Source organism: Monodon monoceros, unplaced genomic scaffold (genome assembly GCF_005190385.1).
Source record: "Monodon monoceros isolate NGI ecotype Baffin Bay Population unplaced genomic scaffold, NGI_Narwhal_1 Super_Scaffold_4, whole genome shotgun sequence".
NCBI classification, from domain to species: Eukaryota; Metazoa; Chordata; class Mammalia; order Artiodactyla; family Monodontidae; genus Monodon; species Monodon monoceros.
In genome coordinates, this window is record NW_021703781.1 from 64581288 (window position 1) to 64725466 (window position 144179).

The 144179-nt window shown below is 43.7% G+C and overlaps 2 protein-coding genes and 1 pseudogene across 7 annotated transcripts in view; 2 read left to right on the forward strand and 1 right to left on the reverse strand.

Annotated features, from left to right (window-relative positions):
* Positions 1-17385: 17385 nt before the first annotated feature.
* Positions 17386-87554, reverse strand: GPAM (glycerol-3-phosphate acyltransferase, mitochondrial). Of its 6 annotated transcripts, XM_029244899.1 has the most exons (22): positions 60262-60300; positions 59776-59828; positions 58322-58452; positions 57039-57161; positions 54745-54818; positions 52129-52242; positions 50252-50398; positions 39861-39957; positions 39082-39218; positions 36132-36231; positions 35356-35568; positions 33448-33561; positions 31998-32083; positions 31142-31257; positions 28858-28928; positions 27800-28064; positions 27109-27245; positions 25858-25935; positions 25093-25233; positions 23394-23583; positions 22035-22093; positions 17386-21200 (listed from the first exon to the last, which is right to left on the reverse strand). In XM_029244899.1, the coding sequence occupies exons 2-22, from the start codon at positions 59810-59812 to the stop codon at positions 21084-21086; spliced, it is 2547 nt and encodes an 848-aa protein (XP_029100732.1). In that variant the 5' UTR covers positions 59813-59828; positions 60262-60300; the 3' UTR covers positions 17386-21083. The 6 variants fall into 6 exon arrangements, with proteins under 6 accessions (XP_029100732.1, XP_029100733.1, XP_029100727.1 ...); XM_029244900.1 differs by lacking the exons at positions 59776-59828; positions 60262-60300 and adding an exon at positions 87338-87554; XM_029244894.1 differs by having other exon boundaries at positions 17386-22093.
* A 17819-nt stretch (positions 87555-105373) lies between these two features.
* On the forward strand, positions 105374-106570 carry LOC114883443 (annotated as a pseudogene).
* A 32867-nt stretch (positions 106571-139437) lies between these two features.
* Positions 139438-144179, forward strand: part of TECTB (tectorin beta) — a 14920-nt gene continuing 10178 nt past the window's right edge. The window contains exons 1-4 of the mRNA XM_029200932.1: positions 139438-139577; positions 140305-140495; positions 142195-142337; positions 142444-142516. Coding sequence (XP_029056765.1) covers positions 139502-139577; positions 140305-140495; positions 142195-142337; positions 142444-142516 — 483 coding nt within the window. The 5' untranslated portion in view covers positions 139438-139501. The remainder of the gene's footprint in view (positions 139578-140304; positions 140496-142194; positions 142338-142443; positions 142517-144179) is intronic.

Genomic DNA, 144179 nt, shown 5'->3' on the forward strand with positions numbered 1-144179 from the left:
AGGAACGGCCGGGGCCGTGATCCAATAAGCCTTATTTACAAAAGCAGGCTGCCGTCAGATTTGACCCACGGAGTTTGGTGACCCCTGAGTACTGTGCGTGGGGGGTAGAGGGTAGACCTGCAGGGTCTTGAGGAAAAGCAGCCACAGGAATTGAGGGGAGCGCCTCGGGCAGGGGAGCCCATGGCAGGGGCGGGGTGAGAGTAGGGGAGGCCTGGCAGCGAGATAGCGGGTCGAGGCTGGTCAGGAGCTGCAAGGCTGTAGGCATTGCCAGGGACCCTATCTGTGAGCTGTGAAAGGAGTGGGAATTTTATTCCAAGTGCAAAAAATGCCACGGACAGTTTTAAGCAAAGAACTGACATAATTTGAGTGACTTTCCTCCTAAAAGCATCGCCCCTTTTAAAGCTGCTCTGTGAAACATGGAAGGTATGGGAGACACGGGTAGCAGGAAGCACCAGTGAAAAGGCTTCTCTCGGAGCAAGATGATGGTGGGGCCTTGGTGATGGAGAGCAGAGGGGCATTGGAGATGCAGTGCAGAGATAAAGCCACAGCTCCAGTGGGTGGGTTGCACGTGGAAGGGAGGAAAGGAAAGACTCAACGATGACTGCTAGGTCTCTGGCCTGGACAGATGTGGCGGAGGTGGGGATGCACTGCATGGTCCTCTTAGCTCTGAGATGCTGCATTTCTATAAATAAGGGAGACCATGATGATGCAGCGGATGGGTAGTCACCAAACAATCATCTCAGCTACCAGTACTCAGGGCTGTTCATGGCCTCAGTCAATCTTAATTAAGCACCAACTGTGTGCCCAGCACAAAGCTGGGTTTTTAGGCTCCACTTGGATGAGGTGGGCTGCTGCCAGGACACGGAAACGAGACCACAGTCCTCCTCTGGCCTGTGCCTCTCTGCTCCCTCCACCCCCGTCCATCTCAGGTTCCCAGACATCAAAGAATCAAAACGGCAGCGAAGCCAGAAGCAGAGGCTGCAGAAGGACAGCAGTGAACTGTCAGCACTGGCTACGTTGGTGGAAAAGCTAAGAAGTTTTAAAAAGTTTAACTTTTAAATAAAACAGAACTGTTACTTTTACTATCTTTTTTTTTTTTTTTTTTTTTTTTTTGCGGTTCGCGGGCCTCTCACTGCTGTGGCCTCTCCCGCTGCGGAGCACAGGCTCCGGACGCGCAGGCTCAGCGGCCATGGCTCACGGGCCCAGCCGCTCCGCGGCATGTGGGATCTTCCCGGACCGGGGCACGAACCCGTGTCCCCTGCATCGGCAGGCAGACTCTCAACCACTGAGCCACCAGGGAAGCCCTACCTTTATTATCTTTAAGTAAAAGCTGGGCCAGTTCAAGTGATTTAAATGCCAGCCCTCCAGAGAGCCTAAGGAGGGGTTCTCTGCTTTGTTTTTGCTGAGTTTTTTTTAAAAGGAAAGGCCATGGGGAGGAAGGACCAGCCTAGGGAGCCCTGGGTTCCAGTCCTGCGCTGCCCCAGAGAGGACACCTGCGTTTGATGCCGGGCTAGTCATGTGCCCTCTCGGGGCCTCGGTGGATCCATCTGTAAACTTGGAGATGGAGCAGAGGCTCCCCAAGGCCCCGGTGTCTTGCCTGTGCCGTAAAGCTCCTCTGTCGGGTGATGTAATTGCCCACAGTCGCTTGGCCCAAATGGTCCGAGGCTCGAGTAAATCATGATCACCAGCCCTCTGTCTGGGGCCCATAAATCACAGCCCAGAAAGCTGAAAGGCCGTTGCTCCTCAGACCGGGCCATGCCTCACCAGCAAGCAGCGCCAACTTCTGTCCATTTGGCAGAGGGGGCTGGCACGTAGGGATGAGCCTCCCCGAGTTTACGATGAGACAGAAAGCTGACACGGGCCCTCTTTCATCAGTGTCTTCCCTGGGGACTGTGGATTGGATCATTTGGAAATCATTTCTGACCTCCCTCAAACTCACAGGCCTCTCCTCCTCTCCATGTCCCACTGACCCCGATTTGACCCTCCGTACAGTCTCATCCCATGAAATATTTTCACTTGTACATGTTGGGCTCATTTATTCAGCAAATATTTATGAAGCACCTACGATGTGCCAGACACACAGTATAAAGAGCTGGGAATCCAGGACCAACAAGACAGACACACATGCCCACCAGGAGCCCACAGTCTGGTAAGGAAACAGCATCGCAGTCTATTCAAAATTACAACTTGTAAAAAGTGCTATGATGGAAGTTAAAAACAGAATATCAGGGAGACAGGGAAACATGAGGTGTGAGAAGAGCACAGGCCCTGGGTGGCAGGACAGAGGGGCCCAGGCCTTGCTGGGCCTGGTGGGACGTGCCCATGGTTTTGGATTTTATTCTAGGTATAATTTTGAACGCCATTTATTAAGGATTTGGTTTCCTAGGGCAGCCATAACAAACTGCATGGCTTAAAACTATAAAAATTTATTCTCTCACAGCTCCAGAAGGTAAAATCTGAAATCAAGGTGTTGGCAGGGGCTGTGCACACCCTGAAGGCTCCAGGGAAGAATCCTTCCATGCTTCCTCCCAGCCTCTCCTGCCTGCTGGCGATCCTTGGCCTTCCTTGGCTTCCATGCATCACTGCGGTCCGCCTCTGCCTTCACGTGGCTTTCTTCTCTCTGTGTCTTGCGATGTCCTCTTCTCATAAGGACACCAGTCACTGGGTTTAAGGCCCACCTTAATCTAGTGTAACCTCATTTTAATTACATCTGCAAATAACTTATTTCTAAGTAAGGTCACATTTTGAGGTTCCAGATAGACATGAATTTGGGGGGAACACTATTCAACCCTCTACAGCATTTTAGCTGGAGGAGGATTATTATGGGATTTATGTTACAAAAACATGACTCTGGCTGCAATGTAAGAATGGATTAAAGTGAGTAAGAGAGAAGGTAGGAGTTGATGGGAAGCAGTGGGGAGATGATGGAGAGAAGGGGACCAACTTAAAGTCTGTTCAGGGGACTTGCCTGGTCCAGTGGTTAGGACTCCACACTTTCACTGCCGAGGGCCTGGGTTCAATCCCTGGTTGGGAAACTAAGATACCACAAGCTGTGCGGCACGGACAAAAAATAAAATAAAATCTGTTTTAAATGTTGAGCTGACACAGCCATGGATTGGATGTGAGGGACAAACAAGAGGGGTCAAGAATGCCTCCCTGGGGCTTCCCTGGTGGTGCAGTGGTTGAGAGTCCGCCTGCCGATGCAGGGGACACGGGTTCGTGCCCCGGTCTGGGAAGATCCCACATGCCGTGGAGCAGCTGGGCCTGTGAGCCATGGCCACTGAGCCTGCGCGCGTCCGGAGCCTGTGGTCCGCAGCGGGAGAGGCCACAGCAGTGAGAGGCCCGCGTACTGCAAAAAAAAAAAAAAAAAAGAATGCCTCCCTGTTCTTTGTACTCTTGGTCATCAGCTGGCCATCGGACCATAGGCATGTTGAGATGACCCTTTTCTCCCCCAGCACAGGAGAGGTGCTTAGGAAATACCCTTGCGTTGATGGATGGCTCCCAGAGCAAGCATTTCAGATGCCAGGACAGGCATCTTAGAAGCTGAGCACAAGGCCTCTTTCTCCACTCTGCAGCTGACACCTCCAGGCTCAGTCTTCCGCCTGGATGGTGGTTTTCACCCCGTAGGAGAGCAGACCTGTGCTTCCCGACCCTCCCCAGCTCTCCTCCTCGGTTTCCAGGGCAACCCCAGGGACCTCTGGCTGGGCGTTTGGGTGACGGTTGTCGCTGCAGTTTCCATGTCAGTCTGCCCCATCAGCCCACAGGACCTCCGGGGTAGAAGCAGAGGTTCGCGTCTAACTTCTCAGCTTCGGAAGAGAGCTGGGGCTGAACAAGAGGAGGGGGTGGGAAGAGGATGCTGGGTTCTCAGACCTTGTAGGGTCCCTGACAGGAAAGACCCTGAGTCAAAATATGGGCAACGGAAGGAGGCGGCAGGAGGAAACCGGTACCCAGCCATCGAAATAAATTCTGTCTCCAGTGAAGATGACTTCTCTGAGGCAGCATCCCAGGGGACCGGCTTTGAGAAAGGGAACACTTTGTATTTGTTCCTCGACAAGTAGCCTTGAAGCAGTTTTGTAGCCTTGAGAGGAGGCTGTGGCCATGGGAGAGCAGTGGCTTCTAGGAGGTGGTGGAAGGGAGGAGATAACAGCCCATGGGTACCGGCACGTGCACACATGCGCACGCGCGCGCGCGCGCGCGCACACACACACACACACACACACACACACAGCTCAGCAGCCTGCCTTTCGATCTTATGCTCTGAGAATGCTGGTGCTGCGAAAATTGAACCTAAATCAGATCAAGCCTCCAGATCTAAGTTCCAGATTACAGGAAATATGCGGGACAGAGGAACAGGCTGTACAGGACCTCAAAGATGCCAACAGCAGAGCCAGGTGTGGGGAGCCACAGAATAACTGACCAGATTGCTTAAACAAGTACGCTGCAGGGGAAAAAAGAGAGGGAGAGAAAAACTGCAGCTCAAAAGAAGCTGAAAAGACTTTGCTTGCCATGTGTGGCTCTTACTTGGATCCTGACCACCAGTTAAAAAAAACTGAGGCAACTGAACACTGACTAGAGTGATAATGACGCACCTGATATCAGGTGTGATAATGACATTGTGATTACGGTCTTAAAAGAGAATCGTTAGCCTTTAGAGCTGCCTGCCGAAATACTTATGGATGAAATGATACAATGTCAGGGATCTGCTTTGAAATAATCCACAGGTGGGAGAGCAGAAAGGATACAGATGAAATGGAACCGGCCCTGGGGTTGGCAGTTGTTGAATGTAAGTGATGGGAGCGCGGGGCTTGTTCGCTACTCTCTCCACTCGTGTGCGTGTGTGAACTTTTCAGGATGCAGAAATCTGCCTTCCGAGGCTTGCTCTGTCTCTGCTTTGCTGTATGGCCCTGGGCAAGAATCTCAACCTCTCTGAGCCTCTCCTCATCTATAAAGTCATACTTACAGTCACACTGCCTTACAGAATGGATGTAAATCTGGCCACTGCCCACTGCCTCTTGTTTCCTCCCGGAACCTGCATTCACAACGCGACCCCCTATCATCCTCGCCTTCAGAAGCATCACCATCTCCAACCCGCTGGTCCTCCCTGTCATCGGATCCCCTCGTGTTCCACAAGGGCTCTGCAGGAGTCCTCGGGCTCCGGACAATTGCTTTCACTAAGACTCTCATTATGATGGAGATCATCTGCCAACGATTTCTAGAATTAGCATCACAAGCCCGTTACACTACTGGCCCCAAGAGGGATTACTTTCAGACCGGAGAAAGGGCTGCTGGAGACCAGCAGATAAGCAGGGTCCTCCGGATGCGGAGCAGAAGCTGTACCCACTGGGAGATGAAACTGCAGCCTGGCCAGCGTGCCTATAACCCACGTTATTAAGGCAGGAAACCCACGCAAGAACTCGGTGCAGCCCCACGGCCTGCGATGCTCAGAGATGCCGGCGACGAGAACCGCACCAACCGACACCTCTGCAGACGTGACGCCCGCACCTGCAGCCCTCGGGGCCTCTGTGGATCCCATGGGGCACACAGGCCCCAGTGGCCCAGGACAGTCCGTCTCCCTGGCTCCTCCAGAGAGCTCGGCCCCAGGATTGAAGGCCAGAGCAAAATAAGGATAACATCCCTCCTTGGTTCCCTGGCCCAGAGCAGCCTGGAGGTTAGAAGGCTCTGGAAGCCAGGAGCAGAGCCAGCTTCATGAGTTGGTTTCCAGATTCTTAAACAGAAGCAGCTGGCGTGGCCACTGGGCCAAATCTCCTCTGGATGGAGACCCCCCTGGAGGTCGGAACGCTCGCCCGGCTTCCAAGAGCAGCTCACGGCCCTCTTCCCCCCCCCCCCCCCCCCCCCCTCCCCTCCTTACTGCTGTTTTCCCTCCCCCCCCCCCCCTCACTGGGTACCCCAGCCTTTCAGCTGCTTCTGAGCCCCATCCTGCAGGACCACCATCTTCCCACCCACTCACTGTCTCCCAGGCAGCTGCTCGCCGGAAGCCAGCACCCAGTAGGCACCCGGGGCCAGTGGATGTGATGAGTTCCTACCGAGGGCAGGACCAGCTAGGCCCTGAAGGGCAGAGGAACAGGCAGAGGAACACTCCAAAGACAGAGTCTCTTTCCCAGGAGAGTCACCCCACAGGGAGGAGGCCGCAGGCACCCCCAGGCTCTTGGGCAGGCAGACCCAACTGCGCATACGGGGGCCAGCTCCTGGAGCCCCTCTGAGGTTCGTCACAGCAGCCCAAAGCCCCCAGGCACCGGCCAGGGGTCCCCACTCCCCGGGGCTCATGTTGGCAATGGTGTGGCCAGAGCTGATCTGTGTGAGATGCCCAAGCAAACAGCAGCCACATCTGAGCAGCAGATAGGAACAGAGGGCACAGGGAATACAAGGTCGCAGTTCCAGGCACGATGGCATCTCTGAGGGCCCTGAGACACCCGAAACCTCTCCCACAATCAGTGGCCTTTGAAGCTGCACCAGCAACTGCAGGGTGCTGGCGCCCTCTAGTGGACGGGGGGGCCGGGCTCCACCTGGACCTTCTTCCCTGACCCCGGGAAGAAAGTGAAGGTTCCCAGAGAGGTGCCGGCCCAGGGCAAAACTGTGATGTACAGGACACCAGCTTTCCAGCCTCAGCATTACTCCCCCTGCCCCTCCTCAGCGTCTCCCCGTCTTCCCACTGGTCCCAGACACAGTGTGCCTTCTCCCTACGGCCCTTCCCAGCTTGCTATGTGGATCTCAATTTTACTACGGTGCAAACTTTACACTGTAGGACTGACTGTGAAGTCAGTTTAGAGCCGGCAAAGTCTTTGTTAGGAGTGAAGTTCCGATATGATTCAGGCATCCAGGAGGCATTTCTGAGAAGCATGGGAGGCACCCACTCTCCCCTTCGGCAAGGCAAGCCAGACTACAGGACTCCTGAAACCATCAGCACCCCACTTTTCAGAGGAGAAGTATGCAGGTGGACCCTGAAGGGGGAGGAAGAGGGATTGGAGCTCACTGCTTAAGCAATAGCAGCGAGGGCCGAGAGGGCTTGGAGTCCCAGGCACAGAGCCAAGGAGAAAAGCCCGCCCTGGGCCCGTCACTCTGTAGCCACGCCAGGCATCCTCAGTGCTCCCAAGACAGTGGGTGGCAGGCAGCAAACGGGGCCCTGCTTCAGTCCGCTTGACACCAGCGTCTCCAACAGTATCAAATCTTTATGCTTGTTCTACCAAAGGGAGGCCACCCAGGAAATGCTTCTCATGGTCGCAACAATTAATCAAGCGCACTTCCTGCCCTCAGGGAGTTTTGAGTCCATTCATCAAATGTCACATCCACTGTCCCTGCCGCGTAGTGGCCCCCTGCACCTCCCTAGAGCTGGCTGCTCAGTCATGTCACTCTGCTGCCCAGACTGCACGTGCTCGGAGCCCCTCCCTCACAGTTCTTGGGAGGCAGTGACCACCCCCGCCCACCCCCCCACCCCCGCCCCAGCCCCGGCCACCGGAGCTGGTATTCAACTTGACCCTAGGTCCCATGCCTTTGTGACAGGGCACACCTGCCCATCAATCTCCAGAGCGTCCCCAAATCCACCAGTCCCAGACGCCATCCTCTCTCGCTGCACCTGTGGTTTCATTTCCTCCCCTTTCCCCAGGTCATGTACACAGAGCAGCCACAATACTCTTTAAAGGGCTTGAACCTTGAAGTTCCCCTCCAGTGGCTTCCCTGCTCTGGCAGCCTCGTGGCTCAGGGGCTGCCCAGCCTCTCCCAGCTGCTCTGTGGTCCAGTAGGGCTCTGCTTATGCTGTTCCCTCTGCGGGAACGACCCACCCCTAAGCCCCCTTTGCAAAACCGGCTCTTTCTCAGCCTTAAGGCTCTCAGCTTAAATGTCAACTTGCTCAGAGGAGACTCCCCGAGCCCACACCCCACAATTACACCTCCCACAGCACCCCAATGGTTTCATTCACTGCGCTCATTACAATCTGCATTTTATTTACACCTCTGTTTACTCCTTTTAGACCTATCTCTCCAAGGAGAATGTGAGCTCCATGAGGGCGGAGATGTCAGTATTGTTCACCACTGCATCCCCAGTACCTTGCTGCATACAGCAGGTGCTCCATGAGGACTGGAATGAATGAATGAAAGGGTCCAGTGCCATAGGAGAGATGCATCGAGGGTTCAGAAGAAGGAACAATCACTTCCAGGTGACCCAAGGGGGAAAAATAAGATTTGAACACGCAGAGGTGGTGACAAAGAAACTCAGAAGCAAAGGCGTGGAGGAGGGTAAGGACGGGTTTGACTGTAGTGAAGAGTGAGGGTAAAGAAAGGAGAGGTGGTCTTGGAGAGCTCCGGGGGTATTAAAAGAGGAGCAGAAAGGCGCATGGAAGATGAACTGCAAGGCAGAGGTGGGCAGGGGACCGGAGAGAGTGACAAAGTGACCAGAGCCTGGACTAGCACAGAGCAACTGGCAGAGACAAGGCCATAGACGGAGAGCTGGGGCTGCAGGAACCACGCCCGCTGCTGCCCCTTATACCCCATCCGTCTCCGTTCCTGTCTCTTCCTGTCCCTTTCCTCCACTTGGAGGATCCATCCCGGAGTCTCATTTGCGGCAATCGGTGAGAAGCCCCATTGCTAAGGAGCACCGAAAGCCCACCCCCCGCAAGAAGCACACAGTCCAGTCCCAGGGTCTGGACGGCGGCGTCCTTCTTTCAGCCCCGGGTTAGGAGCCCAAGATGAAGTTCCAGCGCCACCTCGTGGACGGAACTGGAATGCGTGGCGCGGCCACACCCTGCATCCCTGCGTCCCAGATTCAAGCAAAGTCGCCTCTGAAACTTCCCGACCTCAGGAAGGCTGGAGTCTGGGGAAGCACAGAGCACTAGGGTCAGGACCACGGGTGGCTTGCACAGCGTCTACCCGAATATTCTGCGAACGCTGGCTGAGGGAGCGAGAGGGCAGGTGGAGGTAGAGAAAGCAGGGGCTCCCAGGGAAAATTTTCTGAGTCAGCAGAAAAGGGGAGGCCTTTAACAGGGTTAACATTTATAAAGCATTTACTATGTGTGTGCCAGGCTTGGTATTAAATGCTTCGTGAATATTCATTACTTCCTCGTAAACCCAGTTAAGTGGAGACGGTTAATCAAGAAACAGGCGCCAGGTCGCGGGGCTGGTGAGCGCGGAACTGGGATCCGAACCCAGGGAGCCTTCGCCAGATTCTGGGCACGGAATCCCAAAGTTATAAACGCTTCGACCGCAGGCACATCACAGAGATAACCCGGAAGCCCCCAGACTACTGCGCGGGGATCCTACCTGTTCAGAACTCCAGTTGGTTGGCGGGTCGGAGCTCTGTACCTCCAAGAAAGCCGTGAAAACGGACTCGCCCGTGACTTCGCGGTCATGGCCTTCCTTTCACCCCCCCCCCGAGAAGCCCCACACCTGCGATTGGCCCGCGCATCACGTTCAACGCCAGCCCTCTATTCCCCTCCTCAAACAGCTGAGGCCTCTTTGTCCTGGATTGGGCACGTTTAACTCCCAAGGCAAACGTGTGGGTCCTGGGAGGCGGGCTTTAAATGATGGGGAAATCATAAAGCCCCACATCTTAGTGCATCACCCTCCTTTTCCCTCCCACCACCCTCATCCCTAACCCACCCCCAAATGTGGTCACAGCGGGGACTTATCACACCCAGATCATGAAATCCAAACAGGAAGAAGCTCAAGGTCAAGGAAACTCCCGGATGACATAGCAAGAACAAGGGTTTGAGCGGCAGGTTGGCCATGATTCCCTTAAGATTCCCTTAAGATGCCTGAAGCGCTTCCCGAGACTTCCGCGCCTCCATTTCCGGGCGTGTAAAATGGGGAGAAGCTAGTCGTGCCTGTAAAGCTGTTAGCGCAGCGACTGGCAATTCGCTTATGCTCAATACGCATTACTTTATTCTCCTCACACTCAAAGGGCTTTCTTTTTTTCATTTTAAATAAAGACGCGCATTTAGAGACTCTGCTCTTTGCTTTGGAAAAATAAAATAAACTGCACAAGCCCAATGATTCAATGACCCCTGACCTCCGTGCAGCAGCCAATCCAGGAGGCGGAACTATAACAAGCATACCCCATGTAAATGACCTCTATTCACTATTAACCCATTGTTCCATGTGGAGTACAGACCCAGTGCTGCCAGATCTTCTAATAGTTTTAACACAAGCTAGAATTTTGCTACAATTTTAGAGAAATCTGATATCTTGAGCTTTGACTCCATTTGTTTGACATTTCGAAATTACCAAACTAGGCAAGTCTGCAGGATGAATTAAGGCTATGTACACAGGTCTTGCACATGAACTTTAATATTAAGTTTACTCAAATTTAATTATCAGGTGAGGTTTTGAAAGGACTCGTGTTCCCACTGTCTGGTTCTTGCCCTTCTTCCCAGGCCCAATTAAAGACTGACTCTGCCATGTGACCCCTGTCACCACCCAGATCTCCCAGCAAGTTCTGTCTTTGCCTCGACCAACTACAATATTATTAGCTAACCTTTCTTGGGTAAGGTCCTGGGTCCCCTAGGAGACAGTGCGCTGCTCCCAGGTGAGCACATGCTTTACGCCTACCTGCCTACCTCTAGACTCTGTCAGTGTTGGTTACACTCCCCGAATCTTTACCACCCTGAATTCTAATCTCTCTAACCACCATGTTGATCCTTCTCACTGGCAACCAGCAAAGGAGGCAGGACAGCGTTTACAGACCCACTCATCACCATCTTCAAACACGGACGTCAAACCGGGAATTAGAAATGCCACGTTCTCTCTGGCTCTACTTATCCTGTGTCGACAGCCCATGGGTGAGTCCAACTTAACAGACTTTGGAAACACTAGCTCTTGACATCACTGTGCTCAGCGTCTAGTCAATGAAAAGTCGTGAGGACTCTGCCTCCGTTTCGGTTCCCCTGAAAACAGCTCCTGAGACAGGATTCGGCTGCCAGTCCTTGACGTGTGAGCTGATGTCAGGAAGCACCAGTAACGGACAGGCAAAGGGAGACATGGAAGGGGGAGAAGGAATGATCACACCCCAAGAAAAGGGAATAATGAGTGGGTCACCGCTATGGCCAACTGGAGCTTAACCCCACTGAGGACCCTCTGAATTGTTCCAATGAGGGGCTGTTTATCTTCTAGTTCCACAAACCCAAACCCCGCTGGATGACCATGACTGCTGGGGTATTGACTCACAAGCAACTTCCAGCAGGCTCTGGTGGCTCCACGTACTCCCAAGTCACGGACGGCCCTCAGCAGGGAGATCCAGGCAGACAAAGGTGCAGGAATGTCCACGGGTGACCCGGTGGTGGCCACGGGCACACAGGTAGGGTCCTACAGGATCCACTGTGAGAACTCTGCCTCAGGAAAACCCAGCACCAGAGCAGAAGCCAGTCTTTACGTTTAGAGAATAAATTACACTTTCAAGGCATCACCCACTGGCTCAGGTGGTTTTCCCAACACTCCCGTGATAGACGTGCTAGATGTGGGGACGTTACTTTTTGCCCTAACTTACGAATGGGAGAAATCAAGTGTTTGCCCAAAGTCATATAATCAGATACTAACTCTCGTTTGCAGACTTGACGAACTTCTTGTAACTAAAGACCTCGCCAGCGGGGTTACTTTAAATAGCAAAGCATGTAATCCTTTAGAATTAGTTTGCAATTTTTAAAATTGATTTCCTAACGGCTTTTTGGGAATTCATCTGATTCTTGGTGCTGTCTGTCTTTGTGTGCTTGTGCGGAGGGCTTTGCTGCAGTGACTCCCATATTCAGTGTCTGCAACTTTCTGGCCCCTCACAGTGTCCGGAGACTCAAACGCCCTTTCGGACAATTACTCTTTCAACCTCTGCATTTTACCTTTATTTATGTAAAGTTATTTTCTGGGCACTGACAAGACTACTGTTAATTAAATTGACTTAAAGCAGGAACCATGGATACACCATGCAAACCTACCTCTTGGTTCAGCAGCTTAGGGAAGCACAATGAATTTTCATCAAGAACGACCTAAATGCACGTTGTTGCCAATGAACTTAAGTTTCATCCTGATCAAAGACAATGGCTGTGTTCTACCACCCAAGTTAGACATACTTTCCAAATTAATGTGCCTGCTTTATGCCTGCATTGTGCCAACGAAAAGAATGTCATTCGCCATCTGGTTCTACAAGGATTAAGTCATTAGCCACCGCCGTTGCTGACCTTTAACATACCCTGAAAGGAGATTGGGGAAAGATCAGGAATGAGGCACTCCGTGCTCGGGAAAAACTGGCAGAACAGGCCTTCAGAGAGTTGGATATTTTCAGGAGAAAATTTTATGAACCCGATTTCTTGCATCTTCTCATACAAGCACTAAAGTCATTAACTGAGACACCTGCTTCTCGTGACTGGCAACAACCTCCTGTGGAGATGTGTGCCTGATTACATCTACCCCTTCTCCAGGATCACTCTCATGCTGACCTCTCTCCCCACCTCTTTGGAGCAGCTCCTCAGAGCTATCTGAGAGTCTGTCTCCTGGGCTATAATCCTCAGGAAGTCCCCACATAAAACTGAAACTCACAGCTCTCGTATTGTGGGTTGTTATTTCAGTCGACTATTGGGAGGGAACATCTATGGGGAAAAGTGAATGAGGCTGCAAGACTTCAACAAAAGAGATTTTGTAAAAATTCCCAATCCAGAGATGGAAGCAAACTTTATGTAAAGAAAAAAAAAAATGAGGCAGGAACGTACAGTGGAGAAAGGACAGCCTCTTCAATAAGTGGTGCTGGGAAAACTGGACAGGTACATGTAAAAGTATGAGATTAGATCACTCCCTAACACCATACACAAAAATAAGCTCAAAATGGATTAAAGACCTAAATGTAAGGCCAGACACTATAAAACTCTTAGAGGAAAACATAGGCAGAACACTCTGTGACATAAATCACAGCAAGATCCTTTTTGACCTACTTCCTAGAGACATGGAAATAAAATAAAATAAACAAATGGGACCTAATGAAACTTCAAAGCTTTTGCACAGCAAAGGAAACCATAGACAAGACCAAAAGACAACCCTCAGAATGGGGGAAAATATTTGCAAATGAAGCAACTGACAAAGGATTAATCTCCAAAATTTATAAGCAGCTCATGCAGCTCAATAACAAAAAAACAACCCAATCCAAAAATGGGCAGAAGACCTAAATAGGCATTTCTCCAAAGAAGATATACAGATTGCCAACAAACACATGAAAGGATGCCCAACATCACTAATCATTAGAGAAATGCAAATCAAAACTACAATGAGGTATCACCTCACACCAGTCAGAATGGCCATCATCAAAAAATCTACAAACAATAAATGCTGGAGAGGGTGTGGAGAAAAGGGAACCCTCTTGCACTGTTGGGAATGTAAATTGATACAGCCACTGCGGAGAACAGTGCGGAGGTTCCTTAAAAAACTAAAAATAGAACTACCATATGACCCAGCAATCCCACTACTGGGCATATACCCAGAGAAAACCATAATTCAAAAAGAGTCATGTACCACAATGTTCATTGCAGCTCTATTTACAATAGCCAGGACATGGAAGCAGCCTAAGTGTCCACTGACAGATGAATGGATAAAGAAGATGTGGCACATATATACAATGGAATATTACTCAGCCATAAAAAGGAACAAAACTGGGTCATTTGTAGAGATGTGGATAGACCTAGAGTCTGTCATACAGAGTGAAGTAAGTCAGAAAGAGAAAGACAAATACCGTAAGCTAACACATATATATGGAATTTAAGAATAAAAGAATGTCATGAAGAACCTAGGGGTGAAACAGGAATAAAGACACAGACTTACTAGAGAATGGACTTGAGGATATGGGGAGGGGGAAGGGTGAGCTGTGACAAAGCGAGAGAGTGGCATGGACATATACACACTACCAAATGTAAGGTAGATAGCTAGTGGGAAGCAGCCGCATAGCACAGGGAGATCAGCTCGGTGCTTTGTGACCGCCTGGAGGGGTGGGATAGGGAGGGTGGGAGGGAGGGAGACACAAGAGGGAAGAGATATGGGAACATATGTATATATATAACTGATTCACTTTGTTATAAAGCAGAAACTAACACACCATTGTAAAGCAATTATACTCCAATAAAGATGTTAAAAAAAAAAAAGACTTGCAGTTTAGAGTCTTTAAAGCGTTATAAAACTGTGGCCCTGTTGATACCATTACTGTCTCAGGATTGCAGATTTAGAAGTGATTTATTTAGTGCCTGGGAGGGAAGGGCTATCTCCTGACCCCAAGTGGAGGGGCCAGGACTGCAGCCTGCAGCGTGGGAGGCCAGGGTGGAACTGCACAAGAGGCAGAGACTTTTCTTTTTTTTCTGCACAAGAGGCAGAGACTTTTCCAACTCAGTGAACACAGTGGAAGACTTCAGAGCAAGCCCAGCCGAAGCCTGCCTTGTGCTCAAAACCCCTCCCAAGTAAACGCCACCTCCAGACTCTGTTCCAGTGTTATTTGTTCTCTCTTCCAGACATGACCCACTGGGGAGGCTGAGTGCCTCCAATGAGCCCTTGTAAAATGCAGTGTTGAAGATCAAGTTTGGAAACCAGCCCCACAGCCTGCCAGCAAGATGACCGTGAGAAATAGCTTACATTCAGTTTCCTCTTAGGGTCTTTAGGACCCCTACCTCATGATCAGCGTGGCGCCTGGCACACACGTTCATAAAAATACTATTACATTGTTGGTTTGCAAACTGGCCCCTGTCCACAGAGGGCAAGGAGAGAACAGAGAAAGAGGCAGACTGTTCCAGATTGGTAGTGGCAGGTTTAATAAGGGAACTTACCTACGAGGATTGTCTTGGGCGGTGCCAGACGGTAGATCTCTGCCCCCATCAGCTAGAATCTTAAAAGTCTATGCAGAGGCCTTAACTGGGTTCAATCTCGTATTCAGTCGAGTTGGTCTCGGCAACACCTTACTCGCTCAAGGCTGCATCCTTGAAATGGCTGTCAGCATGGGAATAGTGAGCAGCACGTACATTCCAAGGACAGAGGAGGGGGTGAGGAGTCTCCTGCTGCCCGGGTCCAACTCTCCAGTCAACCGATGGTCACTTCCTCTCCGTGATCCCCTCCAACACATATGCTAATCATTGCTGAATTTGGGCTCTGCATCATGACAAATCCACAGTAAGTGGCGACAAATTCTAGCCGTCTTCAACCTCAAAAGCTCTCCTTCTGCTTACCTCTGTGCAAAGGGCACAGTGTAGGAGGGCTTCTGAGAAATCCTGCGAGCTGGATACATCACCTTGGTGACATGGTTGCCCTCTGAATCATACAGGGACACCCTTAACAGTGGATTTTTCAAGAGGAAATTAGGTGAAGGGAAAGAATCCTTACGTCCTTTTCCGCCTGTCCTGATGAGACATACTGCTTTCTGCCTTATTCCTCTGTGCCTGTCAGTTGTTCCAGGACAAGGGCAGAACTTGCAAACCCAGAGAAAAGTGTGTCACCATGATGGAGAGCAAATCTGCACTCTGCCTTGGCAGAAGCCTTCAGCAAACTGCTTCAGCCCTCAGTTTCATCAGTGGTAAGATGGGGCTAATAGTATTGTACCTACCCCCGGAGGACTGAGGTGATGCATAGAAAGTTCTTAGCGCAGTGCCCAACTCTGTACCCACAAAGAAGTCCCAGGTACCAGCATGTCAAGCGCATTGTTTTGCTGGAGCCAATAAACTTCCTTCCAGTTTCACAACCTTATGTACCTATAATTTGCCAAGGTCGACACCAAACACAAGGATGGTCCCTACTTCACTGGATGGGACTTGATCATTTTGCTTTCTTGTTCACTTTCCATTTGGCTGGTGGTCATTGAAGTGGGATTGAAGTGGGGTGGGATTGAGGGTCCAACGATGCTGCTTCTGTTCTAGATTCTATCATCACTTACTGTACGAGCACCGGTGATGTCCTCTTCTGTAAAACTTGGGTGCCAAATACCAGGTGACTCCTAATTTCCCTTTCAGAGCTACATTTCTTTCCTAAGTAGGAAATCGAGAAAACCAAATACCACACAGTTGTAACACTCTTAAGCTTACAAAACACTTCTGCATTCATTCCACCTTATTTCATCTTCAGAAATCCACTGTTGTCCCCATAAAACACAGAGGACACCCATGTATGTTCACTGGGGTGAGGTAACCAGCTCAATGTCTTCCAGCATGTGCACAAGAGAGCCAGACTCAATCTTAAGTTTTTTGCTCCTCAAACCCCATGCTCTCTCTGGTATATTCCTTTTCTTAAAAATAACAACAGATTTGAAAGGCTATATAAAATCCACATACAGAACACAACTTGGATGAGGCCTCCTTTTCCTAGATTGAGGGCTGAGAAGCATCCTGATGCCAAGCTTTGTGGTACAAGTCACACAATGCAGGAGCTATGCTGGCATCTAGAGACGGCTAAGCAGTGGCCGTTGCGCGGACATCACAGATGCTGTGGACAATTCAGAAAATGCCTATTTGTACATCAGAATTTTGCTAGTTAGGTGTGTACCAGACAGACTGTAAGGTGTCTAAAAGGGGCATAACTGGGACTACAATTAGTGAATATAGGACTAAACATTAAAAGACTGGACTTCAAAATTAATATCCACTTAAAAACGAGTGGTTGTAAAAGTTAGAATTTTGCCTTGATGAACGGAAGGCAAGGTTAAGTCCACAACGCAGGAGCAAGAAAGTTGCTAATGCAAAGGAAAGAACGAATACACCAAAGGGTGAGGGCACAGTCGCGGCAACAGCATCCCAGAGGAAATCAAAGGCGCTAAAGTACAAAGTTCAGATCGAGAAGCTGGAGCAGAACACATGGGATGATCCTGGGTGTTGATCAGGTTCACTGCCCTGTCACGCACTGTCATGCACCCAAAGGGCATGGATGGCATCACCAGGCACCTGTTCAACGCCCTTTCCAGGGGGCACACTTTTGAGAGAAGGCTGCACTTGAGCAGTTTCAAATCATCCACAGAAAACTGTGCTCTAGTAAAATACTTGTCTTACTTGTCAAAAAAAGTAAACTATTTTGAGCAACTATCATGAACTAGTGGGAAAAACCTAAGACTTCAGTTCATGCTTTTATAAACTTAAACATATTAAAATATATCAGAAGCACCACGTTTAAAGGAATATTTACAGAAACCCAAAGAATCTCTCTGTGATGTGAATATTTACAGAGAAGGGCAGTAGCCAAGCTGTAGATATCTACATCCCCAAATGCCTGATCAAATTTGAAGAGCTCTGGGTCAATAATAAAATCACGCACTGCAGGTTCACAAATTTATGTAAGATTATTTCTTATAAGCATTTTAATAAAGGCCTATGTGAAGTCAAACAAGAACCGTTTGTACAATGAATTATGTAGGGAACTTTTAACTACAAATGCAAGACATCAAGAATATATTCACTTTTCGGTTTATTAAAACAAAACTACACTTCTGTGCTTCTTACAATATACTGACAAGCATAAAAATCAATGTTTCCAAATAAGTTTCACCCACAGCGTCACATGGTACTTTATAATAAATCTTTTTATAACAATCTGACACTTCTCTGTACAATGGGCAAATAGTTTAACACCTTCCATCAAGGCTTTTCAGAACGTTAGACATTTAGAAATAAAGTCAAAAGTCTCTTTCAAATTTAATCATTAGCTTGTATTAAACTGAAATGCCAGATGCTAAGTCTCAAGTTCCTAAAATGTGTTTTAAAAGACAGATTTACATCCCAATTAAATCTTATACACCTCAGTGGTAAGTCCTCTCGTTTCTAAACACTAGAACTATCTGTGGATAAAAAGCTGCATTCGATTGTACAATATTTTCTTCTAGGTTTGAATTAAAATCTTAATTTTTTATCCCAATTAACCCTAGTGTTAACTTTGCTACTTTCAGTGAAAAACCGAGATACATTAAGGGCTGGTCTTTCATCCAAGAAAAGAGCTCTGACCACCTACACTATAGTTTTCTGTGCTTATTGTCTCTAGGGGAGGAAATATACATCCATTAAATGCAACATTTGATTATACAAAATGCATGCAAATTCTGCCTCTGTGCCACATGGCAGTTCTTGTTTTGACCCCTTACAGAACTACCTAACATAGTGTTTCCCAAAATGTTTTCTATGACCCTAAGGAGAGGTCCATAGGTGTCCCAAAGGGGGAAAAGGCCCTGGGATCACACAGATTGGGAAGTGCTGGGTTAAACAGGCTTGGTACTGGCAGGCCCTGAGCCCTTACTGCACTAAAGTGCACTGTGAGTTTCTAGGAAAGAGGGTCCGTGTGCAAATTTATTTTACCAGCAACACTTTTTCTATATACAAAACACCTATGAACATCTCACAGAGCACTCATATACGTGGAGAACTTTGGGGAATGCTTTTCCCCTTGAGATTGGAAATTCCACAATCTTATATTCATTGCAATCCCTGATGTTTCCCCCACTCACTCTTGTGGCTTTGTGAGACTTAATAGATCTGAATAGATCTGAGAAGACTCACAGTCATAACTGTTACTAGTTCTACACACTTCATGCTAGTTCTTTCCCTTTGTTTTTCTTTAAATTTTGAGAGTGAAAATTCCTTCTCCTCTTTTGAATTTCTTAGGATTTTCTCATTTTCAAAGAGTGCAATTTCACATTGCTTATTATTGGGTCTTTTTGTTTGCTTTTTAACTTGAGTCACAGCTTGTCTTCCCCTGGAGGACATGCATTTCAGTTTTATAGAAATGCAATAGAGTAAACTGTAGTAAATTATTTACAAGCACCTAGTTTGTTTAATCTTACAGGAAAGCCATTCGCTTTTGGAAAACAAGAATAAATCTTTGAGCAAAACAGTGCTATCTGGAAGCCTTATTGGGATGATGGATGTTCGTTCAGTAACGAGGCACTCAAGAATGAGCTGTGCGAAAATTAACTCGAGGGTGAGCTTGTCTGGATGAGCAGAACTTTGGTTGAGATTTGTCTTCCTTAGAAAAGGTTTTCAAAGCACCAGTTAATTACAGAAAGCATGCATATTTATTCTCACAGTGAGTTAAGTGGAGAGAGAGCTAGCAAATCATATATTGCATTCCCCAAAGCATCTGAGAAGATTTCTAGAAAACAAACCAACTGAAAGGGAAAAATAAAGCCAGAGAAGCCATTGTTCCCTGCTCAGGCTGGTGCAGCAGTAGCTCTTAGCAGAAGTCACAGGCGGGGCAGCAGAATCCACTGGGAGGTCAGTCCCAACCTTGACTTAAAGGGTCTGAGTAATCCTTGGTCTATAATTTAGTGGATGAGTAAAAGAGACTAGTGAAATATTTGCTTGCCTAGACAAGGAACACACAAGGGGATAAATAAGCCTCCCTGGCTGTTCCCCCAAACACAGAGCTCCATCCTACTTAGGAAAAAGGAATGCTACGTGGGGAAGACCCCGCTTCACACCAGAGACGCTGCAACACTGACAACTGCTTAATAGTGCGTGAACGCCTACAAAGAAAACATATATTTTAAATGCGGAATTTGAGAAGAGTGGAAGAAAATCACAAAAGCATGGCATTATTGCTCTGAGTTTCAAAAGCTTCATACAATGTGAAATACCAATTAGTGCCTTTCCTTCTCGCAAAACACACAGAATATTCATGAGATATTATTAGTGTTTAAAATCCAAGCAGATGAAAGCACAACCTTAATTCTCAGTACTTTTCGATTAAATTCAAAGATTACCTGCAATACTCATCATGAAAAATTCCTATTCCATAATACCATGGAGAGAAGAGAAGGAACAGTAAGCTGTTAGAAAACGTTTAATATCACATGATTTTTAAATCACTATAATTACCACAATTAGCTAACAATTATGATCCCTGCTCACAAAAAGGCACCTACATGTTATGAACAATTTTTCATAATTATTTGCCACTATGTGGCATCGGGGTTTAGGAAAATAACCCACACACATTTTTAAAGAACCATGGTTTTTTTCTTCCTCAAAGCTAAAAAACGTATAAATGCCTCCGACCATTTGCCAGTCCGCAGGGCTATCACATATACTGTCCAGGTTGTACTCTGCCCAACGTGAGTGCGTACCAGCCACCCAGAAGACGTGCAGTGCACGACCTGTCTGAATGGCATGAGAGGACTGGGTCAGTAGCCTGAAGCCAGGGCACTTTAACACAGGCTATCAGGCCAAGCTAATAAGTTAGTACAGTTGCTCTCTCTAAGAAACAGCTGTACCTGTGATAGGCAGGTACTACCTGAGGGGTGGGAAGGTATACAGACATAAAATAGGAGTTGTTCCTAAATACTTGCTGGTCATTTAAAACTCAATGGCACTTTCTCACATGAACAAACGTTTTCAAAGTCAGTTTTCTGGCCAGGTTTATCTTGAATTTCGCCAGCCAAATTTATTTCCTGGTGTTAGCTGTTTGGTCACATTATCTCTATTCCTGACCTAAACTAATACTGTGTCTTCACTTAGCTCTTAAAACACTTTCTGTATCTGACTGCAACAGACAGCACAGTGATACCTGGGTGTGATGTACATTAGCCCATTCATTTGTAAAGCACTTTAAGATGAAAAGTGTTCCCACTTAAAATTTAGCTACGATTGACAAGGATAAAACCAAAAAAACAAAAACCAACAAAAAAAATCCAGGGAATGGATGACGCAATTATTTTTAAAGGAAGCATTAACGATTAATCAGGAAATACGCCAACAAATTACCTGACAGCGTTAAGTATACTATCTATACAAGATTCAGTTCTAGAATCAACTACATTTTTGTGTCCATCACAGTAATTAGTCCTTAACAGTTATACTTAAAATGTAAATCTTTAATAAACTCCAAAATAATCGTTTGCGATTTCATTTTGTAATCTACTGATTATGAACTGTGAACGGAGGCTGAGGGCCCCCAAAGTGTGATCTGTAGGCGGCTGTGTCATCTCAGAGTCCGATGATCACAGATCATGGAGGGGAGAAGGCACTTGTCTTCCAGGAGGTCACATCAGGACAGGTCAGGCCCGACCACACGATGGCACCTTCCACTCTCGAGCCACAAGCAGGAGCCTACGAGGGACTCGTCCCACACTCGTCACTGGCCAGATGTGCCAGGAGTTACCTACAGCACCACAAAACTCAGAATATATTCTAGGAGTTTTTGCCGGTTGCACTGAGGTAGAAAAGTGCTGCTGAGTTCTAAAACAGACACTCTCTTTTGTTTGGTCTCTTTGAAAACCTAGAGAGAAAGTTTAGATTAAATTAAAGACAAACCAAAAAGGGTCGGGGTGGGGGGGGTGGAATTTCTATCACCAACCCTGCTCTGTGTCCTAGACCAGAAAATGCAGTAAGGCACGCAGAGCCATATGCGGGCTTGAAGTAAACGTCCGTGTAGGCGTGTGCGAGTGTGGGGTGGGGAGGTTATGGGGGCAGGTGTGGGGTTTTGGGGGTGGAGTTCAACCAGTGTACTATATTTTTAAATTTATGTTGGAATAAAGTCACAAATATTCCCTTACAAAGATCACTAGTACCTTCATGGAACTCATGTTCCAAATGATATGTGAGGATAAGGGATACATGAGGATACTTCTAGAAATATTGGTAAAAGCACAAGAAAATAACTGAAGGGACTTCCCTGGCGGTCCAGTGGTTAAGACTCCACACTCCCAATGCAGGGGGCATGGGTTCGAATCCCTGGTTGGGGAGCTAAGGTCCCGCATGCCGCACGGTGCAGCCAAGAAACAAAAGAGAAAATAACTGAAAATCATATGGCATAATTAACATCCCCACCAAACCCGTAGTAGAATTTTGAAACACACTGACACCTTCATTTGGAATGAAGATGAAAACCAGGAAAATTCTGAAACATTCAAATAAATCTGTGCTGATGGACCTCACCTTCAACGTGCCCCTTCTTCTCCCAACCCCCAGAAATGCCTGCATGATTAATCCAGCAGAAACTGCGTCTCCCAGGGTTCAGCCCCACACAAAGGTGCCTCACATAGACTAGATCTAAATGGAAAGAAGGCAGACGTGAACACACTCTTTTATACCATAAGCAGGGGACACTCACCCCAATACCCTTAAACATTTTCACAGCATTCTTCACAAGACAATAGGTAGCACTCTCAGCTGTGAAGAAAGAAAAAGCCCCGTCAAACGTTTAGGCCCCGCAACAAGGCAAACCCCAATACCCACAGTCAGGGCGCGGGCGGTAGGGAGAGGGCCAGAGCAAGCCCCACGGCTGGGTCAAGCTCCCTTTCGCTACCGGCAACCTGGGAGGCCTCAAAGGATTTGCCGTTCCCTTAAAGCTACTTTGTCATCTTTTAAGGAAAAAAGAGGAGAGAGGGATAGGGAGGGAAGAAGAGAGGGAGGCAGGGAAGGACAGAGAGAAGAGAAAGGGAAAGAGAAACACCCAGAACACCCATCTTGAAGGAATTTTGTAAGACTCAAGACAGTGTGTAGAAATTCTTTTAAACTGCACAGTGATGCATACATGACTACTACACCAGTGGGACCAGAAAGAGCACAAGTCTAGAGGTTGGGAAAAAAGAATTCTAAACCCAGGTTGCCCTTTAACTAGCTATGTGATCTGGAATAGTGTCCTCATCTATAAAGTGAGGTGATTCTAGCTCTAGATAGCGATCTAGAGAGATATCTAGGGATATATCTACACATCTATCTATCTATCTATCTATAGAAAGAGAGATCTAGATATCTCTAATAACTATAACTAGATATCTCTAGATAGATCATCTCTAGATCCCTCACGGCTCTAAAAATTATTGACTCAAAGTAGTTTCAGTTCTAAACCGTAACTGTATAAAATGCTACTCCCACCCCAATCACACCTCTTCTGTAGCAGACAGTGCCAAGTGCCGGCCAGTATGGGGGGCAAATGAAACACCCACTGCTACTAGGCGTGCAAACTAGTTCAGCACTTAAGAACCGCTCGGCAGTACCCACTAAAGCTGAACCCACCACACCCTGTGACTAGGCAATTCTCCTATACAGCCCAGCATAAATGAGTCCCTGTGTTCACCCAAAGGCACATTCAAACATGTTCACAGCAGCACTATTCAGAGTAGCTCTGAACTGCAACACCCAAATATCCATCAATGATGGATGTGAATAAATAAAATGTGGTAAATACTTATACAGTGGAATACTACAAAGCAACAAGAATAGACAACTACATGCAACGACATGTATGAATCTCACTTACAAAGTTAAATGAAAAAAGCCAGACATAAGAATATCTATCTGTATCATTCAATTTATATAACACACCCAAACAGGTAGTAGTAGTAATCTATGGAGTTAGAGGTCAGGATAATTTTGCATTCTCTTTTCCAATTATCTACAATGAGCAGATTCCTATAGTCGAAAAATGTGTAGCTTTTAAAAGAAGCCAAAATAGGCTCACACATACCATACACTGCAACGCTTCTTTCTGTCCTGGTTATCAGGTATTTGTGCAGCTTCTGCAGATACTCAGGCTCTGCAACGGGACCACTGAAGTTGTGAATGAAGATGGCAGCAGAGCTGTAGGCCTCCAGCAAAGGCCCAAGGAGCCTCTGCAGGAAGGTGATGAACTGCTGGTGCTCCTTGGACTGGCTCACCTGGGAGGGGAGGGGCGGGAGATCCAGTCACTGGGGGACAAAGGAAACTCCTCAGAGCACCAGCGGCTCGAGAAGACGGCCTCTCACTGCCTCCACACAGAAGCGGCCTACTGCTCCGTGTGCGCAGAATCGCCCCTGGAAATGACTACTGGTTTTGACATGCGTTCTTTATTGTAACCACTGACATTCAAAGTACTTGAGGTTTGCGCTCATTGAACAGCTGCCTAGAGAAATTATGCCGTACTGTCATCCCTGAAAATAGCTGCTCCAGAGGCCGGACCCTCCAGACTTTGAAGCCTGGCTCGACGGTCACTCAAGTGTGCAAAAAGGCCACATGCCGAGACCCCTGAGATCATCTCAGTCCCTCCCATCCCTCACTGCCTGCCATCCCCACGTGGCTTCGGGCCCACAGTCCGGCACAGCAGGGAATGGTGGTGGTGATGACGGGGTGCTTTGGGCAGGAGGCGCTCTCATTGCACCCCTCCCCCAAAACATGCACGTTCAGACGAGCCTCTCTGGAGTGTGGAAGCAAGATCACTGCCCCATCTCGAAACTAATAATACCCAACATGGAAAACCTCCAAAAGTCATTTGGACTCTCCTGTGTGTGTGTGTGTGTGTGTGTAAACTAGGGGTATTATCCCGCTGCAAAGAGAGTAATCCACTTAGGGTATTCAGAAAAGAAGGGTCATTATTACTAATTTCTAAAATTACAAATTAGACAAAATTGCTTTTTCTAAAGCAGGGACAATCTTTTAAAAATCAAATTTTCTCCTGTGATAGGATTTGTCTTAATTGAAGGCAAAGCGCTTGATGTAGGAAATTTTGGGGGAGATGGCAAGACTGAGCATGGCTCAAAAAGAGCACCCAGGCCAGTGGCAGCTGAATATTAATTCTCTCCCATACCTGGTGCGGTCCTGCCTTGCTTCAGTGATGACTGAACAAAACCACTCTGCCTCTTTAGGAGTGAGTGCAGGTGTGGGTAAACAGGTGTGCACCTGTGCATTCTGATGAGAGGGTCATGAAAGGTATCACCTATGACGATCATCTTCCCGAATTTTCAGACTCTTGTCTCTTTTTCCATTTATCTATACCCAAACTGAACAATTTAAGGTATTAATTCAATTCAAACAGTTTCAGTATCCTAACTGAGCAGAAAGCACCCCAGACAGTTTGTGGGTGCTCTGAACGTGAATTAGTCACCAGAGTCCCAGTTTATAAGAACCTCATAGGGCTTCCCTGGTGGCGCAGTAGTTGAGAGTCCGCCTGCCAATGCAGGGGACACGGGTTCGTGCCCCAGTCCAGGAAGATCCCACATGCCGCAGAGTGGCTGGGCCTGTGAGCCATGGCCGCTGAGCCTGTGCGTCCGGAGCCTGTGCTCCGCAACGGGAGAGGCCACGGCAGTGAGAGGCCCGTGTACCGCAAAAAAAAAAAAAGAACCTTACAACTTGTGGCAACATAAGCCTCAACTCATTACTGTCACGTCCACCAGAACTCCTCACCCAAGTACCTTCAGGTAGCAATCTCGCTGCTCCTCACCAAAATCGCTGTCTTCATCTTCTTCATCACTTCTCCAAGACAAAGGTTCAGGAAGCTTCTTGTCCCACTGCTGCTCAGCAACACCAGGACTAATATCTTCCTGATCATCTGGCTATGCCAGGGAGATGACCAAGAGTAAATAAACATGCACAGGCATGCAAACACCTGCCCGGCTGGACCCCAGACAAAGCAGTCCTCTCTCATTCCCTCCCCTACTCTGCTCTGTTTAGCCATTCACAACATCAATCCACTGCCCTCTCCAAACTCAAAATCACTCGGAAGACAGCAGGGGAGGGAAAAAAGAAAGAGTGAGGGCGAAAGCTACCAGACAGATCAAATAAAATACCCTTCCCTCTCCTAAATTGGTACCTATTTTCTCAGGCCATACCCTCTATACTAAAGGTGCCAAAATTAAAACAAAATCTCAAAAAAGAAAAATGCATATGTGCAAGCTACAAGCACACAGATATGCAGAAGAGCTGATCTTGGAAGGCAGACTTCTGGATGTCAGGGAATCTAGTCAAGATACGTCTTACACAACACCCATTACACAAAAGGAGCCAAAATATTAAGCAGTCCCAAAGGACATTTATTCTCCCCATTCTTATTTTTCTCTTCATCTCATCTGGACTCGACTATATATCGAGTGGAATTATTGGTTCAGGTGGCTGGTAGGAAAGATACTGAAGAGCAAGAAACTAAATAAAGGCAAACAAAGGCAAGCATGTGCTCTTACCTCAGCCACTGTAAGAATGCCATACTGGATAAACCTGCCTACTGTTTCATGGCAAATTTGGTAAAACGTCTGGCAGGGCTAAAAAGAAAAGGCATTTCAATGTAAATGTCACTGTCCTCCACTTATTTTTTTAAAGACAGAAAATAGTATACAAGGTAGCTGCTGGATACTTCCCCAGTATCACCTGCCTCCCTCCACTGGGCAAGCCCTAAGAGTTCCGGCGCCCGCCCTCTTGATGAGTGCATGTCGTGGACAAAAGAAGAGACCTTGTAACCTGACTGGCAGAGCACCCAATGCAGCACCACCTGCAGAGGGGGCTCCTGAGCTGTGTCTCCCCAAGTGGAGCAAGGCCTTAGAAGGGCTGCTTGTCAGGACCCTACACCTGTTTCTTCCTTTGTAAGACAATTTCTCTGCAAAAGCTATCTTACAGTAAATGTTGTACACAAAGGTGGTGGATGAGGAAACACAACATGTATTCAAATAACTCAAAGAAGACCCAAGTGAAAGACAAGGTCAAACTTGAGAGCCTTATCTACCCTGTCCCCTCCCACCCTGCCCCCAAGATTCATGCAAAACAGATTCCCCAACAGGACCACAAACATAACATATATAAAGAACGCTGTGGAGGAGAGCTGTACTCACAATACCTGTGCTCATAAATGTCCAAGGGCACATTCATATAAGTGGAAAAGAACAGACTTTAAAATATAAATTCTATTTGTTGATGATTTTGAGGAAAAAAATCTCTCTACTGCTTAATATGTATGCCTCATTATAAATGTCTAGAAGTATTTAAATATAATATAAATGCTCATTAGTTCCGCTGGGCCTTGCTTTCCCCATTTGTAAAGGAGAAGGGGTTGAGCAGATGAGTTTTATGACTGTTTCTGACTCTTATCTTCTACGGTTCTATCATCCACGAGTGGGCATGTTAATTATTTACAAAGCCCTGACCCAGTGGCTTAAGCACAGTAAGAGCTCAATACCTCTGGATCGCAGTGATAGAGGACGCTGAGCCATCTGTCCTATCACACCGCACAGCACGCGAAGGGTTCGCTGGAGCACTGACCCCTGACCCCAAGAGCAAACCAAGATAGTAACAACATAATGGTCTGGTGGTCATGGAGACCCAGGAGCAGGATATAAAGCTTCAATAATGGGCCAAAAGCTCTCTAAAAGGAAAGCATTTTATGATTTCACAAAGACGCTCAAGAAAAAGAGAAGAGGCAACACTAAAGAGGCTTCACTTACGAGCGAGATGGTGCCTTCGTTGGAGAGCAGGTAGCACAGGCTGGCGGCCTTGCGCACCAGCTGTTCCTGGCTGATCAAGCTGGGAGACACAGTCGCTCCCGGGCCCCTCTTCTTCAGAACTGCGTAAAGGCTGCAGGCTGAGAAGTAAAAGCTCAATGAAGCCGGCAGCCTTGGGTCTCCAAGAACAACTTCAACTGGCTCAGATTAGCTGGATCACCTCAACAGATTATTAATACATCAAAGATAATTATCTGCATTCACTGGAGAAATTTAAGTAAATCCCTTCAGAATTTACTTCTTGTGATTCCATGTGATCCCAACCCTATCAAACCTTCCTCAGAAGCTTCCATCCCGTCCGCTCTCCGTCTCCTCTGTTGCCTCCACTCACTTCACTGTCGTGTATGTCTCATCTCACTTAGATTTTCAGCTCATGAACAGCAAGACATCTTACCTCTCCTCCCTAGTAAAACGTGTAATACTATGCATACAGTAATCCAGTTACTACTTGTTGAACAATAAATGTAAGAATAAGCGATAAACAGTGACATAGCAGATGACACTTTTGTTTGAAAACTAAAACTATAGCAACACATTCCCTCAAACAAGGGGCTATCATCCAAACTGAAGTAGACACCACCATGTGCTTTTGGCCATTTTATTTGCCACGAAAATATTTCAGGGTCCGACATACCTATGATGGCCTCCATGATAAAGACGTGGAGCAGCCCATTGCTGTAGAAGTTGAGTTCAAAGACTGATGGGACAGTTGTGCTGGGAGTAATAAAAAATTCATCGTTCCTGCTGGTGTGTGTGATTGTGATGCAATTTCCCAGCAGCTGTATGGCATGCATGACTACATCTTCTGAATTTCCTGAGAAACCCAGGTCAAAATCGCGAGCCAGGACTTCCTCCTTCATCACAAAGAAGTCCTCCACCAGTGTGGAGAGATCAATTCCCTAGAGAAACAGACAGAAGTGGTCTCTTGAGAACAGAAAAACTCCTTCCCAAAAGAGGAAGAGACCGTTCCAAGGATTTTTTTTCTTGCCTTGGCTTTCCGGCAGCTCGCTGTTGGCACACACAGAAAAAGAGCCAAAACACCGTGTAAAGAAAGTCAGAAGACTGGTTAAAAAGCTGTCCCCCAGGAATGTCAAGGTACTCCACATCCAGAGACTACTCTAGCCACAACACGTGATACGAGCACGTAAGATCACAAAAGGGAGAAGCTACCATCTGAAAGTGAGAAGTACTTATTTTTTAGCAAGAATTCCCCTCATTCTAAATATTTATCTGACAAATATTTATTTGGTGTCTATATACTGGCACTATGTTTGGTGTTGAGAACATGACTGTGAGAGAGACAGACAGACAGACACAGTCTTTCCCATCACAGGGCTTAGACAAGTGTATTGTGGGAAGGCAGAGCGCAGGTCCAAAATACAAATCAAATAGCTTGGAAACCATTAGCTATCAGAATACTTTCCGCATGTTGATGAGATACACCTTATTTACATTAACTGTATTACTCAAAGAATGTCTTACTGTCATATAAAACAGTCTGAGGTTTTTTTATGTAGATTTCTTCCTCCATCAGGTGTTAAGCACCTGTCGGCAGAGTCCTCAGCTTATTTTACTGTTTATCTCACAGGACTAGCAGGAAGGGGGCCAAATCTATCAGTGCACAAGTATTTGAAGAGCTGACAAAGCATTTTCATGCTTTCTATTGAACTCCAGGTGACACTGCAGACATACCTGCCTGTGTCTGTAGAGGAGCAGGCAGGCCACGATGTGTGTTGACATAATGGCACAGGACTTGCTAGCGGCTGGAAGGCAAACACAGATCTTTAGTTGCACTTTTTTTTTAATATAGCTAAAACTTTTTAAAAGTACCTAAATCTTAATCAGGAGTATTTAAAATTATAAAAGTCCTCTGCCACATTTCCTATAACCCATTTACCAAAGGGAAGTTACAACATTATACCATGTTCTGGGCCAATGGAACCTCATTAGAGATCATTATTCATCACATAATAGAATTCAGTCTAAGACAGGTCCACTCTCAGTCCAAACCAATGGAAGTTAGTTACTCAGTGACCAAGAGACATCTTTATGGAAATACCAAGACCCAAAGCATGAGCCTATTCTAAGAGCTCTACAGGATATCCTACTTCAGTGTTTCTTGACTTGTTCCTGGCCTCAGGCTACTACACCTGCAACTCTACTTCACTCCTCCTGCAGGTATTCACCACCACATTACAACAAAGTCGGGGTGGGGGTGGGGTGGGGGGTGGGGAAGGGGATGGGGACAGGTAGTTAAAGTCAGGAATCTGGGGTCAAATCCTAACTTCTACACTAATTTCATGACTTGGGGGAAATGTCTTAAATTCCCAAGCCTCAGCTTCCCTTTGGTACAATGAGCATCCACCTGGTTTACTGGGCTGTGTAAGCACGAGATGACTGACCTGGCACAGGACGCATAGTAATGGGTGCTCAATACATTTTAATTTCCTCTTTTCAACCTGGCCCAGAGGCAGGTCAGAGGTAGGAAGGAAGGGGACAGAAACACATTTGAGAATGACTATAGTCCATAACTCAATATTCTAAATTTGTAGAAAATTATTAATCATACGAATCAAATATGAGAACATCTATGGAATAATCTAAAATAAGATACCATCTGTGGGTTTTCTAAGATGATAATGAATTCATGAATAAATACTTCATTCACAATTGATGTTGTCTCCAGTGTTTAAGAAACAAAAAAGTACCGAGTACCATATATATTTGGCCTTTAAAAAGGATATTTAAAAGGTTTTTTTTAATTATTTGTGTTATAAATGGAAAATAGCACAATACAAAACGGTAAAAAATATTTTTATAGACTAGACAGCAACACATCTGGTTATATGGGTAGTGAGTTTTACCTTTATTTTACAACTTTACAACATTTAAGGATGAATTATTTTTAGCATCCAGAATTTAAGCAAGGGAGAGACACAATCAAATGTGCTCCAGAAAGACTACCCTGGCCCGGCGTAAAGCAGGAGTAGAGGCAGCTAGAGTGAAAGGAGCGGGAGAGGTGAGGAAGCCTCCACACTGGTGTCGGCAGGAAATGCTGAGAGTCTGACCTGACGGGGAGGAGGCACAGGGATGGCGAGGAGAGCGCACCTGGGTGGCACCCCAAGGGCCCCGCGCTGCTGCTGCTCTGCAATCTTAGAGCAGCCTCTACAACACGACACCATGCTACCATTCGGAACTTCAGGACGGCTAATTCTGCAGGTAACTCACCCCACTCTGAGTCGCGCCCATTTGCATTGTTTGTGTACAACTATCCCACTGAGAAGAGCATACGTCTTTCAGTACAGAAGCATTATTCAGTGTGTATTCCCCACGGCTAAAACAAAAATTTACACGTAACAGCCGCAAAATATTTGCCAGATAAAAATGATCATGGGGGGCTTCCCTGGTGGCTCAGTGGTTAAGAGTCCGCCTGCTGATGCAGGGGACACGGGTTCGTGCCCCGGTCCGGGAAGATCCCACATGCTGTGGAGTGGCTAGGCCCGTGAGCCACGGCCGCTAACCCTGTGCGTCCGGAGCCTGTGCTCCGCAACGGGAGAGGCCACAACAGTGAGAGGCCCGCGTACCGCAAAAAAATAAATAAATAAATAAAAATGATCATGGGGTCACAGGGGAAAGGGACATGCAACTGTAAACCTAGATGTTGTACCACAAGTTAGTTCAAAGAGACTAATTCATAAGCAAAAGAAGCAACAAATCATTTTGGCAATTTTTTTAAATGCCTAAGAACTACCACATGAGTACCTGCTAATTATCAGGCACGGTGTGAGATGTTTCACTGGGTTACCTCAAATCCTCTCAGCACCACTTTCTTTCTAATAACTTACCTATCACCCCCTGTGTATTAGTACTAGAACCAGAAGTGGAATCTAACTTTGGCAGATTCCAAAACCTGTATGGTTCGTACTGCATCACACCGTATCTGAATTATGGAATTAAAGACCGGAATTCTACTTACTGAAGAGAATGTGCTCAGCCAGATTTGCAATCAATCTTCTTCGGAAGGATTCATCTGTTGCATTTCTGGACTCGTTAATGGACGTGTCTGTACCTTCAGCAGCAGCATCATTGGGTCTAAAAAGGTTTTGTTTTTGTTTTTTTAATTAGACTTCTATAACCCCGCTCTTTCACAAAGCATACTACATGGGCTTAAGACACAATGTATTAGACACTTTAAATTTCTACATATTCTAAATTTAAGCCACAGACAGATTATTTCTATGGGTTGTTTTACTCCATAATATACCTTATTAAGTTTAATACACTCTCCTGACCAAAACGTGTTACTTAATTATGACTAAATAGTCTGTTGGTACATCACTTCCAGAACTCACCGGCAGAAAGAATGCATAAAGCAAGACGCCTCATTTTAAAACATTTTCAAAAATTCAATACTTGAACATATTTTAAAGGAAGGGCTTAATACTCTATTTCTCTAAGTGACAATTCGATTTGAATTCTGGGAAATTCACATAGGAAAACTCTTTCATATGCTGCATGAACATGCAACATGCATAGCCTAAGTTACTACCAAAAAGAACATTTCAAACATTCAAAAATATAAATCAAATAAGAACTCTTACATGATTCACAAAATCAAGAAGATTTTATGATGCAAGTAATCAAAAACCTTCAAACTGATACGGAAACACATAATTTCAAGATCCTTTATCAGACCAAGAGAAAAGTCACTCAAGTGAGGAAGTAAAAACAAGAACATGAATGCCCTTAATAAAGTTAATAAATTCTTCCATGCAATAGAAGAAATAACAGATATTTGACGGGTCAGTATAAAAAATTTCCATGAACCTTACCTTGAAGGAAGTATAGCTGGTAACAACGCTTGCTCCAGAGAAAGTGGAGAAGAAACAGGTTTCTGACTTTGGCTTTCTAAATATTCCTGGAAAAATAAAATAAAATATTATCATTTACTCCCACTGTCTCACTTTCATAAACATATATAAAATATAATTTCACCTTCAAAAAGTAAGAAGGGAGATGTTAATAAAATGAGCCGTATAACATAACATGAGAAATACTTTCTATATCCTAAACTGTCTTCAGAACGGCAGAATAACTTATAGAATGTTGTTAAGCATGAAATCTAAGAACAGAAACTCCAAAAAACAGGATGATGCTTAAGTAAAATCATTTAAAAATTAAGGGGAAAATTTAACTTTTCTCATATCTTCATGAAATTATTTGGCATTCCCAATATTACTAATAGTGATAAGTCATCAACCATACCTTCTAAAGGAAATCTGACAACCTGAAGGTCACGTTATACTCAAAAGAACCTCAATTCAAAAGCAAATCATAAACAAGAGAAGCTGTGCAATATTAACAACAACAAAAAGCGATAAGAAATGATGAGGTCCCTAAAAGTCAAAAGCACTTAAGGCCAGAAAGCATTCATCTAGCATAGCAGTTTGACTCTTTCAAAATAAAACCAAAATGTGGAACAGAAGGAGAAGCAGGACATCTCTGCACCTTATCTTTAGGTTCCCAACTCCCTATCCTTCTCTTCTCCTTTACCAATCTGAAAATCTTAAGAATTTAAAACTGCAGGACCTCAGGGACCCACCAGCCCCAGGCTTCTCCATGAGGATGGCACTATTCCTCTGACTATGTAGGTATTAGACTCCACTCAGTAGAATACGGCATCATCCTAGACTATCAATGTTAGCAGCTGTGAGATACGTTTTGAAAAATTTCTCTTAAGGGCAATTTTAAAACATCACATAGGGCTTCCCTGGTGGCACAGTGGTTGAGAGTCCGCCTGCCGACGCAGGGGACGCGGGTTCGTGCCCCGGTCCGGGAAGATCCCACATGCCGCGAAGCAGCTGGGCCTGTGAGCCATGGCCACTGAACCTGCACGTCCAGAGCCTGTGCTCCGCAACAGGAGAGGCCACAACAGTGAGAGGCCCGCGTGCCACAAAAAAAAAAAAAAAAAGAAAAAAAAATCATATAAAATACTGATATAGATAAAGCAACATGCAAAATTCTCATGAATTAAAAAAAATAGCAATACATTTTGAGACTGATATCTCCCAAACATAGACATTTAGGCTCCTTTGTCAACAGGCACATTTCGGTGGAATAATTTAGGAAACACTATCCTTGTCAGAGTCCCCATTCTATAAGAGAAGAAAGTGAGGCCCAAACTCACATGGAGAGGAGGCATCAGAGGCCGGACTAGAGCCCAGATCTTGTGACACTGAGCTACACCAAGGCTGACACAGCTTCATTGCAACAGACACTCACCTTTAAGGAAAATGGTTGTGCAAAATCCACTCTGACACATCCATAGTTTTTTCGTAACATTCTGATAACGCCTCTTGCTATGCTCCAGAGGCTCTCATTCTTCTTAGGTTTTCCCTAATTTGCAATTTTGAAAGAATAGCATGGTAAGAAATAAAGCTAACAAATACACAAACATCATTATCCAAAGAATAAAGTTTATTAATTTTTTTATGGAAACCAATTATTTGTCTGGAAAAAGATAATAACGAAGGAAAGAAAATAAGTATTCATTGACTGAGACCTGTCAGAAAATGTTTAGCACTCCAAGATGCTAAAAGATGTAATCACGCACTGGGGAGGTAATTTGGCCATTGAAAAAGGAAACATTTAACACAACTTCATTTAGTGCATTGTTCACATCATTCACAAAAATAGAATTGCAAACTACTGAAGGACAAAAATGATGTAACAGCCTGAAAAACTGTTCTGCAGTTCTCAGATAAAAGTAAGATGTCGAAGAGGCCACCTTATTGTGGTCTGATGATCACGATGGTCCAAGCATGTAACATTAGGCAACCAAATGCCAAATTCAGCCCCAGAGTGGCCTTTGAGCCAATTATTCATTCAGTAAGTGTTTCCTGAATATTTAACACACATAAGGCACAATGTCAGCTGTATAAGGGACACAGGACTCAGATATCATGTCATGAGACGCAGTCAGGGTGAGTGGAGCATATGTTCAGAATTGACACAGGCAACACAAGGAGGGGTCTCACAAGAGATAATAATAATAATCCAGGTCTATCACTTTATTTCTAAAGCCTCCAATTATTAGGAGTCCTTGAGCTTCTGATATGTTTTGGGCAATAAGCTTGAAACAAGTATCATGACCAAGACTTCCACACTAAATAAGAACAAAACTAAACTCCTCTGGAACTTGCACACTGCTGGGAGGAATAGTGAGTTGGTAAAACCATTTTGGAGAACTGTTTGGCAGCATCTACAAAGCTGAACATACATATACTTTATGATCCACTGATTCCACTCCCAGGCACATACCCAACAAAATGCATACATATGGTCATCAAGAGAAATGTACAAGAATGATCACAGCTGAAACCAGGAAACCAAACTTTTTTTCAGCAGTAGAATAGACAAATTGTATATTCATACACTGCAATACTGTACAACTATGACAATGAACAAATTGTAACTACCTGTAACAACAAACAGGTGTTGCTTGTGCAAAGGAAACCAGAGATAACAAGTCCACACACTACATTATTCCATTTATATCATGTTCAAAAATAGGCAAACTAATCTATTCGGTAAGAAGTCAAGATAGGTGGTTACCCTTGAGGGGAAAACAATGAGAGAGGGATAAGGGAGGTTTCTAGGGTCCTTGACCTGGGTCCTGGTTATGTAGGTGTATTCATTTTGTGCTAATTCAAGCTACATGCGTATGATGGGTGCATTCTTCTGTAACTATTTACTTCAGTAAAAAAGTTCACTAAAAAAATTACTGCAGTCTCAAAATTAATTTGCAGTTGCTTTGCCAACATGATCCCACCAGTTCTTCAGGTTTAACTTAAACTCTACACATAAGCAATAAGCCCTGGGGAGACCGAGCCACATATACCCTCCCCAGGGCAGAGGTGGCAACTCAGTACCAAGTATTCTTCCACTTCCCGACCCCACGACCAAGGCGTGATTAATCTAATCATGCCACTTCCTCCAAATGCAGGAAATTACCACATCATCCCTACCAATCAGGCTGCCATACGGGATGAAAGCCCACCCTACCAAGTTTCCTACAGTGTTATAAAATTAGAGAGTAACAAAAATATTCTCAACTAATTCTAAAAGCACTTATCTAAAAGCAAAAGACTGGAAAAGCAAAGATGGCTTTTGTGCAGGTGGTCCTCTTACCAGTTGTTCGCCATTGTAATGACCCTCAATAATACGATCGTAGGAGATCCCAACAGGTATTATCAAGATGTCTGGGATGGTATTGGTAGACAGAGTATCTACTACAACGGACAAAAGTCCTGCCCGAGCACAGGAGATTTTTCCACTCCTAGAGCGTGTGCCTTCCAGAAAAATCTCCAAGAACTGCTGCTGTCGAAGTAGTTCAACTATATGCTGGAATATAAGGAGAAAGTAAAACATGAACTCATGAACTCAAGATCACCCAACTTAGAATAAGCTCAGCAAAGTTAAACCTAAAAAAACAAAACAAACAAACAAAACCTATAACTTCTGACAAAATATTTTGCTCACACAGATAATATCAAAAGAGCTTCTCCAATGTTATATTTTGGTGATAACAAAAAGTAATCATCAAACCCATATCCAAGCAATAATCACTAAAATAATTACTCAGACAACTGTTTTTTAAAAATCTCAATCAAGGGGCTTCCCTGGTGGCACAGTGGTTGGGAGTCCACCTGCCGATGCAGGGGACACGGGTTTGTGCCCCGGTCTGGGAAGATCCCACATGCCGCGGAGCGGCTGGGCCCTTGAGCCATGGCCGTTGAGCCTGCGCGTCCGGAGCCTGTGCTCCGCAACGGGAGAGGCCACAACAGTGAGAGGCCCGCATACCGAAAAAAAAAAAAAAAAAAAAAAAAAGTCTGAATCAAGTCTCATTTTCTTCTACTGTGATAGCTACCATAATGACTTTAAGAGTAATTAGAGATCACACGTACCCCGTGGAGCAAAGCTCTATAGAGAATATCTTTCCGTCCATCCGGCGTCTCATCTAGCCTCCGTCGTATGAAAAAGCCCCCAAGCTTATGGATAAGGGTACTATAAATTTAAGAACGCATTAATTTTTTTAAAAGAAAAATTTAAAAAGAGTACTCAAATTCCAAGTTATTCGAAACGTGTCATTTGGATATAAACCTCATGTATTGTTTGAGTTGCTGATTGTGAAAATGTGGACGTTTTTCCATTTTCCATATATTGACGTGTTTCAGTCATTTACATTATTCATTAGCTTTCAGAATATCACTGTGTATAATGAAGCTCTGTTACATCTGTTCTAAGCCAAAAGGAGTTTACACGATATATTATCCCGCAAAGGTGCTGGTACAGACTTTAAGAGGATTATAAAATACTGCTAAATTTAAAAACCCTGTCCAGGGTCTTAAGATACTGACCTTTAGACATCCCAAAATTTTCCTATGGCACATTTACTACAAGATGAATGTGATGTTACCAAAGCTCCTTTGGGGAAACCTTCTCAAGTAAGTATTTCTTAGAGAGTATCCCAGTAAGACAAGAGTAACTTTATCAAACTGGAACCAAGTATAACCATCCTCCCAAAACATGAAACCAAAATTTGCTTCATTTACACATACATGAATAAAACAATTCGCACAACCCCACATCTCTGTCTACAGCACTGATGAATTATTTTGATATGAGGTTGAAACTTTCCAAAACTTAAGTCAACTTTTCGAAACTCAGAGCCTCCTCCTATTCTGTTCAAACAGAATGATATTAATATAAATATTAATATATAGTTTTGGAATCTTCTACAGTCAGCATAAGGAGGCCACAGTAAGATATATCCAGAACTTAATGTCACTCTTTGAAAGTAAAACTCTGCAGAATAAATTCTTAATAAATGAGATGAACCATCCACAAAAATAAGCCCCCTTGAGAAGTGGTTTGTGAATGTACAGACTGGCATGTAACAAAAGAACACTGCAAATAAACAGGCCAGGTTATCGAGAGTCTGTCACGTCTGAAGGAATGATAAGCTGAGCAATGACTGGCATAGAGGTGGTGAAAAGGGAAGTTGGCTTATGAGAAATTATCAATGTTTATTAAGTACTTCCCCAGAGATCCACCTTGAGAACCAATCCAACCTGGAGGGAATGAGTACATGAGTTGTTCTGATTACAGAAGAGGCAAACTATTATGGGGCAAGGCTTCTCTAAGAGCCCAGCTGCAACAGTCTTCTTCACGCCTAAGCACCTTTCTGATGACTTTCTAATTCAACTTTCCAGGTTCCTTGACACTGGGAAGAGGTACGCATGAGAGAAAACATAGATATTCTGATACTTGGAAAAGCATGTCTGCCCTGTAGGGTCATATCACGCTGGATTAGAGCTAGCTGTTTGCCTACATTCCCCATTATTTTATGAGCTATTTGAAAGTAAGGACTATGTATCTTGTTCTCCCTTGTCTAGAGCATATTTGGGTAAGTACTGGCTTACTGCATGAATGAATGGCTTCTCTTCAGTCATCCACATGCATGCATCAGATTAGCTACAGAACTCTGAGCCAAGGGATTAGGAAGGAGCTCCTCGTACTGCGAGGCTGAGGATCAGGTTTCATGGCACGCAAAGCAGTGACTGCCCCCTTGTGAAGCGCCACCTGCACAGCCTGCTTCCCTTCCAGTCGCTCCACATTCATCCTCCTCGTGCTCTCTACTACTCACAGAGCTGACCTGAGAGATGCTTTGTACTTTGAAGTATGAAACTAAATACTTCTCAAATCTGTGACCTCTTCTCCAAGAGCACTATTATACTTTTATTTAAGCCTTCATTACCTTTTATCTGAACTACTGCGATAGAGTCAGAATTGATCTAACTCCCTCTAATCCAGAATGACTTTTCAAAATGCGAATCTGAACGTATCATTTCTCAAATACGGGATACAGTCTAAACTCTTGGCTTAGAAATTGTTTTGACCTAACTCTCACCACCTATGCAGTCACCACCTCCAGCCTCTGAACCCTGCTAACGCACCCTACATTCTAACCCTAGAGTCTAAGAATTGTCTGCTGGTTCATGACCATATCATGCTTTTAAATCACTCTGTCTTTTCACATACTATTCCCTCTGAATGGAATGCACTGCATTCCCCTGAAAACCTCTAAAACATACCTTTTATGTTACACTGTAATTATTATGTTTCTAGCTCTACTAAATTATGAGGTCAAAGTAACAGGTAAGGTTCTTTCTTACCTTTATACCATTACCACCTGCCTACCACCACCCTGACCCCACCTGCGCACTGCCAAGTCAGATATAGTAGTTTGCTATCTTATCTTTCTAATTGCCTTTTATATGTTTGATAAATACTGCTGATAAGTTTAGCTATTCACAGTTCACCAAATATCCCATATAAAACACAGAAATGATGACGATAGTCTTTTGTTGTTGTTGTTGTTTTATTGGAGTATGGTTGCTTTACAATCTTGTGTTAGTTTCTGCTGTACAGCAGGGTGAATCAGCCACATGTATAAATATATATCCCCTTTGTATTTCCTTCCCATTTAGGTCACGACAGAGCACTGGGTAGAGTTCCCTGTGCTATACAGTCAGTTCTCATTAGTTATCTATTTTATACACAGTAGTGTATATATGTCAATCCCAGTCTCCCAATTCATCCCACCCACCCCTTCCCCCATCTGTTCTCTACCTCTGTGTCTCTATTTCTGCTTTGCAAATAAGTTCAAATGATGATGGTCTTAATGCTTTTTTGTACTTTCCAAATTTTCTGCAATAAGCGTGCATTACTTTTATAATAAAAATAAAAAAGTTAATGTCCTCGTTACAATAAATGTATCAAAAGGTATAATAAAAAAAGAAAAATTCAAAATATAATCTTCATACCTTAACTTTCAAAATAAGCTTATCTTACCTGAAGATGGGGATGTTGAGATTATTGCCTGAAGCAATGTATGGCGCTTTGATGTTATGGCAGAAGAGAATGAAAGTGAGCAGGAGATAGTCAATATGTGATCTATGAACTGGTAGAAATATAAGTGGCAAATTCATCTAGCAAAAGGAAAAACACCAAATTTAAAATTCAGATGGAAAGTTCAATTACAGTTTGCAACTTCACATTTGGTTAAAGTCATTCAAACACTAGCTACTTAGTGACTCATTCTTTAAAAACATTTTTCCGTAATAAGAACTTCTTTCAATTTAATATCATCCAGCTAAAAACAACTACACCAACAGAAAAGAATCAGGGAAGGAGGAGAACAAACAAGAGTTCAAGTTGACTATATATCTTCTGAAAGGAAGCCCTAATCATATAAAAAGAACATAGTTTTTGGCCACAAGCTTGGTTTGGTTTGAAATCCTGGGCAAGTGACTTACTGGCTGTGACTTGGGACAATTTCTTAACCTATATGTGCCTTTATTTCCTCATGTATAAAATAAGGATTGTTCTACCTGATTTTCAGAGTTATTGCAAGATAACTTACAGAAGGAATCCTGCATATTGCTGGAAGGTGCTCCTTTACCCCACTTATCTCCCACAAATACATAACTACTGTAGTTATCTTACACGGGGGAAAATCTTGCAAATGTGTAGGAATGCACAACAGTATACAAGAAAACATTTGAAAAAGAATTCCAAAATCACTCTGCAAATGTGGAGAATATAGAATGACAGATTCACATAATTCTTGCCTCAGTTGCAGCTTTAACCATCTCAAGTTGACCCTTGTGAATTTGAATATTCCAAAAGAAGCTGTTGAACAGTTTTAGCAGCACCCATCCGGTCAGTCTGAAAGGAAGTTAAAAAATTTTTTAATGTATATACATATATTTATATATATAAACATATATATTTGACATTTGTCTACCTAAAGTTTTGAACCTACAACGTGAGTGATTGTAACTGACTTTTTATGAGCACGTGTGCATGTATGTGTGTGTATGTGTACATCTGAATTGTGAACTTAAATAACTGACCTTACACATACTACTTATAGAAGCATCCATTTATTATGTACTAAAATCTTACATTTCATTCTAATTGCACACTTTATACTTCAGAAGCTAATGATCAAGCAAATATTTAGGTGAGTAGAGTGATCCCTCTCCTGCATACAAATCACTCCACGACATGGGCATGTGCAGATTCATCAAGAAAAAAAGAGAGAGGGCCCAAATAAATAAAATCAGAAATGAAAAAGGAGAAGAAGTTACAACCAATACTACAGAAATACAAAGGTTCATACAAGATTACTACAAACAATTATATGCAAATAAAACGGATAACCTAGAAGAAATGGACAAATTCCTAGAAATGTACAATCTCCCAAGACTGAACCAGGAAGAAATAGAAAATATGAACAGCCCAATTACCAGTAATGAAACTGAGTCAGTAGTAAAAAAAAAAGAAACTCCTAGCAAACAAAGTCCAGAACCAGATGGCTTCACAGGTGAACTCTACCAAATATTTGGTGAAGAGTTAACACATATCTTCTCAAACCATTCCAAAAAATTGCAGAGGAGGGAACACTTCTGCATTCTGCTCATCTTATGAGGCCAGCATCACGCTTATAGCAAAACCAAAGACATCACAAAAAAAGAAAATCACAGGCCAGTATCATTGTTGAACATAGATGCAAAAATCCTTAACAAAATATTAGGACACCAAATTCAACAATACAGTACATTAAAAGTATCACGCACCATGATCAAGTGGAATTTATCCCAGGATGCAAAGATAGTTCAATATCCACAAATCAATCAATGTGATACATCACATTAACAAATTGAAGAATAAAAATCATATGATTCTCTCAAAAGATGCAGGAAAAGCTCTTGACAAAATCCAACATCCATTTATGATAAAAACTCTCAACAAAGTGAATATGGAGGGAACATACCTAAACATAAGAAAGGCCATAAATGACAAACCCACAGCTAACATCAGACTCAATGGTGAAAAGCTAAAAGCATTTCCTCTAAGATGAGGAACATGTCAAGGATGCCCTTTCTTGCCACTTTTATTAAACACAGAATTGAAAGTCCTCACCACAGCAAACAGACAAGAAAAAGAAATAAAAAGAATCCAAAGTGGAAATGAAAAAGTGAAACTGTCACTGTATATACATGACATAATACTATACTTAGAAAATCCTAAAGAGGTCATCAAAAACTACTAGAACTCATCAATGAATCTGGTAAAGTTGCAAGATACAAAATTAATATACAGAAATCAGATGCATTTCTATACACTAACAATGAACTATCTGAAGGAAAATTAAGAAAAGAATTTCATTTATAAATGCATCAAAAAGAATAAAATACCTAGGAATAAATCTACATAAGCAAGTAAAATACCTGTACTTGGAAAAATGTAAGACACTCATGAAAGAAACTGAAGATGACACAAGCAGATGGAAGGATATACTGTGTTCATGGACTGGAAGAATTAATATTGTTAAAATGACCATATACCCAAGGTAATCTACAGATTCAATGTAATCCCTATAAAATACCAATGGCATTTTTCACAGAACTAGAATAAATAATTCTAAAATTTGTATGGAAACACAAGACCCCAAATAGCCAAAACAATCTTAAGAAGAACAAAGGTGGAGGTATCACGCTCCCTGATTTCAAATTATCTTACAAAGCTACAGTAATCAAGACAGCACGTACTGGCACAAAAACAGACACATAGATCAGTGGAATGGAACAGAGAACCCAGAAAGGAACCCACACTTATAAGGGCAATTAATCTATGACAATGGAGGCAAGTATACACAATGGGGAAAAGAGTCTCTGTAATAAATGGTGCTGAGAAAACTGGACAGCTACATGCAAAAAACTCAAACTGGACTACTCTCTCACACCATGCATGAAAATAAATTGAAAATGGATTAAAGACTTAAATCTAAGACCTGAAACCATAAAACTTCTAGAAGAAAACATGGGCAATATACACTTTGACATCAGTCTTAGTAATACTTTTTTTGGATATGTCTCCTCAGGTAAGGGAAACAAAAGCAAAAATAAACAAATGGGACTAAATCAAATTAAAAAGCTTTTTCAGACTGAAGAAACTATCAACAAAACAAAAAGGCCACCTACTGAATGGGAGAAGATGTTTGAAAAGGATACATCTGATAAGGGGCTTATACCCTAAATATACAAAAAACTCAAACAACTCAACATCAAAAAACAAACAATCCAATTAAAAAATGCGCAGAGGGGGCTTCCCTGGTGGCGCAGTGGTTGAGAGTTCGCCTGCTGATGCAGGGGACATGGGTTCGTGCCCCGGTCTGGGAAGATCCCACATGCCGCGGAGTGGCTAGGCCCGTGAGCCATGGCCGCTGAGCCTGCGCGTCCGGAGCCTGTGCTCTGCAATGGGAGAGGCCACAACAGTGAGAGGCCTGTGTAGAGCAAAAAAAAAAAATGCGCAGAGGATCTGAATAGACATTTTTTCCAAAGAAGACATACAGATGGCCAACAGGCACATGAAAAGATGCTCCACATCACAAATCATTGGGGGAACACAAATCAAAACCACAGTGATTGCACTGGTTCAAGATGACAGAGTAGAAGGACGTGCTCTCACTCCCTCTTGCAAGAGCCCAGGAATCACAACTAACTGCTGAACGATCATCAACAGGAAGACACTGGAACTCACCAAAAAAGATACCCCACATCCAAAGACAAAGGAGAAGCCACAATGAGATGGCAGGAGGGGGTGCAATCACAATAAAATCAAATCCCATAACTGCTGGGTGGGTGACTCACAAACTGGAGAACACTTACACCACAGAAGTCCACTGACTGGAGTGAAGGTTCTGAGCCCCACGTCAGGTTTCCCTACCTGGGAGTCCAGCAATGGGAGGAGGAATTCCTAGAGAATCAGACATGGAGGGTAGCGGGATTTGATTGCAGGACTTTGACAGGACTGGGGGAAACAGGCTCCACTCTTGGAGGACACACACAAAGTAGTGTGCGCATAGGGATGCAGGGGAAGGAACAGTGACCCCAGGGGAGACTGAACCAGACCTACCTGCTAGTGTTGGAGGGTCTTCTGCAGAGGCGGGGGGTGGCTGTGTCTCACCAATGAGGACAAGGACACTGGCAGCAGAAGTTCTGGGAAGAGTCTGCCATTACCCCCACCAAAGAGCCCAGGTAGGTTCCAGTGTTGGGTCGCCTCAGGCCAAACAACCAACAGGAGGGAACCCAGCCCCGCCCATCAGCAGACAAGTGGATTAAAGTTTTACTGAGCTCTGCCCACCAGAGCAACAGCCTGCTCTACCCACCACCAGTCCCTCCCATCAGGAAACTTGCACAAGCCTCTTAGATAGCCTCATCCACCAGATGGCAGACAGCAGAAGCAAGAAGAACTATAATCCTGCAGCCTGTGGAACAAAAACCACATTCACGGAAAGACAGACAAGATGAAAAGGCAGAGGGCTACGTACCAGATGAAGAAACAAGATAAAACCCCAGGAAAAGCAACTAAATGAAGTGGAAATAGGCGACCTTCCAGAAAAAGAATTCAGAATAATGTTAGTGAAGATGACCCAGGACCTCGGAAAAAGAACGGAGGCAAAGATCGAGAAGATGCAAGAAATGTTTAACAAAGACCTTGAAGAATTAAAGTACAAACAAACAGAGCTGAACAATACAATCACTGAAATGAAAACTACACTAGAAGGAATCAATAGCAGAATAACTGAGGCAGAGGAAGGGATAAGTGACCTGGAAGACAGAATGGTGGAATTCACTGCTGCAGAACAGAATAAAGAAAGAAGAATGAAAAGAAATATAGACAGCCTAAGAGACCTCTGGGACAACATTAAACACAACAGTATTCGCATTATAGGGGTCCCAGAAAGAGAAGACAGAGAAAGGACCCGAGAAAATACGTGAAGAGATTATAGTCGAAAACTTCCCTAACATGAGAAAGGAAATAGCCACCCAAGTCCAGGAAGCACAGAGAGTCCCATACAGGATAAAACGAAGGAGAAACACACCAAGACACATAGTAATCAAATTGGCAAAAATTAAAGACAAAGAAAAATTACTGAAATCAGCAAGGGAAAAATGACAAATAATGTACAAGGCAACTCCTTATGGTTAACAGCTGATTTCTCAGCAGAAACTCTACAAGCCAGAAGGGAGTGGCATGACATATTTAAAGTGATGCCAGGGAAAAATCTACAGCCAAGATCTACCTGGCACGATCTCATTCAGATTTGATGGAGAAATCAAAAGCTTTACAGACAAGGAAAAGCTAAGAGAATTCAGCACCACCAAACCGGCTCTACAACAAATGTTAAAGGAACTTCTCTAACTGGGAAACATAAGAGAAGAAAAGGACCTACAAATCAAACCCAAAACAATTAAGAAAATGATAATAGGAACATACATATAGATGATTACCTTGAACATAAATGGATTAAATGCTCCAACCAAAAGACACAGACTCACTGAATGGATACAAAAACAAGACCCATATATATGCTGTCTACAAGAGACCCACTTCAGACCTAGGGACACATACAGACTGAAAGTGAGGGGATGGAAAAAGATATTCCATGCAAATGGAAATCAAAAGAAAGCTGGAGTAGCAATGCTCATATCAGATAAAATAGACTTTAAAATAAAGAATGTTACAAGAGACAAAGAAGGACACTACATAATGATCAAGGGATCAATCCAAGAAGAAGATATAACAATTAAAAATATATATGCACCCAGCATAGGAGCACCTCAATACATAAGGCAACTGCTAACAGCTAGAAAAGATGAAATCCACAGTAACACAATAATAGTGGGGGACTTTAACACCTCACTTACACCAATGGACAGATCATCCAAACAGAAAATTAAGAAAGACAAGCTTTGAATGACACAACAGACCAAGTAGATTCAATTGATATTTATAGGACATTCCATTCAAAAACAGCAGATTACACTTTCTGCTCAAGTGTGCACAGGATAGATCACATCTTGGGTCACAAATCAAGCCTCAGTAAACTTAAGAAAACTGAAATCATATCAAGGATCTTTTCTGACCACAACACTATGAGATTAGAAATCTATTACAGGGAAAAAAACGTAAAAAACACAAACACATGGAGGCTAAACAAGACGTTACTAAATAACCAAGAGATCACTAAGGAAATCAAAAAATACCTAGAGACAAATGACAAAGAAAACACAAGGATCCAAGACCTATGGGATGCAGCAAAAGCAGCTCTAAGAGGGAAGTTTATAGCAATACAATCCTATCTCAAGAAACAACAAACATCTCAAATAAACAACCTAACCTTAAACCTAAAGGAACTACAGAAAGAACAAAACCCAAAGTTAGCAGAAGGAAAGAAAGCATAAAGATAAGAGCAGAAATAAATGAAATAGAAGCAAAGAAGACAATAGCAAAGACCATTAAAACTAAAAGCTGGTTCTCTGAGACGATAAACAAAATTGATAAACCATTAGCCAGACTCATCAAGAAAAAGAGGGAGAGGACTCAAATCAATAAAACTAGAAATGAAAAAGGAGAAGTTACAACAGACATCACAGAAGTACAAAGTATCCTAAGAGATTACTACAAGCAACTCTATGCCAATAAAATGGACAACCTGGAAGAAATGGACAAACTCTTAGAAAGGTATAACCTTCCAAGACTGAACCAGGAAGAAATAGAAAATATGAACAGACCAATCACAAGTAATGAAATTGAAACTGTGATTAAAAATCTTCCAACAAACAAAAGTCCAGGACCAGATGGCTTCATGGGTGAATTCTAACAAATTCTATCAAACATTTAGGGAAGAGTGAACACCCATCCTTCTCAAACTTCCAAAAAATTGCAGAGGAAGGAACACTCCCAAACTCATTCTATGAGGCCACCATCACCCTGATACCAAAACCAGACAAAGATACTACAAAAAAAGAAAATTACAGACCAATATCACTGATGAATATAGATGCAAAAATCCTCAGCAAAATGTTAACAAACAGAATTCAAAAACACATTGAAAGGATCATACACCATGATCAAGTGGGATTTATCCCAGGGATGCAAGGATACTTCAGTATATGCAAATCAATCAATGTGATACACCATATTAACAAATTGAAGAAGAAAAAACATATGATCATCTCAATAGATGCAGAAAAAGCTTTTGACAAAATTCAACACCCATTTATGATAAAAACTCTCCAGAAAGTGGGCATAGAGGGAACCTACCTCAACATAATAAAGGCCATATACGACAAGCCCAGAGCAAACATCATTCTCAATGTTGAAAAGCTGAAAGCATTTCCTCTAAGATCAGGAACAAGACAAGGATGTCCACTCTCACCACTATTATTCAACATAGTTTTGGAAGTTGTAGCCACAGCAATCAAAGAAGAAAAAGAAATAAAAGGAATCCAAATAGGAAAAGAAGAAGTAAAACTATCACTGTTTGCAGACGACATCATACTATACATAGAGAATCCTAAAGATGCCACCAGAAAACTACTAGAGCTAATCAATGAATGTGGTAAAGTTGCAGGATACAAAATTAATGCACAGAACTCTCTTGAATTCCTATACCCTAATGATGAAAAATCTGGAAGAGAAATTAAGGAAACACTCCCATTTACCATTGCAACAAAAAGAATAAAATACCTAGGAATAAACCTACCTAGGGAGACAAAAGACCTGTATACAGAAAACTATAAGACACTGCTGAAAGAAATTAAAGATGATATAAACAGATGGAGAGATATACCATGTTTTTGGATTGGAAGAATCAATATTGTGAAAATGACTATAGTATCCAAAGCAATCTATTCAGTGCAATACCTACCAATGGCATTTTTTACAGAACTAGAACAAAAAATCTTAAGATTTGTATGGAGACACAAAAGACCCCGAATAGCCAAAGCGGTCTTGAGGGAAAAAAACGGAGCTGGAGGAATCAGGCTCCCAGACTTCAGACTATACTACAAAGCTACAGTAATCAAGACAATATGGTACTGGCACAAAAACAGAAATACAGATCAATGGAACAGGATAGAAGTCCAGAGATAAACCCATGCATCTATGGTCAACTAATCTATGACAAAGGAGGCAAGGACATACAATGCAGAAAAGACAATTTCTTCAATAAGTGGTGCTGGGAAGACTGGGCAGATACATGTAAAAGAATGAAATTAGAGCACTCCCTAACACCATGCACAAAAATAAACTCAAAATGGGTTAGAGACCCAAATATAATACCAGACACTATAAAATTCTTAGAGGAAAACACAGGAAGAACACTCTTTGGCATAAATCACAGCAAGATCTTTTTTGATCCACCTCCTAGAGTAATGGAAATAAAAACAAAAATAAACAAATGTGACCTAATGAAACTTAAAAGCTTTTGCAAAGCAAACTACAAACAAGATGAAAAGACTACCCTCAGAATGGGATAAAATATTTGCAAATGAAACAACGGACAAAGGATTAATCTTCAAAATATATAAACAGCTCATGCAGCTCAATATTAAAAAAAAGAAAAGCCCAATCCAAAAATGGGCAGAAGACCTAAATAGACATTTCTCCAAAGAGAACATACAGATGGCCAAGCAGCACATGAAAAGCTGGTCAACATCACTAACTATTAGAGAAATGCAAATCAAAACTACAATGAGGTATCACCTCACACCAGTTAGAATGGCCATCATCAGAAAATCTACAAACAACAAATGCTGGAGAGGGTGTTGAGAAAAGCGAACCCTCCTGCACTGTTGGTGGGAATGTAAATTGATACAGCCACTATGGAGAACAGTATGGAGGTTCTTTAAAGAACTAAAAATAGAATTACCGTATGATCCAGCAATCCCATTACAGGGCATATACCCTGAGAAAACCATAATTCAAAAAGAGACATGCACCCCAATGTTAACTGCAGCACTATTTACAATAGCCAGGAAATGGAAGCAACCTAAATGCCCATCGACAGACGAATGGTTAAAGAAGATATGGTACATATATACAACGGAATGTTACTCAGCCATAAAAAGGAATGAAATTGGGTAATTTGTAGAGATGTGGATGGATCTAGAGACTGTCATACAGAGTGAAGTCAGTCAGAAAGAGAAAAACAAATATCGTATATTAACGCATATATGTGGAACGTAGAAAAATGGTAGAGATGAACCGGTCTGCAGGGCAGAAATTGAGACACAGATGTAGAGAACAAACGTATGGACACCAAGGGGGGAAAGTGGCAGGGGGGTGGTGGTGTGATGAATTGGGAGATTGGGATTGACATGTATACACTAATATGTATAAAATGGATAACTATAAAAACCTGCTGTATAAAAAAAAAAAACAAACCATAATGAGATATGACCTCACCCCTGTCAGAATAGCTATTATCAAAAAGACAACAAATAACAAGTATTGGGGAGAATGTAGAGGAAAGGGAACCCTTGTACATTGTTGGTGGGAATGTACATTAGGGTAACCACTATGGAAAAGAATATGGAGATTCCTCAAAAAATTAAAAATACAACTACCATATAATGCAACAATTCCACTCCTGGGTATTTATCTGAAGAAAATGAAAACACTAATTAGAAGCCATATATGCACCCCTATGTTCACTGCAGCATTATTTATAATAGCTAAGATATGGAAGCAACCTAAGTGCCCATCAATAGATGAATGGATAAAGAAGATGTCGTATGTACACACATATACCCAAAAACACACAATGGAATATTACTCAGCCATAAAAAAAGAATGAAATTTTGCCATATGTGACAACATGGATGGACCTAGAGGACATTATGCTAAGTGAAAAAAGTCAGACAGAGAAAGACAAATACTGTATGATATCACTTATACAGTATGGAATCTAAAAATCAAAACAACATAATAAAACAGTTATAGATACAGAAAAAAACAGGTGGTCGCTAGAGGAGAGGCAGGTGGGAATGTAAGGAATAGGTGAGGGAGATTAAGAGGTACAAACTTCAGTTGTAAAATAAATGAGTCACAAGTATGAAATGTAACATGGGGAATACAGTTCATAACTATGTAATATCTTCGTATGTTGACAGATCATAACTAAATTTATAGTGGTGATCATTTTGAAATGTACAGAAATATTGAATCACTATGTCATATAACAGGAACTAATATAGTGTTGTAGATCAATTATACTTCCAAAACAAACAAACTCAAAAAAAGAGATCAGATTTGTGGTTACCAGAGGTGGTGGGGGAAGGGGGAATTGAATGAAGGTAGTCAAAAGATACAGACTTCCAGTTATAAGATAAATAAGTGCTAGGGATGTAACATACAACACAATAAATATAATTAACACTGCTGTATGTTATATATGAAAACTGTTAAGAGTAAATCCTAAGAGTTCTCACCACAAGAAAAAAAAATTTCATTCTATATCTTTGATTTTGTATCTATATGAGATGATGAATGTTCAGTAAACTCATCGTGGTAATCATTTCATGACATATGTAAGTCAAATCATTATGCTGTACACCTTCAATTTATACAGTGCTGTATGTCAGTTATATCTCAGTAAAACTGAAAGAAAACAAAAAGACATGGGCACGTGAAACCCAGCTCACAACTAGTCTAGAAGATGTCAGCAGTAATACAATGGCTGGTAACAGCTGACAGAGATTAATGCACCTTGAAGCCTCCCAAGTGCTACTTCTCATGACAGTTAAAGAATAAAAAGGGCTTCCCTGGTGGCGCAGTGGTTGAGAGTCCGCCTGCCGATGCAGGGGACACGGGTTCGTGCCCCGGTCCGGGAAGATCCCACATGCCGCAGAGCGGCTGGGCCCGTGAGCCATGGCCGCTGAGCCTGCGCGTCCGGAGCCTGTGCTCCGCAACGGGAGAGGCCACAACAGTGAGAGGCCCGCGCACCGCAAAAAAAAAAAAAAAAGAGGAGTTGGTTTTTAACATCAGAATATGATAAAACCTCTTTTGGACCAAGAGCATTGTGCTAGGAAAGTGCAATGGTTCAGTCCTGTCTGCTCAAAACAGGATGACTCTTGCTGAAAGTTTTCTGCTTTGCTTTTTATACCTGATCAGGGCCGGTGAGACAGTGGCAACCATTTCTTGAAGGATCTTTCTGGCTTTCTTTTTCACTTTATTGACAGCTTTTGATTGCTGCTGAGCAGAACCATCAGGGTTTAATTCAGCAGCCACTTCGGCAATTGCCTCTTGTACTCTGATTTCAAAGTGGAAGACAGACAATGTAACTGGCTCTATGCTACATTCTGTATTATTTTCTAAACTACAGATAACAAATCACAAAACAAAATATATTTTCTCTTTTATGTGATAACACAAGAGAATAAGCTCAAGTTAGAAGTGCTTTCCTTGGCTGTCTATTAAATATTAAGGATATTATATTCCTAAATCAATGAATTCCTGAGGAAGCTGGAAGGCAGATTTGAAAATTTAATTCAAATTCACTGGGTAGCAACTATGTGAATTTGAATGTTCCAGTTATGCTGTGAGGGACACAAAGTTACACTGTGGCAGAAAGGAAGAAAAGGAAGATTATCCCTTTAGGCATATAATTCAGAGGTATCCCAAGCCCACTTGCCCAAGTAATGTGTGATTTTTCTTTTGAATACCAAACTTATTATTCATTTACATTGTGGCTTATTAGTGGAACTATTTGTAAAACTCTCTAGGAGGGATCAAAGGTGGACATAAATATTTACAAGTATTTTCCAAATTAAACCAGTAATTTTAAAAAGGCACAGCTCTAGATTTAAATAGCACAGACCAGTAAGCAGTAAGGTAAAAGGGAAGATTTAACCCAGTCTTGTAAATCTTCCACATGACTTAGGGAAGAACGAATGAGGTTTAAACCTCCTTAAATCACTTCTAAAATCCTAGTTATTACTCAAAATATCTGGATGGAATGAAACATACTTGAGGGGCTTTACCTAGAAAACAGAATATATAATAATCCAAGGGAGTTTCAAATAATTGTTTTTTTCTCCCAGTGTTGCTGATTTTAGGCTAGTGTACAGCAAAACTCCACAGAGCCCCATCATTCGTTACTACAGAAAGATCAATTCCACATGACACTTATGCACCATCCCTAATTCTATTCCATGAATAGCATTTATTTCAATACAGCCAGGAATGTTTTTGCAAGTAATTCATGTAATTATTATATCTCCATTATCAACTATTCACTCATTTATTCAATAAATATAAAAGTACCTACTACGTGCCACTACTGTTCAGCCCTTAACAACCATACCACTGGGCTTGCATTTCTAAGCATCTTTCAACCCACTCTGGTCTCCAGCTTCCCAAATCCAGGTAGGTGTCTAACACAGGCCACAACAATGAGGTGGAATAGAAACCAACCTTCACCCAAACTCCCATAGTCTAATGGCTGAGCTTCATAACGATTTCCCCAATCCTTTTGAGTTCAAGTCAGTCTTGTCCATTTTTAAGCAAGATCCTCTGAGGGCAAGGACACTTATCTCATTCTCTTAAAATTTCTAATAATGACTTTCTAATACAAGAATTTGTGCCCAGGTACTTAACAATTATTTGACAGAAATATCAAACTCGCTTCTCTTCTGGCTATAAAATAGGAAATGCATTGTCCCAAACATTCATATTACAGAACACTTAACAGAGAACTCTGGAAATATGTGCATATCTGAACTCCAACTCGCCTTTCATTTATTAGAAGCCCATTCAATTATTAATGCATGAAACAAGACTGCTATTCCTACATGGCACCAAAACCATCCGTTCTCTTGCCTTCCCTTGCTTTCTTCTGGAGCTTGAGCATTGAACGTTTGGAAACACAAACACCTCTTGAGACAGAGTCCCAGAGAAACTAAAGGTTGATAAAGGAAATTACTTCCCCACACCCACCGCCCATCCCTACATTTCCCCTTTACAGCAGCGTCCCACCCTTACCTACTGCTGTTCAGTACGTTTTCAGTCACGTTGGTGGCAAACATGCCTTTATGGACATCTCGCTCTTGAACGAAAAGCACGTAAGAAAGACGTCTTGCCAGCCATCCTCGATGCCTGCAACGTGAAAATGATTTAGCAGAGAAGTACTCTAGGAATACCTAAAGCAAGTTGCTTAAACTACACAGGTTCCCCTCCTGTAAAAATAAATCCTCATTTCATCTATTCCAGAGATTTAGGGTTCTCCTGTAGCAAATTCTCCTTAGTAAGTAGTTCAGGATGCTATGCAGACAGTTTTATTTCTAATTTCCTTCATGTACTCTCAGCTAAAACTTAAACTTGGAATTTATGTATTAATGCTTGAATAGTGTTACTCCGCAAACTAATAATCCAAATATAAAAACAAAAGAAAAGCATCTTACTTTAATACCATTTGAAAAACCAAATATGTTGAATGCTTTATATATAAGCTATATAGCTTATATCTATAGCTATGGGCCATAAAAAATAATTTGGGAGTCTTTTCCTACCATGAAGGGCTACTTTTTTTGTTGTTATTACAGTAATTCTTCTAAGGTGATCACTGACTGTCAAATTGACTTGACAAAGTTGATCAGTTGAGAGAAGTCAAGGAAACTAAACAGTGGTCTGAATATTTGTGCTCTGCGCTTATGAAGCCAGAAGCTCTTACTGTTTGGGTAGCTTTTTTGAAAACACATTCAGCATACCTAGGGAATAGGACATACTCCCATCAGGGACAGTGACTATGTGTTATCTGGATGGGGGTTAAGGACAGGGATCTAGAATAAGAATGCTACAAACTTCCATTATGTGGTGATTTGAAACCATTTGTAATGATTATATAATGCCTCATTATCATGTCCTCCATAATGATAAGCATATAAACAGTAGAAGATTTCAATTATAAAGTAATTCTGGAAAGATCCAAAAAGACTTCAATTGAGGAAAAGCAATTCGAGGGGGCTTCCCTTGTGGCGCAGTGGTTGAGAGTCCGCCTGCCGATGCAGGAGACACGGGTTTGTGCCCCGGTCCGGGAGGATCCCACATGCCGTGGAGCGGCTGGACCCGTGAGCCATGGCCGCTGAGCCTGCGCGTCCGGAGCCTGTGCTCCGCTACGGGAGAGGCCACAGTGGTGAGAGGCCCGCGTACCGCAAAAAAAAAAAAAAAAAAAGGTTCCTTCATCTCTCCTTCCTGACATTCTTTTTCTTCCTCCTTTCCTTTGTCTCATTTCTCTGAAAACTTAGCCCAATATGTTAAGTGTTTAATTCTAAACTCTTCTATCAGTGAACATTGTCAAAATTATTACTGGAATGTACAAAGTCCAAACTCTTGATGAAATCCCTTCACAATGGACTGAAAGCAGTGTGTGTGTGTGTGTGTGTGTGTGTGTGTAAAAATGTTTAGGCTATGCTTCATGCAACACACAGAAGAGCTAAACAGCCACCTCACTTGCACAGGTAGCTTATTACACTGAATAGTTCCACACTGCCTGGTCAATACAACATATGCTAAAAAGTGTGCGTGTGTGTGTGTGTATCTCATATGCTTTTTTTTCTTAACTGCCTCCAACTGAGGACCACAAATGAACTCCTCGGTTTTGTATGTAAAATATCTACTTACATAAAGAAAAGACTCAATGGGATTCTTTTGCTTAGGATCTTAATCATGTCAACCAAAGGAAAAAAAAATTTCTCCTCTTTCCTTTAAACTTGAGAGCAAGAGAGAGAGAGAAGAAAGGGTAGCATGGAAATTGGAAAAAACACATCCCTTGACTTTAGTTCTATTCAAAAAAAACTTAATATATACCCAAATATTATCATGCTCACTTAAATATCATCATCAAAAATGAGTAGTAAAATCAGAAAGACTTAAAATTTAAGTATTTGACTTCTTGGATCAGTTTTTTAATGGAATTTTGTGTATTTCTCATCACCTGAGCCTACTACTTACCTACTCCAGGTATTTAATCTCAGAATTATAAGGACTGGTAGCATGTTTAGCTGCCGCTTCTCTCTTGTCTCGCAGACATTGCCCCTCTTTCCTCATCCCCTAGACTAAATTCACTTAGAACAAAGCCTCTTTTCTCCCACTCTGATGCCTAACAGCCTATCCCCATATGCCTGGAATTTGGAAGTAAGAATTCTAAGAAAAGTCTTAAGCTAATAATAAAACAAAGAACATCTGTTCAATAGAGAAAAATATCTTCCAAATCTCTGTAGATAGGCAGATTTCAAAAAGTTACACTTTCTTTGAGGTATAAAATAATAATAGATCATAAGACATCCAAACCTACACCTCTCCTCACACATATCTCTGTCACATTTTGGCACATTTCAGCTGCAGCATCAGTATTTCAATAAGGTAAAGAAAGCCAGAAGTGATATATACATGCTCATGAAAATATTATATAATTACAGCAGGAAATAGCAATAGGTCTTCTCAGGTTCCAATTTTTAGATAAAGCCTTTTGTGTCAGAAGTTAGTATCTTATTAACTCTAAAAAAAATAAATAAAGAGATTCATCTTAAAGTGTGTTAACTGGTTATTATGGAATTTTTCTCTTGACATGCATTAGAAGTATAAGAAATGTCTTTTTACCTTGTGTGAGTTTCATTGATATAAATAACATTCCGCAAACCCAAAGATGGGATACTGGGGTTGAAAAATTTATCCTACATAAAACAAAATAAAATTAGACATAAATATATGACCGGATTGCTGGTGAAGGACTCACATTATTAGTTCTTGAGGACTTTTATAATTCAAGCATAAAGTAAGGCATTGCTTCAAAAATCTGAGATGAAGAAAAATGGTGTTTTATTGAAAACTACTTTTTAGCCTTCTAAGAAGGTCACAGACTCAAAACTAATCAGCAGCAGCTTTCAAAGGAACTACTGTCTCTCACTTTCCTGCCCTACTCCCAACCCCCAACCAAAAAGAGTTAAAGCCAGAGACAGCTTAAGTCACTGACAGGAATACTGGAGACTTCAGTGTTTTCAAAATACAAAAATATTATGCTAAGTATCATGTAGTTATTGTGAGATTACTAAATCTCCCAATAATCCTGACACATAAGAATTATTATCCCCATTTTATAGACAGGAAAACTGAGGCTTGCAGAAGTTTAGGATTCAATCCCAGATCTTGCTTCAAAGAATGTGGTCTTTCTATTCCCCTAAAATGACTGTCTACTTAATGAGAAAACATATGGCTAAAGGTCACCCTCTTTACAGGTAATCTTGAAAGATAATCCAGAAATAGCTCTGCTAAAAAGAGAAAGGCCATAACTTTAACAATGTGGGCAAAAAGGTAAACTTTCCACAAATAAATGCTGAGAAAGCACAATGTACCCTCAACAAAAGATGTCAAAATACTTAAGTGATATCTCCTTAGAGAAAAGGAAAATAGGATTTCATAGAAAAGGTAGCAAATGTCAAAAAATTACTACAAAAATACTGTCAAACAAAAATTATTTTAGAAAAACATGCCATGGAAGAATATAAGATCAAGTTTAGCTCTATCAGGTACTATACGTAGGCAAAAATCAATTATCTGTTATACTACTCACCTATCCCCACCCCAGACCATCACCACCACCAAATAATTTCTTACACTCTCTTCTGACTGAAGAACACATTAGAGTTAAGGTATTGTTTTGATCTTTTAAGCATTCAAAATTAGAATTAGATGAGATGCCAGATCTAAAAAGAAAAGCCACACGATCTATTTAAATCTTTATTTCTACTGGCCTATTAATCTGAACTGGCCTTACTCCTAGACTAGAAATGGCCATGATCCTTCACTTCCACCATAATCTTGCATCAAGGCACTTGTGATTTAAGAGGAACAATATTTCTATCAAGATATTCTTGAGCAGACATGAATATTTAACATAAACTGCTTGGGTATCACACAAATCTCTCTCAGATTAGCAAATTCCTTATACAAGACTTTCTGCCAAGCCAAACCTGAGTGGAGAATTCTCACAGCACTGTTAGCTATTCACACAGGTTATAAGCAACTTCTATAAATTGCAGGGTTAATAAATGGCACTTAAATGTCCTGGTAACTGGCCCATCCCAGAGAGAGCTTACCATCTAGTTATACGTTTTAAAAGGTAAGTCTACTGCCTTAGAACACAGCCACATTAGAGTCTACATTCCTGTGCTAACTCATCCCTCTGGCAAAATGCCCTCAGAAGCATACTTCTCATCCAATCGACTCTTCCCAAACACTACACTCTAATGTGGAAGATTTTGTATGGCTTGTGTTTTTCCATCAAATACGAACAATAAGCGCATGCACACTCCTTCTTAAATCTTCATCATAACATTCTAGTGACCATCCTTCCCTATCACAGAGCCAACCGAAACCCCTCACTCCCTCCACCGCAGGAACAGACACTTAGCAAAAGGGCAAAGCCACTGCTTTAATTTCTTATTCTGTCCTGCTCCACGCTCGTGTGTGAGCTCTCTCTCACGCGCGCGCACGCTCTCTCTCTCTCTCATCCATCTTGCTAGGATTTTAACTTTCAGTGCTAAATTGCAACATCTTGAAGTTACATGAAGGTTCCCACCAACTCTTTGGAAGGGTTATCTTAAAGTAAGATCTACTCTCCCTCTAAAGTCATACTAAAATGAAAAAACAAAACAAAATATAGCCTGGCATCAACTATTAGACCAACATTCACTGAATAAATGAATGGAAAGAAAAACTGAGTCAACATCTTTACTTGGAATATTTGGTTTATAAAGATGGGCCTAAGTTCTAAAAATACATTAAGTCCATTAAGACCACACAATAATAAAATTCACACAAAGTAGGAAATCTAGGTCACATATTTCACTCTGTTTATTAAAGGTCAACAAAGGTATTAAAGGTAGCATTCTTACCCAGCTCTGGGGAGTACAGGAATAACAACATCTTCCTACAAAGGGCCTTTTCCGGCTCATTAGGCTTTCTTTCCACTTTAAGGTTGCAGATCTGAAGACAGTCGGTCTGAAACCACACTCACCCTAATGAATATTAAGAAAAAATAGTGTGTCAGTAACAAGAAAATTATACTTGTCCACTTGATCTCTAAGCTATTTCAGATAGAAGAGAAACTTCGGACATATTTTCTTTTTGGTGGCATGTGTTTCTCAGAGTGATTTTTCATTCAAGGTGCTCCCTCTATGACCAACACTTGGAACATAAGCAAAAATTGAGCACCTAAGAATAGCAATAGCTGGCAACACTGAAAGCAGCATTCAAAGGTTTAAAAACTAAGTTATAAAAGGTCAGATAGCCTTCTGACAGTAGCAGAAGGAATAAAGTCAGACTCCTGGAGCCCTATGCTAACAATTCACCTCACTCCCTCTTAAATCACACATGCCCACAAAAGAACTACAAAGGCCTTACTCAGAGAGTAAACAAGTTGTTATAATACGGCTTAAAATATTTTACTTTAAATGAAAAACAAGGTAAACTTATATAATATTCCTTTATCCTAACAATAGAGTTTAAAGTCTGGAATTTAAATTATAGCCATACTATCCAATTAGGGTCAAACTCTGCTCTTCTGTTTTAAATAATTTTCTCTTAACTTTGAGTTCATCAGTTGCTCAAATCCCACTGATATCACATTCTCAAAAATAAACCAAAAAACCACCCAAAACTCCAACATCATTTTTTATCTAAAGCAGATACTGTTCAGGAAACATTTAAAACATGCCATGTTATATTGACATAGGGAAAACAATACAAAAAAAAAAAAAAGCATGCCCTTTGGATTGAGATACATACTAAAATCTCCTATTTTCAATTTTTGAAATAAAGTTTACTTCCATTACAAAATTCACACTTCTGAAATGCAATCATGGAAAACAGATACGAAAAGAAAAAAAAATCTCTTTATAATTACACCACCCAAAACAACTAATAGGTTTTTTTCCTATTGCTTTTTAACATAATCACTGTACTTAAATTTCCTACCCAATTTTCTCTTCCCAATAACATAATACCATAAGAATTTTTAAATATTAGACTTCATAAACAAATCTTCTAACAGCTGGAGGTAGTTTCTGTAGCTATTAACCTCTATTTGAATTTCTGTTGCTTCCAGTGTTTCCACCTTCATACACACTGAAATGAACATCTTTAGGCTGAATGCTTTTAACCTGTATCTTAAACTTACCCATTCCTCACTTGCATGCTTACATCGACCAATACTGTATTCAGATGAATTTGGCAAATAAGAAACATCTATCATGCCAAGGGTCAGTGCAGATTCATCCATGTCACAAAGCGTAACTCCCAAATCATGTGCTATAAAAAAATGTATACCATATAAGTTAATGAGGGATCCAGAGAGCAAATACTAGAACTCAAAATTCTGATTTCTATATTATTTTGCCCCATGACAGGATGTCAAATGAACTATGGAGGACTTCCCCATGTTTAGTCAATGTGTAAAAAAGGACTTTGATGTGTGTATATGAATCCAGGCCATCCTGATTTTAAAAAAAAACAAAAAACAGCATTCGTTATCTTTGGACTTCATGAACAAAACAGCTATGAATTCACAAGGGTAAATAACAGCTGATTTCAGGTACGTGACAAATAATTATTTCACCTGTGTAACTAAATAGTTCCTGGAAGTATGAAGATACGCATTTATTAAATTAAAGTTACATGTATGCACACAAGTAGATAATTTTGAAAAATTATGTGCTGGGAATTTTTCATCATACACACTATGCAATGTAAAATGGGTAACAGTAATGAGGGCACCTCTCAAGTTTCCCACTTAAACTGAATTAAGCTCTGAATTTTCTTGTGCTGCCTTAAATGAAATGATGTTTGCAATTTTAATACATCTACACAGCTCTAAGACAAAAGTACACTCTTCTAAAATATCTGATTTATAAGTTTTCATATCTTTTCAATAAGCCTTTTCCTACCCTAGGAAAAAATGTTCACTAACAGTGAACTGCTAAAGAAAACAGATATTAACTTAAAATATAAGAATTTTCTAACATAATTCTCAAATTATTTTAGCATTTGACTATTTCTCACCTGGCCTTAAATTAGTCCTTTAAAACCGTGAAAGGTCATGTTCAAGTTAACAGTGTTCCTTGGAGGGCAGATGCCGAGCTCTTTACAATCCCCATGTGGATTTACAGTGGTTAACTGTTACCCTCAGCATGACTATACACATTCTTAACAATTTTATGTGAGTAACAATCTACCATAATAGGCGAGGGGAGGGAATAGTAAAGCAATGCACCTGGCATGAAAGCTCTTCTGTATTATAAAATAAAACTCAGCTATCAGTTTCAGGTGCAGAATGTAGCTACAACCGGCGGAGCCAGCTGCTGCCTGGGAAAATGAAGACTCGTCTGGCCCCTGTGACGGGGGCAGGACGAGAGGTGGAAACAGTCTTGTGCCAATAGGAAGTGCACGCTTCACCCCTCCCTCCCCATGTTTGTCCAAGGTTGAAAAGTACACTCCCCCGTAAAAAAAAAAAGAGAATCCTGGAGGCGCCAGGCTGTGGGCTGAGGGGAGCCAACTGTGGGTTTTAAAAGCGACAGAGGCAGGAGGGCCAGCTCTGAAGCCAAACAGATCAGAGTTCGAATCCCCCCTGCTTACCATCTGTGTGACTTTGGACGAGTCGGTTAACTTCCATGCCTTGGTTTCCCCATCTGGAAAATGGGCATGATATGATAAATCTTACCTCCTGGGCTGCTGGGAGGACTGGATAATACCCCTAAGACGCCTGGCACAGTGTCTGACGCACAGTGCGTGCTCAGTTCAATCAGTGGTCATCTGTCAACGGACTGTCCCCAGCACCAGCTGCTCCCAGAGCACGCTTGCTGCCTCAACGCCAAAGCCAATGACTCCACGTGCCCTTCGGGTGCGCGGGGGACTGAGCCCACAGGGACTTCCCTCTCGCCCAGGGGAAGCCTGCCGCAGCCCGGTCTCCCGGGGAGAGAAAAAGCCCGACCCCCACGCCGGCACGAGCCGGCCCCATCTCTCAGGGGGAACCCGGGAGCTCGAGGGAGAGGGCCGGGGGGAGCGGACCGCCCGGCAGCTTGCTGGAGTAGCGCCGGGCCCGGTGAGAGGGCGACCACGCACCTGTCCCGGCGCTCCCGGCGCGAGCAGCCTCCCGCAGCCCGCTCCCGCCCTGGCCGCTCGCACCCTCGGCTCCACCGGCTTCACCTCTGCAGCTACCCGCACTTCAAGCCTCCGCCGGCGCTGCTGCGACGTCGCGCCATGATGACGCAACCGGCGCCCGGGGTGACGAGCGCAGCCGAGAGCCAGCCACTTCCGGGAGGGCCAGGGCTGGGGCTAGGCGCCGGGGCCAGGCGGCCGGGGCTTTGCGTGGCTCGTGGCCTCGTGCACTGGGGATAGGTCCGAGAGTAGAAGGTGTCCCCGCAAGTGTGTCTGCGTGGCCAGGTACGGCGTGTGCTGCCTAAACGCGCGGTGATTCTGCCTGGGCGCTGAGTCACGTGAGTGTGGGTGCATCTGTCTGCGTTGTGTGAGCTCTGTTCCTCTAGAAGTTTGTATCTCCGCCCGGCTCTCCTGGGAGCCTGCACGTGGGCTGTCTTTTTATGAGATTTGTAGGACTGCAGAATTTATTGGGCATGAGGGAGGTAGGGATTGGGAATGACCCTGTTGTGTAGTTTTCCAAACAGTGGCTGAGTGCCTTTTCCTAAAGGAGGAATATAAGGAATTAAAAGAGAAATAAATAAGGCTTGGACGAGCCTGAGTCCAAATTTCTCTGCCTTTGGTCCTTGAAACAAATTAACAAGGGGCACAAAGAGTTTCTTTCACAGTATTTGTTGTACCATTGACAAGGCCAGTGGTTATCAAGAGATTAGCAATTTAGAAGGGAAAAGATAACCTTTTACATGCACTTAAGCAACAAGCATTAACTATGAACTAGCAGAAGGTACAAAGATCGTTAAGGCATAATCCCTGCCCTCACGCCTCTGCCACCAGTCCTCATCTCCTCTGCACACATGAACCCTAACCCTCTCTTCCAAACAATCTCTGCCCACGTCCATCCATCAAAAACCATCCACAGCTCCCACAGTCCAAATGCCTGAGCCTGGCATCTAAGGCTTACACAGAGAGGCTTCTACTTTTCCCACTGCTCTCCATCAAGAGCCCCTGCTTCAGCCTCTCCCATCGTCCCTTGTCAAGCCCTGGGCCCTCATACTCCTAACTGTGCTCACACCTCTCTCAGCTAAATTTGACAAGTTCTGTGTTGAACTAGGACTCCAAGCCTTCCCTGATGTCTCCAGCCCTCCATAAACACACTGTCATTTAAGTCTTTACTGAATTTGTTACAATATTGCTTCTGTTTTACATTTTGGGTTTGGGGCCACAAGGCACATGGGATCTTAGCTCCCCCACCAGGGATCCAACCCACACCCCCTGCATTGGAAGGCAAAGCCTTAACCACTGGACGGCCAGGGAAGTCCCAGTGCCTGTTTCTTAGGTATCACTATGATACTTTGTTATAGTAAATACATAACAGTAAACACAGTACCTACTTGTTGAAGCTAAGGAACAAGAAGTAAAACAAGAGTTCTTTCTCTGGCACTTCCTACTTCTGTTTGTAAATCCATCCCAAAACAATTCAAAACAGCAGGAATTGTTATTCATTTAAAAAAAGATTTTGAGCTCCTTGAAGTCAAGGGCCCTGTCTTTATTCAACCCCCCCTCACACAACTTAGCTCTAAGCACACACCTAAGTATTTAAGGCCTATGATGACTAGAATAAGATGAATTCTCATCCCAAAATATCATGAAATTTGTGTACAGATTACTGACCCCTGACATTAAAAAAAAAAGAAAGAAAAAGAAAAGGAGGGGAGAAAATACAGGAAAGTCACAGGATTTGAAGTCACTGTTAAAGTAATGAGAAATGATGTAGAGCACCACAGGAATTAAAGTGTAAGCCAGAGGGGAAAATTAGGTTCTTATATAAACTTCATTTGTATGCAACTCTTCTGCAACACCCACTGCACAAGAGTTTACGGTACTTGGAAGAGATGTGGACTGCAGTGCACAGATTACTAAATGAGAACTGTTTTGGAAGCAAGTGACACCCTTGGCAGTCTTTTATCAACAGAACCACAATAACTTATAGTAATCCAGATCCAATCTAGTCAGCCAAGGTGGAGCAACAAGGACTGAAGGATTGAATTTACTCTCCTGCTAAGATGACAACAACAATAAAAAAAATTTTTTTAAAAAAGCAAAATATATAAAACAGCAAGCAGTGCAGGACTGTGGTCCATAAGGGAAAGGAAGTGAATGAGGTTAAGCACTATGATTGCCTCAGCCTACTGCCTAGAAAGAGTTGCCAGGCTATAGTGCAGACAGGGGTAATCTAGGAAGAGCTAGGTAGACTCTCTGAGGTGAGAAGCTAGAACTGGGAGACCAGGAAGGCCAAAACAGCTGGAATTGGGAGTAGAGTACCAGAGAGGTGTGCCTCTTCCCACAAGGCAGAGTGAAAAGATAACCAGTGAACATATGGGACCAGGAATAAGGCCTGGAAAATCCCATAAGTCGCAACTCAAAAAGTCTTGCCTCAGTAGTGGGGTAAAATTAACCGTAGAGTAAAACTTCTCTGGACCTACATAACAAATCTTAAAAGGCAGCCCCCAAAGGATCAAACTTCAGAAGAACAAAATATCCCAAAACAAAGTACAAGAATACTTAAAGGATATCAAAAATATCTAGCACCCAACAACGTAAAATTCACAATGTTACTCTTCCAATCAAAAATCATCAGGGATGGGCTTCCCTGGTGGCGCAGCGGTTGAGAGTCTGCCTGCCGATGCAGGGGACACGGGTTTGTGCCCCGGTCCGGGAAGATCCCACATGCTGCGGAGCGGCTGGGCCCGTGAGCCATGGCCGCTGAGCCTGGGCGTCCGGAGCCTGTGCTCCGCAACAGGAGAGGCCACAACAGTGAGAGGTGCACATACCGCAAAAAAAAAAAAAAAAAAATCATCAGGGATGCAAAAGGAAGCAGGAAAGAATGAACCACAATGGGGAGAAAAATTAATTAACTGAAAGAGTCCCAGAAATGACAGAGATGATAGAATTGGTAAATAAGGACACTAAAACATACTTACAACTATATTCTGTAAGTCCAAGAAAGTAGAGGAAAGATTGAGTTAAGTAGAGATGTGGAAAACTTAAAAAAGACCCAAATCAAACATTAGATATTATAAAACCATTGTCTGAGATTTTTAACACACACACATGCACACATCACTTGTACAGGATGAACAGCAAGTTAGACGTTACTGGAAAAAAAAAAAATTAAAGAACCAGAAAATGTTGGAATAGAAACTATCCAAAATGAAACACAAATAGAAAAAAGTAAAGACTGAAACTAGAAATGAACAGAGTATCAGTGAGCTTAATATATATGCAACTGGCATCCCTGAAGAAAAGGAGAAATATCAGAAATACATATTTGAAAAAATAATGGCTGAAAACTTCCCATATTTGATTAAAACTATAAATTCACAAATCCAAGAAGCTCAACAAACTCTAAGTAGAAACAAGAAGAAAACTATACCAAAGAACATCTCAATTAAATTGCTTACAACCAGTGATAAAGTGAAAAATCTTAAAAACAGAGGGAAAAAGACACGTTACAGTGCAGAGGAACAAAGATCAGAATGTCAGGAGACTTCTCATCAGGAATATGCAAATGAGGAGACAGTGAAGCAGCATCTTTAAAGTACTCAAAAAGAAAACTGTCAGTTTAGGATTCTTTCCCCAAACATGTATTTCAAACACAAGACAAAGACATATCTGACACACAAAAGCTGAAAGAATTCACCACCAGCAGACACTACAAGAAATGTTAAAAGAAACTCCTTCAGGTAGAAAGAAAATACAGCCAGATGGAAATTTGAATCTACATAAAGGAATTAAGCGCTCAAGAAATCATAAATCTGTAGGTAAATAATTTTTTTCCCTTTTAAAACTCTTTTAAAAGATAATAGCTTAATGCAAAAATAAAAACAATATGGGGGGGGTTATAATATATGTAGAAATAAAATGTATGATGACAGCACAACATCCAGAAAGGGGGAAGTATCTGTTGTTGTAATATTCTTATACTAAGCATAGCGTGGTGTAATATACTTGAAGGTAAACTGTGACAAATTAAAGATGTATACTCCAAAATATATATATAAAATAAAATAAAAAGATGTATACTCCAACTCTTAAAACAACTGCCATAAAAGTAAAACAAAGAGTTGTAGCTAATACATCAACGAAGAAAATAAAGCAGAATCATTAAAAAAAAAAAGTCACTCGAATCCAAAAGAAGGCAGTAAATGAGGAGAAAGGAAAGAAAAATGGATTGAGAAAGAAAAAACACATAGCAAGATGGTAGATTTAAATTCATGCATATAAGTAATCACCCCAGTTAAAAGGCAAAGATTGTCAGACTGGAGAAAAAAGCAAGAACCAACTGTATGCCATCTATAAAAAGAAATCACTTTAAATATAAAGACAAATAAGTTAAACGATTGAAAAACAATGTACCATGCTAATGATAATCAGAAGAAATATGGGTGGTTATATTGATATCATACAAAGTAGATTTCAATACAAAGAATATTACCAGAAATAAAGAGGATCATTTCATAATGATAAAGGAGTCAATCCATCAAGGGGAAAAAACAATTCTAAATATTCATGCATCTAGTACAAAGCTTCCAAATATATGAATCAAAAACGGACAGACTTTCAAGGAGAAATAGAAAAATCCATGATTATAAACTAATTTCAGCACCTCTGTTTCCATAACTGAGCAATTAGGCAGAAAATCAGTAAAGATATACAAGGCTTGTACAATACTGTCAACCAACTTGGCCTAATTGACATTTATAGAACACTACACGCATAGATAGAATATCATTTTTTCAAGTGAATACGGAACGTGTCTTGGTAAAACCTGCCATAAAACAAGTCTCAATAGATTTATAAGGATTCAAATCACATAAAACATACTCTGACCACAACGGAAATTAGAAATCATTAACTTAGAAGTATCTGGAAAATCCCCAAATATTTGGAAACTAACATGCTTCTAAAAAAACAAAAACAGACAGAAAAAACACCCCACCGTTTAAGGAATAAATAAATCAGAATGAAAATTAGAAAGTACTGTGAACTGAATGATGGTGAAAACACTCCTTATAAAGGCTGGGACTCAACACCTTGAAATACCACACTGAGATCAGTGATTTGAGTTGAGACCTGTCTTCTTTTCTAATACAGATATATTAGTGCTATAAACTTCTCACTAAGTTTTGCTTCAGCTACATCCGTCAAATTGTGACGTGTGCTTTTTTTTCTCTGCAAGAATATTATGAGGAACAGTGTCAACTGACTTGCCGAAATCCAATGACAAAATATCTATGACACGCCCTGATCTCAAATACAACAATTACTCCATCAAAAACTTTTAAAGGCTATAAAGTTTGGCCTGACTTACTCTTACTGAATCTATGCTGTTCTCATCGTCCACTTTCCTCTAGATTTGTTTTCTTCATTCATTTATTTAATAAACATGTATAGCACACCTACCGCCCACCAGGGAGCATAGGATAAGATAGCCTAGGAGACTTACACGCAACTGTTTGATAATTGTGTCCCAAAAGATTCAAAAATCAGCATCAAGTTCAGTAGCCTGTGGCTTCTACAACTCTGTTGATCTGGGGCAGGCAATGAGACCTGTCTGTCCAATACCCATTCCTTGCAGGGTCCTGGCTATTAGAAGCCTGATTTTATTCAGAGTGATCTCTTGCCCAGCCCCGAGAAAAGAGTGAATCAAAGTATCTGAGTTAATTATGATAATCTTGTTCTCTAATAGTCTAACTGTCCCCCGCAGCCAAGATGGTCTTATGACCCAGTTCTGGGCAATGACACCTAAGAGAAAATCAAACTTGAGGATTTCTGGAGAAGTGTTTCTTTCCTAGGAAAAGGGAACAGATACAGCTGGCACTGCTTCTTTTTCACTTTTTTTCCCCATTTGCTCTATAATTTAATGTCCAAACCCCACATTATCAATCACACACCTCTGGATTTTAAGCCACTGAAATCTTTTTTTCTGTTACAGACAAATTGCATTCCTGACTCATATTTAATTTTTAAGCACAGTGATTCCGGCTGCTAGAATAACTCAAACATATGGGAGAAAAAGAGCATTGAGAAATAGTCCCTGCCAGTATATCACGCTGGGGGATGGCAATGGACATGACCTTGGAGCCTGCCATTTAGAACGTACCTTAGGCCAGAAGAGAATGGAATCCCCTCTGACTCACTTTTACCACATGTGTGACAGAACAGGTACTTCAATTTGACTGAAAACTGCTTCATAGTAGATTAAGCCAAAAACTTCAAATAAGCCAAGCAGGAGGCAGTCATGCTTCTGGGAGAGCTGGCTTGGCATCTTCTACTGTGTGGGCTGCAGGACAAAGCTGATGCACCCCAGGAAGCAAGGCCAGTGGGAACTAGGTAGGGTTCCAGGCTTTCAGCCACAAGCAGGGCCTCAGGGCAGGGCACCAGCTCTAGAGTTGGAAGCAGGGCACTGAATCAGTAACTGCTAGAGCTGTAATTAAGAAATTAGCTTCCAAGTCAAGTTCTTTTGTTTACAACTGTTAGTTTATTCTTAAAAAGGAAAGTTATTTTTCCTTGTCCCAGGAGTGTAGCCAGGCTCTGTGGTTTAAGTCCTGAGGTTCTGTTGAAAGAGGCTAAGTCATTGCCATTAGCAGCCTTTTTGTTACTGAAAGACAAAAAATGAGAAACTATTGACTGTCTTTGGTCACCAGAGGAGACAAAACCGGAACGGGCCTTCGCTTCCTCTGTGGAATCAAGCTGGATTGTGTGACAGGGAGAGGTTGTCTGAGGCAGTAGAGGCCAGGAAGGCCCAGGTGCTGAGAAGGGGCTCAGGATGGAGGACTCTGCTCATGGATCTGATTGGAGATGGCTCCAATGTAGGCCCTAGAGGTGGCAGATCTTCAGAAGGAGGGTGAAAGTGGAAGCACCATGGAGAGAATAGAGAGTCTTGGGAGCCTCGGTGAAGGTCCCGGTGGCTGAGCCCGTTGGGAAAACAGAGCTCCACGCACCGTGCAGGGTGTAGGCAGGGAACAGTGGTGAAGAGGGCCAGCCTGAACAGAGCCAGGGCCTCTGGCTCACAACACATGTGCCAGGGAAAGGGAGAGGAGGGGAGTCCCAACACTGATCACCATTGGACTTCTAGGGACCCTTGACACGAGCAGTTTGGAGACAGATTAATTCAACATCAATTCATGCATAACACATTGACTGAGGGCCCGCTTTGTGCCAAGCATCTTTTTCAGGCACCGAGGATACACAGATGAGGCTGTCACACATAGATCCTGCCCTCATGGAATTAATAGTCTAACAGCCTATGGAATGTTGGGAGGGAGACAGTAGGGAGAGTAATAAACAAGCAAACAAATAAAATCATGACAAGTTTTGGAAACTGCAATGAAGATCCAACAGCATCTGTCACAGAGAATAACAGAGGTGACCAACATTAGATAAGGTGATGGGAAGGGCCTCTATAAGGGAGGAGCAGCTACCTTGAGGCTGGGGTGTGAGAAGGATATGAAAGGAGACCAGGAAAGATCTTTCCAAAAAGAGGGAACTACACCTGCCAAAGCCCTGAAGGAGGACAGAGCTTGGCAGACAGAAGTGAACAAAGGCCAGTGCAGGCTGGAGGGAGTGAAGGGGATGTGTCAGAGGGAGGGGTTGGGAAGACAGAAGGGGCCAGATAGAGCAGGACTTTTTAAGCCGTAGTAAGAAGTTTGAAAAATGAGAAATAAAATGGTGACATGTCATACATGTCGTGGCGGAATCCACATGACCTTTACCTTATAAAGATTAGAAAAGAATGCATCAAAACAAACCCAGGTCTGTGGACCTGGACAGCCCAGGAAGAGGAGAAATGGGCATTGATTCAGGAGCTATGATGTGGGCAGGGGCCTACCTGCTGCAAACTGGCCTCAGAGAACCTAGGCAAGAGGTAAGTACATTTTGTAAGCTACCACTTATTGGGCACTTACTGTGTGCCAGGCACTGTTCTAGCACTCCATAGGCATTATCTCAAGCAATCCTTTGTAGCAGGCATGGTGCTGTGTGAAAAAGAGCCCGTGCCAGACAGCCGCTGGTGGACTTTAATACAGAATTCTACTTAGAAAGGTCTTAGAAGGACTGAGAGGACAAAAGGGGATAGTGAGGCAGCCTGGAGATTAGCAACAATGGAAGATCACTACCCTCCCTAGGGCTGGAGTGACAAAGCCAGGTGCTAACAGAGCCCCTAGGCAACAGCTGGGACGAAGGAGAGAGGGGCTGCCTAGGGGGAGCCGAAATCACAGAGCTGCCACCGCTGGAGATGCCCCCTGAGAAAGAGGGGGATACCCTCCCTGGCTTTTGCCTCTTTCTGGCCTCGTCTGCCAGCCCTCCTACTGGCTGAAGCAAACTGCAGGGGAATCTAAGGAATGAATTTGCAGGGGGCTACCTCACCCACCCACCCAGCCCCTCCCCAGACATAAAGTAGAGCAGAGAAGGATGGGGATTGGATCTGAGAGCAAATAGGCAAATAAGGTACCCATCGTCCCAGCAGCCCCATGAGCTAGGAACTATTATTACCCTGATTTTCTATATGGGAAAACTGAGGCACAGGGAGAGGTTAGGTGAATTTGGTATGTGGAAGAACCCTGATTTGAATTCAGATCCATCTGATTCTAGAGCCCAAACATGTAACTGATAGCGTTACTCAGCCAGCATAGGTGAGAGCCTGGGAGTTAGGACTGGGCCACTAGATCCCAGGTCTGAAAAGCTTATCTTTATGTTAAACCCCACTCCATGAAGGAGCTGAGGGTAGTGATACTAAGAGGTGGTTGGCTAGGACTGGGCCACTAGATCCCAGGTCTGAAAAGCTTATCTTTATGTTAAACCCCACTCATGAAGGAGCTGAGGGTAGTGATACTAAGAGGTGGCTGGCTTAAAAACTGAGCTGCTGCTAGCTGGGACATCAGTGGACTAACCCCGAGTCCTTCCAGCAGAACGTCTGAGAGTTGTGACAGGGCTTTGGAGCCCGACAACCTGGGTTTCAATCATGGTCTGCCATCTACCAGCTGTGTGACCCTGAGAAAGTTATTTAACCTCTCTGAGCCCCAAAATTCTCTCATTTTAAAAGTGGATTTGCTAATGTTCACTTACTGGGTTATTTTAAGGTAAAATGGAATAATGTATACAGATAATTAGCATATTGCCTGCCACATGGTGAGATTTACTAGATAGTAGCTATTATTATGATTGTTGTTAGTCTCCTCTTGCGTAGACTCTGAAGACAAAAGAGAGGTCCTATTCCTTTGAGCTTGAATCCTAGTGAAGAATTTATCCTAAAATCTTTGGAACTCATATCAACCGTTAACTTTACTTTGTTCTGGGAAGAATGTCTCTGTATCAGTCAGGATGGGCTAGGTTATGACTCAGTAACAAATGTCTCAGAGTCTTGAGACAACAAAGTTTATTTGACTATGTTACATGGAAACTGCAGGTTATTACAGGGGCTCTGCTTATAAGGTCACTAAGGGAGGCTCCATCTTGACACTTGCTTCCTTGATTGCTGAGGCTGGGGCCAGAGAGTATAGTGAACCATGCACTGGCTCTTAATCCACACATCACTTCTGTTCCCATTTCATTAGCTAAAGCATCATATAAAGCAAGAGAGTGAAGCAAGAGGTGGTGTAATCCCACCATGTGCCCAAAACAAGGTAACTAAACATTTATGAACAACCCTAATGACTATCAGAACAACCTCAGTGAAACTTCTGGTTGGGCTGGATAAAGCAAAGGCCCCAATCTGGAATGAAGGGATTCAGGAGCCTCTAACAGGCCAGACTACCCTATATGACATCACAAAAGTTTGTCCTTGTTGTGCCTAGAATTGCATCTCCGAAGACATTGTCTTTTAGGAAAAACTTTTCTTCCTAAATATTGCTTAAGACCACTTCTCTGAAAACCGCTGTTGGTTCTTGGAACATATGATCCAACATGGTTTGTGGAGCTGAGATGCTGACTGTAAACAAAGCATCTTGTCTTCTGGGAGAGGGATCCTAATGTAGGCTAGATTCTTCATGCCCAGACTTACCCGGGACCTTTCTTCCACTGTTGTATAACCTGATGTCAGATTATTGCGTACTGATGGCTCGTGGAGCAAGTTCAAGCTCTGGGTGTAAGCCTTTCCTCAGCTTTCACAACCCCACGTCCTGCTGGATTTCTTTCTACCTACCTGAATGTTCTTTCTTGGCATCTTTTGCTGGTTCAAAGCCCTCCTTCACTCTCATTCCACACTCTGTCCTTAGAAGACCAGGAACCTAGGAGTCATTCTTAACTGCTTCCCACATCCAATCGAATACTAACTTCTGGCAACTTTACCTTCTAGATAGCTTTAAACTCATCATCTCTTTATCGTCCTCTCTACTTGAACTGTCTTATTCCAGGCCACCACCATCTTCCCTGGGCGGCACAGCAGCTTACTACCTGGACTCCTCATGTCTGCTTTCTATACACCACCCTCCCAAACACCCCACATATCAGCCAGGATGGACATTTGAAAGTACAACACTGACGATGTCAAACACCCCCAATTTCTCTGCCTGATCCCCACTCCAACTGATTAAAATCTTTTCAGTTATTCCTTATAGTTTTTAGAACTGCCAATGCTTGGCACATTCCACCCTTGTTAATCTCACCACCCTCATCTCCTCCCACTTGCCCTCTTTTTCTCCAACTTCAGTCACCCTTTCTTTCTTTCAGTCCCCAGGAAAAACAGGCTTTACTCTTCCATTGCACAAACTGCTTTCTCTGCCAGCAGACAGAGCACAACCCTTTTTTCTCTCCAACTCATGCTTCATAACGTAGCTCAGATCTCACCTCCTCATGAAAAACTTTTTGACCCTCAGACTAAGGCAGGCCCCATATCATATGCTTCTTCCCCAAGGGACTTATCACAATTATAATTGAATATTAATTAATTGTAGAATTAGCCATTTAAGACCTGCCTCTCCCTCTTGAATGTCCATCTTGATTTCTCCCATCCCTTTCCTTTGTATTCCTAGCATCTAACAGTACCTTGTACAATACAGATTCTTAAGATCTATTTGTCAAATATCTAAACACAACAATACTAACAAAGGAAGGTGTGAATGGCTATGACAACTGTCAAGAGTCCTGGACAAGGGTAGCTCTAGGAACAGGAGTATTCAAGGAGAGATATATGAACCTAGAGTTTTGGGGGCTCAGGACTCATGGGTCTTGGGGAAGACATGTATCCAAGCTTGACAGGGAGATAGGAAGCAGATTTCCCATTCCTCTCCCACCCCAACTTCCTGAGCCAGAGTAGGCGGAAGAACATAATACAAGGGAGAACAGGGGCCCAACTCTCCAGTGGTAACCAGCAACACAGTGGGAGGTGGTCCACAATGGATAAGAACACCACAATTAAGTACAAGACAGGGCTTCCCTGATGGCGCAGTCGTTGGGAGTCCGCCTGCCGATGGGGGGGACACGGGTTCGTGCCCCGGTCCGGGAAGATCCCACATGCCGCGGAGCGGCTGGGCCCGTGAGCCATGGCCGCTGAGCCTGCGCGTCCGGAGCCTGTGCTCCGCAACGGGAGAGGACACAACAGTGAAAGGCCCGCGTACCACCAAAAAAAAAAAAAAGAAAGAAAGAACAAGGCAAAGCACACTAGTGCCCAATACACTTGAAGGAAGGAATTTGAAAATACTTGAGAGGAAAGCTAGACATGGCTGTAGACAGACTAATTTTTATTTTTCTTCCCTCAGAATCAGTCTTTGTCAAAAAAGAAAAAAAATTTCATGAAGGGGACAAGGAGAAACAGGACTACTCTGCATTTATTCTTTTTCTAATGAGTTCAAAGTAAGCTAGAAACTTATTAAGTCTAATTGAAAGGAAGATCAATTGAAGTTCAGCTGAGGCTCATTTTTAGAATACTTTTAAATAAATTTACTTTCATTACTTTTGGGGACCTAGAAGCTCTAAGATTTTCTTCTGGAAAATTATTCTCCTGGGTATTCTAAACATACTCCTTAAAACTGTGTCTGGCTTTTAACTTACAGATTTCCCAAAAGAACATTTTTCCAAAGTAAAGAGTGTTATCAACCCAGTTTCCAATGATCTAAATTGCCTGATATAAAGTGAAACCTGAATAAGCATGATGCCGCTGATTGCAGTTTTAACCAGATACTTTCTGATGGTCATCATCATATTATTCCTTAAAATATTTGAAGTTTATTACAAGGATGACCTCCAACATGAAGGTAAGATATTAGAAAACAGGCTTTCCATAATTGAGGGTCACAGGGTGCAATCCTCTCTCCCAGCCCCGCTTTGTTATTCCGCTGTCTTGGGAGGGGATTCAGTCTGACCCTTCACTCAGTTAGGATGACTTACACCTCATCTGTTCCTGTTGCACATCCAATTCTGCTTAGGAGATGGCAAAACCTTTTCCCCTTTATCAAATTATTTTACAGTTACTTTTTCCAGAGGCTTTCTGTTCTGGTCCAGGGTTCCTACTTCACCTCTATCTATAAATTTAGCCCACATACATGAATTGTAGAATTCCTAGTAACCACTATAGGCTACGGGTGGAATCACACAAATCTTAATGCCCACAACGTTGGTTTCTCTGTAGATTATTTATAAGTGATTTTCTTAGAGGACAGTCTGTCTACACTTCTAGGCCACCTGCTCATTAACTGCTGATGATACTGGGCTGTCCAAAGAGTGTCTTCGGTGTTTAAGTAAAAATAAAAGACACATTTTTCATCTTCACCAAGAACTTTATTGAACAACCTATTCACCCTTTTGTTCCACTACCTTCTGCCACTTTTCAGGCAACTTCATAACTCCACCTTCCCAAAATTTTTTGAGCAAAAACTGTTCCAGGTATCTTTTACAGTCTTCCAGGGAATGGAATTTTTCTCCATTAAGAGAACTTGGTAAAGACTGAAATGAATGGAAATCCAAAGGTACAATGTCTGGTGAATATGGCGGATGAATCAGAACTTCCCAGGCAAGCTGTAACAGCTTTTGCCTGGTCATCAAAGAAAAATGCGGTCTTGCATTATCCTGATGGAAGATCATGCGTTTTCTGTTGACTAATTCTGGATGCTTTTCGTCGAGTGCCACTTTCACTTGGTCTAATTGGGAGTGGTACTTGTTGGAATTAATCGTTTGGTTTTCCGGAAGGAGCTCATGATAGAGGACTCCCTTCCAATCCCAACATATACACAACATCACCATCTGTGGATGAAGACCAGCCTTTGGTGTGGCTGGTGGTGGTTCATTTCGCTTGCCCCACGATCTCTTCCGTTCCACATTATTGTACAGTATCCACTTTTCATTGCCCGTCACAATTTGATTTTTTGTTTGTTTGGTTGGTTTAACATCTTTATTAGAGTATAATTGCTTTACGATGGTGTGTTAGTTTCTGCTTTATAACAAAGTGAATCAGCTATAACACATGGAAAGGTCAGGGAATGGACAACAATGTATTTGGAGATACTTGAGCTGAGACCTCAGCCATCTCATCCTTGGATTTTTTTTTTTTAATGCTTTACAGAGAAGCATATACTTTTTATTAACAGTGCAGCAGTATCTGTAATGACTGAGAGGATCTGCCAAAAGAATAAAGCCTCCTACCCACCCAGCCCCCGCAAAAAACACTACTCTTAAAACAAATTGTGTGGATGGTCCTAGAGTCTGTCATACAGAGTGAAGTAAGTCAGAAAGAGAAAAACAACATATGCTAACACATATATATGGAATCTGAAAAACAACAAACAAAAAAATGTTTCTGAAGAACCTAGGGGCAGGACAGAAATAAAGATGCAGATGTAGAGAATGGACTTGAGGACATGGGGAGGGGGAAGGGTAAGCTGGGATGAATTGAGAGAGTCGCATGGACATATATACACTACCAAACGTAAGGTAGATAGCTAGTGGGAAGCAGCCGCATAGCACAGGGAGATCAGCTGGGTGCTTTGTGACCACCTGGAGGGGTGGGATAGGGAGGGTGGGAGGGAGATGCAAGAGGGAGGAGATATGGGGATATATGTATATGTATAGCTGATTCACTTTGTTATACAGCAGAAACTAACACACCATTGTAAAGCAATTATACTCCAATAAAGATGTTAAAAAAAATAATAGTTACAATAATAAAATTATCTACTTGGTCAATAACCTCACTTTATAAACCACGGTGACTCTTAGCCAAATTCAAATTAAGCAGAGTAGTCAGCTGGCTCTCCTCTGCATGTGACATGCAATCTGTTCTTATTCACAAAACCAAAGGTGGCACAAATAGGAATCCTGTTATTAATCAGGCATGTGCTTCACGGTTTTACAACATGGCTGCCATTCAGACACATCCAAAATGATAATTATTCTGAGCCATTAATTACAGCTGGGCAAACTGTATTATGCAGACCTGTGAAGGGTCTTGGAATGTTGAGTATAAAGCTCATTCTATGGTTTTAATCTGTGTGTGCCCTATTTCCCTCATCCGCAAAACAAGTCTAATAATAGGACATACTTTATGGGGTTAATGTGAGGATTAAGAGTTAAAATATATAAGGCTCTAGGACGGTGCCTGGTGCATAGTGGGAACTATATAATGTTTGCAGCCATGACAAGAATCCCGAGGAGAATGTGTAGTCCTCTGAAGGAAAGGCTGCATTTGACCCAACAACCATCAATCCCCCTTGCTTTCACAGGTCATAAGTGATAAATGTGGTCTTTGAGAATCACAGGCTTGCCCAGCTCCAACTCAACAAACGTTCCTTTTTCAGATAGAAAATTTCTAGGATTTTCCTTTGATAACCATGTTATAGATTGAGTCAGTAAAGTCTTTAAAGCAGTATTTCCTAACTTTTTAGAATCAGGGAACACTTTGAGAGTGTAATGAAACTCTAGACTAACTCCTGATTAAAAAAAAAAACATACATGTAAAAGTTTGCATTCCATTTCAGGGGGCTCATAATCGCCCCCCGCCATGATCATTCATGGACCCCAGATTAAGAATCAGCGTTCGAAAGCATGGCTTGGAAGAGAGCCACCTTTGGATCTTGTTCTTTTAAGGATGTCTGAAACAAAATGAGACAGAAACACATACTTGCACATTGTAAAGGAAGTATTAACTACTGTTAGCCAAGGGGGTCGATAAATAAGGGGTTCTGGTGAGGATAAAGGTGATGAAAGAGGAGGAGAATGAAGAGGAGAACACGAGGGGGAGGGGGAGTCACCCCAAATGGATCAAAGTTGATAAACTAAATGTACACTTTTACCTTTAAGCGAGCCAAGTATGCACACTGCTTGGAACTGGAACGTACTGTATGGCTGTAATTATTGGCAACACTGGAGGCAGTTTATCTGATTGTATCAAAGCTTTCTTTTAAACCTCAAACAGGTAAAATATTATCACTGGGGCTCTTCACCCCCTGTTCAATGACTGAGATACAAAAGAAATGCTAATTATGGGAATTGAGCTGTGAATTTTGAGTGACCCTAGGGACAAAATGATTATCTGGTTGTCTTAAGTTGCGGGGAAATTTATTAGGGGGTTTTAAGATTACATTAACTGATTTTTACCTTAAGTGCTCCACCTGGAGAAGCATTAAAGTCTCCTGATAAGGAATGATTTCAAAGAGGTAATGGCATTGGCCAGAAGACTTTTTTTTTTGGTGAGTCAGGGGTACTGTAAGGAGAAAGCCCAAGTGAGGTGGATGTGTCCTGCTGGGGCCATGTGATGGGCTTGGCACTTCGACTAGGGCTCACTAGAGCCCCTACTCATCTCCTATTTCTGACAGTGATGAATGCCAGAGACCAAAGAGGAAGAATAATATATTTACAACAAAGGTCATAGAATGAGGCCAAGGACCCAGTTACATTTCTGCCCCATTATGACCTTAGATTGCATCCCTGCCTCTAAAAGCCAAACATCTTCTTAGGATCTGTGAGCGATGACATGCTCTTACCTGTGCTGACCTCTGTTGCCTTGTCTTCTACCGTCTCCCCTACCCCAAAACCTCCACTTTGCCCCAGTCCCCAAGGCCATCTCTTTGTTCTTGGACCATCCCAAGCTCACCCCTGGCTCAGGGCTTCTGTATTTATTGTCCTCTCTGCCAGGAACATTCCTTCTCTAGATATTTGCATGGCTGACTCATTCTCATGTTTCAGTCTGAGCTCAGTTAGCAACTTTCTGTCCCCTGCTTTAGCACTTTCCTTCATACTGTCCTATTTTATTTATAGCACTTATCACTGTCTGAAAGTAATCTCTTGATTTATTTTCTTCATGTTGTCAGTCTTCCCCATTAGACTGTGAGCTCCATGAGAGCAGGGATCGTCTATGTCTTGATCACTGCTGCAGCCCCCCAGGCTTAGCAGAGAGAAAGCACCAGAAATACATTTGGTGGGTAAAGGAATGAATGATCATCATAATAGCTACATTTATTGAGCTTTTCGTCTGTACCAGGCACAGGGCCGCAAATACTCTCTCACTGAATTCTCACAGCAACCCTCCAAGGTAGGTATTTCTTATCCCATGGTACAGATTAGGTTTCAGAGAGTTTATGTGGCTTTTCCAATGTCAAAGCAAGCAAGTAACTAAGACCTGATTTGAACCGAGGTATGTTTAACTCCCGCGTTACACTCTAAATCAGGAGTCAGCACGCTTTTTTCCATAAAGGGCCAGAGAGTAAATATTTAAGGCTTTATGAGCCATATGGTCTCCGTTGCAACTCCTCACCTCCATTGCAGAAACAACCACGACTATACATATACAAAGGGGCGTGGCAGTGTGCCAGTACAACTCTATTTACAAGCCGTGGGCAGGATTTGGCCCAGGGACCATAATTTGCAGATCCCTCCTTTAAATCATCATTCTATCTGTGCTTTGCTAGAAGGGGGTTAAGCAAAAGAGGAGGAGGAAAGTAAAAGAAAAGCATTAAAATGCGTGCCCTTCAAATAAGAAAGACAGCGGGTGGATAGACTAAGTTTAAAAAAGCAAAATAGGCAATGGAGTTCTGGTAAGAGTTATGACTCTACTTCTTCAACTTCTCAACTAACTTATAACCATCACTGAGACCACAGGAGAGTTTGACGCAAATACGGTATTCTGTTTGAACCAAGTTTCCATTCATATTGTAATTATCCGTGATTTCACCTGCCAACACCCTAATAGACCACACATACCCTCCATCCCAAGCAGACCCGAGATAGGCAAGATTGAAGGATAAAGTATCCCAAGGCACTGTGACGATTAAAACTCTTCCTCTCTCAACCACTGAGCCTGAAAACTTCAGTCTTTTCTTCTCAAGCAAAGGTATGAGTTTGTTGGCAAAAGGTGAAAGACAAGATATGAATCACAGGTCAGAGCCAGCCCAGAGAAATCTCCCGCAGCCTCATGGAGAAGGTGAACATATTGGTGCCCAGGGGTTTAATCAGAGTGTCTCTCGAGACTGAATATCAGCATTAACGTGAAAGACCAACTCACCAGTCCCTTGAGCCTGGGCTGCAGGGTAAGGGCTGAACTTTGGGAAGATGGAAGGTAGGGACAAAGGTGGTTTCTACAGCGCTTGGCTATGCCGGAGCCTTGGGGGCAAGGCCTCCTCTCTGCCCTGTTTTTCTCTCAGGTAGCCCTAGGGCATTAGAAACACTGTAGACAAAATACTCATTTCTCTCTTACCCTGAAGAAAGTGTCCCTCTGGAAACAGCACGTGGCTCTTAAACCAAGAGGTGCATTTTCCTCAATCTGTATGCAATTTTCTAAACATGGGCTTTAAATGTTTGAATAGTGACAAACATTCAAACCTTAGTCAGGCTCCTGAAGCTTTTCCGAGGCCCATGTGTGTGCTTTCTTGTAAAATCCAGTTTTTCTAAGAACGCTGCTAAGTCAGTTTCACCAGAGCCCCCATCTTTGATATCTGATTGGGTTCCTTATCCTCTGCCATCCCCCAGGTGATATCTGACACCCGAGACTACAGCAAAGAATCCTGTTGGGTCAGTTTACCGAGAATCCCCCTCACCCATGATGTTTCTTCTTGGTAATTTTCCACCCACTGACCCCCAACCTGCCCCTTAGCTGTAAATCCTCACTTGCCCAGGCTGTACTTGGAGTTGAGCCCAATCTCTCACCCCCACTGTAAAATCCCATTGCAGTGGTCCCTATATTTATCACAGTGGTCCCAAGTAAAGCCTGCCTTGCCACCTTTAACAAGTGTTGTTAATTTTTTCCCCTCTAACACAGGAAGGCAGCCCCAGCATGGTAGAACCAGCATCTAGAGATGCAACATCTGACCCAGCTCTGCATTAACCAGCAATGATGTCCTGGGTACCCCTTGCCACTCGCTTCCTTTTTCTGAGCCTATTTTCTTATCAGTAACATAATGAGTCAATTTCATACCTTTTCATCCACCCAGAAGTCCATCTTTTTGTTGTCTGTTTAACATCTACTATATTTATTGTTTTTAATAGCCACTATTTCAGATCATTTATATTATTAATAAAAATTGATTTCTATTGAACATTTAGTATTTACCAGAATTGTGCCATGTGCTTTCCATGTGTTCTAATATTTAATTCCTCATGAGGAGGAACCCTTGTGATTGCAGACTCACAGATATGACAGCTGAAGTTAAGGAAGGTGACATAAATTTCCCAAGGTCAATCAGAGAGTAAGTGGCAAAGCTGGGATTTGAGCCTGAACCTTTTTTTTTTTTTTTCTGAGAACTACACTGCTTTCATGAGCCCTGTAGCCCCTGGTCAGAGTCTGACCAGAGAGGAAAATGCAGAATCAAACTCCCTTTCCCTGGGCTTCCCTGGTGGCGCAGTGGTTGAGAGTCTGCCTGCCGATGCAGGGGACACGGGTTCGTGCCCCGGTCTGGGATGATCCCACATGCCACGGCGCGGCTGGGCCTGTGAGCCATGGTCGCTGAGCCTGCGCATTCGGAGCCTGTGCTCCGCAACGAGAGAGGCCACAACAGTGAGAGGCCTGCATACCGCAAAAGACAAACAAACAAGCTCCCTTGCCCTAACTTTTTTATTTATTTATTTATTTATTTATTTATTTTTGGCTGTGTTGGGTCTTCATTGCTGCATGCAGATTTTCTCTAGTTGCGGTCAGCAGGGGCTACTCTTCGTTGCATTGTGCAGGCTTCTCATTGTGGTGGCTTCTCTTGTTGTGGGCCACAGGCTCTAGGCACGCGGGCTTCACTAGTTGTGGTACGCAGGCTTCAGTAGTTGTGGCTCGTGGGCTTAGTTGCTCCGCGGCACGTGGGATCTCCGTGGACCAGGGCTCGAACCCGGGTTCCCTGCATTGGCAGGCGTATTCTACTTTTTTTTTTTTTTTTTTTTTTTTTTTTTGGGGTACGCGGGCCTCTCACTGCTGTGGCCTCTCCCGTTGCGGAGCACAGGCTCCGGACGCGCAGGCTCAGCGGCCATGGCTCACGGGCCCAGCCGCTCTGCGGCATGTGGGATCTTCCCAGACCGGGGCACGAACCCATGTCCCCTGCATCGACAGGCGGACGCTCAACCACTGCGCCACCAGGGAAGCCCTGGCAGGCGGATTCTTAACCACTGTGCCACCAGGGAAGTCCCTGCCCTAACTTTTTATTACTATACCATGATGGTTTTCACTGGGTCAGGCTACAAAATACCAAGATGTTTTGCCTGGAGGAGATAGTGTAGGACCTGCCATGGATGTTCAATGCATGGTCTTTGCCCTTGAGACACTTAGAACCCAGGAGAGATGATAAAACCCACAGCCCAATCCATGCCCCAGGAGGAGCAGTGCTGATAACCCACAAAGTGGGAGTTCCCTCATCCTCAATTCCTTATTGTCATTTTTGTGCTCAAGCCAACATGAAACAGTGGCATCTACAAATCTCTGCTTATTGGAGAATCTTTTTCTTTGCTAGGGAGAGGCAGTCCCTTTAAGGATGGACCAATTCAACAATCTGGTGGTACAAGAGATCTGGGGCTCTCCTTGAAACAAACGGTTGAAGATTTGTTTTTGAGATGACACATCAGTGTTGGCTTGACAGGGAGGAGGTTGTGGGCACATGGTGGGATAAGGATAGATTCCCAGAAACAGCAGAGCAAGGCTGGCAAAGTAACTGGTTTGTGCAGATCTGATTCCCTCAGGGTTGGGGGAGAGAAAAGGGGAATGAGTTTAATTACTGAGTGTCTACTATGATCTATGCGCTTTTATATACACTGAGCATTAGGTCCTCACAACAGTGTATAACGTTGCTGTTTTACAGATGACGCCAGCAAGAATCCAAACAGGAATTCTAGCTCTTCTTTCCACGCTTTGCCTCAATGCGTGTGTAGATACCGTCCTACTCTAATTCAGCTTTTCATGAAGTAGATGGCACTTTCTCAATAGAATATCTGTAAAAAATATTTAGGCTGTAAAACCTAATACAGCGCACCACGCATAGTGGGAGCGCAGTAAAATAGGATAAACGAACAACTCCTAATGTGGTTTCTCAACATAGATATCATCGGATCCAACAGCTCTCAACTGGGGGTGATTTTGCTCCCTGGGGGCCATTTGGAAACGTCTGGAGAAATGCTTTGTTGTCACAAAAGGGGAGGAGTGCCACCGATATCCAGTGGGTGGAGGCCAGTATGTTGTTAATCATCGTACGATGCACAGGACAGCACCACAGCAAAGAATTATGACCCATAATGTGCTGAGGTCGAGAAATTCTGATCTAATCCAGCATGTTTCACGAGGAAGCCATGACCCAGAGAGATAAGGAGACTTGCCCAGGTTCACACATCAACAACTGGCTGATGACATCCCCTGGAGCCTTCTACAACGGTTCTTGCCAGACCTCAAGGCTAGCCAGCCAGAAGGCTGCCTGCCATAAGAGGGATGGGTTCAGTGGGAAGGAAAGACCATGTTGGCATAGTGGTCCAGGCAAACCAAACACAATTCCACAGGTTCAAAAGGACCAAGACTGTCACTATTCCGTCTGGATCATGCCCTGAATAAGCAGCCAAGGGAGGTTCTGGAACTAGGAGACCAAGACTCAGAACACAGAGTGCTCACCTAGAGGCCTTTGCTGCCACCAGCGTCACACTCCCACTCCCTCCTTTCCTTAGGGTTGCAAACCAAACACAAGGATCAAGTCCAAGAAAGAATTTTCTTTTAATAATTAAATAGGCAAGATAAAAATATTAATGATTGGTTGGTCATATGAGGTCAAGTAGATATTGCCAGAAACTGATTCTCTCTAAAACATATGAGTCCTTTGCATTGTCATTGTCGCCACCAACAATTTTTTGGCCTCTTATGTGCCAAGAGATGTGTTGGGTCCCAGGGGAGAGATGGGCAGAAGGAGAAGAGGTGTCCACTAACATCACACATAAGTTATATCCTTGACCCCAAGAAGTACTCAGTGCAAACATGAGGGTCTCCTTTGCAACCGCCTTCACAGAGCAAAGCCAACATTGCAAAATGGGTAAAACAAAACCTTCCTTACAGCTAAATAGTGAAGCCCAGTATGATTCACTCATTTTAAACAACTTTTAACACAGACACTCAACTTCAGCCCAAGAATTTGGACTTTACCACTTGTGTCATCGGGATTTGGTTTGCCTGGGGGACATTTTCTTCTATCCATCAAGCTTCATGGGGGACTTCCAATGCCCTAGATCACACCTAGAATGACAGGGTAACCAGATGCAATATGGACTTCACTTAACCAGAGGAGATGCTTTGACCCCGAGGTCCCCTAACCTAAGAAGGTAGACAGAGGGCCCCCAAAAGGCTACCCTGAGCCAGGGTACTGGCATCTTCTCCAGCAGTCTCTAAGCTGCCTCTCAGTGGAAGCTGGAGATCTCAGTTAACACAACTCTGAAGATGGACTTTTATCTTGAAATTTCAATGAAAAATTAAACATCCTGGTTACACTGAGTACTAATGGTTTTTATTTCCATTGCAACTGCTTTCTGAGACAGATAATTCCCCTTTAGATTTTCATGAGTTTGGCCCAGAAATCGGATATTCAAGGCATTAAACATACAGGAGCCTGGGATGCCAAGAAAACAGTAGTGTCTATTTAACGATTTGGCTGCCACAGGCAGCTAAGTGTCTTGGGGAAGTGAGTGGAATTTGAATATATCAGCTCTGCCACTCTGCTGCAGACTGGAAAATCAGATACTAAGAAAGACACCCCAGGGGCTCCTGCTTGGGTCTGGACATGGGTGCTAATTTCAGGGATGAGCAGCTTGAAGGGCAATGATTCCCAGACCTTGAGCTATCACTTTTTTATCCTGCCCAGTCATAATATTAAAATTAAACTGAACAGAAGTTGACAATCTACAAACAACATCATTTAATAAAGAAAGAATGTTTTAACAACCCAACAAGCAGGATGGACAGACTCTCAGAGCAAGGGGAAATTTCTCACATTGAATACCCATAGCCATCTTAAAGACGTGCTACTTTGTCCTTAGTTCATATGTCACCAGAGACTGGAAATACCTCATAGACCAGCACCTCTCTGTGGTGTGGAATCTGGGTACTGTGAGTAGCCACTAGAGTTGTGTGGAGAAGAATTAGACTTGAGACCCAGCTTGAATGGAGAAGATATCCCAGGCCAAGGATAGGGAGGGGGGAGGGGTAGAAATGGGGGCACAGGAGTTGCCCTGAGAATAAACTACCGCTCTATGGAGGCACCCTCCACGCTGTAATGCTACAGGACATTGCTTGTTTAATCACCCGTCTCTTCCACTGTGCTTTAAGTTCCTTGAGAGTAGTGTCTGTACCTTGTTGCCCTGAGTCACAGAGCTAATTAGATGTGGTAGTATAGCAAGCGGGCCTTTGAAGGAGCAATGGCAAAGCACAAGGGACACACGGTGCTGCTTCCAGGACCCACATGATCTGAGGAATAGAAGGCACATTTTCTATTACCTAATCATGCACACAGTTTCTGCCTGGTGTGCTGGAAGGGGGCTCCACCTCCATCCTACCTGGCAGGCTCACCCTGAGCATCAGCCCACAAGATAATTAAAGTGCGCCCCAAGGGGAGCTTGATGGGAGCTCGGACTGTTGCTGCCCCAGGAAGGTGCCAGGGGACCGCTGAGCGAAGGCTCAGCTCTGCTGCCTGCGTCTGAGCAGCTGTCTGAACAGAAGCAGGACCGAGGGTGTGGGGCAGCCAGCCTCCTGCCTGCTTGCTGCCTGATCTTCCCGTTTCCCCATTGCCAAGTCTGAGGAGAGTTCTCAGTCCCGAGGTTTTCACTTTCCCCAGGCCCTCGTTCCTCATAATCACTTTCTGGAATTGACTCAAAGAAAACATCACCGACACAGTTACCAGGAGACACCAGGCTTCAGTTCCACAACAAGTACCCCTTCCCTGCAGAGAAAGTCCAGCCCACGGGGAACTGGATGTTGCTTTCTTTCAAGACTCATTTTGGGTGTCTTTTTTTTTCTTGAGCCCATCTGATTTTTGACAGGATGTTGAAGCACAATAGACAGAGCAAACCTCAGCTAGACATCCTGCCATCCCCACCGGGCACTGGGTGGAGGCCAAATGCAAAGCTTACCAAGCAGGTGCGCTGAGGCAAGGGGAGGATGGGGTGGGGAGAGGACTCAGGAGCCCAGGGGTGATGATGGAGCATTTTCATTGGCCAGCTCAGTGTGACAACCAGAGCCCCACTAAACATCTGAAATGCAGCTCGGCAGGTGGAGAACTGAGCTCCACCTTGGTGGGATTAGCAAGGCTGTGGGTTCTGGGAACTGAACGGTGAGAGTGAGTTTCCCATTGCAAATATCCTGCCATTTTCCTCTTACGACCTATTGGGGAGAATTTGCTTTGGGGTACTACTCGCTATTCAAAGTCTTGTTGGAGGGCTTCCCTGGTGGCACAGCGGTTGAGAGTCCGCCTGCCGATGTAGGGGCGCGGGTTTGTGCCCCGGTCCGGGAAGATCCCACGTGCCGCGGAGCGGCTGGGCCCGTGAGCCATGGCCGCTGAGCCTGCGTGTCCGGAGCCTGTGCTCCGCAATGGGAGAGGCCACAACAGTGAGAAGCCCACGTACAGAAAAAAAAAAAAAGTCTTGTTGGAAATGGTCTTGTGTAGCGTATTATTTATGGCATGGCATCTCTGTTCCTTTCTCACCACCCAATCCTCTGTGACTCTCCCACCAAACAGAGGATTTTAAATCCTGAATTCAGCTGAAGACAGTTATGTGCCTTGAGGTATCAATCCTACTGCCTGTCCTCCCACCATGCCTGCTCCCTTCAGGCATCACTGGCTAAAACACTGATGACCCTGGGAGGTCCTACTAAGCCTTACTGTGGCGAGCAAGCAACAGGTGGGGGCTGGCTAGCAGACAGCTGAAGGCAAAAGAGTGAGGCCCCAGCTAAGGAAGAGAAGACGAAGGGAGAATTGATATGCCTCTGAGGGTCACGGGGACAGGGTCCCTCACGGGGAAGGTGGGAGAGAATTGAAGATGCTGACGCTGTTCTTTCAGGAGCCTGAGACTGACCATTTCCTTTCATCACTCTCTGCAGGTTTAGCCTCCCCATCACCTCCCAGAACTGGCTTTGTCTGGAAAAAATGCTAACCAGCTCCTTACAAGAGCCGTCACTGAAGCCCCTGCCAGGAGGCTCACAATAGACACCGTGTACAGTGCGAAAGGAACACGGTGCTCCTCAGAGGCTGAGTGGGTGAGGAAGGGGGCAGCCTTGGGCACACTCATGGACAGCCAGATTTCGGGCCCACCCCGAAATCCTCAGCTCCCTGTTCTCCTCCCAGACTGCTTGTGCATGGAATTTCACCACCAGAGATGACCGCCCCAGGTGGGTTAGTCATCCAGGATGGACGTGTAGGAACCTGGGGGAGAAAGACACAGAGAGCCTCTTATCTGGCCCCTACCCACCCCAGCATCCCTGGGAAGGGGTTAGGGATTTTCATATGATAGAAAAGATCCCAGGGGAGTGAGGATACTGGGCTCCAGCTGGGGAGTAGGAAGGAGGTGCTGGAGAAAAGGGATTCTAGGAGACAGAATCGGCCAATTCTTCCTCCTACCCTCCCTGAGGTTGGGCCCAGCCTCTCTCCAGCAGTGGAGGCCGCTGGGTAGAAGAGCACTGGACAGGGAGTCAGGAGGCTCCCGTTTGATCTGGCTCTATCCTGCTGTGGGTCAAGGAATCATAAAACACCAGCGAGCAGCGACTCAGTCTTAGGAATCATTCAGTTCTTCAAAGAGGGCTTTCTTGACTAGCTTTCCACTCCCATCCAGATCAGGTCCTTTGTTCTTTCTCTCATCACAGATGGGGATGACCTATTTATTTGTGTGATATTTTTACTGCCTATCACCTCCCACCCCATTTACCTGTAACCTCCAGGAGAGCAGGGAGCTTTCTCTGCCTCATCCTCCACTATATCCCAACGCCTCGCGCACAGTAGGCACACACCGCTATTAATGAAAGCAGAATCTCTATTCGCAAAGTAACCCCATGAGAGAAGTATTATACCTATTTTACAGATGAGGAACTTGGGGCTTAGACAATTTAAATAACAAGTTGAAAAAGCAAACTTCAGCAATGGATCTGAATGACCCTTCCCCCATGCTGCACTAATCTTCTAACCAAGATTAGCAGACTAGGGAGATTCCCTTAACCTGCGGGCCTTGGCTTAGGTTTTGGGGGCTGTGATGTTCTAGAACCAGATGCCCAAGACATCTGGGAGAGAGGAGGAACAGGAGAGGGATGGCTGTAGAACAGAGGACAGCTCAGAGCTGGTGTCCCCGGGCAGGTGCCCGGTCTTACCAAGCCTGGTGCTAGATCAGGGTCCAGGAAGCATAACCCTGTGTACTGGGCTTATCCTCTACCTCTTGATATTTCTCTTGAAATTATGAGGGGGAAGCAGGATTCACTTGGATGAACTTCTCAGACCAATTACTCTGAAGAGTCTCAAGAAATACAATAGGGCCTCAGTAGAGAAAACTCCCCTGGAACCACGAAGCAGTCAGCAAGAAGAACGATCTTCCATCCTGTGGAGCAGTTTTGAGACCAAGCCTTGATAGCATCCTGCCGCAGCTAACAAAGCAGGGACAATCCGTATACAAACACTCAAGAGTTAAGACAACACAGATGGAAACATTTGGAGATTAAGACAGCCACCAAGACTAGAGAAAGGAAACGCAGTTGGCATGGCTATCTCTTAACCTAAAATGCATAGGGAAAAATCAGTTTTAAGAATAGCCATTCAGCATAAAAGTATTCTTTTCCAGTTAATGCCAAAATAAAATCGTTTTTCTTATTTTTGTATCATATCCTCCCCTCCTCAACCACCTCCAGCTAAACCTAACAATTAGAGAGGACAGAATCCATACTGTCATCTCCCTTTCACTTTCATTCCAAGTGACTAAGTCCCTGCTGGCACCGCAAGGAGCCCAGCTTCCATCCGTAGCAAGGAAGTCCTTTGACGTCAAGCTCTGTCTGCCCACCTCAAGCTCAAGAAACACCACTGAGGTGGGACTATAATGAGGATGAGAATGGACAAGACACATCAGGTGCAGATCCCAGACAAAGCGGGAGACAAATTCTCCTAAACAAGGAGCTTGGTCCCACTCTTCCTTCTCTGATGCCAACATCACGAGGATTGGTACCACCAAGTAGGGCTTCGAGGATCAGATTTGACAACGTTTCAAGCTGAAGCAACTGGATTTCTCATAAAGTGTGCAGAACCCTCTCAGGACTTTGGGGTTATGAGCCAGCAGGAAGGATGACAAGGAGGCCAAGGGGGCAGCTAGAACTGGGGAAGGATTTCATGGGGGCAAAACACGCAAACCCGAACGATACCTCACGATCGCGCTTACAGCTCTCTCCAGCTGCAGACAGCACATTCCTTGGCTCTGCCGTTCTGTAGAATTCCAAGATTCTGAGTTCTCTTTCCTTCCACTTCCTTCCTCCACTTTCTCTGCCTTCCCTGCTTTCCATTTTACTGCCCCAGCCCTTTCCCCACCCCCATTTCTAATGTCTTGACATCCTAAGAAATTAGACCAACAGCCCCAGAAAAAAAAATTTTTTTAATACCTGTATCCTTGACTTTGTGCTGTTTGAGGAATTATTTCCAGCCAGTTGATTAGCAAAGCTGATGGAGACTCTGGAGAAAACAGCCCCAGCCTGAGTGTGGGGCTGAATGAAAATCTCTTCGGGGTGCTTGTTTGTATGGCCAAAGACTGAAGGACTTTGGGTGCTCGGTAGTAACCTCAGAAAAAGTCCCCAGGCAGCAGCAACTCTCCCAGCACAGTTTCGAAACACCACAGGAGGAGGAAGCCCTCTTTAATCAAATAATAACCAGTCAGAGATAAGGCCTTCTAGGCCGAGCTCAGCCAGCCAATCACACGCTTCCTCCTGACCCGCAAAGGCAAACAGACCCAGGGCTGAGTCTGAGTTTCAGGGCTTGTTATAATTTAATGATGCTGCCGCTGGTGTCTTCTTGGCTTTGCCTGGCGGGATTTTCTGACTGGGAAGTGAAGCCCCAAGCTCAGGAACCTCATTGTCAGTGGAAGCACCTGGTCCAGGGGCTGCAGCTGAGGACCCTGAGTGACCACGTGGCACCCAGCTCCCTGCACAGATGCCTCCACATCACCAAGAGGACCCTTGCTGCTGCTGGGAAGCAGGCTTGGGTCAGCAGGGGGTGAGCATATTTGACACCAGCTGTGCAACTCATTGACTGTGACCCTGAAGAGGTGGTGGATACCCCAGTGACTCGCCCTCACATGTTGGAGATGCTCCACATGCATTTCCTAGGGATCCTTGATTAGCGGTGACTTTGAGCTTTTCTTTATTCCTCAGCCTTCCCAATCACCCTCCCCTTCCAATGCTATCCGTGCTCTATTAGGCCACAGAGGTATCATAAAGAGGGTGGGTTCTGGAAGCTTAGCAGGCCTGGGAGAGAATAATGGCCCTCCATCTCTCCAGCCCTGAACACGCCTCTTAGCCCCTTCCTCGTTGATGCAAGGATTAAATGAGAGAACTCTGCCACTTCCCGTGAGGTTGTTATGGGCCCTGAGGAGGTGTAAACAAACCCTAAAGAGGTATTGATATATTAGAGGTCAATATCTAAAGGAGCTTAAGGAGAGCCCCTTTGTTAGGTGAATAGCACTGAGCATCGGCAGAATCCATTTTAGGGCATCTCATCACCCCCGCCTGTTAGCAGTCATCCCCCCTCCCCATACCCCAACCTCCCCATCAGCCATTCACTCAACTATATTTATTTGGCGTCTCTCACTGGGGGAGCACCAAGGTGAGTTCCCCACCCTCACGAAACAATGTTACAGCACAGGAGGCAGGAGTTTTATTAGAGTCCTCAGTGCATGGAGTCAACGGCAGGACAGCGAAGGGGGCTTTGTCACGGGGGATTTGGTCCCATCCAAGGGGGACAAGGGAGAAACCAGCAACGGCGCACGGGGAATGGACTCAAGTCGGGGGGCCAAGTGTAGCCAAACTTTCTCCAAGGGAACTCCCTATGGGTATCAGACCAGGGGATAAAAGGGGAAAAGCAGAGTTGTATCGCCACTCCTTTTAAAAAAATATGTAACAGCCTCATGAAGATTAATTCCCATACTATACAATTCTCCCATTGAAAGTACACCACTCAGTGATTGCTAGTGTATTCACACAGCTGTACAGAATGAATTTCAGAACATTTCATCACCCCACAAAGAAACTCCTTCTCATTAGCAGTCATTCCGCATCCCCTGCCCTCCATTCCCACCTCTGCCAGCTCTTGGCAACCACCCATCTACTTTGTCTCCCACGACTTGCCTATTCTGAACATTTCACATAAATGGAATCATACACTATTTGACTTTTGTGACTGGCTTCTTTCACTTGCCATAATGTTTTCAAGGTTCATTTCATTGCTTTTTATTGCTGAATAATATTCCAGTGTAAGAATATACAACAATTTGTTTTTCCATTCATCCACTGATGGACATTTGGATGGTTTCCACTTTTTTGCTGTTACAAATAATGCTGCTATGGACATTCTCCACTCCCTTTTATCCACAAATTCACAATCTCATAGCAGGGAAATAAGAAGGAAACAAAGCAGGTGAGAGAAGTAGCTTTTGAAGGACATCTCTCTAGCCAGAAGAGAGAATATCACAACAGTAGCTACGCGTGATATTTGCACAAATTTTCACAACACATAAAGCACTGTCATACATTCCCTCTCGTGTAATCCTCCCCTCAAGCCTAGGGATGAGGGAGGTATTATTTTTATTGCCATTTTAAAGATAAGATCATAAAGAATAAGAAAGTTTGGGTAACTGGCCAAAAGTCACCCAGCCAAGAACTGAGCCAGAATTAAGTTCTACGTTCTTTGTACTGCAGCTCTTCACACACAAAACGGGCTTTATTCTTCTCTTACATACTCAGACTTGGCTTCCAGGAAGCGTAGTCCAAGGGAAAAAAAAAGAAGAAGAAGAAAGAAAGAAAAAGAGATTTGACATTATTTATGGAGAAAGTGGTAATTAGGCCAACAAATAGTTGTTACTGTCTGCATTTAAAAAATTTGTACTTAAGGCTCAGAAAGATTAAATATCTTAAAAGGCACAGAGCTAGTGAGCCAGGCATTGCTGATTTAAAGGCAGCTAGGTGATCCGCAAACACAGGCTAGATCACCTTGCTTTCTTCCTAACATCTAACCAAGAGCAGTAACGTGGCTGTTCAGATGGAAGGAAGGGTAGCTTTGGAGGGGGCACTGCAGATGAGGTGGGCCTGGGTGAAGAAGATGCCATCCACAGCATGGGGCGTGGAAGGGGATAAGGGAACATGCGAGTCTGAAGATGCAGAGACAGCTATGAAGACAAGAGCAGGAGGAAAGAAACAGAGAACGTGGGGAGAGTCCAGCTGAAAGGCTGGCCAAGTCCCCAGGTTGTCCCGTGGCCAGGAATGTTTCATCGAAACCCTTACGGTCACTTGACAAACAATATGAACAGATGTTCTGAGTGGAATGGTGTGGGAAAGATATCAACCAGAGACAGAGCTAGAGAATCCATCCAGCTTCTTATCACCTGTCCAGGCCCAACCAAAGAGCACAGCCCTGTACCACGGGAGAGGGATCCTCCCAGAAGCAGGAGGACAAAGGTCTCCATGGGGGGAGATGAGGCCAAGCAGGCCAGGTGAGCACAGGAGATGGGCACAGACACAGCTCACCTCCCAGATGGAGATTCCAGGGCAAAGTACTTCTTACCTGGGAGTAGGGATCACAGCGTGAACAGCAGGAGTGTGGGCATGCCGGAGATCTGGAACCAGCCAGGTGTCTCATGGCTCTGGGTCTTGATTCATTGCGCCAAGACCATGCCAACTTTATTGGGTTTCCTTGGGCCCGTTACTTGTAGAATTCAGTACACAGCAGGCAAAACACTGTCAGAAAAATTCAGTTCGAAAATCTCTCTAAGGTTAGGAAGCAGACCCAAGCTAGTCCCAGGCTCCTCAAAACTCTGAGCCATCTATAAGATCCACTTCTGGAAAATGAAAGGCTCTCTTTAGATCTCCTCCTGCATCGGAGCACCAGGGATTATCGGGCACCAGGACACAGAACGAGGCAAGCACTTATCAGTACGTTCATCTTAGTGGAAAAAAACACAATATTTTTTGGCACCTACCAGATAGGTGACCAGGTCCCAGACAGATGCCTCCCCTGTCACATTTTCTCTTCACAAAAACCTGTAGGGTAGGAATACTTATACCCATTTCACGGGATGAAAGAGTAGAACTCAGAGAGGTCAACCAGCTCGCTTGAGGTCACACAGTTAATATGGGGCAGAGCAGGAACTTGAGGCTAAGATCATCTGACTCCAAAGCCCATGACCTTTCTGTTATTTCACGTTACCACTTTCTTCTTAGATTCATTTTTTCTGTTTCTGACAAGCTGACACTTATTCCCATTCTTCCTTCAGTGATTTCTCTAGCACTCCCAAAATCATTTGTGTGCATGTGTGCATATATAACATGTATGCATCTAGGTTCGTGCTCCTACATATCTGTGAGAATACATACCTGTTTATATATATTCACATGTAAGCCTCCTTGCTTTTAGGTACGTGTGTTCTGTTGCCTTCAGAGAAGGGTACAAGTGCCGTTTCTTTTAACTTCCTTGAGGCTGTCTGTCCTGAGACGGTTGATGGCACGATTGTGTGTCAGCTACTGAGCAGAGAATTTGGCTCCTGTGGCCAGGGTTATTCCCCTACTGCAGGCATCTTCTGAGGACCTGGTCCTGGAATGGGGCTTTCCTAAGTGTCCCTGAACGGGCCGCTCAGGCTTAAGATTCTCAAAAATAGAATTTTCAACACGTAAGAGGAGATCAGAGAATTATGGCCCAAACCTAGAACCAGCAAAAGGCAAATGCTGGTCCACTTTGGAATGGTTCTACCTGCTTTCCAAAATCCTCTCATATTTATTTTCATCATGACAAACCTTTCAGAGCCAGCAATCGTCAACTCCATTTCACATAAAGGGATTAAAACTCCAGCAATCTTGCTTGGATATGACGCTCCTGATTTCTGTACCACCATTAGCTGTGTGGTCTTGGGCAGGTCCCTTAAGCACTCCACCCTTCTACTCATCTTTATTTGTTTATTTATTTTTGGCCTGCATGGCACGGCTTGCGGAAACCTTAGTTTCCCAACCAGGGATCAAACCTGGGCCCACAGCAGTGAAAGTGCAGAGTCCTTACCACTGGACCACCAGAGAATTCCCCTATCTCCTCGTCGTTAAAACAGAAGTGCTCCATAGGGTTGCTCTAAGCATTGGCTGTGTTAAGATATGTAAACTCTTAGAACAGAGCGCGGCACATGCCGAGCTCACAATAAATGTTGGCAATATACCCTCTCAGTCCTGGTGTCCACTGGAGGTGCCCGACAACTCTGCGGCCCACAGAGCTTCAAGCCCTGGCTTCCCGCTTCTCAAGACAATCCATCTAGTAGTAGTCGGTCCAGGCTTTTTGTTCACACAAGCGAGTGTGCTCTATGATCTTAGCCTCTTCTCATTTCAACAGTTGATCGTTGAATATTCAAGGCAATCCTGCCTTGAATATTAACTTTCAATGCCTCCTCAGTTTGTCTGTGTACTGGGATTAGGTCCCTGAAACCACAGACTCTGGAGCCAGATGGCCTGTCTTCAAATCGCAGCTCTGCCACTTATAGGCTATGTGACCATGGTCACATCACTCTACCGTTTTGTGCCTTAGCTTTCTCATCTGTAAAATGGGGATAATAATGGTGCTCATAGGGTCATTGTGAGGATCGAATGAGTTAACTAATGTAAAGTTCTAAAAACAGCTCCTGGATGGGACTTCCCTGGTGGTCCAGTGAGTAAGACTCCATGCTCCCAATGCAGGAGGCCTGGGTTCCATCCCTGGTCTAGGAACTAGATCCCGTATGCATGCTGCGACTAAGGAGCCTGCATGCCACAACTAAGATCCCGAGTGCTGCAACTAAGACCCAATAAAACCAAAAAAAAAAAAAACCCAAAAGTAAAAACCAGCTCCTGGTATATTAAAGTCTATATTAGTATTATCATCATGACTCATTTTGACTACAGATTTTTTAAAATTTTAATTACGGTTAAATACATATAGCGTAACATTTACCATTATTACTATTTTAAAAAAATTTATTGAAATATAGTTGATGCACAATATTACATAAGTTATAGGTATACCATATATAATTCACAATTTATAGTTATTATAAAACAGTGGCTATATTCCCTGCATTGTACAATATATCCTTATAGCTTATTTTGCACATAATAGTTTGTACCTCTTAATCCCCTACCCTTATATTGTCCCTCCCCCTTTCCCTTCATCATCATCATTTTTTTGTTTATTTGTTTTTGGGGTTTTTTTGTTTTTTTTACATCTTTGTTGGAGTATAATTGCTTTACAATATTGTGTTAGTTTCTGCTGTATAACAAAGTGAATCAGCTATATGTATACATACATCCCCATATCCCCTCCCTCTTGCATCTCCCTCCCAAGCCCCCATCCCACCCCTCTAGGTGGTCACAAAGCACTGAGCTGATCTTCCTGTGCTATGCGGCTGCTTCCCACTAGCTATCTATTTTACATTTGGTAGTGTATATATGTCCATGCCACTCTCTCACTTTGTCCCAGCCTCCCCTTCCCCCCACTGTGTCCTCAAGTCCGTTCTCTACATCTGCGTCTTTATTCCTACCCTGCCACTTGGTTCATCAGTACTATTTTTCTAGATTCCATATATATGTGTTAGCATCCGGTATTTGTTTTTCTCTTTCTGACTTACTTCACTCTGTGTGACAGACATCCACCTCACTACAAATAACTCAATTTCGTTTCATTTTATGGCTGAGTAATATTCCATTGAATATATGTGCCACATCTTCTTTATCCATTCATCTGTCAATGGACATTTAGGTTGCTTCCACGTCCTGGCTATTGTAAATAGTGCTGCAATGAACATGTCTCTTTTTGAATTATGGTTTTCTCAGGGTATATGGCCAGTAGTGGGATTGCTGGGTCACATGGTAGTTCTATTTTTAGTTTTTTAAGGAACCTCCATACTGTTCTCCATAGTGGCTGTATCAATTCACATTCCCACCAGCAGTGTAGGAGGGCTCCCTCTTCTCCACGCCCTCGCCAGCATTTATCATCATCGTCGTTTTTAAGTGCACAGTTCAGTGGCGTTAAGTACATTCACATTATTGTGCAAACATCACCACCATCATCCACAGAACATTTTCCATCTTGCAAAATTCAAACTCTGTACCCATTAAACAACAGCTCCTCATTTCCCCGCCTCCCAAGCCCTAGAAATCATTGTGCTACTTTCTGTCTCTGTGAATTTGACTACTCTAGGTACCTCATGTAAGTGGAATTATATACAGTATTTGTTCTTTTGTAACTGGCTTATTTCCCTTAGCATTAATGTCTTCAAGGTGCCTTCATGTTGTAGCCTGTGTCCGAATTTCCCTCCTTTTTAAGGCTGTACAATATTGTATGTATATACCACATTGTGTTTATACATTCATCCATCCATGGACACTTGGATTGCTTCCATCTTTTGGCTGTTGTGAATAATGCTGCTATGAACATGGGTGTACAATATCTCACTGAGTGCCTGATTTCAATTCTTTTGGGTATATACCCAGAAGTGGAATTGCTGGATCATGTCATAATTCTATGTTTAATTTTTTGAGGAACTGCCATACTGTTTTCCGTACCATTTTACATTCCCACTAACAGCGTTCAAGGGTTCCAATTTCTCTACATTCTCCCAAACACTTGTTATTTTCTGGGATTTTTTTGTTTGTCTGTTTTGTTTTGTTTTTTTTCATAGTAGCCACCCTGATGGGTAAGAGACGGTATCTCATTGTGGTTTTGATTTGCATTGTCCTAATGATTAGCGATGCTGGGCATCCATTCATGTGCTTATTGGCCATTTGTACATCTTCTTGGGAGAAATGTCTATTCAAGCCCTTTGCCTATTTTAAAATCAGGTTGTTTGTTTTTTTGTTGTTGAGTTTTCATCACGATTCCTAAGCACTGACCCCTGTAATTTATATTATTTGGAGCTTGGTATCATTCAGAAAATAAAAATTGCTCATTTTCCAAATGGCTTACAAGGAAAAAACCAACTGAAAATTGCTGACAGAAAATAAAAGGAAAGGCCAAGCTATTGAATTCAGTGCCTTTTCTTCTTTGCGCTTGTACAAACCCTGAGACACAAGGGGATTAGCATGAGATCGTGTTTGCTACCAGAATAAAAACACTTCCTGCTGCTGAATAATCGTCCAGGGAATTTTACATGAGTGGCCAGTACTCTGAGGGAATTAATGCAGATCTTGAGACATAAAGACCATTAGTAATAATATGAACTGATAAGACTGACAAAATTCAACTCAAAAGGTCAGTAATCGGAAATTATAAAAGTTACCACACCACCAAGTCAAAAGTGTATAAAAAAAGATGCAAGACCTGTGTGTGTGCAAGACAGATTTTATATGTTTGTGTGATGTTATGTGTAGATTGTGTAAGAAAGAAAGAATATATGTGTTAAGTGTTAAAAAATTAAGGTAATGTAATTTAATTCTATTCAAAAGAAGAATAATTGGGCAATTCAAGAATTGGGGTTCTGTTTGGTCCTTTGTTACCGAGACTAATTATTTAGGTAAGCATTTCTCCCTTGATATAGATCCTGAACATACGAAAATGTCCCTGCATTTCATGGCAGAAAACCAAATTCACTAAATATCATTTCCCGTGCAAAGTGTCCTATGAAAGCAGAACTAACACACACAACTAATATGTTTCTTAGTTTTTCTAATTAGACTGGAAAGTCTGGGGTCAGAAATCATGCTTTGGGGTTCTTTTATTTTCCTCCACATTGCCTAGCAAAGATCATACACATTATAATATGACCATGACTGTGGTTAGCTACTAGACTAGGCACTCTATATAAAACTCTAACAGCCCTGCAGGATAGATATCATTATGCCCATTTGACAGATAAGAAAATTGAGGTTCAGGAAATTTAAATGCATGATACTAGTATTGTGGATATGTTTTAAAAGAAGAACAGCATCCTTATTTTTCAGAGACATATACTAAAATATTCACCAGTGAAATTATATGATGTTGGGGATTTGCTCCAAAATAATACAAGATGGTGGAGCTAGATGAGGCTAAAGGTGAAACAATATTTGCCGTGAGCCGATAATTGTTGAAGCTGGTTGATGTGTGTGTTCATGGTCTATTATATGATTTGTTATTCTATTTTTTCATGTTTTTTCTATTTTTTTTTATGATGAATGGAAAGAAAAGACTTCCTACTACCACATCGTGCTTTACAGAGCTTAACAGATATATGGTAATGAAGTGAATGGCTTTGCCATTGTTGTGCCTCACCATGGATATAAGCAGGACTTCCGTTGTTAGGAGCCCCACACAAAGTCACACATACTTCTACAGGTTTGTTTCTTGAAATGACTCATCAGACTACAAGGCCCTTCAATATTGTAGGCTTGTTGATGACCCACATGATTACTGTTCCTGACATAGAGCCTCATGGTTGGTAGGTACTTGGTGAATGTCAAATGGATGGAGGCATCACGTGGGCATGGGGAAGGCTGAAATGATGCAGAACACCTGGCACACACGCCTGTCATATTGCCTAATGGGAACATCCCAAGCTTTCTTCCAGGGATCCCTCTTTGAACCACCAGCACACATCGCTCCCCACAATTTCAAACTGCTCCATCACTCACCTGTTATTATTACCTTTGCCAGTATTTAACACACATTCCCTCACTCAGGTGTGCATGTTTGGCCTTCCCAGCTAGACCATGAGCTCCCTGAGGGATGGGAACAATGTTCCTCAGATCTCTGTAGCCTCCAGGCCAAGCATGGAACCTGACACAGGGTGTGCAGGCAAACATTGCACGTTGTGGCAGCCACAGAGGTACACAGCTCAGCTTCACCTTCAAGAGAACCTGCTTCAGGAGCATGGTTGACTGACAGCCTCTAGGTGCGCCCCTTTGGACCACCGCACATCCCCACCAAGGCCACACTTCCCCCAGGCTGCTGCTGGCTGGTGGCTGGGCACAATGGGGACCCTAGGGCCAGTCCTTTCCTGCCCCCCGGGGCATTCCTCCATGAGTCCAGCAGAGACATTCCAGAGCTGCACTGTGGTCTGAGGCTCTTCCTACCCAATGCTCCCTTCCCTCTCTCCTTTCACAGGATTCAGACCTGCATCCTGGTCCAAGGCCTGCCTATACTTCTGCTCACTCTCCCTGTATCCTTCGGAAGCATCACCCCCGATAAATCTCGTCCACATCTACTCCTGTAGCACCTGTTTCTCCGAGGACCCCAACAATTAAAGCGCCTGAGCTCCACCAACGCCCAGGGACTTCCATACTTCCTTACACATGAAAAAGATGCTACTGACCTCCCAGTTTACATTGGAAGCAATGTAAATAAATTAAATAAATTCTGCCCCACACTAAGCTGTTCTCTTCTATGCTGAAGCCACAAGCTACAGTAGAGTCAATCAGGGCCCCCTGTTCAGTTACATATGACAATTGTGACCTTGAGCAAAGCGCTTTCCTTCATGGTGCCTCATTTTCTTTATTCTTTAAATGAGGCTAATAAGATCTTCCTTATGTTGAAATAAATTTCTAGGCCCAAGATGGAGACACTCCTGTCTGGGGTGTCATGGTCAGCAAACTGAATCTTAGATAATGTTCATTTCCCTGTAAATGCTCTGCTTGTATAACCACTCACCCAATCCCCAAGCACCAAGCCACCTCTGGGCTCTATACTTATTTCTTTTTCCCTTATTAAGGAAGGTCATCAATGGGCAGAGGATGGGAGGGGAAGGAAAAGGGATTTGCAGAGCACAGGAATTAGAACCCAGAGGCTGAAGGGGAGTGGGGAACCGTTTCCCACTGGAAATATAAAAGGAGGCTTGGAAGATATGGGGAAAAGGATTACCAGGCCTGGCATAAAAAAGCCAGGTTGCACCCTGAACCCGTATGACCTTGGGCACGCCACTCTCCCTCCCTTGAGCGTTTCCATAAAAGGCAGTTGGTAGCCTAAATGACCTCCAAATCCCTTTATGTGCAGACATCCATGATCCTTTCTAACCCAGCCAGCATCTTCCTCCTTTACTTTTTGTGGACCCTATCCTGATGCCTCTATAACGAAAATGACTTAGGGTGTTTCCGTAAATGTGCTCTCTGCATAAAGGAGAGTCCATTAAACATGAACTTTTACTCCTTAAGGACAATTAGTTCGGGGGATGAAGGAGCATGACAGAATTTGTTTCTCTGTTCCGTGCTTTCCGACTAAGCCCTGAGGCCTCTCTCCTGCTTCACCCTCCCCTGGCACCTCGCCTTCCTGGATCCCAGCCATTGGCTGTCCTTGTTCTTCTCTTGCTCAATTGATTCACCTAATGGGCTGTGAGGCCAAAGCCCCTTCGGCTCCTACAGTTACCAAGTGGCCTTGGCTTTTAGCTCTCTGGCCTCCCACCAGGAAGAAGCCAACAAGACTAACCTCTCAAGTGATATCTTCCTTGTTGTGCTGGTCCCCATGGCTAAAGAAGATGGATTGAGCCAGGCAAACAAGACATGAACTGAAGATACTCATTGAACAGTTGGCTCTCATCCTGCTGCTGCAAGCGGACAGGCAGAGGTCAAGGTTCCCACCCCCACCCCCAACCATTGCCCAATGACACACCAAGGACAGCTACATGGTGACTTTTGGAACCACAAACAGTTCAGATCAATATGTTCTTTAGACTTATTGGGCAACCACACTACCCTCTTCCCTCTTTGTCTGCCTTGCCGTGAGGCTCCCTGCTGACCCCACCGCCTGCTCAGACAGGCAAGAACACCAGACCCTCAATTACAAGAGACCATATGACTGAGCATAGCTCAACTAATTGACCACCTCCCATTTGTTATCAGGAGAAGACATGAGCAGTACCATAGCTGCCTCACTAATCATTTCCAGATCTTTTCAAACAGAACCTTTCGTTCAAAAGGTTAATCTTACCACTGGACTGAGATATATTGCTGGTAACAATAATTAAATGATGGATGATGGGCGGCTGGAAATATTCCTTAAACAAAAGAGTAGAGTAGGGTCATTTTGACCCCTCTGCTTAGCATTTTAAAAAACAAACATCGTTTTGTGTTCCTGCATTCTGTAAAGATGTCTAAATCAATAGTCTTAGCAATTCTTACACATTCTGTAACCAAGAAATCAGAGAATTAAAATCAGACAATCAAACCACTCATTTATTGAGTACCTCCCTTTCACAAAGCACTGTGCTATGGGTTGGTACACAGAAATATACAGCTCAGCTCTTGACTTGGGATGGTAAGTTGGTCACTGAAGGGGGTTTGAAGACAGAAAAAGTACAAAGCTACATAAAAATAATTGAGTGAAGATAGCCAGATGTTATGCACTCCCACTGAAATGAACAGTTGACATAGGTACCTTCCTGGATTAAGCATATTATTGTGAACGTGGCCCCACCAAGTTCGAATATGAGAGTTGGTCATTTTGCATGGAGCATGGAGAGATAAAGGGCAGACTTGTATAATGCTGGATTTTATACACATCTCAAATCAGTTAGGAGAGCAATCACAGATAGTAACAGTAAAACTCACAAATAGTGGTTTAAACAAGTATGGAGCATATTTTTCTCACTCCAGTTCAGAGCTAGAGAAGTTATCATGAAAATCATCAACAGTTTCTACTATTTTCCTGCTATACTGTCCTTTGCTTGTGGATTTTGTCCTCGTATTTTCAAAATGGCTGCTGCATTCTAGGCATCACGTCCACATTCCAAGAAGGAAAAAGAAATGGTAGTGTAAAAAAAAAAAAAAAAAGAAAAAAAGAAATGATAGTGTAAATGGCAAAAAGTCTTCTCTTTTTAAGTTATTGTCTTTTTATCTGGGAAGAGAAGGCTTTCTCAGGTAACTGCCTTTGTCCTATTGATCAGAATAAATAACATGACCACCCTCAGCAACAAGGGAAGCTGAGTATTTTTCACTTTTTAGGCTCCATAGTAGAGAAAAGCAAGGGAGAAGGTGATTTAAATAAGTTTCACTCGAGCTACTGCCATATTCCTTCACATAATAATCATGTTGTATATGAAATGTACTTGATTTTAAATGGTCATATTATGAGAGACTATTTCTCTGGCCTCACTGAACGTACAACATGGCTCAATTTTTATCCTTTTAAGAATAGCTTTTAGATATAATTATATTTTATATATATTAGGAATATGCTTTTAAAGAATAGTTAGGTACATATTGTATAGTGATTACCTCTGAATTGTGAAATTACAGATTTTTTAAATGTCTCTGTGCTATCTGGGTTTTTTTGTTCATTTCATTTTTTTAGTTCTCTATGGCAAAAGTGTATTATTTTGTAATAAGAAAGCGAAAACAATTTCTCTTCAGTAAGAATGTTCATGATGGTTTATGACATACTGTCAAATGAGAAAGCAGGATATATGACATGTTCCCAAATTTCATAAGCATATACGAGAGAAGCAAAAGCCTGGAGGTTTGCCTCTGACTGCTAGGAATATAGATTGTTTTAATTTCCTTAAAATTCTGCTTTTTGGTATTTTCCAAACTAATCACAGTAAAAAATATTAGAAACAAACAGCTATCTCAGGTTAAGAAGTTCTCTGCCTGGTCCTGGAGGAAAGACAGCCTTTGAGCATCACTGAACAGGCTTTGAGAATAAACTGCAGAAAAAAAAGCAAAGCATTCTCCAGAGGAACAGGCCTGGTTTGTTAAGACCAAAAAGGATACAGGAAAATGCTTCCCTCCCTCCCTGTTTCCTTTCTCCAAAAGCACTTTCAGCTGGGAAATATTAAACTCCCTTAACATCTTCAGGGGATTCTCAAGTCCAAGGCTCAGAGCCCGTCAGAGGGGTATTTGTTCCTTTCTGGTGCATCAGCTGTGAAACGTGGCTTATTGTTTTTCAGCAAATATGGCCACCGGAAGGGACACTTTCCCAGCCTCCTTTCTTTCCAGGAGTGGGAGAAGCTGGGGAGCAGAACAGTGGCTGAAGGCTCCTTTGCCTTTCAGGTGGCCCAGTGCACATTCAAATCCAGCAACCATTTCCTTCTCTCTCTCTCTCTCCTTCTGTCTCTTTCTCTTTTCTTTCTTTCCACTGCTTTCTCCCAGAAAGCAAGAGGCCATCTACAGTTCTCCTGAAGGTGCAGAGCCAGATGCTGTAATTCCAAAGGCCTGGGAAATTAGCAGTTTGGTAAAAGATGCCCCCCTACTGGATCAGTCTCAATGACAGACAGCCCATTCCTCAGGCGTTCGCTCATTCGTTCATTCATTCATTCACTCACTCATCCATCCATTCAGCCACAGTGCCTGGTCTGGGGATACAGTGAGAACAAGACAGACAAAATGTGGGAGTTTATATCTGGGGGGCATGGGGGTGGGGGAGCCAGACAATAAGAAAAAAGGAAACACAGCAAAAGAAGACACATGGTCTAAAGAACGTAAAGCAGGGTAACTTTCTAGAGAGTCATAAAGGAGCAGGATAGTCAGGAAAGGGTCTTCCAGGAGGTGACATTTGAAATGAACTTGAACAGTGGGAAGTGGGGGAACCATGAGAAGCTCAAGTATGACACAGACAGGCTACAGCAGGAGATGAGATCAGAGCACTGGGAGCTCGGGGTCTTAGGGCCTGTGGGGAAGAGGACACATGACCATTGACAGGGTACTGGGGAGCCAGAGGCAAGGGCTGCAAGCAGCCATCCAGCTGTCAGCAACTATTTTCCAGCCCTGCTGGATGCGGAACGGAGAAGACTCTATTAGAAGTTTCTTATTTCCTAGGAGCATCCAGCCACAGGAGACAGAAATGATGCCTAACGCAATTATGGAAGAATTCAGGGCTAGCTCTGTGGCTTTGATTCTACACAAAGGCATTTGGAGAAGGTGAGATCAGTGTCAGCAGAAGCAGTCAGAGGATAGGGGGGGGGGGGGGAGGGAGCTAGACATAGGCAAGGGTAAGTGTCATATCAGGTGGTGAAGTCTTAACTGCACACACACACCCCTCCTTCCATTGCAAATGCCTTCAACCGTTCACAGCTCTCTTTCTCACTCACTTTGGTCTCCAAAACCTTCTCAGACTAGCATTCCAGGCAGATGCCCCCAGTTAATCTGTTAGCACAGGAGGAGAAATCTCAGCCTAAGCCAGAGACAGTAGATCGGGGAAACTGCGGGGAGAAAGTGCCTCCCAAATGGAGAGGCCTAAGGATCAAGTGGGAGTTCCCCGAGTGAAGATGGGAAAGATGCTGGTTCCAAGCAGAAGCACAGCACATGTGAGGGATAGATGTGGGAAAGGGGGCAAGTGATTCCACGTGGCCAGGGTTATAAAGTGCAGTGGGCAGAAGGGCTGCAGAGATGAGCACAGAAGGCGGTGAGAGTTATAGGAAGAACTGGGACTTTATAGGAGAGCGGTGGAGAGGCTTTGAAGAGCTTAAGCAGCTGGAGCGGTAGAGGGGGGCGGTGACCCTAGTCTAGCTCCAACCATCACTCTAGCTGCTCTGCAAACCAGGGAGGACACAGGATAGGGGGCTATTGCAGGAGGGCGTTGGGTGGGGTGGAGAGTTGGGTCAGGGTGGTGTCCAGGGGAATGGAGACAAGTGAGTGGCTTGGAAGCAATTTAGGACAGGGAATTGCTCCGAACTGGTGATTAGATGTGTGTAGAGAAGAAGGTCAAGGATGGAGTCTGGCTTCCTCACATGAGTCCTCCGATCCTGCCACCAACAAGGGAGAAATGGAAACTGACAAATCCAACTGAGCTGGGCATTCAGATGTAAAACACCGACAGGAAGCCATCGGTGCCTGAAGCTTTGCAGAAGATGTTCACATCTCTACTGAGAACTGGACACACCAGATATTCAGCTGTTTCTCACTTCCGCTTTAGGTCTCAGGCAAATTGTACACAAAGGCTTTTACATCTCAGGCATCTCCTTGTAAAGGCACTGAGCAGTAGCCTAGCCTTTGAAAACCACTTGATATTGTAATCTGCCAGTGGATGATCTTTGCAGAGGATCAGCCTAAGGCTCAGAGAGGCTGGGAATGTCATTCAAGGTCACACAGCAAGTTGGAGGTGAGTAGAGAGTTAGAACAAACCAGTCCCAATTTATTAGACCACTTGCTGCTCAGGCCCCAAACAAACCCAACACCTGCAGTTATGCTGTTGCCTGCCTTAGCACATTTAAGCAGCCGTGTCAAGTGTAGAAGAAAATGACAAAGCCCTCGTCCTCTATGTGTTGTGTCAACACCTCTACTGGACCCCCTTGCACGTTATAAACAACCCTCAGGGTTTGCCCTGTAGAGATAGATGGGTGGGCAGGGATCTACAACATCTATGCATATACCAATTCCTCCAGATTCTACTTCTCCCTTCCTTGATGAGCTTTTAAAACCTAAAAGAAGGTGGAGTGGAGTGTGTTCAGATTCCGAAACATGACATTTGAACGGTACCTCACTCCCAGGATGGAGCTGTGAGCTGAGGTAACACCTCTGAATCTCAGCTTTCGTAGTGGCTCCTCTCAGCAGGCATCTGAGCGCCTACCGCGGACGGGACTGCCGTGTGCTGCACGCTTGTTACCATCGCACTGATGTTCGGGCAGGCCTCTGCACTTTATGCAGACAGGAAGAAAAAAAAAAGGTTTTTTAAAGTTTGCCTTTTCTGGAACTCTAGGCGGTTTGTGGATGACCTCCTCGTGTGGGGCATGCAAATTCAAAGGATCTGATGAGACATCTAAAGATCTGGGGGTGGGAAGATGCAGGGGAGGAGGAAACTGGTTTCTCAGAGGCTGGGAAATCCCCACTGGGGTTGAGCCCAGAAAGCAGACAGTGAATATGACAAGCCAGACAATATAGACTTTCCCCATTCCCCACATCATTCATTCATTCATTCATTCACTGATTCAACAAATATTTTCACAACATCTTTTTTTTTTTGCGGTAGGCGGGCCTCTCACTGTTGTGGCCTCTCCCATTGCGGAGCACAGGCTCCGGACGCGCAGGCTCAGCGGCCATGGCTCACGGGCCCAGCCGCCTCGCGGCAGGCATGTGGGATCTTCCCGGACCGGGGCACGAACCCGTGTCCCCTGCATAGGCAGGCGGACTCTCAACCACTGTGCCACCAGGGAAGCCCCACAACATCTTGCAAACCATTCTGGGTGCTGGGGCTACACTAGCAAACTCAACTGATCAAAATCTGTTCTCCTGTAGCTGACATTATGGTGGGGAAGACACATGATGAAGAAGGATGGCAGATGTTAGGTAGTGGTACAAGCTGGGGGCAAACCTAGGTCAAGGAAGGAGACAGACTGGGTGGGTGGTATGTGAGGGGGAAGAGGAGTGGTGTTGAGGCAGGCCAGGAAGTCTTCCTGCAAGAAGTGAGTTTTCATCAAAAACTAAGGGAAATGAGGGAGCTAGCCCTGCCGGTGTCTAGGAGAAGAGCATTCCAGGCAGAGAAACAGAAAACACAAAGATTCTGGAATGGGAACATGCTTGGAGCATTAGAGAAATGCTGAGTCGACCGTGAAGGCTGGAGTAGAGTGAGTGGGGGTGAGGATAGGAGTAGGCAGGGTGGTGATCATCCAAAGTACAAAACTGCTTCGTTTTTATGTTGAGGTCAGAACAGCCCCACCACATAGGGACAAGAGGGCCAGTAGACTTTGGGGGGACATAGGCATTATACTGTTCACCCCCATAACACTACCAGTAAGGAAAGTGAGGCTCAGGAGAGGGAAAGGAATTGTCCAAGATCATACAGCTAGGTTGATAAGAACCTGAATTTGAACTTGTGGCTATTGGATCAAGCCTCTGCTCTTCCCACTACAGCTAGCTAAAAAAGCGGGCAGTTGGGGGATGAGAACGAGAGTCAAGTACTGGGAACAATCCAATTGTCCTCTGTCAGTCTGCAACACCTGGGTAGGTTGCAGGACTCCAGAGAAGGAGCCACCAGCTGTGTGTCCAGGCAGAGAGGATCTCAGACAGCCTCACAGCTATCCCTCAGCCTTGCCTGGCAGCGACCCCTGCACACTGGGAGGCAGGGAAGTTTCAAGGAGAATCCCTGCTGGAAAAGGAGGTAAGCTAGCTGCATCCTGCCTGATGGACTCCTATACCTGCAATCTTGGGGAATGAGGCTGTCTCAGAAGATGCCAGTGTGGGTAGGGGATGATCCTGGAGACAGACGTATTCTCAGGCTAGGAGACCCTGAATTGCACAGGATGGTTCTCAAAATAGGAATTTAACTCAGTTATAGAAAAATAAAGAAACGTATACCTCTTTCACAGCTTAGTTTTTGGACTAAGTTTCATTCCTACTGTGAGATCTCTCACCAATTACTCATTCATATATCTCATATATATTTATCCAACAGTTTTTGTGGCAGGCACTGTTCTAGGTGTTAGGAGTACTACAGTGAAGAAAAGAGACAATCAAAAAGTAATAGAGAGTAGCTGGAGCAGCCGGGGCCCCAGAGGAACCAAATCGGCAGCGGGCGGCGGACGCTTTCTAGGGGCTAAGATGGAGCTTGTACTCAAGGCTGCCGATTATTATTTTTTTACACCGTACATATATCCAGCCACATGGCCAGAGGACAGCATCTTCCGACAAGCTGTCAGTCTCCTGATTATAACAAATCTCGGTGCTTATATCCTTTGTTTCTTTTTTTTTTTTTAAAGGAACTCCTTCCTTCCTTTCTTTCTTTCTTTCTTTCTTTCTTCTTTCTTTCTTTCTTTCTGGCTGTGTTGGGTCTTCGTTTCTGTGTGAGGGCTTTCTCTAGTTGCGGCGAGTGGGGGCCACTCTTCATCGCGGTGTACGGGCCTCTCACTATCGCGGCCTCTCTTGGTGCGGAGCACAGGCTCCAGACGCGCAGGCTCAGTAGTTGTGACTCACGGGCCTAGTCGCTCCGCGGCATGTGGGATCTTCCCAGACCAGGGCTCGAACCCGTGTCCCCTGAATTGGCAGGCAGATTCTCAACCACTGAGCCACCAGGGAAGCCCAACACCCACAATTTTTAAAGAACCAAGTCTATCAAGAGATTATGCATTCTGTCCAGTCAATGCCACAGATAAGCATCCCCACGGTCTCAGTGCTCCTGCTAGAGGTTACAGCAAACTACGTGACAGCATAGAGGAGTTTCCATACGGCTGGCTTCGATTCATTGCTTGTGTACTGTCCTTTCTCTTTTTCACTGACATGCTGATCTACTGGATTCACAGAGGCCTTCATCATAGACTTGTATATAAGCGCTTACACAAACCTCATCATATCTGGAAGATCCCAACTCCATTTGCAAGTCATGCTTTTCATCCTCTGGATGGCTTCCTTCAGGGTCTACCTTACCACATATACCCATTTATCTTCCCATTACACAAGGTAGTTCATTTAGGTTTGTACGTCTTGGTCAATATCTGGACAATTTCTATTCATGATGGTGATTTTCGTGCTCCCCATATCTTCAGGCCATTTATTAATGGCTCAGCTCATCACACAGACCACCACATGCTCTTTGACTATAACTATGGACAGTATTTCACATTGTGGGATAGAATTGGAGGCTTATTCAAAAATCCCTCCTCCTTTGAAGGGAACAGACCACTTAATCATGTGAAGAAGATGACAGAAAAAAGGTGCAACAGCCATGCAGTAAGTGGTTGTAAAAATGAAAAATTATTCAATGGAGAGTTTACAAAGACTGAGTAGATTATTGCCCAATTATTAAATATTTTTAAACAAGGAAAATAATCTACAGCCAGGACGCATAGCAAGTGAACAGTATCATTTGAAAATCAGTATTGTGGGTACAGGTGAGGAACGACCATAATGGTAGAACAAGGGAACATGCCGTGAACACCATGACTTTAACCTCGTGCTCAAAATACTGAATGTTGGTCTAAGGGAGAAGTTATGTCTTTCCAGCCAGTAAATCTGTAATTTGTATAGCCTCAACAACAGTTTTTTAAAAGGTAGAGGATAAATTATTGAGGGGACTAGGTTATGTCCTTTTGCCTTAATTCATCCATATTCATTAAGTAAAATTCATTGTGCTTAATGATATCAAGACTAAACACCATAACAAAGAAGTACTAATATGAAGATGGTTCCTTGTTTCAGGAATGATTAAGTACTCAGAATTAGTATGATAACAACTACTTGTACTTTGTTGAAGTGGAAAAATCAGTGTGAAAATAAATCGTGATATAATGTATTAGTAGCTCAGTGACCTGATTAATAGCAGGTGTTATATAAGATTATTGTCTTCCTACACATAGAAAACGTATTCTCTGGAGACACTGTCAACTGTTACATTTTACTGATGAACAAATAAATTGGAATTTTAGAAAATATTAATACTACCATGATTTAATCCAGATTTGGGATTATTTAAAGATTTTGATGGTTATTGTTTTCAACCATTATTTAATAAGTGTAAAATTATATGACCCTGATTGTATTTAGAAAGGGAAATTTGATGCCCAAAGAATATATTAGACACACTGGTTTTTTAATTAAATTGATGCACTGCACTTTTGGTATGTTTCAAAGTTACAATCCGGTGATTTTCTATAAAAGGAAACAATTGCCAAATATTTAGGCCTATCACTGAAGATTAGTTTTGAAATCTTATTTCCCCTCCTCCTTCTTCATTTTCCCCCACTCCCTCTGCAAAAAGATTTAACAAATACTTTCATAAAGAAATGTCGTGTGTTGTAACATAAATATGTTGGGAAAACATGGTTTCCAAAGGCATTCTCTAAGCTGTTTATGTAAAATCAATAAAAGTTGATTATGACTATTAAAAAAAAAAGTAATAGATACATGGTACGTCCATACAATAAAATGTTATTTGGTAATAAAAAGAAATCAAATACTGATACGCGCTACAAATTCGATGAACCTTGATAATATTATACAGAGTAAAAGAAGCCAAACACAAATGACCACAAATGATTCTGTTTCTATGAATTGTCCAGAGTAGGCAAATCCATGGAGATAGAAAATAGATGAGTGGTTGCCAGGGGTTGGGGGGGGGGGGATGTTTGGGAGAAGGAAGGAAGGACTGCTAATGGATAAAGGATTATTTTGTGTGATGATGAAAATCTTCTAAAACTGACTGTGGTGATGGCTGAACAGCTCTGTAAATTTACTAAAAACCATTGAATTGTACACTTCAAATGGGTGAATTGTATGGTATGTGAATTACATCTTAAGAAAGCTGTTAAAAAAGAAATTAAAATTTAAATATTACATTTAAATTTCTAATAAAAATTAATAGAAGTTGAAATAGAACATTTAAGATTAATGGAACAAGTTGCTCACTAAATGACAGCTGTCATTATTTTCATGTATTTGTTATGATGCAATTAATTAATACTTCTCGCTTTGAGTCCTCCAGAACGCAAAAGAATGTCAGGCATGAAGCAACCTGGCCCGAACTCAAACTCAAACTGAGAAGGCTGCCAAAAATCAACATATAGTGTGGATTCTCTGGGTTTTCCTTGTCCCCGCCTTTTGAGTTTTCATTAGTCCAGGGAAGTGAGAGCCAGCAAGCAGGTTGGATGGAATTTCCTTAACTGGGAGCTGTTGAGAAAAGTTACCTGAGCCTATTTAGGTGCTGGCCTGACTTCAAATGGTTCCCTGGAAGTAAAGCCTGAAAGAAGCACTTGGGAGCAAGTAATTTCTTGGGAAAAGATCCCAGGAAGCCGGATGAGGGACATAGGAAAGTGAGACCAGCACGGAGAAAGTCAGTTAAGGGTACATTATGGAGCTGGTTACCGCCTTGGGAAACGGAGCCCAGTCCCCCCAGGGACGGTATAGGATGTGAGCCTGAAGGACTGGAGACTGAGGCATTTACCTGTCAGCCACTCTCCTCATGGTTGAGGGTTTCTCCAGCGACACTAAGGGCCCCCAGCTCCAGGCTATACCTACACGTGGGCTGAGCAGGCTTCCTCAGCTACAGAGAAAGCCCTGACACTGACAATGGGCAAAGAAGTGTCCACCACCACCGCCCAAAGCTGGGGGGCCGGGCAAGGAGTTGTGACGTGGGGCACAAAAAGAGGTTGCTTCGTGGTGCAAGGGGCCCTGGGTGCTCACTGTCTAGAAAGGATACAGGTGTGAGGAAGTGGGGGGCGGGGGGGCTGCCGTAGCTAGGTGAGCATCCTCTGAACATGACCAAGCCACTGTGGAAAGGGAGAGGGCCTTGTTCTAGACACTCGCCAGGCATTGACTCATTCTTTGCCTGCAACTGATCGGAGAGATGCTCTTCCATTTCAGGAGAGGAGACAGCTTGGAGCAATTAAATAAGCTGCCCAAAGTGACCCCGGGAAGGTAAAGCAAGGCTGGGATTCAAACTGAGGACCCCACCCGATCACAAAAGCTCATCTAATGTTTCTCTAACTTCTTTGATGATAACACATTATGAAATATATTTTACATAAGGACTCAGGTCACACTCAACACACACATATACTGTATAACTGAAAGTTTCACAACCTCTCTTCCTATGGACAATGCCTCTGATGTTTGATGCTATTCCATTTTATTTTTAAAATGCCAGTTGCAGCCACCAAATTGATTTCACAATTCACTGCTGTGCCACAGCCCATGGTATGGAAAGAACACTGGATTACTTATTTATCTGATTACTTATCAGACACTTACACTGAATCCCACCCAAGTCACTCCCTCATTCCTAATAATTATCATATTATTTTGAGGCATCCCTCTCCCTCAATCTTGGCCAGTTCCCGGTTCAATGTTCTTAAAACTGGGTCAGTTTTCTTCAGAGCACCAACCTCAGTTCGTACTTAACCACATCCATTTGTGTGGTTATTGGATTCGTGTCTGTCTTCCACGGACTGCAAGGTCCACTCTGACCGAGTCTACTTGGGCTCACATGTCTTCTAGCACAACAGAGAGTCTAATATACAGCAGGTGCTTGGTATTTGTTTAATGACTTTATTGTCATCAGAACCAGCGGTTTGAGGTCACTGCTCCCCGGTGCGTTCTATAACTCCTTTCCTCTTCACAGTAACCCCATGAGTGGACAGACCTGGGAGTCAGCTGCTTAGGTTCAAACCCTGCCTCCAAATCCTTCAAGTTGTGTGATCTTCAGCAAGTTTCCTATCTGCAAAAGAGAGGTGATAATGGCCCACCTCAAGGAAGTCGTGTGAGGATTAATTGATAAAATCTTAATGAACGACAGCAAAAAAAAAAGCTAGTTTACTGTAAAAACCCCTGACAGGAAATATAATCAAATGAGGCTGGTGTTATGGGTAGAAGTGTGTTGTGTCCCCCCACCACCACCGGCAAAGATATGTTGAAGTCCTAACAATTTCTGGTACATTAAAATGAGACCTTATTAGGAAATAGGGGTGTTGCAGATGTAATTAGTTAAGATGAGGTCCTACTCGAGTAGGGTGGGCTATTAATCCAAGATGACAGGTGTCCTATTGCAAGACAGCCACGTGAAGACAGAGACACAGGGAGAACACCATGTGACAACAAAGGCAGAGATCTGAGTGGGGCAACTGCAAGCCAAGGAATGCCAAGGACCTCTGGCAAACCATCAGAAGCCAGAAAGAAGCGAACTCATATTCCCCTACAAGTGTCACAGGGAGCGTGGCTCCGCTGACATCTTGATTATGGAATTCTAGCCTCCAGAACTGGGAGACAATAAAGTTCTGTTGTTTAAAGTCAAAAAAGAAAAAGGAAAGGAAAAGAGAAATAAAAAAGAAAATTCAAAGAACAATAGTCATTATTATCATCTTTCTGCAGATGAGGGCAAAGCAGCATCCTTCAGGCCCAGGTGAATTAACTAATATTTATCCTAAGAACAGGGCTGCCTCCTGGGCTAGCCCTTTCACATATTTCAATAAAGCCTATGTCCCTGACCCTGACCCGGACCAAGAACGATTTCCCCTAGTGATTTGCTCCCCTTGGGGCTTCTCCTTACACAATCTCGTATTGCAGCTATTTCTTTACTTTTCTTATCGCTTCATCTTCATGGTGAGCGCTTCAGAGTTGTGCTGTATTTACCTTGAATGTTAAAAGCACACATCACATATTTGTTAACTAAAACGGCATTGGATGATATGTTTAAAATACATTCAGTATCACACCATCTCTCCCCACCAAGCTGCTGTCACTGTGGTCCAGCCCTAAGCCCCTGCCATGCTCTGGCGCCTGGTACCAACCACTCTGACCTCGTGTCCTACGACTTCTCCCTAACGCACTGATCCAGCCACACTGGCCTCTGTGCTAGTTCTCCATCTCCCAGGAAGGCTCCTGTCTCTAGAGCTTTGTGCTTCTTCTTCCCTCTGGCCAAAACAACTCCTCCCCAGTCACTGCTGTGGCTCATTCTCCGGCCTCCTGCAAGTCTTTGTTCAAATGTCCCTTTCTCAGTGAGGCCTACTCTGAACTCCCCATCTCCAGAAATTCCTGTCACCTTCTCCTTATCACTATTATGTATTTTACTTAGTCATTTATGATCCTCTCCCTCCATTAGGAAGGTCTACAGAAGAGCTTAGCAAATGTAAGCGTAGGTGCTCCATAAACATGTGCTGAATGAATAATCAGTGTGTCTCGTCCACAGCTCACTGTGTCTATACTGCATTTTACTGCTCTATCAGTTCCAAGTTTAACTCAAGGTCTGAGACCAGACAGCATTTTTCAAAACTAATAATGTTCAAGTAGCAAAGTGTAGTTGTAGTAAAGCATTCTTAGCTCACGTGAATGCCAAGGGTCCCAGAGCCAACCTGCCCTGCTTACACAAGACCCGGAAAGACAAGTTATGGACATAAAAGCAACCTGCCAAGTGTTACCGACAATCATCTCGGCAATGCCGAAATGTCTAATGTGTTTTCAGCGAATCCCTGAGCCTCTCACTTGAGTGATACTCTCAAAAGAGATTTTTCTCTCCAGGTTTTTCCTTTCCTAGTCAGACACACAGGCACACACAGAAGTATGGAGTAATGGGGCAATGGAGCAAGGCTGGATTCAGGGCCCAGAGGGTTAAATTATAGCCTAACCCCCTCTGCTCTGCAGCCATGAGTTTGGGCAAGTCCCCTACAGGTTCTGAACCTCACCTTACAAAAGAGAATCTAACCTAGATCATCTCCATATGCTCCTTTCTAGCTCTGAAACGTTAGTATTCTGTGAAATGCTAAGTCTTTGTAAAGAGGTTGCCAGAAAGATTCAGGATTGCATCTTCTCTCCTCTTCCACTTGACCTGTCTTTGATCTCCATTTTTTCCCTCTGAACAAACCATCTTCTGTTACACTCAAGGGCAATCCTGATTACAAGTTTCTTGAAAGGGTCTCCTGAGCTTCAGTTGTATCATCTCTGAAATGCAATAAGCATGCTGACCTCGGGATGAAATAAGCTCATTTATACAAAGCACCTCCCTCGGTGCCTGGCATAGAGCAGGCTCTGGGCAAGCATGCATTCTCTCCCTTTCAAGGCCCCTTGTGGTTCTGTTTTGATGAGCCCAAGGAAAGAGAATACACCAAATCATTAGCCCCAGGCTCCATCTGATCTCTTTTTCCATCTTCTCTTCAGAGAGGACAAGCCAGGCGACCTTGCCTTGGTCCCTACTCTTCCTCCCGGGCTCAGTGAGATCATCATGGTGTCAACAGGCATTTTTGTGGATCACTCACAATGGCTTGATTTTTTGCAACATGTAGTCTCTCACTTAATCTTCACAACAGCTCTGTGAGACACATATCATATCCCCATTTTACAGATGAGGAAACTGAGGAACAGGTGTTAAGTAGCTACTCACAAACTGGTGAGTGAGGGGACTGGGACTGAACTTCCAGTTTCCAGATGCCCTGCTCCTTCCCAAAGCTGTCTGGTGAAATGGGTTGGAAGGAATGAGTGGCTGCCTGGGAAGTTGGGCAGACATGACAACTTGGAGGAGTTGATAAGGGGCCACGTCAGAGGAGCTAACATCACCCTGGCTCCTGACTTACTAGGGGGTGAAAACTAACACACCTTAACCTGTTAGGCAGCCAATATATACTGTATTATGTCTTATTTCTAATTTTTTTCAGTAACCTTATGAGGAAATGGGGGCTCAGAGAAATTAAGGAACTGGCCTGAGGACACCCAGGCAGTGACTGGTAGAGTCAGGATTCCTATCCAGGTCCCCCGGCTCCATGATACCCACCCCCATTCTGCAATTATTTCCAGTAATATTGGATGTTGGGCTCTAGGGGTGAGATTTAACAGCCACATTATCTGAGTACTTACCCTGCATGGAACCCTGCTCTGAGTCTCCATCACAGGAACTGCAGAGATTTGGCCTCAGCAGAGATTTGGCCTCAGCTTCCCCTCCTCTCACCTGAGCAGAGATTTGGCCTCAGCTGCAGAGATTTGGCCTCAGCTGCAGAGATTTGGCCTCAGCTTCCCCTCCTCTCACCTGAGCCCACCAGGCACCCTCCCTGCTAATCTGCTGTCCCACTCACCAGACCTTGAAATTGCTATGTTTCGGTATCACTGTCCATACTTCCTAGGAGATAAAGGACTCCTCGGGGGCAGAGACTGTGTGGGGTATGTCTTTGTGCCCCCATGGTACTTGGCATGAAGCCTTTCTCTTAAAGCTTGAACATGAATGGCTTTCCTCTCAGTGCCGTGAGAATTGTAATGAGAAACATATTTTACTTCATTACCAGATCGTGCTTGTCAATCCTGAAATGAAATGGGCTGAGAAATTCGTGGTTAAGCGGTAACTACCCAGGTTATGAGTGACTCGAGAACAGAAACTGTCTGATTCAAGGTTGAGCCCTTAGATCAAGGGCTCTTCACCTGGGGTCTATGACCTCAATGCGCAGACTTCAGCAGGTCCAATAACCCTCTAAAAATGTCTGTAAATATTTTTGAGGATGTTCATTTGTCTGCCACAAGGACAGCTTTCATCAGATCCCTAAAGTGGGTGAAGACCCCCTCCCTAAGTACACAGTAGATGTTCAGTCATACATCTGAAAAGTATTTAACGAGGGCTTCCCTGGTTGCACAGTGGTTAAGAATCCGCCTGCCAATGCAGGGCACACGGGTTCGAGCCCTGGTCCGGGAAGATCCCACATGCCGTGGAGCAACTAAGCCCGTGCGCCACAACTACTGAGCCGTGTGCCACAACTACTGAAGCCCGCGTGCCTAGAGCCTGTGCTCTGCAACAAGAGAAGCCACCGCAATGAGAAGCCCGCACACTGCAATGAAGAGTAGCCCCTGCTTGCCGCAACTAGAGAAAGCCCGTGCACAGCAACGAAGACCCAATGCAGCCAAAAATAAATAAATAAATAAATTAAAAAAAAACAGTATTTAACAAGCATTTCCTCAATAACCATTTGCTACGTGGATTAATGGCTTAAGGAAGAAACATGTGCAAAGTGCAGACCTTTAAGGTTGGGTCTGTTTATTTCACTGGTCTTAGGTAAAGCCTTTGGGGTTCTCTGAGGTGGCCAAATTCTTCTTCTCAGTTAAAGTATCATGTAAGTCAACACTCACAGGCCAAATCTTAAAGGGGGCAGTGTTACACAAGTTTTGGACTGGAAAATGGGAAACCTGAATTGTGATTAAAGTTGTTACTAACCAGTAAGAGCAGTCTCAGGTAAGTCCCCCAAAGCACGGTGGTTTGTGACAGTTCTTAACCTGTATTCTGCCATAGCCAAATGACAGATGACTTTCCCACTGGAAAACAGGTGTGTGTCTTTTTTAATGCATAGGAAAGTAAAATATGACAATAATTCCTAAACACTCAGCATGTATTAACAGCATGTTCCAGAACATTCTTCATGACACCACACACCTGCAACCCCCCATGCCCCTATATTCCTCACCCACTCCTGTCCTTCCTTTCATTTCTACCCAAGAAAGCATATGAGCAGGTGAGTGACAGAACTTCCTCCCAATTTATTTTAAAAGTTAACTGTTTCCAGACATGAGCACTCTGATAAACGTATGTTACAAACTCCTATGACATACCTCCAGGAAGATGGTGAGCATGTAGAGCTAAAGAACCACAACATGGGTGGAGAGATCCCTGGCTTTCCAGTCAAGTCAGTTGGAGAGAAGGTCTCAGCTCTGCTCATGGTCTACGTGACTTTAGGAAGTTAAATGACTTCTCTGAGCCTCCATTTTTTCATCTGAAAAGTGGAGATGATACCCCTTCCTCACAGGGTTGTGAAGATTAATGAGGCATGGTGTGGAAAGGACTATGTAGTCCTGTGCTCAGCCCCTGGTAATGAATTTTAGTGCCTGTCTCCTCCTAACTTCCCTCTCTGGACCTCAGCTTCGTGGTCATCAGGATGAGAAGTTTAAATTAGATCTATGTCAGAAGGACCTATTTTGGTCTCCCTCACTTCCTGCCTCTAGCACGGCTCCCGACTACTTTGGGAGGGAATCCTTACTAAAATGGAGAAAAGAGACAGAAATCCTATCAGCAAAATAATGCATCAAAGATTTGCTATATAAAAATTGGCCAATATTGTTAAGTGAAACTTCTTTGCAGATATTTCTTTCTGAAGGATAGGAAAGGTCTGTCTTCATCTCTCTAACAACCGCAAAGGGAACACTGAAGGGAGTGGCCTGTCCAGGTCTTCTACACCCTACAGGTAGAATTTAGTAGCTCCAAACCCTTGTTTCTCATATTGAGGGACCATTATCCTTACAGGAATACGGCAGGAGCTAGGGACACCCAAAGGCACAGGGCAAGCAACCCATCCTTCCCGAGACACCAGTTTTATTCTCATTTATTTTTTTAACTTTAATTTTTATTTTCCCTGCTCAGTTTTTAGAGCGGCAATATAAAACCTTATTTTTGCTTTTATTAAAACACACACAGAAATATTACAGCATCACAAAGTTTTTATGGATGTTTAAGACCAGGAAGGAGGCATAGTCCATTTACATATGCTACTGTAAGGGAGAAAATTTGAGAAACACAGGACAGAATGATCTCCCTAAAATCTCAGGTGGTCGTGTATCTGTGTCAGCTCCAAGCCTGCCTCAGACTGTCAGAGCTTACCCCAAACAAACAAATTCGTTAAAATATAAAGCTGGTGACAGAGGTGGAGAGTGGGAGTGAGGATGGGGGCCGATTCAAGTTTACCTTGAAAAGAATTAGCTCCAAAAGCAAGCAAGGCAGGGACAGCTGACAAACTAAGGGCTCCCGGGCACCTGGTTGCAGGGCTGCAGGATCCTGGGGGAACATTTGCATTTTGTGTCCAGGATGAAAGGCTTTCATGGACATCCCACGGACTGAGGCGGGTGCCCTTATAATGTTGAAGGCAGATAGGGAATAGGTCCATCACTCTTATGGTGTGTGAAGGGAAACTCAGAACCTATAAATGCTCCCATGGAAAGAAAGCTCACAAAGCCTCAAGGATGACAAAATTCTTAACATTTCTGGGCACTGCTTACATTGTGAGAGAGATTCATTTCATTGTATAAGATTGGGGAAGTACAGGAAAGCACAAACCGGAAGTAAACATCACCCATAATCCCTGTTTTAGTCAGTTTGGGCTGCTGTAACAGAATACCAGAGACTGGGTGGGTTATAAATGACAGAAGCTTATTTCTAACAGTTCGGGAGCCTGGGAAGTCGAAGGTCAAGGCACTAGCAGATTCGATATCAGGTGATGGGCGACTTCCTGGTTCACAGAAGGCCGTCTTGCTGTGTCCTCCCATGGTGGAAGGGGGCGAGGTCTCTGGGCACTAATCCCATTCATGAGGGTTAAACCCCCATGACCCAATCACCTCCCAAAGGGCCCACCTCCTAATTCCATCACATTGGTGGGGTTAGGATTTCAACATATGAATTTTAGGAGGACAAAAACGTTCAGTCCATAACAGTTTCTTCGCCCAGAGATATAACTGTTAGCACATACACATACACACACATGCACACACATGTACACCTGTATGTTTATGTATTAATATAATCTAAATTTGGGATCATACTATACCTAATGTTTTGTAACCTATTTTTTCACTAAACATTAAATTATGAGCATTTTTCCATGTAATTATTCTGCCTTCTCAAGGGTCTCCAGAAATATCCAGCCATAGTCTGCTTTCAGAAAAAAAGGTTTGGTTTTATTTCTAGCTAGTAAGAGAAAGAGACTCTTCTCTCAGATATTTTCAAACCCCTGAAATTTACCATCCCAGGGAGGGCACCACCTTCCTTGAGGCCCCAGGGCTTTACCCAGATGGTGTCTCAGGGAAGTGACATTCATAAGAGATGAGAAGGCAGCAGGCTCAGCACCCAGTGGGGCTTTCCCGGAGGACAGCACCCCAGCTGCCGAACCAACTCACAATTTCCCTGCATCTTTCAATCACTCGCAACCTCCCTGAAAATGTGGAAGCAGCCCGTGTAGAGGAGGCTCTGAAACCAGCCAAGAGGAAATGCTCACCCTGTTCCATCAGCCCTGCATCCACGCCACCTCCACCCTCTCTACTGCTTTCACAAATCTGATAAAAATCGCATTTTCCTTCCTTCCAGTTGCTCATGTTTTCTTCTAACACAGGAGGTTGTTTCAGAAGTTGGAAAACGGCCACTCTTACCCCGAAGCTACCCTGCCCTCCCACCCGTCCCTGAAAAGAGCTTTTCTGTTTGAAGCCAATGCAGACCTTTCTCTCTTTTGGCCTTGAGACAGAGGGGAGGGGGGTGGCCAAAGTGGGACAAGGGAACAGGCCAAGCCTGTGAGCTTCTCCCTCAGGACCCTCCCTTTAACCCACCACTTTTGGAGGTTAAAAGGGGGCTTTTTGAAAGGCAGAAGAAAGCGACAAAAAGCCTCTTGGAACAATGCTTTAACTGTTACCAGATCCCTCTAATAGTAGTGGGACAGGAGCCCGGTGACACCAGAATGGAATGTTCCATATGTTCTCACACATTCCCCCACCCCAAAGTGTATCCATTTGCAAGGAAAAAAGAAAAACACCCAAAAGTATTATTGTTCACCACACTTCCTGGTCCTCAGCCCCCCAACCCTAGGCAGATAGGATAGGCTTGCAGAAAACCAGATTGCTTCCCACGCAAAACACTGCAGGGGGAATAAAGACGCAGACGTAGAGAAGGGACTTGAGGACACGGGGAGGGGGAAGGGTAAGCTGGGATCAAGTGAGAGAGTGGCATGGACATATACACACTACCAAAAGTAAAACTGATAGCCAGTGGGAAGCAGCCGCACAGCACAGGAAGATCAGCTCGGTGCTTTGTGACCACCTAGAGAGGTGGGACAGGGAGGGTGGGAGGGAGACGCAAGAGGGAGGACATATGCGGATATATGTATATGTCTAGCTGATTCACTTTGTTATACAGCAGAAACTAACACACTATTGTAAAGCAATTATGCTCCAATAAAGATGTTAAAAACAAAACAAAACACTGCAGGGCTTTGTTGTTGTTGTTGTTTATATTTGCTTTAGCGCAGACTCCTCAATAGGTAGACTTTTAAAAACAAAACAAAGCACCAGATTTATTTGTGAAGTGATAAAATGTCGACTCTATGAAGTGTTTTTAGAGAAACTTTATTCCAAACCCTGTTTTGCAAACGGAGACACCAGGGAGACGTGACTTGTTTCAGGGTCAGATATGGATGCGGTGACCAAGAAAGGGAGGTGACTCCTCACCAGGTGTGGAGGAGGCCAGGGCTGTGATAATGACCTTGGCAAAGCACAAGCATCCTCCATCACCGCACCACCCTGGGAGAGAGTTTTGAAAGAATTTCTTATTTTATATTTCCAAAAGAGCATTAAAAATTCAAAACTACATTGGATTCTTGATACCTATTTTGCTGTTTAGTATTTCTATTTGAATTACAAATAGGACAGGGGGTGACATGAGCTTTTGAGGGCTTAGGGCCCTGCAGTGCTTAACACAGCCTGCTCTTCACCCCTTCTCCAGCCCCGACAGCCCCGGCTCTTATTTCAAACATCTGCCTCCTGCCCCAAACACTCACATTCACGACCCACTCGGGGCCGACTTTCTGTGACATTTTCCTCTTTCAAGAGGCTGCCTGTGATATTCCCATTGACTTTCAGCTCTGGAAAGTACTGGAAGCTGACGGCTGTGGGAGAAGAGGAAGGTGCATAGGGATTTCCCCTGTCGCCCTGAGTGGGAGGGTTTAGAATTAATTCTACACAGAGAGAAAGGCAGGTGGCGTCAGGATCCCTGAACTCCATTCTCCCACTGCACAGGTGAGGGAACTGAAACCCAAGGGAAGACTCAGATTACCTGGAGGCAGAGTCAAAACTCAGTCTAGGACTCTCCAGTCCTGGACTAGTGTTGTATTCACCTCATATCCCAGGCATTTTAAAAGAACATCTGCCCCATGGACCTTAGTGTCTTTTAAAGGGTGAGTACTGGAGTTAAATAAAATTTAAAAAAAAAAAAAAAAGTTATTTATTTTTGGCTGTGTTGGGTCTTCGTTTCTGTGCGAGGGCCTTCTCTCGTTGGAGCGAGCGGGGGCCACTCTTCATCGCAGTGCGTGGGCCTCTCACGGTCGCGGAGCACAGGCTCCAGACGCACAGGCTCAGTAGTTGTGGCTCACGGGCCTAGTTGCTCCGCGGCATGTGGGATCCTCCCAGACCAGGGCTCGAACCCGTGTCCCCTGCATTAGCAGGCAGACTCTCAACCACTGTGCCACCAGGGAAGCCCTGGAGTTATTTTAAAGGAATGGCTCTTGGGGAGAAATTCTAGACTCCAACAGACGGAAAGAGAGAAATTAAGAGGGCGTCCACAAGAATTATCTGGGGCTCTTCCAAAGGAAGCCTGCGTTACCATCTATTCCACCACATCCCCTCCGAACCTCCCTAAGTGGGGAGAGAAAGTTGCCACCTCGGTTCTGATACATAAAACCGCTTCCGGGCTTCCCTGGTGGCACAGTGGTTGAGAGCATCGGACACGGGTTTGTGCCCCTGTCCGGGAGGATCCCACATGCCGCGGAGCGGCTGGGCCCGTGAGCTGTGGCCGCTGAGCCTGCATGTCCGGAGCCTGTGCTCTGCAACGGGAGAGGCCACAGCAGTGAGAGGCCCGCGTACAGCAAAAAAAAAAACACAAAACAAAACAAATCGCTTCCTCCAGGCGTGCTGGTGAGAATCCACAGTAAGCACCCCCCTAGTCCCTTCCTGCTTCTCCCCCACAACCCATGATGCTCTCTGAAGGCATCTTGTGAACAAAACCACCAGAAAAGGCCATCCAGGAGAATGCCTGAAAAGATGTGTCCTGAGGCCTCTTGAAGGTTGTCACACCCACGAGGCAAGTCACAGGCTAAAGTACCAGCCTTTGAGTGAGGCCCGCTCTTCAGGACTCCAGGCCATGGCTGCCCCTGAGATGTCAAGACCTGGAGCCTCTGGGTTTGAACTTTTATGAAGATGAGGGCAGGAAGCAGAGGGAGGTGAAGGGGTGAGACCCCCAAAATGGGGACAGCTATTGGCTAACAGTGGTTGGATACAAGGTATAACAACGAAATGACTTCCCTTAAATAAAAGCCAGAAACCTCCTGGCTTGAGCAGGAGCAAAAGGAAGGAGGGTCTCAGAACACAAGCAGCCTCACCCACAGCTCTGGGCTCCCAACGCCTGTGTCATCCCTGCCCCCAGCACCAGCAGGGGCCTCCCCCTTTTAACTCTCAGGCCAAGAGTTGTCAAAAAAAGGTTAGTTCTCTTTAGTTCCTTTCAGCACAGCCAAAACACATGGCATTTTCACTTAAAAAGAAAACAAATATGGGCTTCCCTGGTGGTACAGTGGTTGACGGTCCACCTGTCAATGCAGGGGACACGGGTTCGTGCCCCAGTCTGGGAAGATCCCACATGCTGCGGATCGGCTGGGCCCGTGAGCCATGGCCGCTGAGCCTGCGCGTCTGGGGCCTGTGCTCCGCAAGGGGAGAGGCCACAACAGTGAGAGGCCCGCATACCGCAAAAAAAAAAAAAAAGAAAGAAAAAGAAAACAAATAAAAACCTTTGGGGGACTTCCCTGGTGGTCCCGTGGGTAAGACTCCACGCTCCCAATGCAGGGGGCCCGGGTTCAATCCCCAGTCGGGGAACTAGATACCACATGCGTGCTGCAACTAAGAGTCCGTGTGCCGCAACTAAACATCCCACATGCCACAATGAAGATCCCGTGTGCCGCAGCTAAGACCCAGCGCAGCCAAAATAAATAAATAAATATTTTTAAATGTTTTTTTTAAAAAAACTTTGGAATCCTAAGGAAAAACAAAAAAAGAAAGAAGTACAAAAAATGCAGAGTAACTGTCATCACATTCTATAGTAAAATGTTCTGTCTCCATAGAGGTCATGAAGTACTTTGCTGACAACAAAATACACTCACTCACCCAAGGATACAAACGTGTGGCATGCATTTCACTACTTCCAATTCAATGCTCTTAGTAGACATCGCTAATCAATCACAGCATTTTATCCAAATGTTGAGCCCACTATCTGAGAATCTTTCTCAACACAGCTTTCTAGACAGCCAGTGCCAATCAGTCGGCACAGGCATAAAGATAAAGCTTATCTGCCATCTCTGCTTTTGCCAAGAGGGCTGAAAAGAACAAGGGAACACCTTGTCCAGTTTCTTCCCTTTTAGTTCCATTTGTATTTTGACCAAGAAAAGCCTCCAGTCATCATCTTGATTTCTTGCTGCCCAGGACATGGTATAACAGTCACTTTGAATGAAAGTCCAGTGCCTCCCTCACTGAAGTACAACCTTTTCCATTGTTACAACAGACCATGGAACCTAGGGCCCTTCATGAGGTCTCCTTCTAGGCTGGACAAATCTTGTCCACACTGGGCACCACCCTGGAGCCCTCTCTGTTTCCACATTCCCCGTCTCACCCTCACAGTCTGCCCACATATGTGCTCATGGGCCTCAACCAGAATGGGGAGATTTAGGCTTTCACCAGATCACAACCTAGACATCCCCTCCAACTCTGCAATGTCATGTTCTAGGCAGCATGTTCATGTGTTGAGTAGTGCTTTAGAAGACTTCCTGAGTGTGTCTTAATTATTTTTAAATTATTATTGTTTCATTTAAAGCAGGAATTGCAAATACAAATGCCTACAGAGTCCAGACAGGGAATATGAATGTGAGAAGCAGAAGCAAGTGGAAGCACAGGTACAGATCGTCAGTGAGTGGCAGGGACTGGGACAGCTGGAGAGTCTATGACCTGTCAACAGGGGCCAGGGGCTTCTCTGCAACCACAGCTACCACCGTGCACAAACGTGGGCACGGTATTGCAAGCGTATTATTCTTCAAGTTAAGTTAAAAGGTAGGTTGTTATGTAAAATCTCCTCGTTTTTAAAATGTTGGCTCAGGCTTCCTTGGTGGCGCAGTGGTTGAGAGTCCACCTGCCGATGCAGGGGACGCGGGTTCGTGCCCCAGTCCGGGAAGATCCCACGTGCCGCGGAGCGGCTGGGCCCGTGAGCCATGGCCGCTGAGCCTGCACGTCCGGAGCCTGTGCTCCGCAACGGGAGAAGCCACAACAGTGAGAGGCCCGCGTACCGCAAAATAAATAAATAAATAAACAAACATTTAAAAAAAATAAAATGTTGGCTCAAATTCATAAAGCCCTATGAGAGCCAAACAAGTCATGTAACCTGCTGGTTGAATCAGCCAACGGCCTGCCTGTTCATAACCTCTGATCTAAGGGAATGCTCTTTTGTTAACAGTTACAGATTAGGTAAACAGTGGGAAGTGACCCTGAAAAGAAAACAGGGAAGCCACTACCAGCAGAGTGGAAGCACTTGAGCAAGAGTTGGGAGGTGTTAGTCAATGGCACACAGTGGCAGGACTGTGTAATCTACTAAGAGTGATGGAGAAAAAGGAAATAAAACTGGAAGCATAAATTAAGGGCAGTCATGGAGGGATCAAAATATTGATATCTGGAGATTTGATGTGATCCTGGAAATTAACAAGGAGCCATGTTTGAGCAAGAGAGTGACTGACACTTTCCTGCGGAAAGATTTTAGAAAATCTGGCCATCCCTAGAATCTTTTTCTGAAGGATGAGACTGCCTCCCTCCCTTCAATTAAACCAGTAGACTGTAATCAGAGGAAAGCAGTGGAGGCCACAGTCCTTTCTGTGATACGGGGACTCCTGAAACCCAAGCCCAAACTTACTGATTTGACTTTGCTCTTTTTTCCCTAAAGCCACTTTCATGTCATTCTCTCACTTGCAATGTGTAAGCCTCCTCTACAGGGCCGCCTAGGAGTTACTTAACATGGACTCCAAAAGGCCTGAGACAATGGGGGATGACGCTATCGGCTCCCTCGAAACCACAAATGAAGAAAAACAGGGATCACCCAGGAGGATAATGGTTTCAATGTGTTCAGAAAAGGAGGCCCTGGCGTGAAGTCATGCGCTTGAGTGATGGGAGGAGAGAATTCTGATTCCACTCAGGATAAGCTCAAGGGCACAGGGGAGAGGTCACCATTTGCATTTTTCCAGTGACCATTTGATAAGGAACTTCTACTGGGCCCTGATGAGAGAGATTCAGGTGTGTAGTTTACAGTCACGGTGCTGTTATCCCCACCTCAACCCCTTTCACCAGCTGGAAAATAATGACTTGTGCTGTGGGTTCCCCCTCCCTGGATGGCCATGAGGCTAAGTGAGGTGATTCTCCAAGGCTCCAATTCTCCCAACTCCACCTGGGAGAAGATGAGAAACAGAATCTTGAACTGCCCCTCCTACGCAACGGTGTGGGGATCAGGGCACCCTTGACAGTCACAGTGGAATATCTGAGGTTAAAACTGTTCACAAGTGATCCTGAAAGTCGAAGACATAGAGCCATTTGTTCTTTCTGGTCATGTGAATTGGAGTTTCAAGTAGTGGGGGGACTAGGTCATGGGATCTGATTCCAGTTAGTGGTGGAGCCCCATCAACAGGCCACAGTACAATGCAGTTCCTGTCACGTGTGTACTAGTTCATGCAAAGTAGTAGAAAGTAACCCTGAACAGATAGTCAACGGCTGCTGAAATAGAGCGAGAAGTTTTATTGGGGAAATCATACTCTCTACAAGTATTACCAAAATGGGGATTCAAGAAGGTCCTGAGACCCACCCCTAAAGATAATCAAGGTTCTACTATGGTAGAGTCAGAAATAAGGATGAGCGGGATACCAAAATTTCATAAACAGTAGGCTCTCAATGATGTTTTCAAAATGCATAGTTTAAAAACAGTAACAACAGGGCTTCCCTGGTGGCGCAGTGGTTGAGAGTCCGCCTGCCGTTGCAGGGAACACGGGTTCGTGCCCCGGTCCGGGAAGATCCCACGTGCCACGGAGCGGCTGGGCCCGTGAGCCATGGCCGCTGAGCCTGCGCGTCCGGAGCCTGTGCTCCGCAACGGGAGAGACCACAACAGTGAGAGGTCCGCGTACCGCAAAAAACAAAAAACAAAAAACCAGTAACAACAACAACAAAAGGATGAAAATAGCAAATAGTCCAGGGGTCGCCGCAAGGGGATGGAATTATGCATTTTTCTCTGTTTCTTTAATATTTTATGAACTTTCTAGATATTCTGCAAAGAGCAAGTGTTACTTCTATAGGAAGAACAAATTTAAAAAAGACACCGAAGGGGAGGGAGAATGAGGATAAGAAACATGAAAGAAGAGGATGGTAGAGGATGGTAAGAGCCATGTCTTAACCTAAACTAACCTAACCTTAACCTTAACCTAACCCAGGCGTGCAAGCTCCAGCTCAGAGTCACCACTCAAGCCTTATCTCCACTAGCATATTCAGTAAATCGTAGTGGGCACAACAGTCTAGGCTTTCCTCAAGATAAAAACACCACCAGCCACAAGGCCAGCCTCACTGTTAGAAGTGGCGATCTCTGCAGTGTCTTGCGCTTGTGTGCGACCTTATAGTTTTGAAAATGCTTTTACAGCCTCCACTTACCTGTCTGTCTCTCTGCTTAGTAGCAAGAGATGTTTTTTATATATATATATATATATATATATATATATACATTTTTTTGCATAATCCTTATATGTAATTATATAATTTGATAAACAAATTCTAACTTTTCTAAATATTTTTGAATACCTCTCCTCTGTCCCTCATCACAACCTTGTAAGGAGCTTGGTGGAAATGAACGACCAGAGAAATGGAGCCATTTGCCCAAGGTTGCACAGTGAGTTCAGGGCAGAACCAAACTGACAGCGGGGAGGGGGTTGGAGAAATCTAAGGCTCCCCAAGCCCAGGGGCAGACCACGTTGTGCGGTGGTTATCTCGGAGCGTGCACAGAGCCGCAAATGGATTTCCTATCAGTTTTAACCATCTTTTAAGTCCACTGGGGAGGATAGATTTCCACAGCTTCTTAATCCAACTGTAAGAGAACAGAGCTGGTTTCAAACCCAAAACTAACGCTATGTAAATAGTCTGAGGTAACTAGTGAGGGTCACAGTGTGCAAAGGTCAGGGCCAGAAACCACAGAACTATTCAGCATTTGCAATACTTGAAAAAAAATTGCAGGCCTGACCGTGCAACTGTCCAGATTGCTCAAATTCAACTTACTGGGCTACTCCTTTGTTTTCAAAAAAAAAAAAAAATATATATATATCATTGCACTACATTCTCCCATAAAATATCTCACAGCTGGGGAAATATTCAGTGACCACAAAGATCACTAAATCAGTTGGCTCTGTAAAGACAGCTGATGACAATAAAAGCAAATGGGAAGGAAACCAGAAAGACAGCTCACGGGTGTCCCAGTCCTGCAGATGAAAGTTTGTAGGGGGTTGACCTAAATTTCTCCTGTAAGCTCTAAGCCTGCCTGTTCTTCTGCTTTGACCCGATTGCCCAGCCAATAAGGAGATGTGGGGCTGACAAGACAGAAGTGGTGGACAAATGGTCCCCTAGGATGAGATTTAAAAGCAAACTTAGTGTCAGAAAGACTGGGCTGGGGGCCAGAAGTACCTGGAGACTTGAAGCCCCCAGGCTGTTGAAGGCAGCAGTGTGGGCAGTGTGAAAAAAGGGGCCCTCAGCTCCACATACGTGGGAAGTCTCTGAGTCTCTCCAGCGGAAGCCCCGAGGGCTCAGAAGAAAGATGTCCTTTAAACGAAGGGAACAGAACCCCATAAAAGAATGCGCCGGAGAAACTGCCCTCCTACAGGGACTTGGAGAAATGGTGATAAGATGATAGCAATACTGCCATTTATTGAGCGCTTACTGGGTGCCCAGTGCTTTATCTGCCTTCTCTCATTTCGTCCTTACAACACTCCTTGGAAGCAGGTGTTGGGATTACCGCCTTTTTCCAAATGAGGGAAGTGGGGGGAAAGAGAGGTTAAGAAACTGATCTGCAGACACACAGCTGGTCTCTCTCATTTTTGTGCCCTGGCTCTAACCACCACACACACCTTCCTTACCACCATGCCCCCTCCCCGTCACTCCTGTAACAGTGACATCACGCTCAGGTACCAAGGCTGGGATGCTTTCTCCCAGTCCAGGTGACACTCAGACAGCAGTCATTGCATTTTATGTCATCATCTAACAAAAATTCAATTCGCTGAATTCTGGACACCAGACGGTGGGAATTCAGCAGCAGATAATCCAGAGACGGGTCCCTGCCCTCCCAGCACTTCCAGTGGGAGACACAAGCATTCAACAAGAAATGATGATGTGATTGTGAAAGCAAACAGCTGATAGCTTCAAAGTGCTTAGGAAATGATGAGGCAAGGGATTTTTTTTTTTTTTCTCCAAGCCCTTTCGAACTCCCAAGACCCTTTCTGGGAGTCAGTGAGGTGAAAACCATTTTCGTAACAATACTAAGGCATTAGTTACCTTTTTCACTGAGCTGGCGTTTGCAAAAACAATGTTGGGTAAAACTGCTGGTGTCTCAGCAAGAATCAACGCGGTAGCACTGAAAGTCTTTGTAATTGTCAATGCAGATCACTCCCAGCTTTGAAAAAAGCCATTTTCACTAAAGAATATCCTTGATGAAGCAGTAAAAATTATTAATTTACGTAAATCCCAACCCTTGAGTACATAACTTTTCAATGTTAAATTAATATTGCACGTAACAGAATGGGAAGCATGCATAAAGCCCTTCTGCTACATACCAAAGTGTAACGATTGTCTTGAGGGGAAGCACTCAGAAGGTTGTGTAAACTAAGGGATAAACTAGCCGCTTTGTCAGGGAAGAGCACTTTCACTTGAATGAACAATAAGCAGACAAACTGTGGTTATTCAAACCTGGATCTTTGGCAGATATTTTCTCTAAAACAAACTAAGTGAGCTTGACACTATAGGAAAATAACTGATGGTATTTGTTGCCAATGATAAAAGCTGAACTTCTGCTAGAAAAGTAGGATTTCCAAAATCTACTCTCCACCACCATGATCTTAACAGCTTCTCCATACTCACTGGATTTTCTGAAGAGATGTTGGTGATCTTAATAAATGTGATATTTTAAATACTTATCGTGAACATGTCAACCTTTAGAAAATCTGCAAAACTCAATGAATATTTTCTAAAAGATCAACGCAAAATATTATAAATCATGCAAAGATCTATTAAAGTGTAAGATAGACCAATGAATTTAGTGTTGCAGAGTACAAAAATTTCATTGATAGGTTTCAGATTCCATGTTGCTACTAACTTGTAAGAAATTACCATTTGTTGAGTTTTGGTGTTATATCAGAAACGAACATCCATAACTATCTAAAGAGTCTATTAAAACACTCTTCTCTTTTCTAACTATAAATCTGTATGAAGTCAGATTTTCTTCTTATACATGAAGCAAAACAACATATCACAAAAGACTGGATGCAAAAGCAGATATGAGAATGCAGCTTTCTTCTATGAAGCTAGATGTTAAAGAGATTTGTGACAATCTGAAACGGCACTGTTATGAAATTGTTTTCTTTTGGAAAATATAGTTATTTTTCATTTAAAACTACGCTATTTATGCTAACATTTAATGTTCGTATTGTTATGTTTAAATAAATTTTAAAATATTTTTTTAAATTTCTCAGCTTTAATTTCTAATATATTTAGATACGAATGGACAAAACCCACAAAACCAAAGCCCTTCCACGGTTTTTAAGAGCATAAAGGAATCCTGACCGAAAGTTTTGAGAACTGATGACTTCGACCTCTGTGTTCAATAATAAGATTATTAAAGAGATGAATAACCACTTGAGTACTTAGGTATTGTCATTCCAAGGCTTCTATGTGTTTTGTTCATTTTTCCTATTTTATTCATATAATAAATATTTATTAGCTGCCAGACATGATCATTATTAGCTAGTACTTCTGTTAATAAGACCTATAGAACTTTTTTTTGAGTTTCTTTTAATTTTATTTATACAGCAGGTTCTTATCAGTTATCTATTTTATACAAATTAGTGTATGTATGTCGATCCCAATATCCCAGTTCACCCCACCCTGCCCCCCCAGCTTTCCCCCCTTGGTGTCCGTCCGTACGTTTGTTCTCTACATCTGTAAGGCCTACAGAACTTTTTACTTTCCTTTTCATTTTATAAATTGAATTGAATTAATAAGCACATGAGTTAATGCAGACCCCAGAGCCCCACACATGGGGTCATAGTTAGGCCTTCATTATTAGCTGTGAGATGTAGGCATGATTCTTAACCTCTCTGTGTCTCAATAGCCTCACTTGTACGTTGGAGATAACCGTACATACCCACCTCATAGGGCTGTTGCAAAGAATAGATTTGTCAACACGTGAAAAGTGTTTGTAATAGTGCTAAACATCGTACATGTGGCTTAGCTATCAGCTGGAATCATATCACATGTAGCTTACTGACTATCGTTGTCATTCAACTTTGAAAAATCCCTTTCAACAACATGTTTACTTTGAAGATAAGGAAGCTAGCCATTAAAGGGCCTGTTTGAACGTCCTGGACATAACAATCTGAGTGCCTCCCATTTATAAACCTCTTCCGAAGGAAAGGGAAGCCAAAATTCTCTTATGCCTGATCACCATACTTTAACCAATTTGAACTTGACTGTCTAATCTCAGCTGATTGGATCAGGGATCCCTCGCTCTCTAGGCTGGTTTGCAACCACTGAGATAGCTGGCTTGGCAAAAGAGCTCCACCAATAAGGTACTAGCTGACCAATCATATCTTCTCCTGGGATTGACCAGGAATCTACAGAGGGGCTCAGCAAGCGGTGGAGTGGGTGGGCAGACTGTGTGTCCCGGGTACTAGAAGGAGATGCAGCAGCATGGTGCTAAGATCGACTGTGCTGGCCAGTTAGCCACCAGAACCCTTTCCAGGTCTGATAGCCACTGAAACATCCAGCCCAGGTCCCCAAGTTCTTCTGTCCCCACAAGGCCAGAGCTCACCACCCTGCACTGTGAGGCCTGAGGCTTGCCTGCTTTGGGTCAGAAGGCCTGGCCACTCTGAAATGTGTAAAGTCTTTCTACTGAATCCTGTTCCCGTTATCTCTGCAGTGTCTGCTCTTTAGATTTCAGCAGTGGAGGATCAAAAAGGGAGAATAAACCCTTTTCTGCTTGTTTGTTTGATGTTTTTTCCCACACGGTCAGCTGCCATCACACTGTCTGCAGATCTTCTGCTGGGCCAGAGCCCAGGAGGTGGCAGCCAGTGGGCACTTCTAATGCAACTGGGATTGACAGGCATAACCTTGCAATGTTGCCAAAGGGAGCAGAGGTGGGAGGAGGCGATGAAGGAGGGGCAGAGAATCTCAGCATCGCATCTATTTCCTGGACAGTAGTACAAAAAAATAGAGAGGATTGGGGGACCTCAGCGTATTTATAATCCACATCAACCATTTTAATCTTCAATATGACCAACTGAGATTTTTCAGTCTTATGTAAGATATCCTTAGTCACTGAAACAACCCATTTACCAACTACGTTGTTGCCTTAAATCCTTTCCTCATAGAAAATCTGCTGCCACCGTTGTGCATCAACTAGTTCTTCCAGATACATCACTGGGTTCATTAAGCAGAGCCCCTACACAGGCTCAGGAACCTTCTGTGACTCTTTCCCTGCACACAACCAGTGTAAAGGCTGGTATTCATGGAGTATGTACAGAGGAGTGGATTCAAGAACGGTGTGTCATTGTCCAAAGGTGATTTCTTCTCTTGCTCTCTCTCTCTGCCAAAGACAGAGGCCTAAGTGGCTAAACCTGAAGGTTTTCGGGGAGTAAGATACCTAACCCTTCCTAGAATGAGATCAGGAAAGAACTTATTCTTTAACAACCCAGAATCAATGCTTCTGAAAACAGCCTTCTCTAAGGCTTACCCCTAGAGTGTTAGGACAGTCTAAGACCCAGTGCACACTCTCAGATTGCTTCCAGATGATTCTCTAATCGGGGGCCTTGAACCCAGTCCAAGGCCTTTGCTTTGTATTAGCGAGTCCGTTAACAAATATCTACTGAGCATTTATTAAAGATTTCAGGTCACGAATTGATAAGGTTGGAGCTGTCTTTTAAGGAGATTGATCTGTCAATAATTTGCCTGGTTGACTGACATCAAGCTGAACACAGCTGAGGCTATTCTAGCAGTTAAGTTAGGATGCTGTGAGGCATGAATAAGCATGGTGACAGGGGAAATAGAGAACAATGTAATGGTAGAGTAAATCAGGTTAATAAGCAAATATAGTGTGGTAGCTGTAAACCCAGACAATCGTGGGTCACATTCAAGCACCTGCACTTACCCCAGCAAGTGACTTAATCTTCCCAGGTTCCAGTTTTCTTACCTGTAAAATGAGAATAATAAAATCCACTTAGATAGATCGATAGATGATAGAAAAATAGGTAGGTAGGTAGATAGGCAGGCAGACAGGTATACACACCCACACACACACACACACTCTTCCCAAAGGTAGCTCTATATATTTGACTGCTACCTGTTCACCAAAACCCATTTTCTCTTCTCCCTGGGCAGATAGCTGAAGTTAAATGTTGCCACATGACTGAGTTCTAGCCACTGAACTGTAAGTAGAAATGATGTGTACTCTTTCCAGGCCTGGCCTCTTCAGATTCCCCACTGGAGATCCCCCATACTCTTTCTCCATCTGTTGGCTCCATACTCAGAGACTCAGAGAACAGAGCTATGAGACACAAGAAGCCCAGTTCTGTGGATAATCATGGGAGGATTACCAACCAACTGGGAATAACTGCTGGAAACTTCCCATGAGTGAGAAATGAATTTCTATCATATTAAACCACTAAGATTTGGGGCTTTATATCTATCTTTCTATTCTTGTACAGAGCCTGACATCATAATCCTTTAATAAATGAGCATTATGACTTTATTTTGTTGTTTTAATACAAAGACCTACAAGTTCTCATTCTAAGAAGACAAGACAAACACAGCAGCACATACTAGAAGCCGTATACGTGATGGAGAGAACAGAAGTTCAAAAAGTTCAAAGTCCCCAGGGGTTAGGAAATCTGAGACAGCCTCACGTAGCCGGTAGCGTTCAGTTTGTCTTTGAAGACTGGGTATGAATTGTCTGGATAATGGAGACTGCATTCATTCACCAACATTTTTAAAATATCAACAAAAAATTACCCATAATCCAGTATCTACCCCCGTAGTCTGTAAACACTTCAGCTCTTACCCAATATTTCTCTATTGCTCATGTCTGCTGCCAATGATGTCCAGTGTGGTCTGGCCCTGGTTACTACGTCAGCCACCTGCAACCTTCTGAAATCACCTAACTTCCACTTTCCGTCCCCAAAGCTCTGACCCGAGAAAGGAAGGACATGCAGCTTCAGAATTTTTGATACCCTTCCCCTTGGGTCCATCAGAGCCCTGAGTTTGTGGCTTTAAGAAAACCACTTGTCAATGAAACTATAAGTATGTGTGTACCTTGCTCCAGCCTTTTGCTTTGCTCCCTGCAGCCATTGATCAATAAATCCATTTTCATTACCATTTCCCTCTGGCTGTACAAGCAAAAAGCTTCATTTCAGAAATCGAAAGACTGATCAATCTAACGAAAGGGTTTTGTTTTAATGAAAAGATCAATCAATCCAATGAAAGGGTTTTCATTTTTAATCATTACCATACACAGAAAGTTTGCAACATAAACTTATTGCTCTAATTTCCCTCTACAAATAATGAATTATAGATGATATGATGGGAATTCTACCATGATTTATAAGTTGCTTTCATCAAAACTATTGCCTTTTAGTCTTTTTCTTTTTTTTTTTTGGCCACACTGCCCAGCTTGCAAGATTTTCGTCCCCCAGCTGGGAATCGAACCCGTGCCCTCTGCAATGGAAGTGCAGAGTCCTAACCACCAGACCACCAGGGAACTCCCCTGCCCTTTAGTCTTTAAAACTAGTTGGAGTGCCTATTTTATATGAATAGTAGAAACTACCTTTGAAATTTCCCGAGTTACTTCAACTTTCCCCAAATGTTTAACACAGACATTTAAATTCTCTAGGTTCAGAAATGCACAATGTATTCATCGAGATGTGAATTAGACTTAAAAGTGTCACACGTCATTCTGCCAGTTTATTAAACAAATGGGACCCACATGTGCAGTGTCAGAGAAAATAGAAAAAAAACGGGACTACTCAGCATTTAGTACATGAGATCATTTAAAACTCATTTCATCGCACTGTCAAGCATGCATTTTGCAGGAGGGTGCTAATGGAGCTGCAAGGTTTTGAAACACTTCCTCCCCCATCTCAGGATGCTGTTTGTTCTTAGAGGAAAGGGGAAACATGGGCAGACACATGCACTACTGTTATACAGAAACCCCTCTGATGCAGTGTAGAAATGGTCTGCTCTTCAGAAACACTTAAACAATGGTGCCTGCAGGTGCTGCTGTAGTCAGAACAAGTACTGAGAGCTAGTATTGACCGTAAAGAGCTGGCTGAAGGAAAATCAGAGATGCACATTTTCAAGGCTTCAGGAGTCTGATCAGGTCTCTATATGCTAACTAGCCATAATCTAATTGACTTCGCATAGAAATCCAGAATAATACCCTTCAACAGAGGCTAGCGTTTGAGGGCAGTTGCTTTGCAGTTTGAAAAGTCCTTTGGCTTCTTCCAAAGGACAACTTTGTGTCATTCTTTCATTCAGTAAATGCTTTCGAAATCACCTATGTGCTAGGTACTGTGCTGGGAGCTAGGAATTTAATGCCAAGCGAACACCCAGTTGTAACCCTTGCCTGGATGGAGCTTTCATTCTAGTAAAGGAGGTTTCATTCAAAAAAGTGAAGTCACACTATGATAAATGCTATGTAGGAGAAGTGCATCAGCTCTGAGGGTATAATTCTGTCCTAGAAGCAATGCAGTTGCTTATACCACAGATAACAAATGGGCTTCAACTCATATGCTAATTCCAATTGATTAATAGTGTCTCTTTGAAGTATGGTGTTGAGAATGCTTCTGAGGTCTTGTCTGGCATGCATGCAGAAGGGGGAAGTGGTAGTACTTGTGCCATGTATCTGATGTACCTGGTATCCATACAGAGCTTGTAGGCATTTGAGAACAAAGTGACATGTGGTTACAGTTGCACAGTCGTCTAGCAATAGCGCACAAGATCATTCAATAGGTTCTTTTCTTCTGCTGCTTCTTCCTTCTACCCATCTCTGGCTATCTGAGAACTGGACTGGGCCAGTATCTCTACACTAAACCATGACAGACATAAAGGAAAATGAAACTCACTCCACCTCTGTCATAATTACAAACAAATCAGGCTTGGTTAGACTTTGGCTGGGAATGAGGAAGAAGCTCACTGGGTAAGAGAATGGCTCCCCTTGAAGTTCCTGGAAAGAAAAATCAGTCCACCGAAACAGACATGGGTCCTAGAGAGCAAATCTGTGAATTAGTTTTAGTTTCTACAGATCCATGGGACAATTACTCTAATCTGAATTATAAATCTATAACCAAAGTGACACTAATTTGCCAACGGGGAAAGAAAACCCAGAATGGCATTATCCACCAAGGATGGAAATGCTCATAATGTGAAAGGCCAAGCAAGAGGAAATGTGCTTCGAGTCAAACAGGAAAACTTGCTTGGGTGTCTGCGAAAAGAGCTTTAAAATAAAAAGTACGTGATGATTGGTGAATGTATCATCTCCATTTTATATCACAGCCTCCTTAAGTGCCATACCCCCTTCCTAGAATATTCTGTCCCTACACACACACACAAGCGTGCATATACACGTGCACACATCCCTTCAGCACCCAGCCCAGCTCCTCGCCCTTCAGGTCCCATCTTTTTTTTTTTTTTTTGCGGTACGCGGGCCTCTCACTGTTATGGCGTCTCCCGTTGCGGAGCACAGGCTCCAGAGGCGCAGGCTCAGCGGCCATGGCTCACGGGCCCAGCCGCTCCGCGGCACGTGGGATCTTCCCGGACCGGGGCACGAACCCGTGTCCCCTGCACCGGCAGGTGGACTCTCAACCACTGCGCCACCAGCTAAACCCCAGGAAACCCCCTTCAGGTCCCATCTTAAGTCTCTTCAAAGGATTTCCTTGACCAGGCTGTCTAAATTAGATGCCTCTTCTCTGTCCCATTATTCTTTATTTTTAAAGCCTATTTGTGTTCTGCCTCAATATCCTTACATTTACCCCAAGTAGATGATAGATATACAGATAGATAGAGATATGTATATTTTCATATATGTGTATTTGATTACTACCTGGTACCTTACAGACACTCATTACATATTTGGTGAATGAATGGATGAGTAAATGGATGAAAGAATAAGTGGACGATACTCTGGGAAGTTTTAAGAACGGAACAAATGATTCACCTTGAATGTTTTAGACCAGCTGTGAGATTCCTAACCTTGATCTGAGTAGGAGCTATTTTTAATTCTTCAGTCCTGTGACTGGAGGAGGAGAGAAGGGTGGGGAGAAGACAGGAAAGGGAGGGGCTGATGGGTCCTACTCTTCAGAGAAAGAGGCCAAGTCTTTATCCCCTGTGCAGAGATTAGCCAGATAAACCTGGAGGGGCCAGTGTGTATGCCTGGGGCACTCGGGGAACTCGTGGCCTCAGGGTCTGCGGAGGGATGGGGGAGGTGGAGCTTCTCGCTCTGAATTTCAAATGCACTCTCAGAAGAGGGGTCTTTTCTCGCTTCTCAGTTCTCCTTTCTGAAGTGCATTTTCCATGAGGGGAACATCACTTTCTCTGGAGAGCTGGGAGGAGTAGGCCACTGAAGCCTGCGAGGGAACACCCACTCATCCGCAAACTGGCAAACAGGGTCTCCCACAAAGTAGAAGAAGGCTTGATTCAGGCCTTAAAGGAAACAATGGAGTCCATTTAACAAAGCCAATGTTTAATGAACTCGAAACAGTGCGCTTTAAAAAATAAGTTAATAAAGCAGCCTTTTAAATTTTAATGCATGCTTATTAGCTTTATTTTCAGACTACCATCTGTTACCTGAGGAAGAGTTTACTGGTTTGTCTGTCATCATGGTTCATCACCTATATGACTCCTGAGCTATGAATGACAACGTTGATTGGAATTCTGCAAATGGCAACCCTTTTGCATCTGGGCTAGCTTTCACAAACCGTGCAAGACCTTCGAAGAGAACTGGTACCTTCTAACGCCTGGCAATTCACAAAAGAAAGATGCAACGAGAGACAAACTCATTTTTCAGATGAGTTTGCCATAAAACCCTATTTATCGGGCTCTTTCAAGATCCTGATGTTTTAAAAATCTTCCCATCAGTTTTGTTTGTGTTTTACGGAGACATAGCCACGGGCCTGAGTGGGAGACATCGCTTTTGGGTCGTCTCCCAGCGGCACCCCTCCTACCCCACCATCTCAGGAAGGGAGAGGAGTGGTGAAAAGCAGAAAGGGGATGAGGTGGGGCAGTGAAGTGGTGGGTAATTACCAAGGAAAAAATAGAAGCCTCCTACCTTTTATCAGAGCAAGTATCAAATACTGTTTGGCCCAAGTACATTTTGTCCCATTCTGTTTCTTATGCAAATTACACATCTAGAGACTAGCCTGCCACAAGAGTTGACTCCGCTTCCCCAACTTTATTCAACTTGCCTTTGAAAGGAGTATCATGTACCTGATTGTTAGCTGGGTAACAATCAGAGAAATTGTAGGCAAGATCTTATCATTATGGGGGGGGAGGGGCTTCTTTAGAAATCAAAAGCACCTGCTCTTTGTGAAGATGGGCTTCTAAAGAGAGAAATATTCCCATTAGAAAATGCCCCGAGTTCAAATGGGAACATGATTAACATGTCCTCCCAGCCTGAGGGTACCAACCTTAGACCAATAAACTAGGGAACCTTTATTGAGCACTTACTGTGTGCCAGGTCCTTGCAACAGCCATAGGAGATGGGAAGCCTGATTATACAGATTTGGAAACTGAAGGCTTGGAAAGGTCAGGTGACTTGCCAAGATCCCACAATTGGAAATGTGACAGAGCCACAACCTCTAATTCCAGAACGTTTGCTTTTAATTACCTATGATGTAATTCAGCACTGATGACATTAATGTATACTATCTAGTGACAACCCCCTCCTAATAGGCTGCCCTCTTTGGATTTTCCAAGCAGAACTGAGTATAAAACAAAAGACTTCCCTGAAGTCCTGCTCCTATAGAAGAAAATAAGCTACTCTATGCAAACCAATTTACACTTCATTTAATACTCCTAGTAACATTATATCATAGATATGATCATATCCTTTCAGGAAAGGAGGAAATTAAGGCTCACAGAAGCTAAGTAACTTGCCCAAGTGTACACAGCTAGTAAGGGATAGAGGTGGGCTTTTGATTCCCAGGCCAACTTCAGTATCTATCTGCCCGGCACCTTGTAGGCATCCATCAGACATTTCCACTGGGAGAGAGGGAAGGCCTTTAGTTCCCCTGCAACCCTTTTCATGAGTGAACTCTGCCCTTCCAGGTCAGAGTCAAGATGATCCTATTGACCTCCCTGGGCCAAGGTTGGCTGAAAAGAAGGACGTATTTGAAGATGGGTGAAAAGAATCTTTTTGAAATAGAAACAAGTATCCTAACGTACATGGACTACCAATGCTGAATTATCAGTGATGCATAACATTTGTGTCAAATCAGAGAGGCCATCCTTACGAAATTAGGCTGTATGAGGCCTCCGTGACTCGGCTTACCTGTTGCTTCCTCTGTCAAGCATGCCGACTCTCCCTTTTCCCTCCTCCCCCCATCCTACGTTCCCGGTACAGATTTCTATTTTTCCATGCATCCCGCACCCACCCACCCAGTTCCTAGTTCTGCTGATTTGCCTGTGTCTTCCCAGGGCCTTGTCCCTGGTATACTGTAGGGACTTAATATATGTTTAAAAAAATGGATGGAGGAAGAAGCTCAGAGTTAGTGCTAAGCCCTAGGAAAGAGAAACTCAGAAGTTATGCATGCTTGTGAGATTCAAGCGCCATTTTCTGCTCAGGAAGTAATGCCTCCAGTGAGTTGTGGAGACCAGTATAAACGTGCTGATATTTCCAGGTCACACTAAACTTGATCCTTAGCATTAAAAAAATTAATGTGTTTCCTCTTCTTCCCCTCTCCAGCCCATTTGGTCTTTATCTATAAAATATATTCATTGCATGTGTGTTATACAATATAGATATGTCTCATGTAGCATGAATCTACAATGGGCACTTCGTGGTACTTCCGAGGAAAAGAAAAACAACTCAGGGACACATACATGTTGCCAGAACTTGTTAGTTGTCTCTTCGTGTGATCTGTTTCTTTACCTAGCCCTTTACAGTTTACAAGAGCCTTCACATCATTGCTCTCCCACCCCGTGAGGTGAGTTCAGGACTGTGGCTTCCATTTACAGAGAAGGAAGCTGAGTCACAGAACTCTTTCGTGGCTTGCCATGTGGCTATTTCCTTAGTTCTTAAATATCATCATTGTAAGGCATGCCATTGATTTAACAATAGGTTTTGAGGATATAAGGAAACTACCATACTGTGTATACATATTGCTTATAAGACACATCCCAACGTTTCTGAGACATTAAATTATATGTGCTTGGAGAGAGACATGTATCTTAAAACTAAGAAAATGTGGTCAGTAGTGGATCAATGACTTAACATGGCATTCTAACTCTGAGTCACTGTGTACAATTTACCTTCTCAGCTACATTATAAACTCCCACAAGCAGGGTATTTTTCTACACTTTTTACATGTCTCTCAAAAAGCGTAGTGTAGTGGCTTCTGTACAAAATGCTCTCAGTTGGTTGATAAAAGAGTCCGTTTCCTCTAAAAAACAAAACTAAAAGGAGCCCTTATTTTTCATTCTTAAATTTCTGGGTACTAAAAATTCCTAGGGAATATATTTGGAAACTTCCCAGGAGCCGCATTTTATCTGCTGTTTTTGGTGGGATCTTGTTTGGTGACTAAGAATTGAATCATAAGATTGCCTCTCTGAGAAAGACAAATACCATATGATACCACTTAAATGTGGAATCCGAAATATGATACCAATTATTTACAAAACAGAAACAGACACACAGACATAGAAAATAAACTTGTGCTTCCTGAAGGGAAAAGGGGGTGTAGGGGGCATAAATTAGGAGTTTGGGACTAACAGATACACACTACTACATATAAAATAGGTAAACAACAAGATCCTACCATCTGGCACAGGGAACTATATTCAATAATAAACCATAATGGAAAATACTATGAAAAAGAATACATATATATGTACGTATATATATACATAAAACTGAATCATTTTGCTGTACTCCAGAAACTAACACAACATTGTAAATCAACTATACTTCCATAACAAATAAAAATTTTTTTAAAGAAAGATTGCCTTTCTAAGTTCCTTCTCCCAATATCACCGCTCTGGGAGACTAGCAAAACTTTAGAAACCTAGGGGGTCTACAATCAAAAGTTGTATTTCCGAATGAAGTTTTGATGAACTTCAAGATCAAACTCTAGAAGTTCGGAGCTTATTATAAGATATTAGAGAAAAAAATCTTTAACATGTTTGCATGAACACAGCCTATTTTTTTGGTTTAGTATCCAGTGTACCACTGCTGAACTTGTCTTCCTAAATTCAGTTTGGATAGCCTGCATATAAAAATAAGAAAGCAAGAAATAAACCAAAGAAAGCAAGATGTAAAAAAAGAAAACTGTCACCTGTAACCATGCAGAAATTGGTTTGTCTCCAATCAGAGTTATTTTTGTATGAGGAGGAAAAAATTCAACTTTTTATTCCACCCCTGGTTTAAAAAGCAGTTAAAAAAAGAAAAAGGTTCTCCAACTCTGTGAAGTAAAAGGAATTAGCCTCAAGTGGCCGTAACTGAGCTTCCCATCGGATTATTGTGCAAGGTTGCCTTTTATTTCCCCCCCACAGTGGATAATGCATGTTCATTGTGGTTTATCTGGAGCCGGTTTCTTTTACACCCTCTGCTTATATAAAGTCGAGCTAGGACTGGGAACAGAGATTTGGGGAGCATCTGAGAGGCAGCCTCCAGTCGGAGAGAATGAAACAGTCGGGAACTCAAGCAGCCGCGTGTGAAATTGACACTCTCTGTGGTATGAGCCCCATGTTTTGCCTCCCAATGCAGACGAAGAGCCGTTAGAAACGAGACGCGTGATCCGTCTCCTCTGTATGTGCTGCTTTGTTCTCACCTTTGATTTTAATTTCTCGCTCGTGTTTCTGACCTAGAATGATCGAGGTTCGGGCCCTGTCAGGACCGTGAACGTTTGGCCAGCTTGACTTGGCCACCTGGCAAAAGCAATGGTGATGAGGGCCTTCGTCCTGTTGGCTGTCTTTGCAGAAGCCTCTGCGAGATCTTGCACTCCAAATAAAGCAGGTATGCTCTGGTGCTAGCCCATTTTCCTGGAAAGGAACTTTTCCTGGCACTTCCCTTCGCAGAGTTCATAGCCCTGTGCTTCTATTGTTAGGAAAATGCAATACTGCAGCCAAGTAGAAGCACTTAAGCACCCCAACGCCCATCCGGTTTTTCCCACAGAAAGTACAAATCTATTGAGTAAAGTTACACTTTTTAAAAATTAGAGGCTGCTAAATAGATGAACAAATAGATAAAATCTTCACATTTTTTTCCCATTTTCTATTTGACTACTGCTTTTCTGTCCTGTGCCATAGATTACTGTTTCATGGCATTGTGCATAAATGGACATTTTAAATTTTATAGGCTCATTACATGGGATGTTCATATATATATGAAACCAGATTGAATGGATTGGAAATATATATATATATATTGGAAATATAAATATATATATGAAAATACACTTAATCTGGTTTCAAAAATACATTCCTTAAAATAGGTTAAAGCTTAAAAGTGGACCAATTTTGAATACATATTAAGAATAATGCAGATATTACACAGAGGTTTCAAAAACTGTAAAAGTGGAACTTCAGTGACTGAAGTTGGGGGAAAACGTTCGTCACAGCTCATGAAGAAGAGTGGGGAAAGTATTTTTAACTAACTGCTTAGCATGCTCAGCTGTAACAGGAGCCCACCATATGTAGATATTACCAGATCTGATTTCAGACCAAGTCTCTCCTCTTTCCAGATGTCATTCTTGTGTTTTGTTATCCGAAAACAATCATCGCCAAAATCCCGGAGTGTCCCTATGGATGGGAAGTGCACCAGCTGGCGCTTGGCGGGCTGTGTTACAATGGGGTCCACGAAGGAGGTTACTACCAATTCATCATCCCAGATTTGTCACCTAAAAACAAGTCCTATTGTGGAACCCAGTCCGAGGTAAGACCAGGCCACACGTGGAGGAGTTGCTAAGAGGAGGCAACTGGGCCCAAGAATGAGACATCTTCTGTCCACCCTTAAAAAGATTCAGAATTCACCACTTCCTTTTTAAGAGTCACTCCCAACTCCCAAATTTCCTGAGATATTAGTGTTCTTTAAATTCTTTTCTTCTGTCTAGTTTAGGCGACTCTTTGGATTTAAATTTTATTCTCCTAATTCACTGCCTGAGCAGCTAAGCTACCTTCCGTGAGTAGAACAAAGTACATTTCCCACCTCCACCTCACTTGGAGCTCCGAGCACATGTTCATGGCTGCCATCCTTCCTGAGTTGGATGGGTGAGCCATCCTCTGCCCGAGACTTGGAAGTGGGGACAAAGGGGTGCATGTGGAAGGCATCTTAGGGACTTCCCTGGTGGTCCAGCAGTTAAGTCTCTGTGCTTCCACTGCAGGGGGCACGGGTTCAATCCCTGGTCGGGGAACTAAGATCCCACATGCCACGCGGCGTGGCCAAAAAATAAAAAGATAATGGAAGGCATCTTAAAGGAGTGACCAAAGTATAACACAACCCATAATTGGGTCTTGTGAAGTACCCAGGACAGGTAATCAGAATTAAAAGGAACCACAGACATCCTCTCGCCAAGTATCCTTATGGGATGGAGGAGAAATCTGAGACCTCCCAGCAAAGCCACTAGTTCGGGGCCACAGAACAAGTAGAGATATAGTCGTGAAGGGAGCCTAGGTCTTCTGACGCTCTGGCTGACGTCTAGAATTCATACGGCCTTGACTGAAGGAGATGGTACATCTATCAGGTCTCAGCTCCTGGGGCTACCTCCTCTTCCTAAAGGTCCCACAAGGATTCAGGGATTTAGGGAGAAGAGTCACGGGCATGATTAACAAAAACATCATGTCTTTGAATATCCTGGTAAAATGAACTAGAAATCATATGTGCAGTCTTAGGCAGATCACTTCTCAAGTGACTGTTCAAGATCCCTTTTAACTCTAATATTTGGTGATTTTAAAGTCCAACAAGTCAGAGGAAAGAAACTCAGAAATAGTGCTCATGATTGGAAGAGGGAAAGAGCAAAGAACCAGGCAGTAACGTTCTAGAGATGGGAGGTAGTGAAGGTGTCACATAAGATTACTTAGACAGGGGAAAGTAAATTAAAAGTTGATGTTAGGAGATAGAGGTTCCTGAGCCAGTCCATTTCGGTCAGAAGCCCAATGGGTATATGGATTTTTTTTAAGTGTACAACATTCAACTTAGATTATTATAAGATTATTATAAACAATCTTGAACAGACTTAAGATCTCTTTACAAAAATTATCAGCTCACCTACAAACAAGAGTGGGTGCTATATCAATGGCAGACATTCATGTCTCCCCATTGGGCATTTTTCTTTTCTTTTTCTGCGGTACGCGGGCCTCTCACTGTTGTGGCCTCTCCCGTTGCGGAGCACAGGCTCCGGACGCGCAGGCTCAGCGGCCATGGTTCACGGGCCCAGCCGCTCCGCGGCATGTGGGATCTTCCCGGACCGGGGCACGAACCCGTGTCCCCTGCATCGGCAGGCAGACTCTCAACCACTGCGCCACCAGGGAAGCCCTGGGCTTTTTTCTGAACCATCTTCAGTCATTTATCCAAGAGGCCTCATTCACATCATGGGGGTACAGGGCCACCCTAACCGCCTTCTTTCTTTCTCCAGTACAAGCCCCCCATCTACCACTTCTACAACCACATTGTTTCCAATGACAGCACCGTGATCGTAAAGAACCAGCCTGTGAACTACTCTTTCTCCTGCTCCTACCACTCCACCTACTTGGTGAACCAGGCTGCCTTTGACCAGAGGTAAGCTGCTCCCAAGAGTGGAGGGCGGGCTGCCTTGCGTGTGTTCTGCAGTCCCTGTCAACCAGGCATGTTTCAGTCCTTATGCAAAATTCTCTCCCCTTTTCAGAGTGGCCACTGTTCATGTGAAGAACGGGAGCATGGGCACATTTGAAAGCCAATTGTCTCTCAACTTCTACACTGTAAGTGGTCTCCAGGTCTCCACTGCTACCCTGGGGCCTTTCTAGGAGATGATGGGATGCTTCCTCAGCATTTGTTCTCCTCTAAGCCGTATGCAGACCCCCATTCTTGAATTTGAACTGAGACATAAGCTTTGTTCTAGCTTTAAGCCTCTTTAAAGACAAGATGCAGCAGACATTCAGATTCATAGACTTGATGGAAGAAAGGAAAGGTGCCACAGAGGAAAAAGGGCAATCTTCCCATTTCACAGATGAGAAAATTGAGATAAGAGAAATCAAAGGTCAATAGGCAATAAAGACAGCCAAGGTCTAATTCTTAATCAAGATTAGTTTCCACCACAACCCCCTCCAGAGATTTATATTTAGGATCTAGCTCTTGTTAAAACATCGGCACAGGCTAGTGAGCTTCTACCTGGGACAGGGCTAAGGGGAGAGGTTGGGGTTGGCCGCCTAGCTCTTTGGTCTCCAAAGCCCTTTACTTAGTGGGCCTCCTCTTTGTCTAATTTGGGCATGCTGCCTACATTGACATCAAAGCTAAAGGCACTAAGAATAAAATTCTCCAGAGAAACTAAATATGCAATGGCCATTAGCCCAGCTGCCCTCCTGTTTAGATGGGGTGCTCTGTTTTTTAGACCTGCAGCTTCCAGTGAGGGGACATGCATGTAGGAAATGGCCCAGCTGGCTAAAGGAAAATGCAGGCAGAAATAGAAACCTTTACTTCCAACATTAGAACTGGAAGATAGCCTTAGAGGCCACCATGTACAACCCATTCATTTTGCAAAGGAAACAACTATATTACCTGGAACTCCACTGACCTTGAACTCTTTGAACTTGCTTTACCAGCTCCATGGAAGCTATTAATCTTGCTGAACTCAGAAGGTGAGAGCTAGAAGGGATCCTAGAATAACCTAGTCCATTTTATAGCTGAGGATCTGAAACCCAGTGAGGAAATGATCTGTCCAAGATCCCACAGGTGGTCCAGAGCAGTACCCAGTCTGGAACAAGGTCCCCTAACATTGGTCTACGAGGCAAAGTTACTATGCAGGGAATGAAGCTTAAGTTTCATGACCCCTCACTTCCACAGGCCCTTTTCAAGGCCCTGTGTCTAATTTTGTATTCAAAGTTTTGATTCTTTTAATTAAAGAGGGCTCTCTAAATAAGCTTCAAGGTCCCACAAAACCTAGATCTGCCCCAGGCTACACACCACTAGTGTTTAAGTCCTGAGAAAAGGAAATTCCATACAATCCCTTGACCTATAATCAGGGGGGTTAAAACAGTGTGGATCACCAGGGTGATGAAAGGATGGCAAAACCACTGTAGTGAAGGTTACCCAGAGAGGAAAATAAGCTTCACACATTGACAACAGACTCAGGGGACATCCTGATGACTGACTGTCTTTACTACTGAGTCCCTGTCTGGAAATACGTGATTGTTGCTTTAACCAGATAAAATTATAGATATGACCCTATGAAGGTTTTACAACAGTTGGAAATGGAGAGGCACCACGATTGTCAAAAGTCATCATCCACCATCAGTTATGTGGAGCTAAGTTTCAGACAGAAATATCAAATCTTATAACTTTTTTAAGAAAAAACAAAAATTAGGAAGCATGTCCTCAGCATCACCCAGACCATCCTCTAGATGGCTAGACAGACTGCTTCCCTGA

Bases quoted from the DNA above. Each gene is read 5' to 3' on its own strand.
- GPAM (XM_029244894.1), bottom strand. From the start codon at position 59,812: ATGGAAGTTAACCGACTCGTCCAAAGTCACACAGATG. The intron at 58,453-59,775 runs GTAAGCAGGGGG...ATTTTTTTATAG, and splicing joins CGTCCAAAGTCACACAGATG to CACATGATTTGGGAGTTACG. The intron at 25,234-25,857 runs GTAAGAGCACAT...TCCCTGGCATAG, and splicing joins GCATTCTTACAGTGGCTGAG to CCAGATGATCAGGAAGATAT.